The following is a 138,893-nucleotide window of genomic DNA, read 5'->3' on the forward strand; positions in this document are numbered from 1 at the left end:
AAAAAAAATATTCTCAACAACAATAAAATTAATAAAATTAAATATATATATATGAAAAATGTTGGGAAGGAAATAGGACAAAAGCAAACAGTGGCTATATTAGTAGGCTAGGTAGATTTTGTTTATCCAATTTTCAACATTTTCAGTAGTTTTCCTAAATTACTTTTATAAGTCTAATGGCACCACCGATATTATTACTATCTGTATACTTTTGCCTGATCTAGAATATGATATATATGGAAGCATACACTGTGTATTCTTCTGTATCTGATTTCTTTTTTTCAGCATACTTGTTTCGAGATTCACCCATGTTGTTAAGTGTATCAAGTTTATTCTTTTTTATTGTCGAGTAACATTCCATTGTATTATATGCCATAGTTTTTCTATTCAGCAGTTGATGTACATTAAGCTTGTTTCCAATTTTTAACTATTTTGAATAAAGATGCTATGAACATTAGTGTGCAAAAAAAAAAAAGTTTCCTACAAAATAAATATACTTTCTTTGTAACCACCACCCCCTCCCTCCATTCCCACTGCCAGGTCCCTGGTCTGTCTGGGATTCCTCCCTTTCCTGCCTCCACCCCCTTTAAATCCTTAGGTGACTCCCTCCCTGAAAATCCTGCAGTGGCTGTCAGGGTCTTCTTAACCTGCACCCCCACCACTGGCCTCAATCCACCTTTTGGTTTTGCCCTTGACCTTCCACCACCCCACCCCCCAACACACACACACACACACACACACACGCACACCCCACTAACGTCAGCGAACAAAGTACTTTCACTTGGGTTTTCAATCTGAGCCGCAACAGCCCTGTAAGGTCCAGGCAGGAGCACAGCTTTCTCTCTACTGGAAACAGACTCCCCACAGTGGGAGTAAAAGTCCTGCTCAAAGTCAGCCCAAGGCCAGTAAATGAGGCTGGGACTCGAACTCCCCCTCCTCCCCGCCCAGTGTTCTAAGCCCAGATCGATGCAAGGACTATGCCTATTTCTGTGTCCAGGCGCCCAGCACCCTGCCTAGTTTTACCCTCCAGATGACGCCTGAACCCTCCCCACTGCCTGAGGGGAGAAAAGTCCCCACCTTCGACCCAAATAAAACCTCCCACTCCTTAACGTCTTTGCCCCTGACCACCCTCTTAGGCTGCACCCCTACTTCCGCCTCTCCCGGGGTGGGCTCTCAAGGAAGAGGGTTGGGGTAGAGATCAGAGAGGCTAAGAGGTGCTGGGGTGAACGAAGGTGAATGGCCCAGTATTACAGGCGGAGACCGGTCTGCGAGGGGTGGATTGTCAACAGGGCTCGGGAGAGGGGCGGAAAGCCTGGGCGCGAGGGAACCAGGAAGCGTCCCCCAAACTAGCCGCCCAGGGCCAGTTCCCAGTCGCCCCTGGGACGGATTGCTCGACTCGGGGACTCGGCGCTGCAGGCTGACGGAGCGCGGCCGGTCACGGGAACGCCCGGATCCAATGTGGCCGGACCGGCACCACTGCCTAGTGGCTACAGTCGGTAATTACAACCTGACGCAGTAGCGGAATCCACGACCTCTATCCACTGAGGACAGGAGGGTGGCTGGGATGATTTGGGGTGTGGACCTGCGCCCTGAGTTCCCTGAGCTCAGGAGGCTGAATATTCAGCCTTAGGACAGTTTTCTGGACCCCAGTACCCCAAAATCGCCTGCTCACACATAAACATCACCTTGGGTCATATACATGGTAGGTTGAACTATATGAAATTTGCATCAGTTGAGCGTTTTTGGTATATAAACACAGCAGTTTCATATGGTTTGATCTAATACGCATACACATACCTCATACAGCTTTATCTGTGCACACCCCTCCTACCCACACCAACCCATGGATCATACAACAGTCCAAACACCTCTCCAATGACAGACACATGTGAACTCTGCCCCACACCTACCCTCACACACACCAACACCTCACGCACACAGAGACATGGAACACCCCTACATTCCCTCACACGCTGAGGGAACACACAGATGGACACCCCTCAGGAAGATTTGAACCACGGGACACAGAAGTATCACCTATCACTACACTATCTTAACTGTGAGTCCCACACAACACTCCAGCCCCCCCACAGCCATAAACACGCACACACAGCACAGACGACACCCCCATGAGGCTCTTGCTTCCTCAGTCACCAGCCCCGCCCCAGCATCTTCACCTCTCCCTGTCTCTCGCTCTGGTCACCCCACATTGAAAGCTCTTTCTCTGGACTTCTACAGACCAGCCCACATCTCTTCTCCACTGCTTTTTAGACTTTAATGCACACACGGGTCCCCCGGAAATTCATTAAAATGCAGATTCTGACTGAGTGGGTCTAGGGTGGGCACCAGGTTCTGCACTTCTACTCAGCGCCCAGGTGCTGGCATGGACCAGCCACAATTTCTCCAGAAGTTCCATGCTCATGGCCTCATCCTTGGCCCTTCCCCAACCCTCCGCCAGCTTCCCCTCCCTACCTCCCCACCACCCCACCGAAAAGGAGGAGTCACTGAAGAGTAAAGCCAACGGCCTTTTCTTAGTCTCTGAGATATCTACATTGTGGGGCTGCCTCCTTCTTGACACGCCCAGGGTTTGTAGCAGGCAGAGAAAGAGAGGAGCCCTGCTGGCACAGTGGTTAAGTGTTTACTAACCGAAAGGTCAGCGGTTCGTACCCCCAGCCGCTCTGCGGGAGAAAGGTATGGCAGTCATCCTCCCTAAAGACTACAACCTTGGAAACCCTGTGGGGCAGTTCTACCCTGTCCTGTAGGATCGCTGTGAGTCAGAATCAACTGGACCTTAATGGGTGGGTTTTAGAAAAAGAGCAGCAGAGAGTAAGGCGCCCCCTGCTGGACAGGAGGCGCATGGAACTCTTGAAATGAAAAAAAAAAAAAATTTTTTTTTTTTTTAAATCCGAAATCCAGAGTGCTTCCTTGTACTATGTATTTGGGAAGTATTTGGTATTTCACATATTAATGCCTCGGAGGAAAACTATGCCTGGAAGAAGCAAACTAGCATTTGTTGTTTACATTACGCCAGACTGGGCATTCACACATACGTGAACTCATTGAATCTTTACTTCTTATTTTGAAAATGTTCAAGCATGTTTAAAATTATAGAGATAGTATAATAAGCCCCACGTACCTGCCACCAGCTTCAAGAAGTATTGACTCTTAACTCATGGCCAGATTTATTTTTATCTGTCCCCTCACCTATTTCTTCCCCTCCAGGGTTATTTTGAAGTAAATTCAAGGTATCTTAGATTTCATCCATAAATATTTTGGTATGTACACTAATAGATACAGAATATTTTTAAAAACATAACACATAACCATTATCACGCCTAAAAAATTACCGTCTTAAATATCCTTTGTGGTCAGACTTCCTCAGTTGTCCTTTTTTTTTTTTTTTTTTTTTGCTTGTTTGAATCAGAATCCAAATAAGGATTGAAAGAGACTTTAAACATCATTTAGTCTATTTGCTCCTCCTTCTCCTTCTCCCCCTTTTCCTTGCAATTTCTAGTTGAAGAAAGCAGGTCGTTTGTCCTGTACTTTCCACAGTCTGGAGTTGGCAGACTCCATGCCCACCAAAAAAAAAAACAAAAAAAAAAACCCATTGCCCTTGAGTCAATTTTGACTCATAGCAACTCTGTAGGACAGAGTAGAACTGCCCCATAGACCATGCCCACAGTGAATTTTTAATCTTCACTACAATGCAAAGAGATTTATCCTCTTTGCCCTATTTTACAGGTGAGAAAACTGAGGCTCAGGGAAGTTTAAAGGCTTACCCAAACCTCTGCAGCCCAGGAGTAGCAGCATGGGTCTAATAGAGAATGAGAGGAAGAACTGGAGGTGGCAAGTTGGTTCAACCTTTTGCAGGGCTTCTGAAGCTAAAGGAAGCAAGGAAATGGGGCAGGAGTTAGTTGACCAGGAAGTGGCACGGAGGGTGGAGGGAGGAAATTGGGTCAAGAGGAGGTTTTGTTACAATGGAGAAATAATTGTGTTTATGTGCTGATGGGAACGATCCACCAAAGAGGGAAATGTTGATGATGGAGAAGCAGAGGGGAGAATTCTCGGAGCAGTGCCCATGGAGGGGGTGGGGCCCCATGCACAAGTGGAGGGACTGGCTTTGGATGGAGCAAGGGCGGTTCATCTATGGTCACGGGCTGAAAGCAGGGACTTGGGTGCAGATCCTTAGGCAGGAGGAGGGCTGCGGAAGTCCTTTCTGGAGGTGAGCGTTTGGGGAGGGGATACCAGGGGTTTGAGGAGAGAACAGAAAGTGAGAAATCATTGTTTGGGAGAGAAAATGAATGGATTCGATCTGGCATCGGTCAGGGTTTGTGGTTGTAAACCTAAAGCGAGACCAGCCATCCAGGTTGTGCATCTTTCTCCAGCATCAACCACATTTAAGCTGCATGAGGCAGACACAGAGTCGATGGAGGGTTGACTTACCAGCCTTTTTGTTGAGTGTGCCCTGCATCTGCCTTTGACTAACCTGAGTGTGTCTCTGTGGATAAGTGCAAATGGCACTCTCAGGAGAGGTCTGTGCTTCTCAGGGTGTGTCTTAATGTATATTTTAATACCATAGATACTGTGTATGGTTTCATCAGTGTTGTGTGTCTGTGTATATATGTACATATGGGAAGGAGTGTGGATGTGTGCCTCTGTATATAGGAAGATGGGTATAGTTTCAGGGGTGCATGCTCTTGCTTCTAACTTCGTATGTATACGTGTGCACGTGCGTGTGTGTGTGTGTACACAAGTCTGTGCATTTATGTCTTCAGGTCTAAGTGTGTAGTTGTCAGTGACTGAAGCTGCATGTATTTTCATGTATTCTGTGTCTTTCTGTGTATGTGAGCATGTTCCTCTGTATGACATAGTCGCTGTGAGGGTCTTTGGGGCATGCGTACTTCCGCATGCACACGTATGTGAGGGACCTGTGGCTCTCTGTACTGCTTTGTGTCCACATACGAGTCTCCCTCTATGTGTACACATGTCTGGGCCTCTCTATGGGTGGTGTGGGTCTCTGTGTTTGTGCAGTCTCTATATCTCTGTGCATGTCTTCCCTCAGGTGCTGTGATGTGGGGCTGCCACGTGTTAACCCTGATCCCTCCCCTGTCACTTCCATGCTCACCTATACTAAGTTGCAGCCAGGTAGGGCCCTAACCGGAGGGAAAGGCTCGGCCTCTCAAACCAGCTCCCTGTTAAAGGGTCTCTGCTGTCAGCATCTACAAGACCCAAGGTCTGGTGAGAAGCCAAGACCCTAATTCTGGGCACATTGACAACAGGCTCTGCTCTGAAAGAAACCGAACCAACAACAGCAAGCTTCAGAGGGGAAAAAAGAAAATTCAAGCTGGAATCACACGTTGACAGTGACCCTGTAGGCTCATAAGCCTCCAGTTCAGGGGGAGATGAGGTCAGGGAGGGTATTGACCCCACACACTCACACTCATCTCCTCCAGAAAGCAAGGCCAGCTCCCCAGCCAGAGGCTGGCCTTCCTCCAGGGAAAGGTGGTGGGAACAGTGGCCTCAGGGTCACCAGGTCTGGGGTTAATTATCCACTGGGACATCCCTGGGTCTTATTGGTTGCCTGGGGACACAGCCCCTTGGACTGAAGCCCAGGGGAGCCAGAAGCAGCTTCCTAGCCAGTGTCTACCCCTCCAGCCCAGAGGAAATGGGGCTGATGCTGTCGGCACTTACTGAAATGAGTGGCTCAGAGGCAGTCCCCAGTCTGAGGAGGCGACATCAGCCCAGCCCTCAGGAAGCCCCAGTCTGAGAGCAGAAAGGCACAGCTACTGCCCTCAGAGAGGTCCAGTCCAAGAGGAGGGACAGCTCTTGCCCTCACAGGGTCCCTAGTTGGTAGGAGGCAGAACCGAGCCTAGGCCGCAGGAAAAGACCTGGAAGGGAAATATATCTGGGTTGGGAGGAGTGAAGAGAGGCCAAGGCAGGGGTAGAGTCCCAGAGCAGCGAAGGAGGGTGTCTTAGTTATCTAGTGCTCCTATACCAGAAATACTACAAGTGTGTGACTTTAATAAACAGAAATTTATTTTCTCACAGTTTAGAAGGCTAGAAGCCTGAATTCAGGGCTCTGGCTCTAGGTGAAGGCTTTCTGTCTTTGGTGGCTCTGGGGGAAGGTCTTTGTTCCTTGACTTCTTGGTGATCTTCATATGGCATGGCATCTATCTTCCCCCATCTCCCCTTGCTTAATCTGCTCCTTTTATATCTTGTCAGAGATTGACTCAAGACACACCCTATATTAATCCTGTCTCATTAACAGAACAAATACAACCCATTGCCAAATGGGATTATAACCACAGGCAGAGAGGGTAGAATTTAAAACACGTATTTTGGGGGGACACAACTCAATCGATAACGGAGGGAGAGAAAGAAGGAGGAGTCCCAAATGGAGAAAGGTCTGCAGGGTGGCACTCACCAAGGGACAGGAAGGAAGGCCCTGGAAGGGGAAGCTGCATTTGAGGCTGGAGGTTCTGAGAGTGGGGAGGAACTTGGGGAGAAAAACCAGGATGCCCCCAGGGGCTAGGATTCTGGGGAGTTTACCTGTGTAGGGAGGAGGAGAAGCGATAAAAAAGAGAAAGTAGGCCCTGTGGAGGAAGGGGTGTGGGGAGGGGCAGGCCTGCCATGCCATTGCTTCATTCCTGCCTTGGGGCCCAAGGTTTCTAAGCAGGAAAGTAGAAAAGCCAATGGAGGGGATCAGCTATGAGAAAGGTCAGGTCTCCCCTCTGGAGTCTCCTACCTAAGACAGTAGGGGGGTTGTGCACGTGCGCGCACTCGTGTGTGTGTGTGTGTGTGTGTGTGTTGGTGGGGAAGACCCAGGAAGGGCTCGGTGCACTCACCCAGCATCCTCTGGGATGCTCAGGGCAGAAGCCGAGGCTACTGTCTCCCATTTAGGCAGAGTCCCTGGAGCCCTGACTCCCAGCATGGGGAGCACAGAACACTGTAAGGTAGGAAAGGGCAGAGGGTGGGGGCTTGGGATGCCTGGGTCTGGCTGTGACACTAATGAGCTGTGTGACCTTGAACAAGTCACCTCCTCTCTATGATTGTCCTTTCCTCCTCTATAACCACAGAAGGTCAGATTAGATCAAAGTGTCCCAGAGGGTGAGGTGTGTACAACTGATGGCACAAGAGGTTGTCCAGCGCATGGACACAGTATTAAGTAACATTTAATCATATCCTGTGAAAGCTTTCTCTGTCAAGTCCTTTTCAAATCTTGCTTAGGAGCATGGATCTGGAGTTGAACTGTTTTCAGTTTTAAAGGTTTAAAGAAAAGCTTTAATGCTGACAAAGGGTGATGCAAGGATATAACAAAATTCTTCAAGGTGATACTCCGTTGCTGGAGTTTGGCAAGCCCTGGTAACCTCATGATCGATGGGAGTCTTCTCAGAGCTCAGACAGGACTGACCAGGGCCAGCACCGCAGCCCCTTTTCCCATCTCCCCTTCCCACCCCTCTTCCTTTCCAAATCCAGCCCCAGCGCTGACTCCCACCACCTGCTCTCCCTAGGCCAAAACACCTATTGCTGTTGAGTGATGCATAACGACCCTACGAATAGAACTGCTCCATAGGTTTTCCAAGGCTGTAATATTTACGGAAACAAACTGCCACATCTTTCTCCCGCTGAGCAGCGTGAGTTCAAACCGCTGACCTTTCGGGAGCGTAGCGCTTAACCACTGCACCACAAAGTCTCCCTATTATTAGCCCTAGCCCTAGGCAGACCTCCTTTAATCACCCACTCTCTCCAAGTCCCTGAAGACCCCAAAGTCACCCCAGAGCCCGCTAAGCCTTTCCTGGAACAGGCCTTGGCAGCAGATTAAAGACGCCCCGCCCTTATAACAGCCTATTGACCCTCATTAGTGGGTACCGTCCTCCCCCAGGGCGAGGCCGCCGGGGAACCCGCCCCCTGACCCATGGCCTCGCCCTCCTTGAACGCACCCAGGGACGATTCTGGGCCCCGCCCTGGCCAGGTCCAGTCCCGCCCCGCGGCAGGTTAAGAGCCCCCCAGAGCCAGGCGCTTGGGACAGACGGTCACGCATGGAGGGGCGAGCCGGTTTGGTCGTCATGGCGACCGCGCGGGTGGCTCGGGCCCCGCGGGCTGTCGCTGCCGGCGGGCTGCTGCACTGCCTGCGAGGTCCTGGGGGCGCCCGGAGGCTGAGCGGCAGCGCTCGGCGGAGGGCCTCTAGGGGCGCCAGCCCGGGGCGCTGGCTCAGCACAGCCCGGGCGCCGGCCCAGCCCCCAAGTGAGGAGGCGGAGGGAGCGAAGGACGTGGCTCCGCCACCTGCAGCAGAGAAGCCAGAGTGGAGCCTGCCCTCCGCGCCCCTTGTGAACCCCGAGCTCCCCCAGCACCCTGCCAGCCGCTCGCTGTTACAGCGGGACATCCAGGCCTTCCTGAACCAGTGCGGGGCCAGTCCGGGGGAGGCGCGCCACTGGCTCATGGAGTTCCAGACTTGCCACCACTCCTCGGACAAGCCCTTCGCCGTCATAGAGGTGAGCGGCAGCGTTGGCAGTGTCACAGCGAGGGGATGGCGGTTGTGTGGTGACATGTTGTCAGGCATGGGAAGGCCGGCTGCAGGTCCTGTGCAGCGGAACTAGGAAGGGTCGCAGCAGAGCCCTAACATGGGTCGAAGACTGGCCAAGGCTGTGCGCTACGGCGGAAGCCTCGCGGCCAGCCCGAGTGAGGAGCCTGGGGACCGCAAACTGTCAGGCATGATGCTCTGAAGAAGGTCAACTCACTTCATGGGCGCAGTTAGGGGAAACTGGACGGGAGCCTCCTGCGTCAACCCTACCCCCAATGTGCCCCAGAGTCCAAGGACGCAGGGAGGAGCGGAGGAACATTGGTGTGAGATAAGGGGGTGAAACACTGGTGTGAGATAAGGTGATGGCAGGACCAAACGGGCAAAGGGCGAGCAGGTGGGCTCTGATGGACAAAAGTTGAGGCTGACAGCTCCTAGAGAGGGCGGGAACAAGCAGAGGATCCTGGGGGCGGTGCCAGGCTGTAGAAGCAATCCGCTTGGTGGGAGGTGTGCAGCGGTGGTCAGGGCTCCGGTCGCCCAGCTGAAAGCCACTCCTCCCCAGGTGGACGAGGAGGTGCTCCAGTGCCGGCAGACTGTGTCTACTCTGGCCTTCGCCCTGGCCTTCCTGCAGCGCATGGACATGAAGCCGCTAATAGTCCTTGGGCTGCCCGCACCCACGGCGCCCTCGGGTTGTCTCTCCTTCTGGGAGGCCAAGGCCCAACTCGCTCAGAGCTGCAAGGTTCTGGTGGACGTGCTTCGGCACAACGCCGCCACCGCTGTGCCCTTCTTTGGCGGCGGGTCAGTGCTGGGCGCAGCCGAGCCAGCCCCGCATGCCAGGTTAGTGCCCTCCCTGCCCGCCCCGGCGTCTTCGGAGTGAGCTCCTGGCCCGGCCTGGCGGGACCCTCTTGAGCACCAAATCTGGCCCACAGCTGTGGTGGTATAGTCTCAGTGGAGACGGACCTGCTGCAGTGGTGCCTGGAGTCGGGTAGCATCCCCATCCTGTGCCCCATCGGGGAGACTGAAGCGCGCCGCTCGGTCCTCCTCGACTCGCTGGAAGTGACCGCATCGCTGGCTAAGGCGCTGAAGCCCACCAAAATTATCTTCCTCAATACCACAGGCGGCCTGCGCGACATCAGCCACAAGGTGTGCCCCCTCTTATGGTCCCCTGCCCCCACGACTCCGGGTTTGCCTTAGCCCCCTATTCTGCTACTCCTGCACCCCTCCCTGAGGCCCCCCAGAGTTAGTCTTAAGCCGGATGGACCAGGAGAGCCCCTGGCGTCCAGATTTGAGCCCTCTCTGGGCGAGGACTCTGGAAGTCAAGTTAAAGGCGGCAGGGAGGAGGGGTCCGTGGGGGCAGGACTCAGTCTGGGAGTCAGGAGCTGCCCAGGCCGGCTGTGGGCGGGAGGCTCACTCCCCTAGCCCCGGCCACAGGTCCTGAGTAACGTGAACCTGCCAGCCGACCTGGACCTGATCACCAACGCCGAGTGGGTGAGCACCAAAGAGCGGCAGCAGATACGGCTCATCGTGGACGTGCTCAGCCGCCTGCCTCACCACTCCTCGGCCGTCATCACGGCCGCTAGCAAGCTGCTCACCGAGCTCTTCAGTAACAAGGGTGAGGGCTGCGGGCGGGCGGGCCTGGCTGGGTCCCGACAGTGGCTGGGTGTCGGTGGGCAGAAGCGGCTGCCCAGACAGTCCCGGAAGCGGTGGGGGTATGCCACAGCAATGGCTTCCTGCCCCTTGGGGAGGTGGGCGAGAAGGAGATGGACCGGATTTGAATCGGACTTGGGTGGGACTATAGGGTCGCTAGGACTCGGAATCAACTAGACTGCGAGTTTTTTGTTGTTGTTTTTGGGTGGAACTACGGAGATGGATGGGGTTTGGGATGGAGGGCGAGGCCAGGGACTGAAATTGCGGAGATAGGAGGGATATGGGGAAGTGGGTGGGGCTACAGGCGATGGGCGGTATTCGGGGGACAAACTGCTTGGAAAAAAGCATCCGCTGGAGTGAAAGTCATGGGGCCCTGGTGGCTCGCTGGTTCAGAACTAGGCAGTTCGAATCTAGCAGCCGCTCCTTGGAAACCCTATGGGGCAGTTCTACTTTGTCCTATAGGGTCGCTATGAATTAGAATTGACTCAACTGCAACGGGTTTGTGTTTTTTTTTTTTTTGGAGAGTAAAAGTCACACACAGGTCTATGCAGATGGCAGAGATAATTTAATTGTGGCGATTTCCACACGAGGGCAGTTGTCCCACCAGCCCCTGCTCTTCTTGGAATGGCCGGGCAAACAGAGGAGGATGGGTGGGACCGGCCCTTGGGCTAAGCTACCCCCGCGCTCTCTATCATACTCCCAGGGTGTGGGACGCTGTTCAAGAATGCAGAGCGAATGCTGCGAGTGCGGAGCCTGGACAGCCTGGACCAGGGCCGCCTGGTGGACCTGGTCAACGCCAGCTTTGGCAAGAAACTCCGCGACGACTACCTGGCCTCGCTGCGCCCGCGGCTGCACTCCATCTACGTCTCTGAGGGGTGAGCCTGCGAGCCCCAGAGGGCAGGGGCCAAGGGAGAGGGCTGGGCAGCTGCACGCCAAGGCGAGGTCCGAGCCTGCCTCTTCACCGCTGTGCCAGGTACAATGCAGCCGCCATTCTGACCACGGAGCCCGTGCTGGGGGGTACCCCATACCTGGACAAATTCGTGGTGAACTCCAGCCGCCAGGGCCAGGGCTCGGGCCAGATGCTGTGGGAGCGCCTGCGGCGGGACCTGCAGACTCTTTTCTGGCGCTCCCGGGTCACTAACCCCATCAACCCCTGGTAGGTTCTGCCTCTCCCCGCTCAGGGCTGGGGCCCTCCCCTCCTCTCCGGCGCTTGCCAGCCACGCCCAGTGGCAAGAGTGGACTCCCCTTTCTTTCAGTAGCTTCTCCCCTACCCCACCCCCCACCCCCACCGCACCTCAAAGGCCCTGCCCAGTGTGGCTCCACATTCCCCAGAGGGCAGATCACATACAGAGCCTGAGATTCCCCAGGGGCAGGCCACATTGAACCCTGCTCTGTTCTGCTTCAGTGCAGCCCTAGAAGGGATCAACCCTCCCCCCTGCCCACTCACCTCGCCTAGAAGCCTAACACTTCAGGCTCTATTCCAGGCCTAGCTCCTAGCTCCTGGGTCCAGGCCCTCTGTACCTCCCTCAGAACACCCCGTCCTCTCTTTCCTTCAGCAACTCTCCCCACATCCCCCACTCTGTGGACACCAAGAGGTGAGCAAGAACCCCTCCCCACTGCTATGCAGCCAAGGCAGTGTGGAGAGGGCAAGGCACGCCCTCCCTCTGATCTTCCTGTGTGACCCTGGCAAGTTACCTAACTTCTCTGACCCTTAGCTGCTTCTCTGTGAGTTAGCATAGAAATACCAGGCTAGGAGAACTGCTGTGAAGGTGAAATCAGAAAACACAAAGCAGGTCCCAGGAGGGTCTTTGAAAGAACCAGTGAGTGAGCACTGGTCATGCCCTAAAGGTACCTCACCCCCACCCCACCCTCTACCCTCAGGTACTTCAAGCACAGTGACGGCAGCTTCTCCAACAAGCAGTGGATCTTCTTCTGGTTTGGCCTGGCTGATATCCGGGACTCCTATGAGCTGGTCAACCACGCCAAGGGGCTGCCAGACTCCTTCTGCAAGCCAGCTTCTGATCTAGGCAGCTGACCCTCACCACAGGCCCTGCAGGCCCTGGGACAGCCAAGGTGGACCAATAGCCATGCCTGTTGGGGCTGGCCCCAGGCAGCCACAGGCAGGACCAGGCTTGTTGGATGAGTGACCTGCAGAGCAGGAAGCAGCCCCCACTTGACTCTGCCAAGGTGGGGGCACTGAAGTGTGTCAAGCATAGGACACAGGAAAGAGAAGGCCAGCCCAAGACCTCCACTTGCTCCAAAGCCACAATCAGGTGGTCTTCAAGTCTCAGCCTTTGATGCAGGCGGGGATTGACTTGGAGGGGTCTGCTCAAAGGAACCTTGAAGAATAGCTGGTTTCTGCAGCCCTTGTGCTGTGTTTTGAGGCTCCCCTGCCCACTGTATTACCCCCACCTGCCTGATATTCCACTACCCATTTTAATTCCTTTGGGTCTTACAACTTTTCAGGAGGCCTTGATTAAAACACAAATACTTGTCTGAAAGTCAGTTCACACTTAAAAGGAAATTAGCAGTGACCCTCTGGGAGCAAGATCTTGAGGACTGGGGACCCAGGGGCTCCTAGGGGAATACTGGAGCTAAGTAAGTTAGAGAGTCCCAAGGATGAAGGCTGCTGCCATCTCCCTCACCTGAGTATCAACAGCCTTCAGAGGGGCCCCCTACCCCAAAGGTAGGAAACATTCCCCACTCAGACCAGGTGCCAGCAGCCCGGCTCCCTTTCCCATGGGTGCCCCTCCCACAGATGCCCTTCCAGGCTGGGGTTCAGAGCCAAGCCCAGAAAGCAACAGCTCATATTTTACCTACTAGACCCTACAGAAGCCACCACAAGGTGGCTTTGGTTTAAAAGCCCAGACTTGAACATTTCCCCCTAGGCCCCCCTGGAGATTGTGTTTGTCTCTACAGCATCAGAACACTTCAGAGGCAGGAGTCCAAAGCCCGAGGTTTCTTCAGACCTTGAACCCCCACTATGTGCTAGGTCCCACACTGGCTGCTGGGACTATTTCCTATCAGGTGATGTATGAGTGAGAGGGGAGATAGGCAATTAGGAGACCATCATAGCACACTAGGGGCTGTGACAGAATCCAGGCCCCAAGAGCAACCTGTCTCTTCCCTTGGGAGATACGTCATGTCTAGTACACACTGGGTTTGGGCATTAGACAGCTTGACCTGGAATCCAGGCACCAATTTGCTCTGTGGCTTTAGGCAAGCTGCTTACCTTCTCTGAGCCTCATTTCCTCATCTGTAAAATGGGGATAATACTTGGCCTCACAGTGGACACTTACTGTTAGTTCTCTCCCTCTAGCTGCCTTTGGCCAAAGTTTTCTCCAAAAAGAGATGCACCGAAAGGGGAGGAAGAAGACAAACTCCAACAAGAGAGACTGAGGTTAGATATCGAAAGCATACACTACAAGAAAGACTGTGAGATTCTTGAAAAGAGAGCCAAAGGGCTGTGGGAGTACTCAGAACAGGGGAAAGATCGTGGGAGAAGCAAGGTGGGGCTTAACCAGGTACGGTCCTTCAAGAAGACAAGGATCAATCCCAGCCAATGACAAAGTGCCCTGTGGGGAGAACAGAGAAGCCAAAGCCAAATGTTGATATAAAATGTTTATTTTTGGAGGACTGTGTGGTCTGGTGTTTGGGAGGGTACTTCACTCTCACCAGGGCAACCACAAAGCTGGAAACAGACAGCAGGAGGTGGGAAGCTGGCTGCTGCCCACCCGACCCATGCATACTCGAGAGCAGACAGGGCCTGCGCTGCTCTCCAAGTGGACGGTAAAGGGCTGGTACTACCTGCCCCAGAGTACCCTGAGAACCCACGTGACTTCTGTGGTGCCTGGGCCCTCTGCTCCTCCCAGGCATGTGTGCCAACACACATACCCACTCTCACAGTCTCCACAAAGCACTGCAGAGCCTAGCTGCATCCTCCAGGTTCAAAAAGGAATTTTTCATTTTTGCTCACTTCTAGTTCTCCATCTTCCTTCTCCTGTCTCCCACTGCTCGGTGCCCCCACCCCAGCCCTGCCTTAGTCCCTTTTCAGGGACAGGAGATCCTCGGGTGCAGCTGGCCCTCAACTCTCCTTCAAATGAACAGGAACAAATCCACGAGGCATCAGCATCAGGGCTCCTACCCTCCCAAGAGCTGAGCCCAGGAATTTGGGGAAGGGACCTGCCTCCTACCAACGCAAAAAAAGCAAAGGATCGAACAAACAGATCAAAAAGGACAAACAGCAACCAGGCCAGCAAGGAAGATGGCAGGGTGGCCCTCTGTGGCTCCCTGCGCCCAGCTCAGCCTCTCGCCCTGCAACTTAGCCATCAGTGGCCAGAATGATGGCGGCCCCAAAGATGCCCACACTCTCTCCAAGGAGCTTCATCTGGTTCCAGAACTCGACGCGCCGTGTGTTGTGCCAGTAGGTAACATTGCCATCGATGAGCAGTATGACTGGGGGCAGCAGCACAGCCAGGATCTGGGCAGCCAGGGTCACGTAGTAGCCTGACAGGAAGGCCAGGGCCAGGATGCCATACAGCACAAAGAACAGCTGGATCATCAGCTCTCCTCCTGGCAGCTGGTTCAGATATGCCAGCCGGTCCTCTTTACTGTGCTGCAGCGAGTAGGCCTGGAGACACACCATCTTTTCAGACTCTCCAGCAGACTGAGAAGCCTGTCTTGGGAAGGCCACCCTGAGACAGTGCCTACAAGGTGGGCTTCTGACTCTCCTCTCAGACTTGGTATTCTCTGTCTCCCCCTCAGACTGAGGAGCTCCAAGAGGTTAGGGCCTATGTCTCCCATCACCTTGGGGGCTCTGAAGAATAGATGATGTCTCCACCATCAGACTGGGCTCCCACCTCTGACTATCCGGTAGGAGCCCACAGAGGTCTGCACACATGATGTAGTGCTCAGTAACAAAGATGAGGCCAAGGGGCCTGGGGCCTGTCCACTTGCTCATTCACACCTGCCTCCCCTAGCACCAGGGATGACTGGAACTAGCTACCCTGGGCCACCCCCATCAGTTCTAGGTGGCAGAATCCTATCTGGGACCTGAACCCCACCAAACCTCTCTTTTGTCCCCGTGAGACATGGTCAATCCAACCTCTTCTCCCCCTGGTGGCAATAATGTTGGAAGAAGGGACTCCCAGCCAGGCCTCAGAAGGTAGCCAGGGCAATTCCTGAGGGCCAGACCTTGTTTGGCCCACCTCTCAGGGCTCACATTTCGCTCCCAGCCAGGCACCTCTAGCCAACAGTTGCCCAACCTACCACGCAGATGAGGTAGATGCCCAGGAACACCTGGCCGGTGGACTGCAGGGAACGGCTGCGGGGTTTCCGGCGGTAGAGCTCCCCAGCACCACTGGCCAGCACGAGAAAGCCACCAATGATGGCAACCGTGCGCGAGTACATACGGACCTAGGCCAGAGCAAGGGAACCTTGGTTAGAAACTGCAGTCACCCACATTTTTCCTGGCTGCCCAGAGTGCAGAACTGCCTATCTGTACACATCGCATTCCATTTGATGAACCCTTTTACCATTTCCAAGCATGGTGGGCAGGTATGGCAGGATAGATAATTCTTTTTACAGAAGGAGAAACTGAGGCCCAGAGGGATTAAGATAATTGTCTAAGGTCCTACAGAAAGTAAGTGGCAGAACCCAGACACCACACAAGTTGCCCCATCCAGAGGTCTCCAGACTAATCCCAATGTTCTTTCCTCTACATAGTATAGAGTCTATTCCGTTAAAAAAAAAAAAAAAAAAAAAAAATCCCCACTGATCTGTTGTCCTTCCCTACTGTTCTGACTACCCTTATGGGTAGTCTCCAAGTATGCAGTGACTGGCACAGATCTGGCATTTACAGGCTTAAAGGCTGTGTTAAGATTAATTAAATTTCATAAAATCAGGTGATTGGCCCAGGTACTCCCCAAGTGCCTTTTGTTCTATGAGTCTAGAATTGCTAAACTAATGGTATAAAACATCCTGGGAACCAGGTGACCTAGGTTGTGGTCTCACCTGTGATGCTAACTTCTGGTGTGACTTTGGGAAAGTCTCTTCCCATCTCTGTGCCTCAGTTTCCAGGGGAGGCTTGTGTGGTCTCTAAAGTCCTTCTATTCCTGAACTCTAACAACCTCCACAAGCCTGCGGTTCAGCCCTCCCAGCTTTCAGACTGCACTGGCTAACACCACTTACATCTCACCAACTGCCGCGAGCTCCCCATCACCCTCGCGAAGCCCCATCTAGGGCCAAGACGCTCACCTTCAGCCAGTCCCCGTAGTGGACATAGCCCCCAGTGTAGGCGGCGTAGGTGCTAATGGCCAGCTGAAGTGCGGCTCCCAGCGCGAACCAACGCCGCTTCACCCCGAAGGACATGAAGCTAGCGCACAGCACGGCAGCCCCCATGTCGAAGTACAGGTAGGGCACTGGGATGTCAGGCTTCCTGCGAACCCGCAGTGGGGAAGTGACGAGAGAAAAAAGAAAGGGGAGGGAGGCCCTGAGACCCACTGAGGTCCCACAAGCTCCCCCAAAACAGATCCCCCACTTATGGCCTGAACCCCGCACCAAGCTCAGTGCCCACATCGCTCTGGACTAGAGCCCCTTCCAACAACTCCGAGGTCCCAATTCCTCCCAATCCAGGGGCCCCAACTTCTAGACGCCAACTTCTTCCCCACCCCACTATATCCTGGTTCCCTGGATTGGCCGTACCACCTCCCCCACACCACCACCGCGTTCGCCGGCTGCGTGGGACCACTCACCGGCGCGCCTCCGCCCTCTCAGCGTACAACATGAGCTGGCTAAAGCAGCCCCAGAAGGGGCAGCGCGTAAGCAGCACCGAACCCAACTGCATAATCAGCTGCAGCATCCACCGTCGCGAACCCACCTTCGACGCCATCTTGGGGAAGGGCAGTCCGCTGTAGCCTCACCCCCCTCAAGGAAGCCGGTGGGGGGGGATGCAGCACGCGGCTTCCGGGAACAGAGCTATTTCTCTCCTGTCCGGGAACAAGGCCCTCGCTCCCTAGTTCCGGAGCGAATAAGGGTCTCTCGCAGTGGAGTTCTCTGACCACAGAGAATGTAGGACTTCTCCTAGTAGCAGCAAAGTTGAAACGTAGACTAGAGGAATGAACAATGCATTCAAGACATCAGAAGCCCGTGATCCTAATTTGATGTGTTGAAAAGAACTAGTCTTTGAATGCGCCAATCCTAGCTCCAACACTTGACTTTGAACACATCACCGAAACTTTCAGAGACTCTTCTATGAAATGGGGCTAATGACACCTAGTACACCGGATTGTTGTGAGATTCAGATATGACAATGTTGGTCCTGGCACATACTAGGGGTTCAATAAATGGTACACACACACTGGAGGAAATCCCCCGGTTTCTGTTTTAGTTGTTTTCTGGCTAAAAAAGCCACCTGTAGAGAAATTTGGTCTTGACCCACCTTTCGTCTGTCCCCTGAAAGAAGGGGAAGGTCTGATGTGAACATATGGGCCATAGCAAATCAGTCCACTTTCTCCAGCTCTAATGCTTCCACTCTAGCCCAAACTATCATCTTCTTTTGTCAGTTTAATTGCAGCAGCCTTTCAACTGGTCTCCCTCCCCCCATCAAATTTGTTCTCAGCTCCCCTACTATATGTTCTTGTAACATCAACTACCTTTCCTTTGAAACACTTAACATGTGGTGATTATGTATTTGTGATTCTTTCATTAATGATTGTCTTACCTGCTAGATTGTGAGTTCTATGGTGACAAGGACCATGTCTGGCTTCTGTTTACTATTATATCCTCAGGGCCTAGTATATAGGAGGCACTCAAGAAATATGTGCTGAATAGCTAAATAAATGAACAAAAGTTCTATACCTAGTTCATAGTAGGTGCTCAGTAAAGAATTATTGAATAAACAAGCAGCCAAAAGTTCCAGGCACTCTGGGCTTGCCACTACAAGGCTACTCCCACCTATCTTCCTATTCCGCCCCCCTAACATATGAATTTATCTTCCAGTGTTGAAGTTAAGACCCTGCAAGTACCCCAAGAAGACCATTTAATTCAGGAGATCTGTTTCTAGTTCCTTGAGGAGGAGACTTAATGTCCAAACAGCATTTCTGACCATGTGAATTTAAATTTCCCAGTCAGCCAGTTGAAAGTTGAGCAACAAAACATATATTTTCACGTCTCATTTTTAACAAAATCACTAGGATAGCCTGGGTGTATCCAAAAGAATAAGGAGAGGTGTGTATCCATGCAAAGTGACCTAGGGAGTGGCATTGTGTAGGTGTATGCTGTGGGCGGAGGAGAGTTCTCCAGGTGAAGGAGTGAAACACTGGATTAAAGGTCATTTTGCCCACCTCCGCCCACCAGTGATAATCACACAAACTAAATTTTCTTCCCTGAAATACAGGCACATAGTACACAATCAACTTTACAACACGTTTTATTTTTCCAGTCTCCTCATTCATCCCTGATTGAAATGGGCAGAAAGATGCACAGCCCTCAGGATGGGGTTGAGGCGGTAAGGAGAACCAGAACTGCAGTGGCATAAGTCCATAATATAGTCCTAGAAACCTGCCTGGGCTGTCCAGATTTGCTTCCACCAGGACAATGCCCCACACTCTCACCATTACCTCAGCAACCAGCTTACAAGTAGAGGTCAGGAACATATGTGAGGAAGGGATGGGGGATTAGGATTAGGGAAGCTTTCCCTGTCACCCAATTCCCTCTGGGCTTTGTTCCTCCTCACATTTTACTGCCTCTTCCCCAGAGGAGTGTTAAGAGGGGATGGGCCAGGGATTTTCTAGGGTTGAGACAGGTCAGAAGAGGGGAGTAGGCAGGTGCAGGGTCCTATGCTCTGAACATAGCCCTTTGTCCTTGCCCACACCCCCCCCCCAAACCCTCCCATCCCCTGAGACTTCTGAGGACTTTCCCTTTACCTCTCCCACAGCTCCCTCTCCTCCAGCTGCCTTGACCTCCCTCCTCCAGCACCCCTCACCTCTCCAGAGGGCTCCCCTGCTCTGGCAAGGGCCCTGCCTATGTTTGTGCTCAGCCATGACCATAGCCAGGGCCATGGTGACCAGCACGGTGCCCGTGATGCCCAGCACGATGGCTGTCTCAGCCAAGCAGAGTCAGGCCTCTACACTGCTCAGCACTGCCCCTGCCAGCCGCCCAGGCCCAGCACAGGTCAGGTTGCCCAGGTCAGCCACATGGAGATGCTGCAGGTGGCCCAGCTTCCTGAAGGCCCACTGCAGGTCTCAGTCACATGCCCAAGGGTTGTTGGCCAGCAGCAGCCTGGTGCCCACTGTCTGGATGCCTGCCACTACCTTGAACTCCAGGTGCTGCAGCTGGTTCTCCACGAAAGGACCAGTGCCGGCAAGGCCATGAAAGCCTCAGCCTCCAGCTTGCTGATGTTGTTCCTGACCAGAGGGAAGACCTCCAGGCCTGGCATGGCAGCCAGGGCAGTGCCCCCAACCTACCACAGCTGGTTCCCAGCCAGTGAGAGCCAGCGCAGGTGGAAGAGCCCACTCAGGCTCCACTGCACCCAGCTCTGCCAACTGGTTGTGGCTCAGGTCGAGCTGCTCCAGGCTTTCCAGGCCCTGCAGGCATCCAGGGTGGTAAGCAGGTTGTGGGAGAGGTCCAGCTGGTTGTGGCTGAGATCCAGCTGCTCCAAGAAGCCCAGGCCACCCAGGGCCCCACCAGCCAGGCCCCACAGGTTATTGTGAGAAAGCCGCAGCACCCCAGTGCCCAGAGGCCCTGGAAGGAGCCAGCCTGCAGTGGCTGAGATTAGTGTAGCTCAGCTTCAGAAGCCAGACTCCGTCAGGCAGCCCAGAAGGAAGGCTGAGCAGGCAAAGGCCCCCGCGAAGCACCACACTGCCCTCGGCTGGGCAGGTATAGGGTGCTGGGCAGGCTACTACCAGATTTCCCAGAAAGGCTGATGCCACCACTGTGGCTGTGGCCACTGTGAGGGAGGAGTGGCCATGCCTACCCTGTTCTTGCCCCATGAGGGGCTGAAGTGAGGATGGCATCAGGCCCTCAAGGACGCAGAGACCTTCATACCTCACTCCTCCACCTAGGACCCCGGGGAAGCACAATGATGCTAAGGGAGAAAAATAAGAGTAGATACCATTCAGGGGTCTCATCATATGCCTGTCCCCCAACATGGTCTCAAGGACACCCTCCCTCCACCTTCCCACCAAGAGCCACCTCAGCCTGAGAACCCAGCATCCTGACCCTCCCCCCGCCACCAACACTCATTCCTTTATTTCTACTAGGATGAAAAGAAACAGGGGAGATGGCCCTTTCCCCCTGGACCTCTCTTCACCCCCACTCCCACAGCCTACCTTGTTTACTGCCCACAAGGTCCCAGGGGCAACTCTGCCTTCTGCCCCTAAACACTCACCCAGTTGCTCTCCTGTAGCCAATATTTGCAGAATTCCTGTTCTACTAGACAGAGCCTCAACTACGGCCTGGCTCTCCTTCAGCCAGGCCTGGTCACCCAGGTCAGGGCATCAGGCCACAGAAGCCCAATGCACTCACCTGTGCTCCTGGCAACCCCTGTTGAGTGCCACCTCAGCCCAGGAAAGACAGTGGAAAGAATCTCAGCTTTGGTCACCTGCACTGGCCTCCTGCCAGGGCCTTGCCCCCAGAGCAGTAGAGGGACTGGCTCCAAGGAAAACCATAGCCTGAGGGTGGGATGGGGGGCAGGGTGAGGAAATTCCCAAAGCCTTGTGGCCTTATAACCTGGGAAGAAGGGCCCAGCCCTGCCTTCTAATAGCAGGCGCTGCTGACGCTTCCCTCATTCCCTTCTCGAAACCCAAGTCCTGCTCTATCTCTTTCCAGGACTGCTTGAGGCTCCCCAGAGCCCTCCCTTAGGTCGGGAAGGAGCCACGTGTCTCCTTTCAGTCCGTGCTGCCTAAGAAATCTGCCTTCGTCTATAATTCACCCAGGTCTTGTCTGGGCACAAAGGAAGGGAATGTTCTCTCTTGTTCTCGCTAGGCCACAGGTCAAAATATTCCATCCTGGCCTTCAAGGAGTGCCTCGCATCTCTTTGTGAAACAGAGGATATGGGGCTAGGGTGTCTGTGCCCCGTGCTTCCACCTTGCCTTGTTGTTAGGTGCTGTTGAGTCGATTTTTGACTGACAGTGACCTCATGTGACAGAGAACCGCCCCATAGAGTTTTCTTTATGGGAAGAGCCCTGGTGGCACACTGGTTTAGCCCTTGGCTTCGGCATTTCGAAGCTACCAGTGGTACCACAGGAGAAAAGACCTGGAGATCTGCTCCCACAAATATCACAGCCTAGAAAACCCTGCGGGACAGTTCTATTCTGTAATATACGGGTACTATGAGTCAGAATTGACTTGACGGCACACAACAACAAACTTTATGGAAGCACATCACCAGGTCTTTCTCCCACAAAGCCACTGGGTGGGTTGGAACTGCCAAACTTTCAGTTAGTTAAGTTGAATGCTTAACCATTGCACCATTAGGGCTCCACCTTGCCTTACCAAACCAAACCTGTTGCCCTCAAGTCAATTGCAACTCATAGTGACCCTACAGGACACAGAAGAACTGCCCCATAGGGTTTCCAAAGAGCAGCTGGTGGATTCGAACTCCCAATCTTTTGGTTAGCAGCTGTAGCTATTAACCACTGTGCCACCACGGCTCCAAGAGAATAATAATAGGTGCTATTATGGAAAGGACCCTTACCAAGGGCCAAGTTACTCATTAAAGGCTTCATTTAATCCTTACCTGAGAGGTAGGAAATTTCATCATTTTATGGAGGCCTGACAAGGTAAAGTAAGTTGCCAAGTCATACTGCTACTTAGTGGCAGGTCTAAGTCCAACAGAACTCCAGTCTGTCTGGATCTAGTCATGCTCCTAACCACTATGCAGCCAGGCCCAAAGACTAGGTCACTGTCCTCCATGCCAGCCAAACACCCTTTAAGAAGTCGAGGTACACAGACAGAGCTAATGAGTGAGTACCATAGATAACCCCTGGAACAGGAAGACAGCCAAGCTACCACCAACCCACGGCACAAGTCTGAGCCTCAATTCTCTGGATTAATCAAGTGATCTTGTTCAAGCAAATTATATTGAAATAACTTGAAGAATCGTTGCTAAGAGTCTTGGGGAAAGTATGACAAACAGAAGGTTGCCAGAAACTAAAGCTTGGCAAAAGTTCCAATTTTCAAAAGTCAGACAAGTAAGTGTAACAACAGATATCAAAATTCAAAAAGGGCTCATTGAACATGTCTTGTCTGGGCAGTTGCCTAAAATATGATCACCAAATGCCCACATGAGTTCACTAAAATTAAGTTAGACCAAAACAGCCTCATTTCGTTTTAATAAGGTTATTAGATGGCTATCACGGACAAACATCTGAATCTCAAAGTCTCTCATGACATTCCTTTGGAAAAGATGAAAACACAGCGGGCAATTTAGCAAAACTGGAAACGACACATTAGGATGGATAACTAGTATATCTGCTTATAGAATCAAGTTTTAAATTCTTAATAGATTGGAACAATGGCTAAAATATTGTATTTAATAGAGATAAACATAAACTTCTATATTTAAGATTTTAAAATCTACATTACACAAGTTGGAGAAGATTTGCCAACAGCTACATCTGTGAATAAGGCTGGGCAACTTTTGCTAACCCCCATGTCAGTCTGAGTCAAAGGTTGTGCGATGTGTCTGCCAAAAGCAGCTGGAAGTTACAGCCCTTCAGTGGCCCAGGCAGGAAATGGCCTCGATGTCCTTTGTGCTAACAGACCATATCCTGTGTGGGGGACACACTTCAGAACTGAGAAGGGGTCCTTCAGAAGCCACTTGACTGGAGATGACAGCTCCCAGTCACATCTGCCCATTTAGTAACTCCTGTGCCTCTCACCTAGAGACTGCCAGGGAAAGGAAAAAAACCTAAAGAGCAAGGATTAGTTCCAGCCTGTTCTACAAGTGAGCTGCTGCTCAGAGGAAAACGGGCAGCTATCTCATGTTACCTCCTAAGGTAATGAGCTCTCCATCAATCAAAGTGTTCAAGTAAGGCAGTCTGTCAAGGATGCTATAGAGGGGATATTTCAACTGGGTGGGAGGCTGGACTCTTACATACTGTATGAGCCCTAAGATCCCTGGTGTCTATGTGCTGCTATGTGCTGGGAAAGCTTCACTATCACACCAGGCCCCACCCCAGCACTGGAAGCTGCCTGCATTTGCATTGTCCCACACAGAGTTCTGGAGTTACATGGGTGCAGAGCAAGTACATGGGGTGGCAGCAGGAAACCCCAGAACTTAAAAAAAAGGCTAATCTGAACAAGAACTGAAGGAGTTAAAGGTCCATTATTATAATCACTCCCTTGCAAATGTCCTCAGCTCCACGACCCTCCCCCTCCATAGTACTGACCTGATGAATCTCCAAACCCTGGCTGTACCGACTATCCACCCTCTCTGTCTGTACCTATGTCACTCGACATGACTGGCACCTACTTACACTGTAAATGCATGAACACACGCCTCTAAAGGGCATTCAACAATCTTATTGCATGTCCCTCAAGAGTTTACTGATCCACAGGTCAGCAACTCCCTCTCATCTTCCTGCCAAATCTATAGGCTCACCTGCAACTGTACTACTGTCCTCCTTCCTTCCTCTTACAATAGAGAAAGTGATTCCTATCAGAGGCCAATCCTGATTCATCTTCTAATGATTCCTAAACATGTATCTTTAGCCCAGCCCTCACCTCTGAACTCCAAGCTCATTATCCAGCTGCCTACTTGCCTTCTGTTTGCCACTGTTTCATGGTCAACACAAACTTAGAAGGACAAAAGACAACTTTTGATTTCTCCACAAATCTCTACCTCAGTAAATGGCACCACCATCCACTCATAAGACATTCTTTGTTCCTCCCCTCCTCACCACCTTGCCCTCACATCCAATCCATCCAAGTCCTGAAATCACTTCTCAGCCACATGTCTTGCCTTGACTATTTCAGCAGCCTCATACCATGAGTCTTTCTTCTTTCACCGTTGCCATTTAACATTCACTGTCCAGCCATTAACATGTTAAAAAAAAATATTGGACCAAATTCCGACTGCTTAAAACCCTTTAATGGCTTCCCAGACTCTTTACCATGGCTACAAGGCCTGTATGACCCGGCTCCCACCTACTTCTCCAACCACCACGTTCACCAGGCTTCAGCTACCTGCCTTCTATCAGCTCCTAAACACACCATGGAGCTCTTGTCAACCTCAAGACTTGGAACTTGCTGTCCCCTCATCTTGAGCACTCTTCAATGGCTGACACCTGGTTTTTTGGATTTCAACTTAAATCACATCTCCTTAGAGGCCGTCCCTGAATATTCTATTTAAAGCAGCACCCCCACTTCCCTCCATGAAGCATAAGCAACAACCTTAAACTAGGAGAGAGACTGACCAGAATAAAGGTGGCCAGAGTAGAAAAAGAATCTACCACTCGTCACCCCCAAAAGACTCACATAAACTCTTAACTAATAACGTTGGTGTCAGCACTACAAGGATTTTTGGGGGAAAGGGAGAAGGCTCTAGAAATATGCCTTACCCCCACCTCACCTTGCCAGTTCAGGAAGAAACTTAGTTTGATTTTGGACTTTTCAATAAAATTGAGAATTAGAAGAAAAGGAGACAGAGAGGCCAGCTGGAAAGGGAAGCCAAAATTCAACCAGACTGAGTCTCAGCTGCCAATCTCTGGAAAAACCTGGGGGAGATTCTCCACGTGTCCCAGCTTGGAAACAGGTGGGCCTTTCCCCCATCTTCCCATGTCCTTTACTGATCCCTCCTCTTCTTTCTGAACTTGAACTCTTCTCAAAACCCAGTCCTGGATGACTTTTCATCTTGGCTCAAGCAACTCACCCAATTGTACTACTGATTTTCAAAACTCCACCTTTAATCTTTCTCAACAGCCAGTGCAGAGCAGTAATACAAAAATGAGTAAGTCATCCCCTTGCCTTGAAGAAGCCTCAAAATTTCCCGTTAGACAACTAAGTATAAAACCAAAATAACTATAGTGCAAGTTATAGATCCCATGACACAGGTGATACAAATTATTACGTGGCTCACTTTCCATTCCAATTTTCAAGGATGGCTCACAGGTGGGTATGAAGCAGGGCACTGTAGGGTAAGACAGAAGAGATTATTATTGGAAGCAATCTTAACTTGTCCCTTTTATGTACATCAATTCTAAGACGCCAACAAACTGTAAAGTACATCATCGATTTAATAACTTTTTGGGCTGGGGATGAAGGAACCAGTTGGGAAGTTTCTTTTGACATTAATTTGTACGGTGCGTTCTGAGACTGTAGAAATGCAAAGGGCAGGGTGAAGTATCCTAGAATCTAGTAAATATGGTCTGTATAGAAAAGGATATAAAGGACGTTAACAACATTTTGGGGAGAGGCAGATGGAAAAACGTTTGCCTTATTATCTAGTTTTTCTGTAATGAGCCATGTAAGGCTTTTGTAATATAACACTCATTTTGAAAGGTTTATTACCCAGCGGCACAGTCTACCACCAGCGGATGGCAGCCCGAAAGCATTCCCTTTTCACCTGTAAGGTACATCATGTTTATGTATTATCTTAACCCCCTGAAATTCAGGCAGTACATGATGGTGATTCCACGTTTTCTAAAGGGAGACCCACTGGCACCAGTGGCCTCCAGTAGTGATGGGAACAGACATATACCAGGTAAACGAAACCATCCTCCAATCCAGATAACCACTCCCAGACCCCCGGAAACTCTGGTTCCATCCACTGTCCCCACCACCTGTCCTGTGGGACTCATCAAGCATTCCCACCACAGTACCCTCCAGATTGTAATCTGTGTCAGGCAGGACAATGGTCTCCTCTGCGTATGACTGCAATCCCTGCAACTCCTTCCTTTCCCAGTATGTCTTACAGGAAAACACTGACACATTCTCAGCTTCCAGAACGTCAAGGGGCCTTCACCCTGAAATCAATGGTTCCCAGTCTAAAGCCCTTGAACTAATATTGAAGTGCTTGAGCAATTTTCAAAATGCCAAACAGAAATCAGCAATAACCTGCTCAGCATAGATTCAATATCGACTCACTGTGATACTGACTGTACTGACTGGATGCTCTAAATAGCAGTAATCCCAAAGGCCTGCGTGCAAAGTGTGTGTGTGTGTGTGCGTGCGTGCGTGTGTGTGTTAGGGGAAGGGAAAGAATGCTCCAAAGCCAAGGAAGCACTATAAAATTCTCTGTACTTCATCAGAGATGCAAGCCACCTGCATCACATTCTTAAATACTTTGATGTTCTTTCAATCTAGAGGGGCGCTTTCTGCCTCTCTTCATGATAATCTTTGGGTTCCACCTAAAACCTGGCCAATAAAATTGAGCAACACACGTGCCATCATTTGGAGATGCACAAGAGCATTAGGAGGCCATGAGTGGAACAGGTGTGAATTTTGTTCCAGCTTTGCCACCACAGGCAGTTGTGGTACTCTGGACATGTCACCTAACCTGGGTGGAATGCACTGTCCTTATCTATGTTTTACTATTAGCCTCACTTAAAATGTCATCCACACAATTACTCTAAAGCAAGTTGGAGCCTCTGGAAACCATTTAGCCCAGTCTCACCTCCAGATTTAACCATGCCAGGACTAAGTTAACATTTACAATAAAACTTTCGGAGCACCTTCTAATTTTAAATCTCATTTAACTCTTCACATCAATTCTAGGAGACGGGTATTATTTCCCTCTTTACAATTGGGGAAATTAAGGCTCAGGAAGGTGAAACGACTTAACGACAGTCACAAAGCACGGAGATGGAGGTGCGAGGATTTGCACTCAACTACTGATGTCTCAAAGCCTTCGTGCTTCTATACCTCACTGCCTTGCTTTTCCAAGCAAGTTTACTCCGCCTCTTGAACTCCTCAGAGCAAAGTTCCCTGCACCATTTCAGAAACTAAGTGTCCAAGGTGCTTCCTGTCAAAAACACACTCATAGGCCTACAGACTGACGGGAAAAGAAAATGAAGGCGATGTGGGACCTATGACACAAGAGCTCTCTCCCAGCTGTGCCGTTTCCCTCTAACTAAGTCACCTTCATTCCTTTAATCTTACCTCTCAGATTTCAGGTTTCCTAGGTCTTACAAGGTCTCCCCTTCTCCCTCCTTTACCTTCTCCAAAAGTCTACATTTCTGTGTAGACTAAATCGGAAGCTTGGTACTTTTAATCAAGTTCTGACCAGTGACGAGTGGATTTGGCTTTCCTTCTCAGCTCTTCTGTCATTTTGCCTCCGAACACAGTCCTGTAACAAATGGTCTTCTGTATGTGCCCACCCCCTTCTTTCTCCTATTGCACTTACATCCAACTCAACTCTGGAGCCCTATCCTCTAATTATATACTTCGCACTGTATTTCTCGGAGTCCTTAGGGAGTGGAAGGAAAGAGGGTAAAGAGTAGGAAGCAGAGAATCGAAAAAGGAAAGGCCAAACACACACCCCCTTGGACTCCCTTCTTCCGGAAACTCCGAAGCACACACAAACCGGAGACATGAGTGATGGTTAAAAAAATTTGGGTTTTATTGTTTTTCCTAAACAATACTAAAAAAAAAAAAAAAAAAAGTTCATTTTGAAGGCAGGGCTTGAATTATTTAATTTTGATCCATTTATTTAATTAAAAAAAAAAAAAAAGGAAGGGGAAAGAGATCATGGCCAAAAATAGTAATGAACTCCCCCACCCCCACCCCAAGCTCTAGCCAGTCACATGAGCATCACCCACATCCCACTCGGTGCCTGATATTCAGGTGGCAGCACCCTCTGCCCCACATGACCACCCTAAAAGCACAGGGCATTGGGTGCCAGTTTTAGCTCTCAGCAGGTTAGTCAAAACCAGACTGGTGGGCTAAAGTCTAGAAAGTCTTCCGAGTTTTCTGCCCATCGGCTGAGCACATACAAACTGTGATAAGCTTGTAAATTTAAGCGGGGAGGAGCACAGGAGGAGGAGGCTGGCAGACGAAGAGAAACTATAGGTCACCCAAGCTTTCTCCTGGGCTAGTGGCTCTGGACATGGATTTCAAGAAAGGTCAGGGTGGGTGGACTCCAGTTTCCTTATAAAAGAAAGTCATCCCTCAAGGAAGAAGAGCTGAGCTGTGCCATGCAAAACAGTTCTTCCTGCAGAGGGCACAGGAGCAAGGAAGCTGGCTCTCCCATCTAGGAGAGAGTGATGAGGAGGTTCTTCTAGTACCATGAAGTCAGACAAAAGGCAGAGGGAGAATCCTGAGGTTTTGGCCAAATGTGAGACTGGTACACACACAGTTAAAGACTACAATGCCATCAGGGACCCTCGAACCCCGAATCCCATCTGCAGACACTAGCTCTACAAAGTGCTGCAGGAGATTCTTGCTGTGAACTAAGTCAAGTGCCTGGCTACAGGCCTGAGGGGGAGGGCAATACATTTGTATTTTCGTAGGGATGAGGTGGGAAGAGTGGCCACAATCTAGTAAAAAGAGACCTGCAAGAAGCAGAAAATATTTAGAGAACATTTTAATATATATTTTCATATATATATTTAAAGTTAAGAAAAATAAAACTAATTCAAGCCATGCCCTGTGCAAAAAAAAAAAAAAAAAAAAAAGGAGAAAAAAAAAGAAAAATTTAAAGTGAGACCTCTGTCTGCTGTTCTGGTCTCAAGTATCACAGTCAGCTTGTTACTTTTATTTTGGAAGAAAAGATGTAAAAGTTTCTTTCAATCACTCCGAAGGCAAAGTGTAGCCACTTATAAAAACAGAATGGCAGGGAACAGACTAGGAAAGTCAGAGTTGAAAGGGGGAAGCAGGAAAGGAAAGGAATTTTCAAAAATAAAATTAACAAGGTGACTGTTCCAGAAGGGAGCTGTGAAAAGGACATGGTGGACCGAAGTCTGTTAGTCAAGTAATGATTCAACTTTTAAATTATTCTCTTGTTCTTTTTTGTTGGGTGTTTTGTTTGTTCAAGTCTAAGATTTGGAAACGCTGACCCTTTGTTAACAAGAGCCAACAGGAAATATAGGATCCCTTCCCTCCCCCGGCCTGCCTCCGCTGAAGCCACCACCGCTGCCTCCTCGGCTGGATGTTGGAAGAGTCCTCCAGGTGTGTGGACTCAGGATGACAGGGCAGCCTCCTTCTGTGGTTGCTGGGCTTGTGAACGCTGCAGTATCTTTTGGCTTTCCACGTCTCTAAAATGTTTTTCAACCTGAAAGAGACCAGGCAGCCAAGGTCAGGAAAAGAAGACGGGCAAGCAAGGTCTCCCCAGCAGTCCACTCCAGGAGTCAACAGCCCCAACTTGGCTGTTTAGCCTATGGACTACTCAGGTACCCTGGTCCTTGCTGTCTACTGGCCTTCCCATGGTAGGTGGGTGTTCTCTTGTTTTAGTCACATTTTTAGCAGCTTCAGCAAAGACTGGCTGTAAGAAGTTGACTCTATAAGCATATATATATATATACATATACATACACACACACACGTATTTAAAAAAAAAAAAGAGGGGAGATTATTATGACCCAAACTCCCCCTTCCCTCTTCACAAAGGTGCAGAATGAAGAGTTGGTGGGGAGTTGGTCTTATGCTTTTTACATCCATGATGTTCGTCTCTCAAGGTTCCTTGGAGAAAAAAAGAGTAGGAGTGGTTTTTTTGGCTTGTGTTTACAAATGTTGTAACTCACTTTAGAAAGTCAGGTGACACACTCAGGGCCACAGAGACGCCAATGGCAACGGATTTATACCAATCAGCCCTTCCTAGAAGAGCACCTGTGGATGAGAAGAACCCAGCCTGGGAGACAGGAACTGCTCAGGCCCAAGACCACGGGATGGTCGGCCTAATTCCAAAGACACTCTGCAGAGGACATGGGGTCGACTGCTTGCTTCAGTCACACTGCCCAATGGTTCCATCCCCACAGGAGTGCCCAAGCCACAGCTTCAGAGCCTCATGTGCTGGGAGGCGGGATGCTTTGGCAGTGCTGCTAGCAGGCTGACCATGTCAGAGGTGGCAGAGATTGTGACACAACGTCGTGCCCTGATGCTGGTGTGGTGAAGGCCGAGGAACCATCCTCTCCCTAAAGTCCCACAGCTCCTTTACTTACTATTTTGCGTACATGGCTCAGTGCACTCCCCTCTTTGCCTTTACAGTTTTCCACTTGATATGGGGGTGTAATAACAACTTCTTCCATGACTACGATGTTTTTTTCTTGCCATTTACAGTCTTTAATACTGGAAGGAGAAAAGAAGAGGTGAAATATCACCTTTTGCAGGCATCCCACATCTCCTGCCTGGTGACTAACTCCAGAAAGCTGACCCCAAGTTCCCAGTTCACCACTCAGCCAAAAACTATATACCAGCAGCCACAGAGAGAAGAGTAGCCATGAATCATTTCCAGGGCACCACTCCACATTTATTCCAAGGAGGGCCCAGAAGAGTCTCCCTGAAACATTAAGGACCTGGAGAACCACAGAAGTCCAAACCAAATTGAGTAACAGATAACTAGGCTCAGGCTACTAGATTCAACTTCAATCTAGGACCAGGATGGGCAAACTCTGTGTGTGTGCGCGCGCGCGCATGCGCGCGCTTTAAGTGAAAAGTTTACAGTTCAAGTTAGTTTCTCATATAAAAATTTATACACACGTTGTTACGTGCCCCTAGTTGCTCTCCCTATAATGTGACAGCACACTCTTCCTTTCCACCCCGGATTTCCCATGTCCATTCAACCAGCTCCTGTCCCTTTCTGGCTTCTCATCTCGCCTCCAGACAGAAGCTGACCATTTAGTCTCATGTATCTACTCGAGGCAAACTTTTTCTATAAAGGTCCAGAGAGTACATACTGCAGGCTTTGTGGGCCATATGGTCTCTGTCACAACTACTGAATTCTGCCATCATATGTAAAAGCAGTCATAGATAATACACAACAAATGAGTGTAGTTGTGTTCCAATAAAACTTTATTTACAAAAACAGGCTGCAAACCAGATTTGACCTGTTGGCCATAGTCTGCCAACCCCTGGGCTAGGAGGAAATGGCACCTTCAGAAAGACAGAACAAACTCTCCATCTTGTTACAATCTATACTCCATCCCCCAACACCCACAGTGGAAGCTGCTCATAAACTGGCCCCTCTCAATTACCAGACAGCTGGGTGCTTGCCAGATTGGGAAAACCCATTCCAGTTCACGCTTGGAGAAACCCAGGGCAGCTGATGCTACTAGGAGAGTGCCTTCAAATACCTGTAAACGTTCCGACACACCATGGCCTCAAACAGCTCTGATGCCAGCTGCCATCTGTGCACCAGACCCAGGTGGTTAAATAGGATAACAGAAGGCAGTGGGGGGGGGGGTGTCAAATGTTTCAGTTTTCCAGCAGCTAGGAAAGCCAGTGGAAAGTCAAATGACTTCTGCTGTGACAAAATGTCTTTTAGGAAGTGGTAAGGAAGTCGCCTTCTGCTCTCCCTCTAGGGAGCTCCCTATATTCATTCCAATGTACAGTTCAGAAGAATGAGATAGATATAACTTTCCCTTAATAAAAACTCATCAGCTTTGGGAGAAAGGTATAACAACAACAACAATAAAAAGGAAAGAGACCATTAGTTCTAAATTATGGAATACTAGATCCGGAAAGGACCTTAGGTATAATCAAATCCAAAACTAAGTTTTACAGACAAACTGAAGCCCCGAGAAGACGACCTGTCCGTGATTTTGCCATTCTGTGTGGAACACGGTGAGCACCCACATCTCTGGATGCCCAGGCTAGTGCCAACACACTACCCAGCATCCCCAGTGGACTCTGAGGAATCCAACCACCTGACAGTCAGCCACCAGACAGCACTATCAGGCAGCACCACCCTGGGACAAAGCACCCCTGCGTTCCCCCAACTCACGTCTTGTGAATGGTCTGGAAGAGCTGCTGGCCCTCTAGGGAGACACCAGCGCTGATTGCATAGGCCTGGCTCAGCTTCTCCTCCTTTTCTGTCCGTGCTTTGCTGGCAAGCTAGAGTGGGGGAGAGGAAAGGGACTCAGAAAACCACTCACATTCATTTCTCCAACAGTCAGGATCTAAGCTGAGAAAAGGCAGCCAGAAAAGACTGGTTTGGGTGGATTCAGTTTTCTCAGAGAGCAAAAATGACATAAACAAAAAAACATGACATACTTGAACAGCTACTGCTATTCCTGGCAAACACTGCTTCCTTCCAATACTTATTGAGCGCATACATGTGCCAGACATTCACTGTGCTAGGCCAGAGATACATCACTGACGGGGAAGGGGAGGCAGACTATAAACAAACAAGTAAGAACATAAACAAGCTAAATTCAGACAGTGAGAAGTACCAGGAAGAAAATAAAGCAGGGCAACATGGCGGTAAGAGTGTGACGGGGGGCTTTTTTTAGATGGGATGATCAGAGATGGAGGTCATGCACATACTTCTGTTTAAAGGGGAGAACTCAGAATTTTTATCAGTTACTGTGCTACAGGCTCAGGTTTAAAAATTATCACAGCCTCATAGACCAGAATTTGAGGTGCTGAATTAACATCTGTGCTCACCCAAATAAACCTCACCATGGATACTGTCCGACTTCACTTGAGCTGAAGGCAACCCTGTCCTGTCCTGCTCTTAGGTCTGCGTCCTACTTCACATCTGTTCATTTTGACTGCCCTCTGGTGGAATAATCACAAACTGACCAAACGAAAAGGCACTCTAGTAAGCTGCTCCCAACAGTCAATCCCTATGGCCCCTCAGACACATTTCTAGTCCTCACTCCACACTACTGGTTACTACAGACACCGGAAGTATAAATTTGTTTGAGTGTAAGACAAGACAAATCTGCCAGACGACGGTCAACACAAACAAAAAACGAATGGCATATAATACATTTGAAAGGCAAAGAAATGATTTGGAGATTTTCATACCCTGATTTCCTCCATTAACATGAACAGCTGAGTACACTGATGCAGCAGCACGCTGAACACACATGCACACACACACACACACGTACACATGGGGACACACAATTCCTTCCCTAACACCAGCTCCTTAAATACAAACAGGGATTCCACCTCCAGTGTGTTCCAAAAGCTTCTTTAGCTATTTATATTTTCCACTGCTTTTACAGTGGCCCCTCAAGCCATAAAGCAAATAAACTGGGAGGGAGGGGGAGCAAAGTGTCTAGTTCTTTGCTTGTAAAATGAAGCACTTTATTAAGGCTTGGGATTAACTATGAAGAAAAGGGGGCCTTCGGAGATACCCTAACAGTTATGAGGAACTGGGTAGTTTCATCCTTGCCTCTGAATTTTCAAGACTGTCTACTCCAAATGGGGTTGGGGGAGAGCGGAGGGGTGTGAGCAGAGCACAGCTAGCTCATACACACTGTCATTTCTGCTTCCCAAAGCAAAACAGGGCAGAAGAGCCAAACTCTGCTGTGACGTGAAGCTAGAACTCCGTTTTCATGTGGTCCATCCCCAGGACATGGAGAGAGATGCAGCAGCACTGAGTAATCTTTCAAGCCTGGTCCTGCCATTCTGGCCCCACCAGACTACAACTTTACAGAGAAATAAATGCACAGGGCTGGCAGCACTCCCCTGAGCCTTGGCAATCCCAACTACAGCAAGAAAGCCTCATGGCTTAAAAGCACTTGGTTTCAATGGAAAGAGAACTGCTGGTGGTGTATTTTAAGCAGCAACAAGCAAAGCTTCCTCAGTCACCAAGAAAACCCTGGTAACAAGGAGGAGTTACCTTGAGTCTCACTTTCCAAACAATCCCTTAGAATCTAAAGTCTCCAAGCAAAGGAGGAGAAAATGGGAGGGTAGCAGTGTTCGCTTGGTGTAACCAAGCTCCTGCAGAGCTCCTGGTCAGCCGCTCACCCCATGAGTCTCAGTCCCTTTCAAAAATGTTTATTCCTGAAAACTAAAACCATCTCTCAATGTTGGGTCAGACAAGGCTGCTTCTATAAAGCTGATGAGTAGATAAAATCTGAGTACTCAGAATAAAATATTCTTGTCACCTATATAGTAGATTAAAAACATGTAACAACACTTCATTCTGTAAGAGAGAAAGAAGAGTTGGCTTGGGGAAACCAGACATCTATGTAGAATGTTTAAGAATGGAACTGACAAATTAAGGTAGAGAAGGGGAAAAAAAAAAAAAGGCTGGGAGAGGAGCCACTTTTAAATTTTTGCCAAAGGCAGAAAAAAACGGATATAAATCTCAGCCCAAAGTGATTATTGAGTTTGGACAGTGTGAGTAACAGTGACACACTGGTTATAGAATAATGATTTCAAATTATACCCGTTACCCCCAAAAGCACCAGCTGTACAATCTCCTCGAAAGGCTCTGAAAGCAAAGGCGACTGGTCTAGCTCATTCCCTATTTCAACTCCAGTGTGCACAGATGCCAAATGATATAAGGGGGTGCCATGGAAAAGTCAGGAGAAACAAGTGCAAGTTTACTGTACCTACTTCACCCCAATGCCCTCAACCACCCTACCTGTACCTGCCATCGGGCTCTGGGGAGCTGGACTTGCTGCTGACCCTGAGACCTCCAGTGGTCAGTTTACAGACTGAATTTTCATGGTAATCTGAAAAATGCTTAAACTTGACCTTCAGCCACTCTCTCTTCTATAGGGATCTGCTTTCACAAGGAACTTGGACAAGTGTGGTAAGTATCTCCCACAGAGGGCCCCAACAATTCAGCATGAGGGAGACCGCCCTCTCCACCAAAAGAATCCAAAGGCGTTTCCTCTTCTCAGAATCGGGGATGTGAGCGGGAGGGAGAGTACCTGCTCTTTTTAGATACAGTTGTGAAAACTCATGCAGAACTGCCATTTCTATAAGGTAATAATATAATAAGCCTCCCTTTGTAAAGCAAGTGATTATCACTCTCCACCAATTTAATTACTGTACAAGTCTACATTTCCCACATCATATTTTTGTAGACAAATATACACCCATAAATGGTCCAGTTTTAAGTTAACAAGTTTATGGTTACTATCAACTGGCAGAGGGAACCAGTAGAAACTGCCCTCGGTTAAAAAGTGTTGCATGTGTTTTAGGCTTGGAAGGGTCATCAGGATCGTAATTTTAAAAATGCAATGACTACCTCCCATACTACACGCACTTTCAATGCCAATCTGGCCCCTACCCACCGTCTTGGGCGCTAAAGAACTGACTGCCGGCATCTCAAAGAATAAGACACCAACTTTAAGAACACGCTGGGTTCAGGCAAACCAAGGGGCACAAATCAATAAAGACTTGTTGCTAACGGCGCAGGTGGCCTCACTGAAATGAGTGCACAATACAGCTGTGCTTACCTGCCTTCCCTGTCATTCTGTCCGATTCCCAGTGAAAAGAGTCATTTCTTATCTACTAACCTCCCATTCCTCCTGTGGTCATTTTATATATAGCACCTTGATGTGGAAAAAGGACAAAGCGCATGAACTTGACACCAAATCCCTTCAATATTAAAAGGCTTCTAGTCACGCCTGCTGCTGGTTAACCCTTGAGTGAGTGAATTAATGAACACCAAGGGTACATACCTCTTCCTGCACTCGGTACACACGTAGGGGGAGAGGGAGCAGCCACCAACAACAAAAAAAATCCAAGCAATATGTATGCACTTCGTCTTGTTGTTTAGTTGCCAGCGGGGCAGCTGGGCCATCTTATTGCCACGCACCCAGATCAGGAAAGCACAGGTGCTGTGGCAAATCCAGAGGGATCCCTACCGCAAGTATTTAACAGGCTGTGACAGCTGATACAACAAGGGAGGCAGAGTCCAGAGAGGAACCTGCTGGGTGTGACCTACTGACTCTGATGAGCCACTCTCAGTCTGTCTTCCTGTGAGTTCAGGTCTTCCAACCAGCTGCCCTTAGGCTGGGGTTAGGAAGCACTGTAGCTGCTCCCCGGAACTGCTGGTGCTGCCTGCAAGCCTGGTGGGGGCCAGGGACTGCAGAGCAGAGGGACTGAGAACAACTGTCATCCTAAGGGCACATGTTTGCTCCTGCTGTTTCAATTCTGGGATGGGCTCTTGGTAAGCTCTTGTTTTTAGCTAGCAACAAAGAGACTCTCAAAAATACTTCGTTCAAACATCAGTATGTGTAAGCCTCCCTGTTAACCAGCTGAAAGCTCCTGCCTGAAAGTTTCTATTAAAATACTGTTCTTTACAGAAAGGGCCACATGAACCAGAGACTTACATCATCCTGAGACCAGAAGAGCTAGATGGTGCCTGGCCACAACCGATGACTGCCCAGGCAGGGAGCACAACAGAGAACCCCTGAGGGAGCAGGAGAGCAGTGGGATGCAGACCACAAATTCTCATAAAAAGACCAGACTTAATGGTCTGACTGAGACTAGAGGAATCCCAGCAGTCATGGTCCCCAAACCTTCTGTTGACCCAGGACAGAAACCATTCCCAAAGACAACTCATCAGACATGGAAGGGACTGGACAGTGGGTTGGAGAGAGATGCTGATGAAGAGTGAGCTACTTGTATCGGGTGGACACTTGAGACTGTGCTGGCATCTCCTGTCTGGAGGGGAGATAGGAGGGTAGAGAGGGTTAGAAACTGGCAAAATCGTCACGAAAGGAGAGACTGGAAGGAAGGAGCGGGCTGACTCATTAGGGGGAGAGTAAGTGGGAGTATGGAGTAAGGTGTATATAAGCTTATATGTGAGAGACTGACTTGATTTGTAAACTTTCACTTAAAGCACAATAAAAATTATAAAAAAAAAAATACTGTGCTTTAGAACTGCAGATAACTGGTAACTCAAAAAATATAGTGCCCCACTTGAAGTTATGTCCTAGAATACGTAAAGATGAAATATTACTTGTTGAATCTAAACAGGAGAAAAGTATGGGCAAAGAGGCCTGGCAGTAAGCACTATAATTTTAAGAGCTAACTTTTGTTGAGTGAGGGTGTAATCCACTTAAGGCACCAAGCTACATAATTCACATGTGAACCATTTACTCCTCACAACAACCCTATGAAACAGGGACCAATACTATTCCCATGTGAGAGATGGAGAAACTAAATCACTGCTGATAACAAACTTGCTCAAGTTTACCAAGCTGCAAATGGTAGAGTCTGGATTTGAACCCAGTCTCACTCCAGAGCTGTGTTCTTAACCCACTGCACCACACTTAAACAGTACCAACTAAGAGAAGTCTAAGCTATGGTTAAAAATATAACTTTGAATGCAAAAGAAAATATTCTAAAAACGGAATATACTGTCAGACTTAGCTGCTGCCTTTTCTATCAGTGCATCCTGGCATTTCCACTAGACAATATCCCCGTACAGAACACAACTGTTTGCTTGCGTTTTAGCGAAGACGCTTTCTATACCAAAAAGCAGCCCTAGTCTCACCCTAAACCTCAACATCCTTAACTTCTGTCGAAGGTAATTCACAGGGACACTTCAAAAAGAACAGACCCGATCTGAGTAAGCACTGCAGGCCAGTGGTAAGTATTCCCCGGATGCGCCATTTTCTGATGCACCCAGACTAGAGAACAGTTAGAAAACGTCCAGTGGTGTGCATTTTCCTTTGAATCACAGGGCTGTGTGTAAGCTGGGCTACCGAAATGGTCTCAGTACAAACAAGGTGGGTTTTTGGTCTTCAGTCTTTAGAAACGATTATTTTATCCCCCGATGTTAAACCCATGGATGTCAAACAGATGCGTCAAAGACTGCTTAGCAATTATTAAATCTGCAACCATATTCTCCACGCAGCTGGTGGTGGGGCACCTGGATGAAGAATGAGGAAACCTGCTGAGTCTCAGCCTAACTTTGTGAGACCTTGAAGAGATTTCTTAACTTCTGTGGGTCTCAATTTTTCTTCTTACAAGAAAAGATGTTATCCAATCTCTAATTCCCAAGAATATTAAGATAATATGAATACATCAATGCTTGCAGCTATGTTGAAAAACACCTTGTAAATTCAGAGTGGCCATATCATCACCTCAAGCTCTGAATTTTTACATGTATCATATTGCTACCATACATTGCACCAGATTCAACTCAGAGTCAACGTACATTACAGGCAGAGTTTCATTTTTCACCTAGTTTAAAACACCTAAATGTCAGCCAAGTCAACAGTCCTTGTTAGTTATTTGTAATTATGTCACAAAAAGCTATTCATAGCTACTACAGACAGCTAAACCTCCTGGACACCTACAGAGTAATTTCCTAGTCCTGAGGCCCTGAAACGAAGTACTGCTCTGGAACCTACCATGCGGCTCTGCCAGAGAGAAACTGGCCAGGATGCAAACTGAAATGTGACTCCAACAACCTGACGGCTCTGCTCAAATTAGCCATCTTCCAGCATGGCTGTGAGGATTAAAGGACACAATGTGGGTGAAAAACACTAGATAAGCTATAAATCGCTGTACAAATATTAGCTGTTAACATTATTAACACAGAGAAGATAGCTTACGGGTCATTTTAGAAAAATCCATATAATCCAACCTTTCCTTCAGCCAATTAGTTCAGTGCGCCCTCCCTCCTAGTTTCTACAAGAGCTGCTAGAGACACCATAAGTCCTAAAGGGAATATCTTCCAAAATCTAACTGGAATCATAAGCTGGAAAATGTCTTTATCTGCCAAAATGGGAGGCTCCACTTGTCAAATAAAACAGTTGTATTTTATTCAGTGATAATGAAAGAGCCACGTGTTGTTTCTCAAGTTCTGAAGAGAGCAAAGGCGGCAAAGTAGAATGGAAGAGCCATCCCCTTCCCACCAAAAACCAGAAATTGCAGCTCAAGTCCCTGCCTACCAGCCACCAGGTGCGTGAACCTGGGAAGACCTGTTCAGCAATATATAAATGTAGAGCACCTAGCAAATCCCTTCCCTCCCTCTGTGAACTACCAACCTCCAGTTCACAGAGACCCAACAGCAAGTTTCTAAGTCACAGAGATAAACTGAGCACTCTCGATTCAGCTTGATTCCATTTAACTCCCTCCCTTTATCATGACATTGCTGATTTATCTAATTAACTACCATTATGCCTCAAAACGATACACCGCTGTCACATCTGAGGAGCCTTTCCTAATATGTTCACTACTCTATCCCAAGGGTCAGCAAACTACAGCCTGTGACCCAAATCCAGTCCGCCACCTGTTAGTAAAGTTTTACTGGAACACCACCATGCCCGTTCATTTATACATCATCTATGGCTGCTTTTGCTACAAAGGCACAGTTAAGTAATTGTGACAGAGACCATATGGCTCACGAAGTCTATAATATTTACTATCTGGCCCTTCACAGAAAAAGTTTGCTGCCCTCTGCTCTATGCTATCATAACACCTTGCTCATACCTCCATTAACACTGATCTCACTCTATTGTAATCACTAATCTAAATGCTGCTGTCCCTCACTGCTCCCAACAAATGTGATTCTTGAGGGCAAGGGCAGTGTCTTAATTACCTTGACAGTCCCAGCACCTGGGAGGGAGGGAGGGAGGGAGGACTGGAAGGCAGATAAAAGGAGAAGAAACTCTGATGACTACTAGATGTTCACAGTACCAATCATAACCAACAGTCCCCAGAGGTTAAGTGACTAACACACAGTCACTAATTCATTGCGGTCCAGCTATAAAAAGAACCCAGTTCTCCAAACTCCCAGCATTCTACCATACCATTTGGTTAGCTTTTCTCATAATGTGTAGATTCTTTCATTTTCAGTGCAGATCCGATTTGTTTCACCTACCAGCGTAGTTTCTGGTATTTAAGGTAGTCTCAAAATTCCAGTGCTAGAATTTAACCACACCACTTGTTTTTTTTTCCCCCCCATGTCTGTTTTCTGTCAGGAAAACTAAACCAGTTAGACTGCCCTTTCTTAACATTGGAGATGCTACCACAGACCCACTAGTTAAGGTCTTATTTTGAATTGCCTCCAGGGTGTAGAGGTGGGTACAATGACCCAGCCAGGGCACAATTCTGCTAGATAGTCACTTGGACTCAGCAGCTTGTCTTTTAGTGTGAATAGTGATTCCGCCTACATATTCATGATGCCAAGAAGGCCCCCGAGGCACTGTAGCCCCCACCCTGGCTGACAGGTTGACCTCAAAGTTTGAATGCCACTAAATCTGACCGTCAAAAGGCCCGTCATTCTTTAAACAGCAATCACTCTACCTCTTTGACCTCATCTGCCACCACTCCCTACCTAACATGGTCCTAAGCACTCACCAGTAGCAGGCTCTCCCTATCACCTCATGATGTGCCTGTGAAAGCAGGTGTATACTCAGAGCCAGGTGCAAAACTTACTGGCGGACTCTAACGTGGGACCGTAGCCTTGGCAACATATTCTAACCAAGTGAGCCTAATAGGTTATACCTGCGTTGTTGTTGTTAGGTGCTCTCAAGTTGGTTCTGACTCACAGTGACACTACGTACAACAGAACACATAATTTGTAGATGTTATGTACAACATTGCCCAGTCCTGTGCCACTCTCACAATCATTGCTATGTTTGAGCCCACTGTTGCAGCCACTGTGTCAGTCCATCTCACTGAAGGTCTTCCTCTTTTTTGCTAACCCTTTACTTTATCAAGCATGCTGTCCTTCTCCAGGGACTGGACCCTCCTGATAACATGTCCAAAGCAGGCAAGAAGTCTCGTCATTCTCGCTTCTAAGGAGCAGATGGCTGTACTTCTTCCAAGTCAGATTTGTTCATTCTTCTGACAGTCCAGGGTATATTCCATATTCTTCGCCAACATCCTAATTCAAAGGCATCAATTCTTCTTCGGTCTTCCTCATGCACTGTTCAGCTTTCGCATGCATGAGGCAGTTGAAAATACCATGCCTGGCTTGGGTCAGCCTCACCTTAGTCCTCAAAGTCACATCTTTGCTTTCTTATACTTTAAAGATGTCTTCTGCAGCAAATGTGCCCAATGCAGTACATCGTTTGATTTTTTGACTGCTGATTTCATGGGTGTTGACTGTGGATCCAAGTAAAATGAAATCCTTGACAACTTCAATTTTTTCTCCGTCTATCATAATGTTGCTTACTGGTCCAGTTGTGAGGATTTTTCTTTTCTTTATGTTGAAGTATAATCCATACTGAAGACTGCAGTCTTTGATCTTCTGTACCTCTATGAGCCAAAAAGTTTTATGTGTCTAACAAAAAATTCTTGCTTGGGCTGGACAAGTGTTTTTTCCCTTCTCACGTTTACACATGATGTATCTTCCACCTCCTACCAAAACACACATACCTAAACATAAGGTGGCCAGGCCATCTCTGACTCAGTAACTCTGAACCCCAACACATCTGGGTGAAGATATGGTCAACTAGTATGCCAAGGGCCCTGCTAACAGGCTATGTCTGTGAACACAGAGCACTGCAGTAATGCAGTAGCTATCAACTACCTCAGGAATTTACTCATACTTGGGGATTAACTCTCAAATCACCAGAACTTCAAAAGGTTAAGCTGAATTCAAAACCAAACTGAAGTTAATTCTTCTCTCAGTGTCAAATTATATTCAAAGGTAATCACTACAGTCAGTTTCTTTTAAAAGGGAACTCTGTGCCTCTTCCATCTTCTCAGCCTCAACAGGTCCCTTTACCCCCAGACCAATCTTTAGATACCATTTATATTCAACGGCAGTCAACTCATTCTCCATTACCAGGGGCCAATGATAAGCTCTTGGTATCCTTTCTTCCTGGTACCACTTCATCACTCATAGCGACCCTACAGAACAGAGCAGAACTGCCCCATGGGCTGTAATCTTTACGGAAATAAACTGCCACATCTTTATTCTACAGAGCAGCTTAGTGGGTTCGAAATTCTGATCTTTTGGTTAGCAGCCAAGTGCTTAACCACTGGAACACCAGGGCTCCTCAGTGCTTGTTAGTAATGGATAAATGGATAAAAGAGGCTGACAAATCAGTCAATAGTTCGGTACGGGAGGTGAATGCCTAAATCCTACATTACCTGTGGATTTAAACTGTCCATGCTCTGTCCCTTTTCCTCCTCCCCTCCAGAAATTATTTTCCAACTCAGCGAAGTGGTAAGAAGGCTTACCTCCCATTCAATGCAGTGGGTGCACTTATCAAAACAAATGAATACAGACACTGACTGGCTGTGTCAGTAAGTCCTTTGCTAGGAGTCTCCAAGGCAGAAAGCACAGGCTCCTAGGTTCTGTGACTGCTCACTCCAGCCTCCAGTGTTCAGGCAAGTGTTCACTTAAATATGCCACCTGATAATACTGCCCTGAAAAGTCACCAACAAAAGTGCTCTCAAAAACATCTTTTAAGTATATCACATATTAATGGTATTCAGTACAATTTAGATTTTCCCCAGTCTTGGGCTGGCAAGTTCAGGTCTCTGAATCCACGTCAGGTCCAATGCCAGGGAGGACTGACATAGTAACATCAAGGTTCCTGGCTGCTTTCCTTTGTCACACCCTCCCACCCCATCCCACAATTCAAGGAGCATCAGTTGGCTACATATAGCTACTGTGGGAGAACAAAACCAACATCTGCCAACCCTAGCCAACTTGACGTAATCCTCCTAACAACTCTGAGAGAGATACTAACACTATCCCCATTTTTTAACAGGTGAGGAAATTGATGCTCAGTAAGGTTACAAGGCAGGTAAGTAACTTAAAGTCAGATCTGCTTGGTCTGTTCCTAGGTTCTTTCCACTAGATCACACTGCCCACCGATAACAGCAAATGTACCATACAATACAGATATTTCTGTTTATTTAGAAACATTACTTAATATTATAGACATTCAAGTACTCATTTCATTTCACCAAACTACTCTATAAGCTCCTTGAGATAAGCACACAGAAGTAGAAAAACCACAGGACTTTGACATCAAAACACCAGACCTGAGTTCAAACTCCAGCTCTATCACTTACTAGCTCCATGACCTTAAGCTAGAGCCTCAGTTTACTCCTCTGTAAGATGGCAATGGTACCCACACCATAAGAACTGTTGTGAGAATTTAAATGAGATGGCTAACTCAGAGCACGGCACCTACAAATATTAGTTCCCATGCTACTAGCCATGCATCCGTGAATAAGTCACTTAATCTGATAAGCCTGTTTCCTCAAACATTAAACTAAAAAAAAAAAAACTCCAAAGAACACAAAGGGTGGCCAAGAAGATGAAATGAGATGTTGTCAAATCTCCCTGCAAACTCTAAAACTCTATAAAAATGTAAGGTATAGCTCCCAGCAAAGCTTACCACAATGCCTTACACAAAATAGATTTTTCAGTAAGAGTCTGATAAATGCTACATGAAAGACCTTGTTAATACTGACATGTCCCAAATCATCTGAGAGAATACTAACCCAGAGAACAGGATGCTGACTTAATTCAAGGAACTCATTAAGAAACACCCTACCATGAGGCTATTAGGGCTCTGGTCCTCAGACAACATTTAAGCCTTCTGTGGCAGAGTAAACTAACAATACGCAACAATGGTGAATAATCTGATTATATTTATGACTGGCTTTGATATGCTTTTAGACTTTTACTTGAATGTTTCTGTTTTATGGTCAGGAAATTCAGAACACTTTAAACAGGATACAATATTACTCTAGAGAAGATAAAATGATATTCAAAACTTCCCCCTTCTCCAGCCTCACTGTCCCCTTCCAAGCTTCCTCTATTATCCCACTGCCATGGATAGAGATGACTTGCTAACCTGCAGTAAGCTGCCAAACGACAACAGAACAGGCTGATCTCCAAGAACTTGCTGGTCCATACCTTCCCTAGTTGGGCTGGAATAAGTGTTTCCTTTAAAAGGTCCTCCCTTCCATTTCCTGGAGGGCCAGAGTAAACAAATATCCAGTTTATATCCACAGGTTTAATTAAGCAGAGCTCTTACTAGGTCAGCAAGAGGAGCCAACATGTAATGGTTATCTTTCACTGGAAGCACAGCTAGTGCTACCCAAAAATGCAAGTGTCTGAAGCACTAGCTTCAGCAGTTTTCTTCCAGGGAGCTCAGTGTTTTAGTTCCTTTCCACATGCTTAAACCATCCTCCATCTTAAGAAATCCCCAAGTCCAAGCTTTTAACTGAGATGAACTTTTCCTGTCATTCAAGCAACATGTAAATTGCTGCCCAGATTGGCTGTTTTCAGTGACAGCCCCGTAGGCTATCTCTAATTCTAACTCAATCAGAGGACTCAAAAAGCATCTTAAAGGTTGGTTTCAAGGGAAAACCCATACAGCTTACTCATAAACAAATCTACAAGCAGAAAAAGAATGAAAAAATGAAATCCAAAGATAGCCCTTCAACCTAATTTTAGTTTTTAGCTTCTGTCTCCTCTTCCCAGCAAACCTTTTTCCAGAATTGGCAAGCAGGCCACAAAGTAAGAGAAATTAAGATTCTGGTATTCCCCAATCTATTACTTTCCTGAGTGGGTAAACAACTAGTTACCAATACTAGTAAACAACTAAAAAACATAACCAGCAGAAAGCAAAACCCTAAAGGCAAAGATTAACCCCAAACTAAATAATCAAGAGCTACTTATCTTTGAGATCAAATAGCTATAGAAGTAGAAGGGAATTGCTTAATAGCTCCTACTTAGCAGTCTCACCCCTCTATCACTCCAAGCACTCGCTGATAAATGGTGGCATTTGTTGTTTCCAAGAGTAGAAACCCATTATCTTTTAAATTGGAGAAAAGCATCCCTCTTTCAGATAATCTTTCCTTACTATTCACTATTTAGTGGCAGGCTTCTCATACTCTATAAACATCAAAGGATAACTTAGAGCCTATTTTCTCCTTAACATATTGGACTCAAAGTATTTCACTTAGATCTTTTAAAATCTCTTGAACTAACAGAAGACAAGCCAAAGAGCGCTATACTTCAGTAAGGAGGTATCTAACTAAGCCAGGGTTTTGGAAACATAGGCTTCTAAGAACAGGACATCCTGGAAAGGACAACAGTGTTTAATATGAAACCCAAGACCCTTCTGAATCTGTTCTCAGCTATCACTAAACCATTTCCCTGGAATCTGGCAAGAAGGGGGTTCCAGGTCTAAGGTAGAACTACAGTCTACGTTTTGCTAGCCTATTACCCTCTAGTGTTTCAGCTGCCTGAGTGTTTCCTTGCTTTGCTGAATCGTGATGAACATACCATATTCCCAAGAGAGGTATGAGAACGTACATTATGACGCGCCTCCTCCAGAGGGAAAAACTTCCACAGTAACACAAGAGACTTAAGAAACTGCAGCCACTACTAAAACCAAAGGCACAACTTATGCACTCAACGAATATTTATTAAACACAAGGCACTGTGTATTCACTGAACAAAACAGGTATGGGTCCCATCCTCGTAGGACAAAGCACAGCAAGGACAGATATTAGATAAGCGAGCAACATACAAACATAATTACAAAAGGAGTCCTGGTAACACAGTGGTTAAAAACTATGGCTGCTAACCAAAAGGTCAGCAGTTCAAATCCACCAGCCACTGCCTGGAAGCCCTACGGGGCAGTTCTACTCTGTCCTATAGAGCCACTATGAGTCAGAATTGACTCAATAGCAAAGAGCTTCTGGAGCTTATAATTCGGAAAAAGGCCAGGATAGGGTGACGTGAGGTTCTACTTTGCCCAAGACACAAGGAACTATACATGCTGTCCCAGCATAAAATGAAAGCATAGCCCTTTACTCAAAATTGTTCCTGTTTGGACAACAGGTACGGTCACCTTAGCTATGAAGAACAAGGTACTATGAGAGAAATGAGGGGAAGATTACTTTAGCCTGGGTGATCAGGGAAGACTTCTTAGAAGGGGTGCCATTTAAGGTGAGTCCTAATGGATATGGCACCAGTCATTCTGGAAGGAAGAGTGTTCCAAATACAGGGGACAGCACAGGCTACGACAAGGCTTCGGGCGTTATTAATCGCTCAACATGAACTTTGGCTAATGGAGCTGAAGAACCAAAAAAGTGACTTGGGGTTCTGAGATCAATTTGTGTGTTCAGGTTTAAAACACCCTAAAGATCTAAATTTGTTAGACTTCAAAATTCAAACATAAAGACAAACGAAACTCTAAGGAAGTGGTTTTCAAACTTTTGTAGGTCGTGAATCCCTCTGAGAATCTGAAAAGAACTCCAGATCCTCACCTAGGAAACACATATACTCGTGTGTGCACACATACACATGTACTCATAATTTCAGGAGATTCACAGGCAAAAGCCCCACCCCATCCCACCCGACCACCGCCAGGTTAAAAAAAAATAAAAAGCCCCCTTTCACACATGGCAAAGCAAGCTGTCAATTCTGTCTGAGCATTGAGATGTTTCTTAAGATATGCTGAAGATATCCAAGAATAAAGACAAAAACTAAGATGACACATTTTTTTAAGAAGCTATCAAAACAGGTGACTGTAAGTCAATGAAAAACAGACAACAGACAATGTACATATCATCAAGAGTCTATGAGACTCATCTTCCCCGCCATTTTGGTCAGGCAGACCTGACCTCAAGTCCTTACCTTACTAACATTGAGTGAAGCTAGAGGAGGAGGGGTTTCTGTTCGGTCATTAATTATTTCCACTTCTGAAACATACTGTAAGTTTATGAGCAAGATGTCTGCATGGTTGGGCTTTCCACTTGAAGAAGGACATTCTGGTGAGAAAATAAAGTTAAGGAAAATAGGGGCAAGCAGAGGCACGGACACATCCCAAAAGGGGCATGGAAAACACAACTGACACAAAGTTCTTGTAAAAAAGTGTGCCACGGGGGAGCTGGGGAGGGGGCTCACAACAATTACTATTCTCCTCAAAAATCTCTGCCTCTTCCTCGCACCCAAGCCCATAATCAAAGGATTTTGAGCTTTTCAAACTCACAACCAAAAACGGGAAGCCTCAAAAGGGTTTCTGTCACCTCTGCTTCACAAAGAGAGCACGACGCAATTTTTATGTCTTACGTATACTGTTTGTCTGGAGCTTATGAACCGCTTGACGGCAGAGCCAGAATTTTCTGTTCTTGGTATAATACTTGCTGTATAACATAATGCTTTTTTTCATTTTTTCAGATTGGATATTTCCCATTTTACAGAGGAGAAAACTACAGCACTGGAAAGGAAACTCACCTAGCTAGTTACTCCATTCATTCATTCGCGCACTCTCCAACCATGTACCAAGTGCCTACAGTATGCCAATGAAAAGCAAGTAGATTTATTCCTCATTTCAAAGATCCTTCCATCTAAACCACTAATATAGAGAGTCCCATTAGGTCCACGTATAACTTCTTGTTTTTAAAAAAAGCAACTGTCTTTGCTGTATGCAGCTGTTTCAAAGGACATCTTCCTAAACTAGAAATCTATAACTAGTGGTTAAATGAATGAAAATGTTTGCCACTCAAAGGCAGAAGACTCAACAGGTAACTTCATTTTGAAAGATGCCATACAGGATTAAAAGATTGCCCCCTCCCCCAAATATACCCAAACAAACCCACCTGTAGCTCAAATAAAAGGGGGAAAGGTGGCACATTTATTCCATCCAGGAAGTGTTTTTACTTCCAAGAGTAACTCAGAAATCAGTTCCACCCCAAAGAAGCAGGCCACCTTTTCCCACTCATTCTAGCACTGTCACTTCCAAAAGGGGAGGCTACTATGATGGAAAAGTCAGGACTCCATGTACTGGGCTGAGCAAGAGAAGATAAGAACTTACTCTTTCACCTGTAACCCACACATCTCTACATAAGTCCCTGAAAAACCTGGCAAGCCCCCTCTGCACCAGATTTCCCATACGCGCATCACAAAACAATTACCAAATGACAGAGAAGCCTAAAAGTCAGCAGCCCCCATCCCAATGGCATCACACATACACACAAACCAGGAAAAGTCACTACCCCCAGTTCAGATACAAACTCTGACCTGCACTTACTCTTCCCCAAAATGAGCAAGGACCATTTGCTCACCACCCCTCCGCCCCTTCCTCGGATCAAATCCCATCAGTAAATAGCCCCCCTCCTAAACTCACAGTCATACCCTTGCCCCACTAGCAGTTCCTTGCCCTACACACCCCCTCCCCACATGATCTTACCCGCCCCCCTTCCATCCGGGCTCCAATTCACCAGCCCCCTCCCACTACCATCACCCCCTGCCCGATCACAGTGTCTCCCCTCACAGCATTCCCCCCAAAAAGCCATCCGCGTGTCAAGCCCCTCTCCACCCACCAACCCTCTCTTGGGGCCCAGCTCCCGCAAGGGCTGGGAGACAGGTTGCCCAAAGCGGACCGTGGGGGCCCGCGGGAGGGGGAGGGGAGTTCAGGGCCGTGCGCATGCGCCCGGGGCGCCGCGGTAGCCGGTCGCCCCTAGGCCCGGAGAGGGCCCCAGCTGCCGCCGTCGTCCCCCACCCCCCCACCACCGCACATACACGCCGGCCCGGCCTCGGGCTCCACGCAAGGAAGGATACTTAATGCCAGCATTTTGGACTGGTAGTCGAAGGCTACCACCTCGCCCTGCAGCCGCTGCTCCTGGCACGTCCGGCACGACACCTGGCTCCCAACGCTGAAGTACTCGCCCGGAGGAGCCGCCATCTTGGGAGAGCAGCCGCGGCCGGCGGCGGCGGCGGCGGCGGCAGCAGCGGGCGAAAGCCGGGCCCCCAGTGAGCGCCGCGACGCGACGCACGGGGCGTGCTGATGTCACACGCCTGGGCGTGGCCTGGCGTGGGTGGGGCGGGAGCCTAGGTGGAAGAGGAAAAACGAGGAAATGAAAAGGAATCTGAAGAATAATGTTTCTGCAGCGGCGCCCGCGTTGGCAACTGTTTGTAAGGTCCTTTAAAGATAAGTGACCCACGTGGAATAAACAGCGAGAACAGGAATGACCTGCAGTCCCCATTATGTGCACACTTTGCCCACAGCGAGAGCTTAATGAATGAACTCTATATATAAAGTAATATATACTACCTTTATTTACATGTGAGGAATCCAAGGCTATGAGGATTTAACGAAAGTTGCTCAAGATAATTATACCTATTTACAAAATGGTTGCGCAAAGAACGTTGGCTATAGAAGCAGAAAACTGGAATCGGAATCCCAGGTCGGCCACATACTACTTATATGATCTTCAGCAAATTACTAAACCTCTACAGCCTGTTTCTTCATTTGCATCTGTTTTATCGCTTATTGAGCATCCCAACAACCCTTTGAGGTAGGAATCAATATCCCCATTTTACAATGAAGAAACCAAGTCTTAGAGAAACTGAACCTGTCCAGGGTCACACAACTAGCAAGTGGCTGGACACAGTTGGCCTGTTTCCAAAGACGGTGTTATTCACTGTTGCACCGTGTTAGATAATACCTACCTCACAGAGTAGTTAAAAAAAAAGAAGTCTTAAATGAGATAGTGTGTATAAACGCATTCACCTAAAAGCCAAAACCAAACCCGCTGCCGTCCAGTCGACTCCGACGACCCTATAGGACACAGTAGAACTGCCCCAAAGGGTTTCCAAGACTGTAAATCTTAAGGGAAGCAGACTGCCACATCTTTCTCCCGCTGATGGGTTCAAACTGCTCAACCGCTGACCTTTGCTAAGCAGCCTGAGCTCTTAACAACTGTGCCATTAGGGCCTCAGGCGGCACGTAGTAGGTATTTAATCAATGATAGTTCCCCCATGAATGACCGTCACCCTTGGAACTCAACGCTTCCCCATCTCCCTCCTTGCTCTCCCCCGTCTCAAGCCAGGCAAAGGGCAGGAGTGAGGAGCAGTAATAGTTATGGGGGGAGGCCTTTGAGGGGTGGGGCTTCTGTCCCACCCCCATTAATCTCCATCTGATATCAAAAACAGTTGTTTTCTTAACCTCATGTAAGGTACTACACAGATATATTTTTAACCACCCCAAACCAACTGCATTCCCCTAGCTCACCTGCCCCCCAACGTAAAAATTCTGGAGCCTCACTTAGGAGGAACAACAGGTTGACCTTTCTCTATCCCCACAAGGAAGCAAAGGGCCAGCTTTGGCCCCACTTAATCGACGCAGGGGTTTAATCTGAACAAAAGTCAAAAATGTTTCCTTGCCCTGAAACAGGCATCAACTTTCTTGTGTTGGGTGTATTGGTACAATCCCTTCTTATAGAAATAAAAATACTGCTCCCTCATGCTTGTGTTTTTCAGAGTACTTTTTCATCTCTCATGCTTGCTCTCAGGCCCCCATGGGAACTCACTCCATTTTTTACATTGCACTGTGATGACAGGCTTCCTGGAAGAAATGAGAAATCTAAACTGCGACCTGAAGGACCACCAGGGAAACAGGGTGGCCGTGTCCAGGCAGAAGAAACCGCATGTGTCAGGACCCCTGAAAGGAGGGAGCTTGGAGATTTCAAGGAAAGGAAAATAACCCAGAAATATTATCAAGGGAGTACGGGGGTCAGGCTGGTGAAGGTTGAGACTAGAGCTACACCAAACTTTGAAAGACTGCAAGAAATTTAGGCTTTCTCCCGGGGACAACCGGAAAACATTTAGCAAGGGAGTGAGATGTATATATCCAGAGTTATATCCAGCCTCGTTTCCCCACACCTTTTTAATTAGTGAAACTAATCTCTTTCCAAGAACCCAGATTTACACTCTCATTTTCAACTACCCATCAGAAAACTCTCCAAGAACAAAGTTATTTAAGTAGGAAAGTACTGAGGTGACATTTCAACAGTCTCCTTCCCCCTCCCCCCGCCCGCCCCAGGCAGGACCTCACCCAGAATAGCTGAGATTTCTGTTTTCCGTGTGTTCCTCCAGAGAAGCCATACAAACTCTGTCATGGGTGTGTCCCCCTCCTCTCTTACACTGTTACTATCTCCTGGTTTATCTGCCCAGCGGGGTTGTGGATGGCAGGAGGCAAGGTTAGAAGTGGGACGAAGTGTGACTTTGTCGGTTGTAAATAAGAATTTGCGAGTCAATAGCGGATAGATTAGGGCGGGAGTCTTGGGCTCAGCGAGAAAGGCGTGGACGGATTTGCTGTGTACGCATGTACGCAAATTTAGGGTCCCGCTTCAGCGCTGACCGGGAATGCCTGGCTTTCTGGAGGAGGTAGTATTCCTAAGTCTCTCTCCAAGAGATCGCAGGATTATTTTTGGAGGGTAGCAGAACAAATAGGAGTTACCTTCCCTTCCACTCTTCTCCGCTAGCGTTTCATCCCTACTGTAAACAGAAAATAAGTTGTCAAATCATCTCCTTCTCAATTGCCCTTTGCCCTTAATTGCTCATCCCCAACACTGTCCCATCACCCAGAACAGCAGCCGGGGCCGCCTCTACGCCCCCTGTCCACGTGCACACAACGGCAGCCACGTGGGGCCCTGCGGAAACGCTTCGCAAAGGTTTGTCCCCTGCGCTGCCCAGTAGAGAGACGGCCCAAGGAAGAGCGCAGAAGGAAACCAAACCGGCGAGAGGTCCGGCTCGCGCGAGCCTGAAACTGCCCGGGGCGGGGCAGTGGGTGGGCCCTGGGTGCCGGCCGCCGGTGGGGAGGGCGGGGCCTGGGGTGCGGGAGGGTTGGTGTGGAGGCCATCCGGTACCCCCTTTACAGTCTCCCGGCCTTCTCGCCTTCCGCGGTAGAGCAAGCCCCAGCTCGACCTGCCCCGGCCGCCATGGAGTCGGCGCAGGGTGCGGGCATCGCGGTGGCCGAGGCGCTGCAGAATCAGATGCCTGGGCTGGAGAACTTGTGGCTCTGGGTCACCTTTCTGGGCGATCCCAAGTGCCTCTTCCTGTTCTACTTTCCCGCGGCCTACTACACCTCTCCCCGCGTGGGCATCGCGGTGCTCTGGATCAGCCTCATCACTGAATGGCTCAACCTGGTCTTCAAGTGGTGAGACAGCGAAGCCCTCTGGCAGCCTGGTCCCCCATCCCTGGGGACCCTGACTCCTATGCAAGCCCTGACCTCTCTAGCGGGTGCCTCAGAAGCCTGCACCTCCCCCAAGAGTGAACCCATGGCCTTTACACCTCCCACCCTTACCCCGTGGCCTCGACTTTTCCTCTTTGAGCATCTTCAACTCAGACCTCAGTGTCCACCCAGCCCGCCCCTTGGACCAGTATCCCTGATCAGAGAAATCGCTTAAGGAATGTGTTAAAAATGCAAATACCCCATCCTCACCTCAGACCTAGTGATTTAGAAACTCCGGGGGAGAGGCTAGGGATCTGTATTTTAACCAGCATCTATGGCGATTTTTAAATAGGTGAAAGCCCTGGTTTAAACTCGCTTTTTCATTCATCTACTTATTTATTCCTTTGACGCAATTTTAAGAAGCACACTTTGTGCCAGGCATCCCACGAGCTGCTAAGGCCAGAAAAGGCTACAAGCCTTGCAAATCAGAACATAGGCAGCACTGGAAAGCTTACTAGAAATGCAGAGTATCAGGCCCCAGCCCAGACCTGCGCTATCAGAATCTGCATATTAACAAAGTACCCAGGCGATTCCAGTGCACAGTAAAGTTTGAAAAGCATTGCCTTCCAGGGCACACTGTCTCTTTTTCCTTTTTCTCTTCATTCACTAGTAGGCTATTCACACTGAGACTTAGAAGCCAAGAATCCCAGGCAAGTGGGTGGAGGCCCTGCAGCCCTTGGGGCTTATCTTTTTGAGCCACCTCTTCTCTTTTGGGTGCACAACAGAGTGGTGCCTCTCCCTGGGCATGCAGCCAGCACCTTGCCTCACCTCAGCCTCTGTTCCCTCTGCAGGAGGGAAGGAGGTCCATAGGAGACACTTGAATGGACTGGAATGAAAAAAAAAAGAATGACTTGCTGAAAAAACAAAATAGTTACTTTCCCTTCCACTCTTCTGTAGCTATGCATTCCTGCTGTAAACGGAAAAGCAATTGTCAAATCGTTTCCTTCTTGCTTAATTGCCCTTTGCTTTATGCTTTCTCTTTCCTCAGAGTCTGTATAAGCCTCCCTCTCTTGTCCTGTTCCCTCAACCGTCAGGCCTCCCACCTCCAGCCCTTGGTGGAGCGCTAATGCCCCCCACATGACAAAGTAGGGGCTAAGTAGGTATTGAACATCTAGTATGTGAAATTAGGTTGTTTTTGCGGAGGAGTTAGGTCCCTCTTGCAACACCCTCCCTGGCACACAGCTTCCTGCTGGCATCTTTTCTGCGCTCCCATCTTTTCTCCTGGCCACAGCAGCCTTCAGTGTGTGGTTGTCCAGGGCCTAGCCAAGAAGCCACCCCCACTAAGCCAGGGAACTTTGAATTTTTTGTCCTTACACTTTCTCAGCCACCTTGTCCATTCACCACTCCCGTTTTCAAACATGAGACACTCACCTAAGTAATGCAGGTGTGGGTAATTCAAGATGAAATTTGGGAAATGGAGAGAGGGGATATGGCACCAAGAAAAACGGAAGCAGGAGGGTTAGTGAGAGTCTAGGGTGGGGAGTGGGAAGAGAAGTGTCAGGTCCTGGGCTCTCTGTGGATGAGGAGATCTGGACTTGCAACACACACACACTCCACAATCTGTTGTGTCCTATTGCTTTTAGAAAATAGCATGCTTTCACCTGTTCCAAGGTAGGAAACCATGGCGGGGTAATGGCAGAGAATCAGAGTTCCCATTCTGACTCTTCCCCTCTCCCGTGGACTCTCAGGTGTCCTTCTGCTACTCTCCCCTCTCTCCTACCGCCTGTGTTGTGCTTAATGTTGTCCTGCATCTATTCTCTTGCAGGTTCCTCTTTGGAGACAGACCCTTCTGGTGGGTCCATGAATCTGGGTACTACAGCCAGGCCCCAGCCCAGGTTCACCAGTTCCCCTCTTCATGTGAAACTGGTCCAGGTGGGAAGCTTCAACCCTCCTCTCTTTCCCAATATGGTTAGGGTTTGGGTAAGCATTTCAGAGTACTTTTTAGCCTGGGTGGCCCCACCAGATGCCCAGCCTCACAGTCACTGGCCCTGAAAACAAAGAAACCCCAGGAAGACTGAGTCAAGTTGTAGGAGGAGGGCCCCCATGCCAGTGTGCCAGTTGCCCACCTTGTACACAGGCCAAGGCAGAAGCCTGAGAGAGGCCTCATGGGGGAAGGAGGCGGATGGGGAGTAAAAAAGCCCTCAGAGCAGAAGGAGCTATGGACTAGTACTGGAAGGAAGCTCTCATCTTGGCTAGGGGAAGGAAGATGTGTTAAGATATCACCAGGGACACCTGGGTTCCACCCCCATCCTCTTACCACAAGCTTCTGGATTCTCCATCAGGTAGCCCTTCTGGACACTGCATGATCACAGGAGCAGCCCTCTGGCCTGTAATGACGACCGTCTCCTCCCAGTTGGCCACTCGGACCCGCAGGTATACTCTGTCTGGCATTGCTCACCAATGGGAGCAGGGATAATGGCAGTAGGGCAGCCTGAGAGCTGGAGTTTTGGGGGTCCTGGGACATTTGGTCAACCCATGCCATGCCTGGGTGTAGAGGGAAGCCATGCTGTGTGGACACCCCCTGAGCCATTTGCCTTTCTTCTTTCCAGCCGCTGGGTGCGGATTATGCCTAGCCTGGCTTATTGCACCTTCCTCTTGGCAGTCGGCCTGTCTCGGGTCTTCATCTTAGCACATTTTCCACACCAGGTGTTGGCTGGCTTAATAGCTGGTAAGCAACTGGAGTGGCTGAGAGGGTGCCTTTGGTGGTGGAAGGACCAGTTCAAAATCTTTGCATTTACCCTGGCTTCTGTAGAGCCAACCCCGAGGTCCCCCTCGTGTCTCAGTGTGTTCTCCTGCCAAGCCGCAACTCACTGGTCACGTCCCCAACTCCTTGAAGCTCATGTCACCCCCTTCCCCAGGTGTCATCCTGGGCTGGCTGATGACCCCCCGGGTGCCCACGGAGCGGGAGCTAAGCTTCTACGGTTTGACTGCGCTGGCTCTCATGCTGGGCGCCAGCCTCATCTATTGGACCCTCTTTACACTGGGCCTGGATCTTTCTTGGTAAGTCCCTCTTTGAAGACTGGGCAGGCTAGGGCCTGTGCTACCTCACCTGGATCTAGTCTAGTAGGTCCCTGGTTAACTGTAGCTAACAAAGGACACACCGCTTATTCACAAAGATAGACCCTTCTGGAGTCACAGAACATGAGGCTGGGCCCCAAAGGGCAGATGGCTAAGAGCCGGGGCCCTCTAGGTTCCAGGGGAATGTTTCTTCCTCACCACAGGTCCATCAACCTAGCTTCCAAGTGGTGTGAGCGACCTGAGTGGTTGCATGTGGACAGCCGGCCCTTTGCCTCCCTGAGCCGTGATTCAGGTGCCGCCCTGGGTCTGGGCATTGCCTTGCACTCTCCCTGTTATGCCCAGGTACGGCGGGCACACCTGGGAAATGGCCAGAAGATTGCCTGTTTTGTGCTGGCCGTGGTGCTGCTAGGTCCCCTGGACTGGCTGGGCCATGCCCCTCAGGTCAGCCTCTTCTACATCTTCAATTTCCTCAAATTCACCCTCTGGCCATGCCTGGTCCTGGCCCTCGTGCCCTGGGTGGTACACTTGTTCAGTGCCCAGGAAGCCCCAGCCATCCATTCTTCCTGACGTCCAAGTACTTCCTTCCACTACCTTCCCTCCCAAAGCCAACACTCCTCTACCTCTGCCTTCCAGGCAGCCCCATCCCTTCTGAGTGTCCAGCTCCCAACAGGCTTACTTTGAATTTCCCCAACTTCTCCCACCACCTGGTCTTAGCCCCAAAAGAGAGCCTTTTCTCTCCCAGAGAGGCTGGTCTTCTCCTGCCTTCCCTCCCAAGCCCCTAAAGAGCAGGAGCAATGGCAAGACCAGCGGTTCCTGCAGCACTGTGAGGGGTGTCTCAAGGAGGCCCCAATAAAGCCCTTGAACATTTCTGGATTCCTTTCTTGTCTCTCCACTGAACTTGCCAGCATGAATGCAGGTGGACCCTGGCCAGGCTGCCCCCTCTGCAATCCTCATTCTACAGAGGCAGAGTCACAGCGACAGAGAAGGGCTCTGGGTTCAGTTGTGATCTGTCAGGCCTAGGCCACATCTGTGAGATGTTGTGGCCACAGGCAGTGAGACCATGTCTTTCAGCTACAGGACAGGAACCCCACCCCTACCCCATCCTACCTGTTGCCTAAACTGGCTTCTAGTCCAGGGGCTGGGGAAAAGCAGAGTAGATTTTTTGGCCCAGGAGAATGAGAACCTCTACTCCATTTGGGAGCCCAGAGAACAGAGACACTGGCCCCAGAAGGCACTGCCAGAAACAAGTTTATTTACACAAGGACATACAGTGTAGTAGGTTACAAAATACTTAACTGAAATCCATATCCAGGGAAACAAAGCAAGGGGGTTTACATGAGAACCAGACTGGCCACAGGAAAGGGAGGTGAGGGGCCTGGCGCCTGGGGCTCCGCATGGGCAAGCCTGGTACACTGGGCCAGCCCCAGCCCCATCCCCAGTAGGATCTGTAACACACAAGACACAAGACACAGCGCACAACAAACCAACATAAAGGGACTCCTGCCCCTCCCTCTGGCTCCCTCAACCCTATTCAAGCCCGTATTAGGATAATAAATATGTAAACAGACTGGTGGAGCCCTGGGGATTGGGGGAAAGAAAGTGTATGTGGTGTTGGGGAGGAGGAGGAAGACTCAGCCCCCTAGGAGCCACTTCTCATCTTTGGTTTCCTAACAGCTGGATGGCATTCCCTGGAAGCCTTGTGGGCCCCCAGCCCCTGGACACAGACAGGGCTCCTAAGAAAGAAGGGGCAGCGCCCAGCCCTCTCCTGCTCGTAGCTTCCTTGGTCAAGGCCAGCAAAGGGAGCCCAGAAGGAGGGAAGCTCCAGCTGAGGGCAGACTCCTGAGTTCTTGGGTTCTGGCACTGTCCTTGCCTCTTCTAGAACCTCACTCTCACCATCCCCAGGCTTCAAAACAAAGGACTGCTGACCCTTCTGCGGAAGCACACCGGATGGTTGGGGGAAATCTGGTCCTGATCAGCAGGGGGGCTCTCATCAGCCTGGAGCACCCCCTGCAGGGACCACCTTCTTCCCCTCCCCAGGCTGTACCAGCCGAGGGGCAGGGAGGCTAATAGTCAGGTGGGCAGCAGGCCTGGTTCTGCGGCTCCTCCTGGGCCCTCAGAACCCAGGGTCCATCCCATCCCTCCCCATACACTTTCTCCACTCCACCCCTGGAAAGGGGAAAAGCCCTGCCTGCAGACCTCAGGCTTACATCTGTGGCATGAGCACTCCCCTGGGCGCTGAGGCCAGGAGAGGAAAGGGGAAGGCAATAGCGGTAAAGGTGGGGCCCACTTCCCCTCCAGCCTACACCTTAGTACTATAGGGACCCTCTAGACCCTCCCCTGAGGGTAGAATTAAGGCATTTCCCCCCAAATCAGCTGGAGCCACGGCACCGAACTTACTGCTCCCTCCTCCCTCAGGGAGACCCCAGAACCTGAGGGCACTGTCCTGGCCTCCATGCCACCTTGAGCTGCCCCAAGCTCCAAGGGGGAAAAGGACAGATTGCGGGAAAGTAGGTGTAGGCTACAATGTGGGGAGGGGCTGGAAAGGATACCCTCCCTGGAAGGAACAAACTTCCAGAACTGAGATGGGGACCAGTTGGGGAGGGGGGCGGGGGGGATAGGCCTGAGGCAGCTTAGAGGAGCAGGAGGGGCAAGGCTGAGAGACCCACACGGCACACGTTGTTGAATGTGTGACTTTTTGTTTTTAATAGAAAAAATAAACAAAATCACAATGATGAAGCCCAGAAGGGTGGGGCCAGGGTGTCACGGGGCAGGCTCCTGCTCCATGGGCTCCTCTGCTGGCCTGTGGGGACAAACACAGGGAAGGGCACTGAGTGGGGGGCACTGGCGGGACGCCAGGACAGACAGCTGGTGAGGGACCTCACCTGGGGCTGTGCTCCCGGGCGGCAGCAGCCTGGGCCTGCTCAGCTCCCACCGACAGCAAGGCCATGGCGCTCACAGTCTCAGCTTCCTCCGACTCACCAGCCTGGGCCTCCCGCAGGGAACAGCCCAAACCCACCGCAAACCTCTGCACACAGCTCCAGTGTTTGCCTGTGAGAGGGGAGGGCAGGGGGTCAAGGAGGGCAGACCACCCCAATACCTGCATCTCCTGCCCAGGGGCTCCCACAAGTGCTACGCCCTTTGCAAGCTGAGGGTTGGGCCCCTGCGCCATCCCCACGCACTCTGGATCTCAATGACTTTCTCTAGTGTGGTCACTGCGTTGACGTTCGGCTTTTGCTGCAAGACTGCCTCATCCAAGGGCTGCAACTGGCGGGAGAAAGAAGAGAAGGCTTAGGGTAAGAAGTGGAGGGGTGCATTTGCCCCTCTAAGTGCCTCCAGCCAGCCCCAGACACCTCTCATGGCAGGGCAAGGCACAGCCTTTCTGGGGGTGCCCCAACTCAGACAGCCCTGGCTACTAGTTGTCCTTAAGACTCAGGAAAACCTTCCCTACTACTTGACCCAGGTACGGGGCCATGCCTTGCTGCACCTCCCCCAGCCCCCTTGGCCCACTGTTCCTTCTCCCCCACCCCTCCCTGCACCCCTCACCTCCACGCTGAGCAAAGCCGAGACACAGGCCTCAGAGGCATCACAGATGGCGGTCAAGTCGTGGCCTCCCTCCAGGGCCAGCACCACCCGGCCCCCTGCCAGCGTCATCAGCTGCCTGGTCAAATGGCCAAAACCTTTGGGGATGGGTGGAGGAGGAAGATGATGGAATGGTAAAAAATAATTCAAACAAGGCAAGAGACAAAAAGAAACAGGAGAGGTGGGACAATAGCACAGAACAAGATGGTAGCTTTAAACCCAGATATATCCATAATAAAATTCAACGTAATGGACTAGATGCTTCACTAAAGATAAAAGGTAACAGATCGGCTAAAACAAATCCAATTACGTGCTGACTTAAAGGAGACCACTAACATTATCAGGGATCAACTAACTCCATCCCTATGGCTCCAGCAGGAGATACACCCTCTGCTATCCCCCCACTTGCCCCCAGGACCAAAGTTGGCGGGGGAGCTTCGGGGAGGAGGTGCTGGGATGAATCCACATCCTAGACCTGCTTCTAGCTCTCTTACCCCCAAGCTCTGCAATCCCCGCTCTTGTCCCCATCCTCACTATTCCACACCCTCTCTCAGTCCCCCAGTAGGCTCACATCTGGCGGTGACAGAGTAGCCACCCAGCGGAGACAGATGTCCCTCGACAGCATCAAAGCCGGCGGAGACCAGGACCATGTCAGGGGAGAACTCGTGGGCAATGGGCATCACCACTGTCCTGCAAAGGGATGGCCTGAGCTGACCTGCTGGGGCTCACCCCACTGCTCTCCTTCCAGACAACCCCCTCCACCCATGCAAAACCGAGTGCTTCTGCCCTCCCACGGCAGGGTTGGGGCAGGGGCTCCCCACCCCTCCCACGCCCTCCTCGGCCCCCACCTGAAGGCTGTCAGGTACTCCACATCTCCGATGGGGGGGTCCACACCTCCTGTCCATGCCACGTTCACATTGTACCCCACGCCCGGGCCTCCGCCAACCTGGCACCAGGGTGGGGGAGGGAATTATTCTCTGTCTGGAGATCCCAGACATCGCCCCCCCCCCACCTCTTGTCCTCACTGACCTCGGCTCTGCCCAAAGGGGCCATTGGGCCAGTGGTCCTCCCACTAGGAGTCCAGACTCCCCAGGCACCAGCATCACCACGGACCTCCGTGGCTCCCTGCTGGTCCTACTCCGCTGCTTCCCCGAGGGGCCCCACCTTTGGGCCCAGGAGCTGTACCTCTTCAGGCGCCCCACTGCCTGGAAAGAAGTTCCCGTTGTCATAGCGATGGAGGGAAATGTAGAGCACAGAGGGGTCGTTGTAGAACGCCTGCTGGGTGCCGTTGCCGTGGTGGATGTCCTAGTGGGGGGAGGGGGTGGCATCAGGAAAATGGCCCCTGCTCTGACCCAAAGGTTCAAATCCCACTTGCCCCCCAATCCCACCCTACAGTGAGCTCTGGGGGTGCAGCCCACTACTAGCTACAGGGCATGTGAGTTCTGTTCACAACAGTATGGCCCAACGCTTCTCTAACCAGGGTCTGTGTGTGCGTGACGTGGCACCACACGGGGACACAGAAAGCTGCGGGATAAATGCAGCATAGCTCCCTGCAGAATCCATTCTCCTAAAGGCAAATTAACTAGTAAGGAATTTTAAACAAACAGGCAAATTCTGGAAAAGGCATGGTGCCTAAATTTTTAGGCCAAAGTTGAACTTCATAGGGACGTCATCCCTGCTGAGGATAACTCTTGGTACCTCCCTAGCTCACAAGGAGTAGGGGTGCTTTTCCCTCCCCCATTAGAGGTAAGGTTTGAGAAGCCCTGAAGCAGCAAGAGCAGAAGTGTTGGGGACAAAGGCGTGGTCTGAAACCCAGTGCCAACATCCCAAGCTAAGTGACCTTACATAGCTCGGTGTCTTCCTTTATGGAAAATGGACATAATGATTCCTACCATGAGAGGTGGCCGGGAGCATCACTGTGTGTCAAGGACTGGCACATGCTCAGCCCCCATTAGTGCTCTCTACCATTCAGGATATGAAATCCCCTCAGCTGCCTGAGGCTGCAAGGCGGGGACCAAGATGGAGCAGGGGGCACAAACCCCTTCTGAGTCTCTCATAGGGAGGAGGGAGCCTTATTGGAACGTGAGGACAGGCTGATGGATGCTCCAGCAGGAGGCACATAAGGTGAGTCAACATGATGGGTGACCAAGGCAGGCCCCCCAGTGTCCAACCCCAAGGAAGAGTGGGCTCCCTGGAGGCAGGATTGGGGAGAGGGCTTCCGAAAGGCTGACTCTGGTCCCAGCTCTGCCTGGCCCTGCCCAGCCCTCAGAGCCCACTGCCTACCCAGTCCACGATGAGGACCTTGCCAACGTTCAACTTCTGCTGCAGGAGTTTTGCTGTGATGGCTACAGAATTGAAGAAGCAGAATCCCCTGAGGGGGGTGGGGGGAGAAGAGGGTGGGGCGGTCAGCTTCAGTGTGACCTTGTTGGCTTCGTGAGGAGAGGCTGTGGGCATCCACCCGGCTGAGAAGGTACAAGGCTGAGGGCAGAGAGTCTAGTGCAGGGATCGGGGGGGGGGCACTCACATGGCTGTGGACTCCTCAGCGTGGTGTCCTGGGGGCCGTATGATGGCAAATCCATTCTGAAGAGGTGATGGGCAGGAACAGATAATAAGGCAAGATGGCCACAGATGGGTGGACACAGAAGCATAAGCCAGGCAGGGAAGAGAACACAGGTCAGAAAAGCATATACTCAACACATAGCTTTGAATGGCAACCGTGGGCCTGCTGGGCAAGCAGGCACCATCTCTACCCTCAAGACACCTGAGAGAGAGCTCCAGATGCTGGTGACTCTTCCATCCAGTCCCCCTTACTCCTCACCACCCCCCCCAGCTGGCCCTAGAGTGGCACCTCTCCCAACCCAGGCACCTAAGAGTTGAGACTGCAAGGGAGGTGAGGCCAAGACTGCCCCATCCTCCACTCCTGAGGACACAGGACCAGGCAAGGAGCACCCAGGCCACAGGGACACACTCACCTTGAGCTCTCCTGCAGCCACCTTGAAGGCCAGCTCCACCAGGCAGCCCACCGCCATGCGCACGGCACTGGAGGAGTGCATCTCGTTCCACACAGTGTCACTGTCCACCTGCAGGGACAGGAGAGCAGGCTTCAGCATGCCCCCTGCAGGGGGAGGGGAAAAAAGGGTGGGGGCAGGCACCAGGACATCCCCGGCAGCCAGGTGGGTGGGAAGGAGGGGCCAAAGCAGGGAGAGCCACTTGCCGGCCCACTCCCACTTGTGGGCACCCTACTCACCCCAATGCCCCCACACGGCAGCATGGCATACATCTTCTGGCTGATGGGGCCTGCCGGGAAGAGGAGGGACAGTTATTCTGGAAGTTGCCTCAACTGCCAGGGCTACAGGTTGGGGTCTGCAGAGGACAGTGAACTCAGCCACCAAAAAAAGAAGGCTCAGGCCAGGCCAGTTAGCTATCTGTACCCCTGTTCTGGGGGAACATCCTCCCTCTGGGGGCAGATGGTATGGAGAGAGGGGCAAACCACTCCCCCATCATCACGCCTGACCTTGCCACCTGTGCATCACCAGCATGCTCCGTTCTTGTCATATTCTGTGAGTGTGACCCGTGGAGGTGGGCAGCATGGCAACCATGCCACTCAGCCAAGGGGACGACCTGTGCCCATCATCAGGAACCACCTGCCTACCCTGGCCATGTGGTCTTCCTGACAGCCTCCTCCCCCTATGCAGGCAGTGGCCCTCCTCTGGCCTAGGCCCCAAGCTGCTTACCGAGCAGCTTCTTGCTGTCCAGCTTCTGCCGGTTGAGAGGGCTGGTCCCATAGAGCAGGGTGTGGTACTCGGAGTGCACCGTCTGGATCTCATCCAGTGTGGCCTTGCGGCCCCGGACCCGCTACCAGAGGAGGCAGGAAGAAGGGCTGGTGAGAGGGATCACTGCAGGCCCCACTTTCCCAGTGCTCAGACTCTCTGCCCCACAGCCTGGGGCACACAGAGCCACTTTCTGGCTTCAGGAGATTCAAAGATCTTTGACAAAGTGTACCCTGGTCCCCTGCTCACTCAGCTGGGGACTATGGGGGAAAACAGACTGCAGGGGGGTAGCTGGGGTACTGGTTCCAAATCAAGGTTGAAGAGAGAAGGAAGAAGAGACAGGGAGTGAGATGAAGTCTTTTGCTGATTTGAGTCAGGGGCTGGAGGCAAGGGCCCCTACCTCACACTTGCTCAGCAGGCCTGTCTCCTGCAGCCGAGACCAGATGCTCTGGATCCGGCCAGCGTGCTCGGGGTGCACGTGTGTGTTCCCGCACGTGCACTGGTGCTTCAGCATGAATGTGTCATAGACCACACCTGGGCCAGATGGATGTGTTGGCCAATGCTGCTCCAGGCACAGGCTCGAAGCCTGGCCCCGCCATCCTCCACAGAGCTCACCAGGCTCTCCCCAACCACCCTGGGCCACCTTGGCCACCCTCCCACACACCTGCTCCCCCTCTCCTCTCCAGCTTTTGCCCTATTTTTTCTTCCTGAATTCCCTTTCCTCCATTACTGCCTATCAAAAGCCTCCCCACCCCAATCTCACCCCAATCAGGCTGCCCCAGACACCCCCACTGGCACTGATCTCTGCCCACTGTACCCATAGCACTGAACGCATCTTCACGGCCTGTCCTGGTTCCCACCACCCGCCACAGCCCCTTCTGTGCACTTCCCCACAGCCCCCACTCCCCTCTGGAGGGATGGGACCACCCTTAGGCATGTCTGCACCCCTTCAGGGCCCCTCAGAGCCCCCTGAACCCAGCACATGGTGGCTTGGGGAAGGGCTTTCTGGACAGGACTGAGTCTATATTCTTGACCTCCCGGTAAGGAGGCCCAAGATCTTCTCTCCCATCAGGTTCTCTGAGGGGACCTGACAATCTTTTCAGGGGAGGGGCCTGCTCTGAAGCTACCCAGCAGGGCTGGATACCCCCAACGGCCCCCTGGGCCTCACACTGGAAGAACACAGCACACAGTGGTGCAGCTCACCTGTGGTGAAGAGGTGCTTGGTGGGCTGGTCTGGGGGGCTCTTCATGCCCCCAGGGGCAGCGGGTGAGGATTGGGTGCGGCCCAAGGCCTGGTGGGGCACAGTGGCCAGGCTGAGGGGTGCCTGGTACACCTGTAGTGGCTGCAGGGGCTGGGCCTCTGAAAACACCTGGGAAGGAGGAGCCAGGAGGCACCTGGGTGAGGCTTAGCCTGGGATGAAGTGAGGGCAGGTGCCCTCAGGGCCTCCAAATCCAGCCCTTCTCTTCCAAGCATCCAGCTCCCCCCACCTCCTCCCCTTCCTCCCTCCAGGGACAGGAGATGCTCCAGCCTTGCCATCTCCTAGAAGATGGTGAGGGATGGGGGGATATGATGAGTCACATCAAAGAGTAACATTGAGGTAAGAGGCTGAGAGGGGCGGGGGCGTTGCAAGGGGGTGGGATGAGTCAGGCCTGGAGGGCTCGGCTGTGTCCGCAATGAGCAATGAATGGAGCCTGTGCGTGCGTGCTAGGCGCGAGGCAGACTGTAGTAGCAGCGGGGGTGTTTGTGTACACACACACGTGCACAGGCGCACATCGGGACCAACGCACACAGCCTGCCCTACGCAGACAGACATGCAGACACACAGCCACATGGACACACACAGGCGGGGGCAGTCACAGATGGGGTCGGGGGGAGGGGGCTGGCAGACTGGGACACATTCAGGGCTCTGGGACCAACACAAACAGCTCCCTCCCTCCCACCTCATCCTGCCCCTTTCCTACTCCTCTTTTTCTCTTTTCTCCTTCCTCACAGCAAACTGCCCAGAGTGGGAGAGGGAAAGGCAAGGGCAGAAAGTGGGAGGAAGGCGGCCAGAAAGGTGGACAGGGCTGGGGCCAGGAGGGGTGGGTACCTTTTTGTAACCAGCACTGGACTCCTCCAGATCAGGTCCCTCCTCAGCACCACTCTCGCCCTCCTCGTCCTTGACCTGGATGCAGTCTTCCTCCTCCTCCTCTTCCTCCTCCTCCTCCTCCTCTTCCTCCTCCAGATCCTCCTGGGTGCTCTCACTCTCGGTGGAGCCTTCCCGGGGCATGGTCAGGGCTCCCTCCCCCAGCAGCACCTCCTGCTGCTCTGTCAGCTCCTCCTCAGTCTCCTCAGGGTGGGTGGTGGGTTGCCGAGGCAGCTCCCCAGTCTTGGTGAGCATCTGGGAGCAGCACCAAGGGGGACGCATCAGCTGGGAGGGGGAGCAGCCCCAGCCAGTGGCCCAGGAGTCTATATCCCTCCTCCCTGATCCTAGCCCCTCCTGAGCCTCCCTGTGAATGAAGAAAAAGGCCAGGAGCACCCAGCCTGGGAGCGCCCTGGGTTTCGGTGCCTGCGCCGCGTGCCTTGCCCCAGCCCAGCCAGACTCGCCTCTCTGCCTCACCTTGCCCAGCTGCAGCTGCTGCTGCTTCTGCTTCTCCAGGAACTGTTGGTGCTGCTGCTGCATGACCAGCTGCTGCAGGGCCTGGGGGCTCTGCGGCAGCGGCGAGGACTGCGTGCGGCTCAGGGGCCGATGTCGTGGGAGCTTGCCTACCGTCCGCATGCTGGTAGCCACACGTTCGCCTGTCACCAGTGGGGACTGCCCGTGGAGTGGCACTGTGAAGTGGCAGGGGGGCGGATAAGCATCACCATCGGGGCACCAGACCACCCATCCTACCCCAGGACTCTCTCCCTCTTGGAACACAGCCACCTACATCTACCACAATCAGGAAGAAAACACAGAGGGGCCTAGAGTGCCCTGCTCCAAATCTGAGCCCCATACTTCCTCTTCCCCATGACTGAACAGTCTGACAGCTCAGGGCCACTGCCTCCAACAAGCCTTCCTGGATTCACCATTCTCACCTTTGGATTCATTTAACTCATTGCACACATAGTCTTGGGCATTGCTTATGAGCAATGCCTAGTTCCCCCTAGCTGGAACAAGACCTCCCTGATCATAGGCCCCCATGGATCCCAGCAGGCAGGGAAGTCCTGGAGCAGGACCATGTGTCTTTCAAGCAGCCCCCTCCTGAGGACACCAACAGGTACGTCAGGACTGACTGTCTAAAAAAGCTCTGCTGCCAATCCCATAGCAACCAACCACCCGTGACTACTGAGCACTTGAAACGTGCTTGTCTCAATTCAGACGTGCTGTAAGGGTGAAACACAAACCAGATTTCTAAGACTTAGCATTAAAAAAAAAGGAAAACATCTCACTGACAACTCTTCATATTGATTATACATTAAGTGATAGTATTTTAGATATACCGGGTTAAATGTGTTATTAAAATTAATTTCCTTTGTTTCTTCTTACATTTCTTAATGTGGCCACTAGAAAATGTAACATTAGGTGGCTCGTGTGATATTTCTAACAGACACCATGGCTCTAAAGCGTGAGCTCCCTGATGGCAGCAGCTTTTGTCGAGAACAGTGCCTGGCATGCTATAGGTGCTTGATAAATGTTTATAGAATGTGGAAAAAATTAACGATGCCCTTGGGGGAGCTGTGACAGGGCTGGGAAGTGTCCCTGGCTGCTTCCTGATAGTTGGTCCTGCCTTGAGCCCCCCAGAAGAGACTGGAATGCCCCTCTGTTGGCCCCCCATGGCACAGTGGCCACCCACTCACCGGCAATGAGGGTGCTCTGTTGCCGGGCCTGCTCCAGCAGCAGCACATGCTGCAACAGGGAGGCATGCCCGTGGGGACTCGTGTCGCCCTCCAGCGCCACACCCAGCAGGCAGCCCGGGATGGAGGATGTGCTCATGAACTTGCCCGTCAGCGCACCACCCTGCCGCAGGGACTGGAGGGCCTGCCTCTCGGCCTCTTGCTGCGTTGACAGCTTTGGGGAGGCCTGGTTGGGGGGGGATGGCTGCCAACTTCAGACCAGCACCCCTCATCACCCCCTGCCCAGCCCCCAGTTCTGAGGGGCCATTTAATCCCCCTCAGGGCCTTGGGAGGGCAAAAGCCCCAGTCAGAAGCATCCAGGATCAGTCCCCCCAACATCGGGGAGAGGATGGGGTATGTGTCCTATACTTACGGTGAGGTGCGAGTTGGTGACGGTGACGGTGGCCTGCAGCCCTAGGGAGATGTTGGGCAGAGAGGGGGACGTGTAGAGGCTGAACTGGTTGGGGGAGCTGTCCAGAGGGAGGGCCCGGTGCTGGGGGAGCATCTGGGGAGCAGTCAGGAGAGACAGGCATGAGCATGGGCAAAGGAGATGGCAAGGGAGGGATCGAGGCCAAGGTCTCTGAATGGTGCCCCACTCCCCCTGCCCAGAGCCTCAACTGGGGGTGATGGAGAAATCAGGACCCTTCATGGGTGTGTTGGACAAACATCCCTGCAGGACAGCAAGTCCAGGCAGGGACCCTCCAGCCCATCCATTCAGGCAGAGGTCTCTGCTTGGCACTCTCAGCAAGACAGGAAGGAGCTACATCTTCCAAGGAAAGGGAGCGGCTTTGTCCCCATCCCACCCCGCCCTCAGCTGGGCCTGTACCTCGGTGGGGATGTTGGGGACGGAGCCAGTAAAGCCGTTCTCAGCGATGGTGCTGTGGGAGCTGTTGGGAGAACTAGGACCAGAGCCTGGCGCGCTGTTACACACAGACGACACTACGGGAGAAGTGGCTGTCACCTGGGCCTCCTCTGAACCACCCCCTACTCCCAGGCCCTCAGAACAGGGACAGGAGAGAAGTGCTTACCCCCAGGCCCAGCACCTGTGATCTCAACAGCTCTCTTCTTAAAGGTGCTAATAACAGTCCCATCCTTGCGGCGCAGGAGGGGACTGCTTCTCCGCTCGGCCACCTTCTGCTTTAGCCTTGAACGCACTTTCAAGTTGGGTTCAGAGGCTGCAGAGAAGGCAGTCGTGGCTCAGAGACACCCCCGACAAGTGGGCACGCACCTGCAGCCCAGCCTGCAGGCTGGCTCGCAGCAACAGCCCTGCCTTCACAACACACCTACCTCTACCTCTGAGGAGCCATATCCCACAAGATCAGGTGGGGCACTCACCTGTTTTGCGGAGGGGGAAGTCATCGCGGCTGTCATAGGGCCCAAGCAAAGGCAGTTTGTAGGAAGGAGGCGTCCCAGGAGGGCCGCTCTGGGGAGGGGAACTCTGGTCCAAAGAAGCATGGTGGGCTCCCCTGGGGGGGAGGGGTGACAGAAAAAGAGCTAGGTTACCATTCAGTCAGCTGGGCCTGCCACCTGGCAATCTACATTTATGAAAAGCCCACTGTATGTAACAGTAAACCAGTTGAGGTCAAACTGATTCCAACGCATGGTGACCCTACGTGTGTCAGAGTAGAACTGTACTCCAGAGGGCTCTCGATGGCTGTGACCTTTCGGAAGTAGCTCGCCAGGCCTTTCTTCCGAGGTACCTCTAGGCAGATTCAAACCTCCAACCTTTTGGTTAGCAGCCGAACACTTAACTTTTGTGCCACCCAGGGATTCCTCTCCACTATATGTAGGGATAGGAAGTGGATCTTGGAGAGAGAAGCAAGGAGAAACCAGGGGTGGGAGTCTCATCCTCTATGAGAGACTGAGGCCCATATCTGCCTACCCCGGGCCATTACCAGCATTTGGGGTGCTGCGGGAGGGAATGGTTGAGGCCGCCCGGAGTGGGCTCCTTTGATTTCGACAACAGGAATTCCTGGAGCCTCAGCTTCACCTCGGTGCTGGCGATGGCACCTGTGGGACAGGGCACAGCTGACCTGGGGGCTCAGGGCCAGGGCCCCGTGGCCAGAGGCTGGCGGCCCAGGAGGCCCCAGGTCTTACTCTCTTTGCTCTTCTCCTTGTTCCGAAGGATGAGCAGCTGCTGCTCCAGGCGCTGCTTCTCCAGCTCCTCCTGCCGCTGCTGCTCCCGCTGCCGCTGCTGCTCCAACTCCTGCTGCCTCTTGGCTGCCAGCATCTCCTGCTGCTGCTGCAGGGGCACAGGGGTAGGAGGTGGTGAGTTGGGCCCAGACAGGGGTCGGGCGTCTGGGCGGCCCCCTGCACCTCCCTCGGTCACCTTGAGGTGCTTCTGCAGCTGGACTTCGTGCTGCCGTGTCAGGTGGTCGTGCTGCTTCTGGAACTCGGCAAACAGGAGCTGCTTCTGCAGCTGCTGCTGCTGCTTGAGCGCCAGCAGCTCCTGCTGGAGTTGCTGCTCACGTAGCGCAGGGTCCACAGGGCCTGCCAGAGCTCCCCGAAGCTCCACGGGGCTAGCACTGCCTCCACTGCCACCCCCCATGGAGCTGGGCATGGCTCCCGGCAGCACTGGCTTCACCTCCACTGTGGGGAGAGGAGACAGGAAGAGTCAGTGAGCCAGCCCATACCCTAGTAGCCCCTGCAGCCCAGCCTGGGGCGCAGGAAGCTACCAGGCAGACTCCTAGACCACAGCCAGCACGGTTACACCTTCACTAAATGAGATGAAGCCATGGGCTTCAACACAGAATATGCATAAGCGTGCAGACTTGGTGGGGGGCACAGACTCAACATGTAGGTACTCAAGGGCCAGCATTTTACATGAATTACTCACCCATTTAAACCTCATCACTACCTATGAGGTACGTACTTATTGATACCCCATTACACTGATGAGGAAACAGAGGTTTAAGTAATTCAACCAAAGACGTACAGCCAGGTCATCACAGAGTTTTGCTTTTTTTTTTTTAATTGTTGTAAAAATATATATAACACAATATTTACCAATTCAACATTTTTCAGATGCATGATTTAGTGAAATCAATTACTCTAATCATGGCGTACAACCATCACCAATAATCATTGCCAAATTTTCTGTCAAATTTATGCTTTTAAGTCACTGTCCTATGCCCCCCCCAACCTCTCAACACCACCCCCCCTCAAGAAGCCTATAGAAACAGGCACAGAGGTTGGTTCTAGAACTGCGAGGGCTGGGAGCCAGAGCCCTTGGTAGACCCAGAAGAAGTCTATGAGACGTGGGGATCCCTGCCTTCTCCCCTGTTCTCTGCCCCATACCAGCTGGGACAGGTGGAGGAAGAGGAGGAGGCTCTGGGGATGGAGGGTGGGGTGGCAGCAGCAGACCTCAGGGAAAGTGGGTGCAGGGCAGCACCAAGCCAGGGACAGGAGGGAGACTGGGAGTCAGACTTGCTTCCTTTGCTGGATTATCTCCTTTCAACAGTTTTATTGTAATTACCCTGAAAATGCCGCTATATATAGAGTGAGCCAAACAGCAGCTGTGCCTGGGGAGGAGGGGGGAATGAAAGAATGGGCGGGCAGGCGAAAGGGAGGAGGTGGGAGGAGGAGACAGGGAAGGAAAGGGAATCAGACAGGAAGAAGGGTGATGGCAAAAGGGAGGGCTGGAGCCCAAAGAGAAGAACTCGGAACTCCAGGGCCAGGGAGCAACCCCAGGGAAGCGGGGAAAGGTGGGGAGCTGCAGGGGGGCCCATGGCTTTTTGTCCAGGCCCCCAAGTAGACAATAGGACCCCAGGGAGTGGCAAAAGGTTCCAGTGGCTTATGGGAAGGCTGAGTCTCGACCTCTTGATTCCTGTACGCTGTTGTCTGCTCACTGAGTGTCACTTCCCACCACTGCCCCTGGTTCCCAGGGCAACTGGGCAAACACCAGGCCAGCAGGGAGCCCCAAGCCCAGCCCACACCCCACAAAGCCTCCTGACGCCAGCAGGAAGGAGGAAATGAAAGAGGCAGAACCCATCTTGTTTCTTTTCCACTTCTTTCTCCAAAGAAAGCCCTCACTTCCGTTGCTCTAGCCCAGGGAGGCCACAGGGGGAGCTGGGATGATTCTCCGGTGGCAAAGTGGCCCCTCCAGCCCAGGTCTGGACAAGGATGGGCCCTGACGGCTAGCTGCCCATGTCTTCTGGCCCCATTGTCCCTTGCCAGAGTATGCTATGGGCTGAGATAAGAGAGGCCCAGGCTATGGGCCTGTATCTCTCTGGGGACCAGGCACTGAAGAGAAGTCACCAAGGCAGGGGCCAGGCCCGTGGAAGGCCAAAACCCTGCTACCCTCATGCCTGAAGGAAGCCTCTAGGGGCCCCTGGACGTCGGGAAGGGGGGAAGGTAAAGCCCTAAGATGTCCCCACAGACCTCTTCTCCCTGTAGCACTGACAAGCACATTCCTCTGTGGTTTGCCCGCCAGCCGCACTGACGACTCTGCGGCCACAAGGCCAGAGCCACATCTGCAGGAGTGGCCAGACGTGGCCAGGAGGGTGTGGTCACTCACTCGCTTTCCCTCGGACCCATGTCCTGCCCCAGCAGCAGGAAGAAGAGCCCTTGGGAACTGCAGAGGACCTTTCTGGAGGCAGCTGGCCCCAGGCAAAGCAGGGTGGCAGCAAGGAGTCATAGGTAGGCAGCCTGGGTCTCCCCAGCCCCTGAAGCACTCAGCAAGGCCCCCAGCTGATCGGAGGGCTGTCTGTTCCCAATCAAGGCAGGCTTGGCCTGTGGCACTCTGATCGCTCCGCCAAGAGGTGGACAGGCTTCAACCTGCGGGCACCGGATACCAGCCCGCCTGCCCAGAGAAGGGCAGGGGTCCAAGCAGTCCTGGCTCCCAGCAGATAGCCCTGTCTCAGGCTGGAACTGTTGCCAGCAATGCTGGCTTCCCTTACAGGAGCCTTGTATGAGGCCACGGATTCAGGAGAGGGGATCTCCCACCAGGGCTAAGCCACTGCCACCGCCACCACCACCACTGCTGCCACTAAGGCCACGGCAGCACAGCAGCAGGCCCTGCTCTGCAGTGGGAGCCGCAGCCCCATTGGTACGCAGGTGGTGGGGCTGCTGACGGGCTTCACCACAGCTCATTCCCATGCAAGCAGAAAGTGCGGGCGACTGGAGAATATTAATCTGCAGGTCCTGTGGGGCCTGAGCAGCATACAGCACCCAGGGGTCTGCCAGGCAGCAACCTGGCCCCAAGGTGGAAGTGGTCTGTGGGATAGTTGGGGTCAGGGAAGGGCTGGGGGAGGGGCACGGAACCCCCTGAATGTAGTCTGCCATGCACAGAACCTAGAGCCTAGCCAGCCTTGTACCCCCTGGGATCTGTGCCCTCTGCCAGCTTGGCACCAGCAGGACAGGTGGCAGCAGCTGCCATCAGAACCAAACACCTGGAAGGGGAAGTGGGTGTGTCATGATACAAGGAGGCTCTTGGCCGCCTCCTGGCGGACCAAAGAAGGCTGGAGGGCCTCCTGAAAGGAAAGAGGGTAGGAGAAGGGGCACTTCTCCTTAGTGGGACCAGTGGTTGGGAGCTCTGGCTGGCAAAGAGCTCCCCTAAAAGGCCAGGAAAGGGATCATGTGGAAGGCCAAGGCCCTGGGTTCTGCCCACCCCAGCGCCTCAAGTTAACAGAGGGGCATGGGGCAAAAAGAAGAGGTCAGATAGCCAACACAACAAACCCTGCAGTGGGGAGGGGCTCTGGGGTGGGGTCCTGAGGCAGGCCCAGGGTCATCCTACCTGCTTCTGCTCAATATTCTTTCCCTTCCAGGGACTCTGACCACTCCTCCTGGGAACGGCAGCATCAGGAACGGGAGACAACAGCATCCTGTCACTTGGCCTTCTGTAGGACTGACCACCACCACTTCCAGGGAGAAGCCCTGCCCGTGCAGCTGGGAGGGGCGCTTCACGTTTCCAACCATCGGAGCAGCCCTGCACATACCCCTACGATCTCACTCCAGCTCTGGCTCAGAAGGGGTTATCTGACCAGTGCATGGGCACAGCTGGGCAGTGGTGACACCTTAGTGACACTTGGTTTCCGCCCAGTTGGGCCTCCATGACCCCTATCATCCCACTGGGGGCTTCCATGGAGGGCTCTCTGGCCAGCACAAGGGATGGCCTGGCTCCTCTGGGGAAGATGACGCAGATGCTGATGAGCAACCTCTGGAGCTACTGCCAGCATAGTCTTAGGCTAGAAAGAGGGTGTCCTGGCAAAGGGTCACTGCCCCCAAGCAGATGAGGGGCTCTGTGACACGAAAAGCAGGTTTTAGCAGTGCCTTGGGGACAAGGGCTCAAAATAAGAAGCAAACCTAGCTGCGGAGCAAGGCCAAGCCTTCTCTCCTGCTCTGAACACACTACAACCTGTGCCCAGCTCTAGGCCCTCTCATGGTGACGCTGTCAACAGTCTTGAATCCCTGTGGCCCAAACCCTGGCCAGTGGGTATGGTGTCTCAGTTTCTGTTATGGATTGAATTGTATCCCCCAAATATATGTACTGTAAATCCTAACCCCTACAGCCCAATACCAAAACCACTGCCATAGACTCAATTCCAACTCATAACAACCCTAGAGGACAGAGTAGAACTGCCCCATAAGGTCTCCAAGGCTGCAAATCTTTGCGCAATCAGACTGCCATATCTTTTCTTTCTCCTGTGGAGTGGATGGTGGGTTCAAACCATAGACCTTTCAGTTAACAGCAGAGCGCTTTACCCACTATGTCATCAGGGCTCCTTCTAATCCCTATACCTGTGGTTATAATCCCATTTGGGAATGGGTTTTCTTTGTTAAGAGGCTGTATCAGTGTATAGCGTGTTTTAAGCCAATCACCTTTGAAATATAAAAAGAGCAGATTAAGACAGAGAAGAGAGCAGAGATGGAGGAAGACAGATGTCAAGCCACATAAAGATCACCAAGGAACCAAGGAACAAGGACCTTCCCCCTAGAGCTGACAGAGACAGAAAGCCCTCCTCTAGAGCCAGCAGCCTGAATTCAGACTTCTAACCTCCTGACCTGTGAGAAAATACATTTCTGTTTGTTAAACCCACCCACTTGTGATATTTCAGTTATAGCAGCACTAGATAACTAAGACAATTTCCCCTGAAGAAGCCCTGGAAGGAGAGGGAGGGATAGTGTGAGGACCTGCCTAGAGGACCTAAGAAGCTTAGAACCTGGTTCTAAAAAGGTTTTGCTCCCAGGAGCTCCCAGACATAGATGTCTGGGGGAGGAGAGGGCCCAGAGTGCACAGAGTAGGAGACAGGGGCACATTAAACTGCTAGGAATATCTACACGGGCCAAAACTGAGGCCCCTGCAGATAATCCCTGGGACTGAGAAGCAGCCTTTAAAAAAAAAAAAAAAAAAGCAGGGGAGGGGGGTGAAAGGAGGGACCTTTAAGATCATCTACTTTGACCCCCTTGTTACACAGATGGGGAAACCAAACCTACAGAGGCTGCTCTGTGCAAGATGCCACAAGCTAAGTAGTAGCAGAGCAGGGGTGTTAACCCAGGTGTCCCGACTCCCAGCTCAGGCAGGTTCCCTCTCCACACAAATGTGTGCAGCCACTAGCCCTGGGTACCTGGCCTCTTGGAGAGCAACAGGCTGGCAGCCTCCCTGGAAGGCAGCCTCTTCCACCAGCAGCAGGCCCCAGGACTCCCTCACTAGGCATCTAATTACCCCATTCTGTCCCTTTGGAGAATGGGAAAAGGCTCTTGTCCCTGTCCTGGCCTTGAGGGAGTCTGGAAGAAGGCGGAGAACGGCATTTCAAACTCTGATGACGCCGATGACCCCTCCCCACTGAGGATGGCTTTCCCATGATCTATTTCTGGGCCTTTACATGACTAGAGAGGCCAATTTAGGCTCAACAGGTTCTTCCACAATTCAGACAGATGTTGCCACACATGCAAGCTGGGTATGACTCTCACCTAACAATATTTGCAATTCCTCATTTAATGTGAGCGAACACACATCACCTAATGGTTAAGAGCCAGGGCTCTGGAGTAAGAGCACCAGGGTTCAAGTCAGGCTTTACCACTTACTAGTGCAAGGTGGTGAGCATCTCCCTGCACTCATTCAGGCATCTGTGAAATGGGAGTAATAACAGCACCTGCCTCCCAAAGTTGCTGGGCTCAAGAGAGAAAATCCATGCAGAGGAGATTAGTCCAGAGCCTGGTAAGGTCTCAAGACATGCGGGTCAGGGCTGTTATCAATGTGCTGGGTCCTTGAATTACAGTCAGTCCCTGGATTATGCACAAGTTCTGTTTGTAAGTCTGTCTTTAAATCGAATTTGTAGGTCAGCTGAAACAGGTACTGTTTGTATCTAACCTCAGTTACTCAGATGTTTGTCTTAGTATATAAGTACACAGCGTACCTTCCTACGCATAAAAAACATCAAAGAAACACTTCCAGATAGGCTAAAACATCTTTCACATAATAACATAGTAATAAAAAAAGAACGTTTTCAAGTGCGCCGCAAAGTAGCACCTGTTTGTTCTTAGGAACCACTGTATGTACCTCAAATTTTTAATAGGCTTTATAGGGGTTGGTTTGCAATGGACATTCGTTAACACCGGGACTGCCTGTACTGAAAGGCTCCCTGGGGTAGGGGCTCTTTACATTTTTGGTGTCCTGGACACCTCTGGCAGTCTAGTGAAGCCTACAGACTGCTTCTCAGAATAGTGTTTCTAGAATGCACAAAATAAAGTACTTAGAATTACATAGGGCCAAGTTCACAGGCAGCTTGGATTCTAAGGATGCCAGGTTCAGACCCCTGCCAGAGTGGGGCCTTAGCTCGAGTTTCAGACTGCCCTGAGGTCACTTTGTGGTGCTGTCCCAAACAAAGTGTGACAAAGTAGTCAGCAGCTGTGTCCCAAGGCAGAGGAGGAATCTTGGGAATAACCCTCCTCTCAACACCAGCACTTCCAGACCGTCTCACCTGCTGTACCACTCCGAGAAGAGCCACTCCATCCCTCTGTGGCTCAGCCTGCAATCACGGGATCCCTCCTGTCCCTCAAAAGCCTTACTTAGCACAGACACGTGTACAAGTTTTAGTCTCTGCTCTCAAAGCTCTCAGCTCAGTCAGTCAGAAATTCTAGCTCACTTTCTAACCTCACTATGTCCCACTGCAGGCGATACCTCTCTCCTGATTCCACATCCTTCCAGGGACAGGGCTCAGGAAACCCTAAGTCCCACTTCTGGCAAAACAGAAGAGACATGAAACTGACTTCAGAGATGATTAGAAGGTCAAGGCACAAGGGCCCTGGAGCTCCTCAACTCAACCCCCACTAGCCGACAGAAGAAGAAAGTGAGGCCAGAGATGGGGAGAGATTTGTCTAAGGTCACCTGGAAAGGTGGTGGAGGAGCCAGGGCTTAATCCCGAGGCTTCTGGCCTCCTTCTCTGCCTCCCACTGGAAAACTGAAGGGAAACCCTGAGAGCTGCTCGGGAATTTAGAGACGGAAACCGGAGCCAAGCTCTGCATCCAGGATCTAGACAAGGGCACCTGGTTGGGCACCAAACCCCAGAGCCAGAGAGCGCAGGGAAGAAGAGGGCTGAACTTTGAGGCAGACTGTGACTCTAAATGGGTTCAAGCCTGGGGGACACAGAGCCCTGGAGGAGGCACAAAGTGTCTCTAACTGGTGAAGATGAACTTAGTCTCTGGTCTTGGAATGCTATCTGGAGGAGAAGTAGACTCCCTTCTCCCAGCCCAGCCATTTCAGGGAAATACTTGGGCAGAAAGCTACAGGCAATTAAAAAGCACATCAGTCATTCAGAGTCTGCAGCTGTTGCTCAGACTGTGTGCTCCACACCTGGGGTGGGACAGCGGGGGGCCCCAGAGCACAACCCAGCCCTGAGCATTCAGTAGGGCACCCTGCCCACCTGGCCTCTAGCCATAATCCCCAGCCTCAGCTGGGGTTTGGACACCTGCTCTCCAGCATCTCAAAACATCCTCTCCAGACTGCCACGCTGCTGGGAGCTGGACTTGACTCTAGACTACAGTAGGTGCAAGGTCCTTCACCCAGGAGTCTCAAGGCCCACTGGGGTCTCCCAGGGTTGCTGGTGACACTCATTGGTGGGCCGTTGTCTCCATGACCACTGTCTACACAGCTCTTACTTCATTCACAGTCTGAGATCACTTATACCAGAACCACTGCTAAAAATGCTGGTTCCTGGGCCAAGGTACAGAATCCAAGCCTTTGGGGGCAAGACCTGGGAATCTGCATTTTAATGCATTCCTCTGATAATTCTGATACAACTGAAAGTTTGAGAACCACTGCCCCACAGTGTCCCTGGGCTGCCCGCACTCCTGCTGCCGACCCAACAGCTGTTACAGCTGTGCATGTGGACACAGTTAATCTGATTTCCTATCTGGCAGCTGCACAGCAGGGAAGGGACAGCTGAGGGCCTCAAAAACAAGAGGGAATGAGGTAGGAAGGAATGGGGGCAGGGGAGGCTGTCTATGTGGGAGGGGGTATTCAATTGTTTCTGGGCCCCCTTCTCTCCTTGGGCAGAAATTCCTGCAGGGAGAGAGATGGCTAACCAAGAAGTCCCAAGTATTTATAGAAAACAAAGCTTCCTTTTAGAAACCTCAGGAGCTCCCTAACGCTGAGCCCTAGGGCTTTATTCCCTAGAAGCACAGACTTTAGAGGCACACAGACAAGGCTGTGCATAAGGTTGTGCAGGTTATATACTGCACAAGGGCATCCATCTGAAGGGGCAAATTGAGGCTGAAATCTAGCCCACACTTTAGTTGCCAAGCCATGCACCCTGACATGTGGATGCAGCTACCCAGAAGAAGGGACATTTTTAAAAAAATTCTCAGAAAGGAGCTTTTGTGTGGGTTAGCAGAGGCCCCCCACACAGACCTGAGTTTGAATCCTGGCTGTTACTTAATCTGTGACCTCGGGCAGGTTCCTTAACTTCTCTGAGTCTTCCTTTTTATAAAAAGTGGCTATTATTGTTTTCCTAAATGAGATAAGGTAAGGAAAGCACCTGATACCCTTGTTACTTAGGCTATAATAATGTTAGTTCCCTTCTGACTCTAGTCTCACTCCTCCTACCTTCCCTGCACCCTGCACCTACACACCCCCCACATAACCAAGCTCTGAATGGTCTGAAGAGCATGAATAAGACTATCCAAGGAAAACAACAAACCCAAACTCCATGGCACTTCCCCACCTCCATAGCATGCCTTCCTGGTACAAGCAGAGTCGCACCCACCTTCAGTGGAGAAAGGGAACCCCCCTCCATGCCTTCCCACAACACCCTGCACATTGCTCAACCATCAGCTTGACCCAGTCCAGGAGAGAGGGGAACCCAGGGCCCAAAGAACAGAGGTCAGGGATTCCCCAGCTCTGTGACCTTGGGAATCCCACACCAGAGGCCGAGCTCCCAAGCTCCCCAAGCCAGCCCAGGCTGGATGGTACTGGTGCCACTGTGCACTGGGTTGTTGAGGGGATAGCCAGGCAGAGACCCCTCAGTCAAGGAGGACCTCTGATGATCACTATTAGAAGCTGCAATCTGTCCCCTTCCTTAGGTTGGCTAAGGCTCTGGCTCACCCGCTGGGGCATCTCACCATAGCTATCTATTCACCAGAGAGCCAAGCCCCAGAATAGAACCCAGGGATCCTGCCACCGGCCTTGAACACCACCCGCCTCATGCCAACATTCATTCATCCATGTGCCAGGCACTGTGCTGGATGCCGGTAAAAGAGCAGTGAGTGAGACTGCCCAGAGAACAAGGAATGCCCCTAAAATAGGGTTCCAAAGACATGCTGCTGGAGGTGACAGGTCGGCACCCACCCTGCAGATCCCTTTACTCCAATCCCTTGGGCCAGGAGGCCTGCTCTAGACAGCACCCAAGAAAGCATCCCTGGACACCTGCTCTTTCAGCCACAGGCTTTTACACCCTGTTTGGAGACTGATCAAGATATGAGGAGGGGAGACAGCAGAGGGAAACACCAGGCTGCCCAGGGCCTCATGGCTATGTTGTTTATCTGGGGTGGATTTTTTTTAACCCAAAGGTTAAAGCGTTTCTATTTGAAACATCTGTTTACATTCCAGAGTCCAAAAAAAAAAAGACAAGGCAGCCGAGTTCCAGGCCTATATCTGTCCCCAGCCACGTCACAGACACACAGCATCAGAGCTACGCAGGGGGAACATTCTTAGCCCTGTCCCCGAGCCGCTGAGGTGACTCACAACTCCCTCCTGCCAGCATGGGCCACACCACCGCTCAGAGGCTGGGCAATCTGGGTTGGGGGAAGGGTGGACAGAGACCCAAGAAAACCAGCCGGGGGTCTGTGAAGGGGCAGGCAGCCTAGGGAGGGGACGGGCGCAGATCCAGCTTGCAAGGTTTCTGGGGGTCTAATTTGAAAAGAGGCACAAGAACAAGGTGAAGAAGAAAAGTTCAGGCCGACTGCCAGCTGCTGCTGGGAGGCAAGGGACAGCGGGACAGAGCAGGATGGGTAAACCAATACAACATTCACTAAGCAGGATAGAGTGGCCCCTAAGCAGATGCTCTGCATGGCCAGCCCTTTGCCTTCCAAGAGACTACCATTAAGTCCTGGAGGCTCTGGGATAAGGGTCAGCAGGCAGGGCCTTTAAAGGTGTAGAGTCAACTAGACCAGGGGTATGACCAGCCCTGTACGTTTATACCCCTCTCCTAGAGGACTGTGTGGGGACCCGGTAGGGCTGGTCCTCAAGGATATACCCCCATCCCAGGGGATCCTGTAGGGCTGGCCCCCAGGGTCATGCCCCTATACAAGGAGACTGCATGAGCATCCCTGCCCATGCAGATGGCAGGCCTTGTTGCAAGGGTTTCCAAAATCTTCCTAAAACATATATCCTATGACATTTTCCAGTCCAGCTGCAACCTTATCCCTGGACAGCTCAGAGCCAAATCACAGGTACCTACAGAGGCATGCAGCTTCTGTTTTCTAATTCAAGGCCTGGGACCCACACCCGAGTGCCAACCCACTGCCAGGAGGGGCCAAGCAGGCAAGAGTCCAGCAGGCTCCTCCCTAGAGGAAGCATCTTGTGGTGCCGGCCTGGTGGGGAAGCTGTGCCAGAAAGACCTGATGCTGCCAACAGGTTCCTGTGTGGGAGGGAATAGCCCAGCTCTGGGGGACCCCACCTCCAACTAAGAAAAAAGTTCCTGCTGAGAAGGTGAGGGGGTTAGGGGGTTCTCAAGGCCTTGTGAGCCTGAGTAACCCTTCCTCATGAGATGGGAATAAACAGAGGCCTGGGGCAAGGAGAGATACAAGGGGAGCCAGGAGCTAAGGCAGCCAAGGCCTCTGACATCCCAGCTGTCAGCCATCGGCATAACATGACCACGACTTCACTGAGCCTCCTTCCTAAGCGTCTGATTTTCAGGGAACCCCTCTGACTGGGGACTTGGGGAAACTGCTGCACTTTATCCCTTAAACACCAGGATCCAGCAAGAGGGGGTGGGGTGGACACCTCAGCTATGGTTTCTTCCCCTGCCCAAGCCCGGGGAGCAGGCAGCCTGGAGGCAGGTTGCTGACCCACTTCCTCCCTTCTGACCATGGTGCCAAGTAGGCCAGGATGCTCTAGTAACCCTCTACCCCCACTAGGGGTGCCGACCCTGCCAGAGGCCAAAGGTACTTGCAGAGATGCAAAGTGCAGCCGGGGGCGTGGTAGGAGGGCAGGTCTGAACCAGGGAGGACAGGGACATCAGGCTGGGAAGCCCCGCTCTGTGAGTATGGCTCCCCTCACCTCATGTATTCACAACAAAGACCTCAAGAAAGACCTAACAAACAGGACCCTGTCTGGGCAAGGCCAGGAGCCAGGTGCTCAGTCCCAGGGGCAGGGATGCCCAACAGCAGAGAGCAGGCAGGGACACGGATGCACTTACCTGCCACAGGGATGCTGTGTAGAGGAGTACGCGGCAGGATTTCCAAGGATGGCTCCCGGCCTGACATTCCATCTGCTGAGAAACACGATTCCGTCTCATAGATGGTCTGCAGCATCTCCACGAGCCCCTGGGCCTTGGGCACCAGCAGCATGCCAGAGAAGGGGCCGCCCGAGGCGGGAGCCAGCCAGCGGAAAGGTGGTCGGGCGGGACCCTCACTGCTCAGGGGCTCCCTCAGGCCACTGCTGTGGGGACCCGTGCTGTGGGAGGTGCCTCATCCGGCCCGGGTGCTCCTCTCAGCAGGAGGAGCCAAGAGGCTCCCAGGCTGCAGGCCTAGTTCTCCTCTAGAGGGGCATTCACCACCAGGCCTGTCCCCCGTTCCCTGAGCTGGGGTGTTGAGGAGCACTCAGGGGACAGGAAGGGGAACTCGGCGGGCAGGCAGGCTATGCGTTCCCTCCCTGCACTGGGTGACAGCTCTGGGACCGGCTCCCTGCTCCTCCTTCCCGAATGAGCCGCCGGCAGCTGGCAGGAGACTGAAATAGCAGTTGGGGGAGGGCCTTGTCTATAAATAGGTGGAGCATGCTCAGGGAGCCGCAGGCCCACTGCCAGGGCTCCTGGCCCGGCGGAGGCCCCATGGGGGGAGGCGCGTTCCTCCCCAGGAGGAAGCGTCAGGGAGGGGGATGGGAGTGGGGAGGGCCTGCACTCAGGGCCAAGGCCACAGAGCTAGGTGGCGGCCAGAGGTTGGGGCGGGGACGGGCACAGGCCGGAGTACCCGGTCTCCCCGGCCTCCAAGCTGCTCTGGCCGCTGCCCTTGGCAGGCGAGGGGTTGGAGACCAGCAAGCCAGATTCCACCCTGTCTTTCCTCTAGATGCCTAGAGCAGGTAAAGGAAGTGGGAGGGTATGGAAGAGGGTGGCAGGCAGGGCCACTTGGCCTAACCTCGCATCTTCCCTGGAGCCCTTCTAACAGCTAGATAGGCATCTGGTTAGCTTCTGCACTGCGCCCGGCCCCCGCCACCCTGTGGCAGAGCAGGGAGGTGTCTCCCCAACCCCTCAACCAGCAGGGAGACCCCTGAGGATCGGCTAAATGGCAGATCCCTCCCACTCATTCTGTGTCGTCACTTCCAGAGACTGCTGAGCTTCCTTCCAGGGAATAGGGAGACTTCCTGGGCAGGCCTCGCCCTAGCCCAGGGAAGGGGACCTTGTGGCACCTGCCCATTCTCAGAGCACAGGTAGCACTTTCCAAGCAATGTGCCAGGTGCAATGCTAAAAGCATTATGTCTCATTTATTCTGCATGACAACCTCAGGAGGCAGGTACTGATAGGAAAACCGAGGCACCACTGCTTAAATGGGAGGGCTGCTTAGAATGTCTGAGGCTCAAGTTTGAGCACTAACCACCACAGTCCACCCTCCCGCGCAAGAGAGCTCAACAATCTGCCCCAGGGTTCCCATTAATAGGCACAATGACCCCAATACTCAGGTAGGAAAAGACTTGAGATTGGAGTCCCTCCAAGAAGAGTCAAGAGGCCAGCATCCAGCCCCTTCCCCCAGACCTCAGGCCTGGTAGATCACCCCCTGCTCCTGGGCCCTGCTGGGCCCTGGGGCTGAGGCAACATGAGGACTGGCCACCCCTTCTCCTCAGGCTGTGCCTCCCACTGGTGCAGAGATCTCACTTGGCCCCCTGACCTCACTGGAGACTTTTAATAGCCTGGTTATTTCTGGGTCTGTATCCCCCTCCCCCTTCCTGATGTCACAGTTGCTATTTTAGAGCCCCCTCTGGCCCCTCCTTGCCCCCTACTCCAGGCATGGAGCCAGGGACACCTGTCCTTTCCCTGGACTGGATGACCTCACTCTCCTGTCAGGAGCCCAGGAGGAGCTGGCCAACCAAGGACACAGTGGCTGAGGCTCCTGGAGCCTGTCTTCCCAGCTGGCCTCTGCCCTCAGGTGGAGGAGCATATGGACAGGGGCCGGCTTTCCCATCCCAGACTGGCTGGCTGGTGTGTATGGTGGAGGGGGTAAAGGAAGTGTTGGACCAGGAACTAAACAGGGGCCTAGAGCCTCGATTTCTCAGCCAGGAGAAACTGTAGAAAAGGGGTGATGAGGCAGTGCTCCCCACAGGGGTTTAGCCCTGGCAGACACCACCCTTGCCTGAACCTCATCCTGGCCAATCACGCCCTCTCAAGAGGGAGGCCAAGGCTCCCTTAGCTGGGTGATGGGCAGCAGACTCAAGGGAGCCCAGAAAGCTGGGGGAAGCAGCCCCTCCCTGCCCAGGTCTCCACCCACCCAGGCTAGGAGCAACTGGAAGGGCTGGCTAGCCCTGCCCTGGCTCTCTCTGCCAGCCCCAGGCACAGGAGAGGATGGCAGGGGAGCCTTGTTCTGGAGAAGAGGAATACATCAGTTATAATTCAAAAGCAGGGCCCCCAGAACTTGGGGCAGCCAGATGCCAAGGAAAGAGAGCTTTCTACTTAGGGAAGACAGTAGGACCCAGGAGACTGGGCAGCCAGAGGGGGCCAGGGCTAGGAGCTCAGGGCAGCTCCCAGCACTATTACCACTTACAGTAACAGCATAAAGTGGGAAATGAAGTGTAGATACAACCAGACTATCCTCCATGCAATTCCCAGAATCCAGGGGAACAAGAGAAAAGGTCTAGGGTGAGGACAAGTATCTTTCTTTCTTCTCCTGAGAGTCAGGTGATGCTATAAGATCTTCCTCGTGTCTAATCTCAATCCTTCCTGCTATAGCCCCTTTCCCCTTGGTTCATTTCTCCATACCCACCCATCCTGCTCCTCCATGTGTCATCCCACAAACCCTATGGAGCATGGGTCAGATGAGCATTGTGCAGTGCCAGCACCAACCTCCACAGGCTGTAATGACCCCATCCCCTTCCTTGGAATCTAGAAGAAAGGAAGAGCCCAACGCTGGCTCCTTGAACTCTTCCAGGCTCCCTTTCCTGGGCCCAAAAGGCTGGGTTGGGGCCTCTTCTTCAAGCAAGGAGTACCTTTTCCACAGTACGAAAAGTCAAGGACTGTCCCAAGAGCACCCCAGAGTGTGGGGTGCCAGCCACCCTGGGGCCCTGGAGACATCATACCTGCCTGCCCTCCATTTTTCTCCTTTTCTTCAAGCCGAGTTGTGCCAGAGCCCATCTGCATTGCCTGAGAGCTGGGTTCCATGCTAGGTGCTGGCTGAACCCTCTCAATTGGAACCAAGTCCAGGAAAAATGGAAAATCTACTTTGGCATCTTCCATCTCCTCTCAGGGTTGACCCTGCCTCCTCTGACCTTCCCATTCTAAGCCTTCAATCTCTTTGGAACAATAGAACAGAGAAGAGAAGGGTGGAGCAGATCCCAACCCACGGTGAGCACAAAGGTGTGGTGGGGGCTCTGAGCAGGAGAGAGACCACCAGGAGTCCATTTCCCAGACCCCGGCCCCATGCCGGCACTGACCCACTTTCTCCTCCATGGGGCTGGATGCCTGCCTTCCCCAGGGGCTCAGAGGCAGAGCCCAAGGCTGGGAGGAGGGACGCCGAAGTTCTTGGCTCCACCCCACACCCATGCCCCAGTTTTTCTGGTCACCCAGAAAGGAGGGAGAAGCTGCCCGCCTGCCCGCCCGCCTGGGAAAGGGAAGTAAAGAAAGTGTGGAGGGCGCTGGGAACTGCTGGGCGGGCAGGTGTTGTTATGAGGCCTGTCTCCCTCCCACACTGGGGATAAGGAACCTAGCCGCCTCCTCCCAGGCCCCCAGTCACCAGCCAGAATGGCTCATGTAGCCGGCCCTCACTCTTACACTTTCCTCTGGGCAGTGACCACAGCAGGCGAAGGTCCGGGGTCCCCTGGCAGCTCCTCCAACCTGCCCAGCCCAAGCCCGGCAGGGGAGATCCTGTCAGTCCTCTAAACGGACTGAGGAGAACATGCAGAAATGATCAGTTCCAGAAAAATAAAGAAAGCCTCAATCCTCCAGCCCTCTCTTGCTTAAAGAGAAGCTGGAGACCAAGGAATAGTCTCCTCAGGGAAACAAGCAGCCCCATCGACGGCCTTCGCAGGTACCCCAGAACTGCAACTTAAGGCCAAATGCTGGCATTTCACCCAGCCCAGAGGTGCCAGCCCAGAGATAAGTAGATCAGCTCCCACTACTGGGGAGGAAGGGAATCCCTGGACTAGGGGGTACACTGCTCAGTCTCCATCAGCCGCCCCTTACCCAGAACGCTCTTTTACTAACTTGACTGCCATGTGGGCAGGGATGGGCCATCTATTTTCCTTCTATTCCCCACAGGGTCAAGCCCAGGGTTTGGGGTGTTGGCGATACTCAGCAAGGACTTGCCAAATGGAAGCGCTCCTGTACTTAGAGGAACTGGGGGGAAGCCGAGGGGCCAGTAGAAAACTCCGTGCCCTTACCCAGCCCTGCTGCTCTGCACCCCAAAGAAAGAAGAAGAACAGTTCAGGGGTATGGAAGAAAACGGTGGGAGATGTTCAGGGCTGGGGTACCCAAGCCCAGGGGACAAACTATTCCCATCATTCCCCCCTGCCCCACCCCCTGCATTGTGGCCCCATACTCTTCTTTCTTGGGGCTCCAGAAGCTCTCTGCGGGGTGTCCACAGGGGAAGTTGACACCCACGTGCTCAGGCTACAATTGTGGTTTCATTTTACTTCCGTGGAGTCCCAAGGCACATGGCTTCCAGGCTTCTGCCAGGCACCCACAGCCCTACCCCAGATGCCATCCTGCGCTCTGGGAATAGCAGATGCTGGGCCCCTCGAAGAGGAAGAGCTGTGTGGAGGCTGGCTGGCTCCCTAGCCCAGGGTGGCTGAAACCCTACAATTGGGAGTCAGTCCCAGAACCCTGGGGAAACTATGGGAAGGGCCTCAGGGTGATGTCCCCAAGCCCTGATCCTGGCCTCTCAACAATCCTAGAGTGAGGTTTCCAGTCCCAGGCCCCCTCCCTCGGGACCTCCCTCCCAAACACAGGGAAGGCTGCATCTCCCCCTACTGGGGGAGCTGGAAAGCCAGCCAGGGAGGCTGATTCCATAGGCCCACTCAGAGGCCCATACTGGGCAGGGGCTCAGCAACTGCTCCCAAGCTGCCTGCCTCCTGGGCTGGAGGCACCTCCAGCTACCACCACACTCCTCCCAGCCTCAGCAGAAGTGTCTGCAAGGGGAATTCAGACCACTAGTGTCTGGAAAGGGAACCCAGTAACTTCATCCATCCTGGGTTGATTATTTTAGTCTTTTGTTGCAATTGAATAAAACACCAAAGCAAGGAAACATCCTTTCCGAGCCACGAACTGCTGCCTCTGGGCAGATTCTGTTCCCTTGGCCAAGGGTTAGATCCAGCCCCAGTGTGAAGTGAGGACTGGAGGTGGCTTCTGGACAGGTCAGCCTAGTTCAAAGGAAAGGAGCAGCTGGCCCTACCACCATGCACAAGTGGCCCTGCCAGGGGCAGGCAGAGACAGGCAAGGGACTAATGAGAAGCCACTACAGGCCTCTCCTTTCCCTTGCGAATCCAGCCTAAGAAGGGGAAGCAGAAAGTCAGGTCTTGACAGCCCACCTTGGTGGGCCTCAGGAGCCTGGCCTCCGCCAGCTGACACTCTCCTATCTACAGCCCATGCCCAGGGTGAGTCTTGGTGTAGAAGTGGGGCGGGGGCACAGACTTGACCACAATAAATGGCACACAGCCAACCAATCCACCAGCCCCCAGCCTCCCTGCATCGGCTGGAATCCCGAGGATCCTGGGTCAGGGCTTCTCCCACACATCGCCAGCCTGGGACACCCACAACAGATAGCCTCAGATCCCCAGCCAACTGAAGATGGAAGATGGGGGTGGCCTGCATTCCTCCCTGATATGGCTTCTGTATCATCTAGCAAATGGGTTTCATCTCAGGCTTTAGTTTCTCTACACCCAAAAGGAGAAAAAACATTCTTCTACCCTTCAGAAAACAATGTGGGGATACGGGGGTTAAAGTTGAGCAAGATTAACTCTGAACCTTTAAGGCTGTGCAGAAGAGAAGGAGACAGCCAAGGAGAGAAGGCAGTTATTATTCTGACCACAGTGACCCATGACCCCCTGGGAAACTCCTGAGGGTCCAGCTCAGGCCACTTGGACACATACTCATGGGCACACACCCAAACCCACCCGTGCAGAAAGCTGCCTGGTGTCCCACCCATGGACTATTTCTGGCTGCACTGGGCAGGGTCCTAGTTGCAGAGAGGAATAGAAAATCTCTGAGCCGAAGGTCCCAAATTAGGAATCCACCATGTCCAGGGCAAAGAGGCAGAGGGGTAGTCTACCTGAACTCTGAGGAGAGAACGGAGACTCCTCTACAAACAGATCACCCTGCCTATCCCAATATCATACCTCCGCATCACAGAGGGTAAGACCTGAGGCCCTGCAAACCTCCGCCAAGAAAAAAGTCTGGAACCCAAAGAAACACTCCACCAAGAAAAGAAACCATTACCACAAAGAGGAAGCCGGCCATTCAGAATATAGTAAGAAAATTCTTCCAGATCATCCCTGGCCTGCCAAGAGCAATTAAGGGGTGCACAACCCCCTCAGGCCTGCCTGTCTCAGCTAACAGGGCAGGACGGAGTTGGCATTTATGCCCCTGAGTTGAGAGGGCAGGCAAAGGACAGAGTTGGACCCAGGGCCGGGGGGACTGTCAGCCCAGCAAGTCCCAGGTCCACTTCCTGGTCAAAACCTCTATTTGCCTCTGCCCTTGACTTGCAACCCTTCTCCACTCCTGATGCCCTGGTTCCCTGACAGCTCAGAGACCCTGAAGGCCTGGGCTGGACACCCACACAGCCCATCGCACCCAAAGCTACTCCAGGGTGCTCTTTCCAGCCTCCCAGTTCTTACCCGACTCGTTGGGAGAGTTCATGCCGGCTTGGGGCCCGCAGGAAACTGGCGTTGGGGGCTGGGGCAGGAGAGGGTGGAGCTGCAGTGATGTCAAGAGAGACAGACGATAACAGACAGACGGACAGACGGGACGGGAGCCCGGGGCCGCCGTGCCTCTAATGCCCATCCGAGGCCATCCTTCGGGCGAGGCGGTCAGGCACTCAGAACGGCATCCCTGGGGAGAGACGGAGCAGGGTTAGACCCCCAACTCAAGAATCTTGAGAGTTGAAGGAAACCTGGGACAGACAGGGAGGGACACCTTCCCAGGGGCACAGAAGGGGGGTCACCAAAACTGGGCCAGAAGCCTGGCTTCTTCTCTTCCTAATCGGTGAGGCTTCCAGCACCCAAAAGAATGGGAAATGGCTACAGTGGCCCCACCCAAACTCCTTTTCAAGTGTCAGTGTCCACTGCCTGGTGGGGAGACCTTATCCACTCCCAAAGGTGCCTAATGTGGGACTGGGTACGGGCCAGTGGAGAAAATGCAGGCAGGGTTCTGAACTCTGTCCCCAGCAATGGTGGGATACAGGGCTGATCTGGGTCTCCGGAAGAGGTTAAGGGAGCAACTGGTATCCCAGCCCCAGTAACCTGAGCTGGGACTCTCAAAGAGAGAGTCATTTCTCCCCACTTTCTGATCCTTGTGCCACTCCAACTCTGGGATGTGGATGTTTCTCTTTTGATCTTTCCCATTCAAAAACGGGTTAGGACAAGATGATAACTGCCTCCCTTCTATCCAGAACCCACACCATTTCTAGGAATTTGGAAAGGCAGAGACACCCACCTGCGCCACCACCACAGGGGGTAGGGTCCAGGGCCCAAGCCCAAGGCTGTTGGGTGTGTTGTCCAGGTCGTGCCTGGTCAAGGAGGCCTGGCCCAGGGAGATGTGAAATCTAGCTCCTACTCTGCCTGCCAAGCCACGGGCCTGACACAGACTGGATGAACCTAGAACAAGGGCCCCTTTTCTCCAGTTTGCACAAAGGCACCAAAAGGCCCTGCAGTGGCCCAGCCTAGTTCAATATAGTAATGAAGGATGACCCAGGATTACATGACCATGGCTTTGTCCCTACTCCTCCATCCCCCCTCTAGCCCCATCACTAGTCCCCAAGCTTCAGAGCTACACACACCTACCTGGGCCCATCCCTAAACAGCCCACGATCCACCCAGACATGATCTCATTCATTTTCTTCCAAATGAAGAAAGCGAGGTAGCAGGAAGCAATCAGATGAGGCTGAGAGGAGCTGCATGTTTAAGTCCTAACTGTGCTCCCCAAGCTTCAAGAAGACAATCAGCTCTGGCCCCTGGATAGCCCCACTTCCCATCCCAGCAGGCCTGATTCTCAGTAAGCCTTAAATATGCATTGATTCCCAGGGATGGGCTCCATTTGGGGCCCAGAAGCCCAAAGGTCAGCTACAGCAGGGACACAAGAACACAGACGCACGTGCATACACACGCTAGGAAGACCTGAAGGCGTAGGCCCACTGCCCCCTGCTCTCACCCACGGGGCTTGGATTCTGGATTCTAAAACTGGAGGAAGGTGTGCTCAGATGGTATGGGGGAGGGGAACAGGGTCAAAGGGGCTGAACTGCTCCTGGAGCACAGGTATGGGGTAAGAACAAAAGAGGCTGTGCAGGACTAGGGCTAAGCTCAGGAATGTGGCAGGTGGGGCTATTGGTGCCCTGGCAGGGCCCATGTGGCAGGCAGCTCAGCCTGTGCCCACACCAGGGCTGGCACCCAGTACCACTCACACCCTTTCCCGTGGGCTGGGGAACACAGGTTCAGAAATTCCCACGACTCCCAGCAGCCTGAGTGGCCCAGCCTATCTCCTTAGAGAAAGGCACCTCCACAGCAGGATGCTCAGAAGGGGCAGAAGCCTCCAATGGTACAAAAACCAGGTCAAGATCAGCCGCCCGTCCCTATCGTCCTTACTTATCCACCCTATCTCTGGGTCTTAAAAGGTGCTGATCCTCACTCACTGGGGGAGGGGAAAAAGGGAAGGACTCCCAGAACCCACAATGGGCTCAAGCCTTGATTATGCTCCACTTCTCCCCACCCTGCAGGACTTCGCAGGACCCCTGTGTCCCATCCACCAGCAAAGCCCCAGAGAGTGTCTGCCAACAGCCCATTGGCCTCCAAAGTGAACAACAGTCATGGGCCAAGGCCTCCTGGGAAACAAAGCAGCATTCATGGCCTGATAGGCCAGGCATAGATTCTTGTCTGGGGTGGGGCATGAAGGGGAAAGAGGGCAGCCTGATGGGTAAAACCTAAGCTATCTGTTTCTTCCTCTGCCAGGGAAACACGCTGACCATTATTACATGACCCTCTGCGTGGGCACCCAAGGACCAGCAGTTGTGTGGCTCCTGGGACCCCCCAACACTTGGGGGTCAAACTCTGCTTCCATGGGGTCATAAAGAGGCAGACTCCAGGGCACTGGCCCTTGTTGCTGACTCTCTTTTTCCAAACAGACCTCTGTCCCACTCCAGGATCCAAACCCACCTCCTACCACCAGCCAGGACAGTAGGTCAAGGAAGAGTGACGGAAACAGGCTGCTTCTCACCCTACAGCTCACAGCTAAGCTGGGGGTGGTGGTGGTAGAACAGAAACCTAGGGAGACACCCCCCACCCCACTCAGGAGCAATAAAAACTGGCAGGGGTGGGAGGAGAAGGGCAGACAGTGAGGGAGCCAAGAGGCAACACAGTGCCCCAAGGCCACAAATTCACAAGGTTGCCCTGGAGGAATCTTGTCCCTCAAACAACTCCCTCTGAATTCCTGGGAAGTAAGGTGTCCCTGCCAGGGTCTCCAGAACTTGGACTCCCGTACTACCATGCAACCCCCTCCTGACACACCAGCTCTGGCCCTGCTACAGGTAAGCGCAAGTCCCAAGCACGCAGGCCAGGCTAGGGCCGCGCCCCCCCCACCACCCCTTAGTTCATACATAGCAGGGTTGAGACCCGGGAAAGCAGGAGTCTGAACCAAGTCCTATGAGCCTGAGATTGCTTCATTTTGCCCCTAAGGACTTCATCAAAAACGAACAAGCCCAGACATCCATCCCATCCCAAGGCCCTAAGGACCTTGCATCTTGACCCCTCCTGAGCATGGCCACAGCAGGCCGCTTTCCCCAGCCCCCAGGAGCTTCCCTCACCTTTTGCCTCCCCCAAACTGAGACAACAGATCCCTGAGAAGATCTGAGTTGTGCAGGGTGGCTGACTTGGACAGACAGGTCCCAAACTAGGGGAAAGGCAGGGCAAGAGGGGAGGAAAAAAGGCACCAGGCTGACAAATTCATTTTTGCAATAGGCCCATTTCTGTTTGTCTGCTCAGACGCAGCTCCAGGCATCTGCACAAGCCAGATGGAGGAGGCTGCTATTTCTAGAAAAAAAAAAAAAAAAAAAGGGGGTGAGAGGGGAGGGAGCAGGCGGAGGCGGAGGGCGGAAGACTGGGTCTGTTTGCCCTAAAACCCCAGGCAGAACAATACCCCCCTCCCAGCCCTATCAGACAGGGTCCCCAATCAAGACGAAAAGGGCTGGGGCTGGTGGGGGGGGAAGTAGGGTGGGAGGAAGAGCAACAGAGAAAGTTTAATGAACTGGAGGCAGCTACGATAGGCCCCCTCATGGCCTGCATCAGGTTTTCATTCATGAGCAAGCTACAGTGCTCCAAAAATGCCAAGAACCGCCCCCCCTCACTGCCTGCCCCCCCCCACCCCAACAGGAGTGTGTCCTCTAGCAGGCTGGCTGAGCCTGATGCCGCTCCAGACATCCCTCCTCACAGAGATTTGAGTAGGAAGAATTAATTATTAAAGAGCAGCTGGTACTTCGGTAGGAACTGCACTCCCCCCAGCTCCTCACACGGACCACCCCCTTATGTGAAACAAATGACCCCTCCACCCCCAGGCCCCTTTTCTAAACACACAAACTAAGATGCCACCCCTAGGGAAAGGAAAGCAAACCTTTGTCTCTACAGCTACTTGGGGTGGGTGGGGCATGTGATACTGCTGCCCCCCCCCACCCGTGGAATTACACCATCCAGTGAAAGGAGAAGGAAATATTGGGGAGAAGGGAAGGCTGGCATAGAGCTAACATTTCCTCTGTTCTTGCCCCCAAGGAACTTACAGCTGGTACCCTTCTCTCTGGCCCCTGGGGTGCATACACGACAGAGGGGAGATGCTGTGGCGTCCACCCCTTAACTCAGAAAGACCTCTGCCTGCCTTGTCAAGACAGCCCAAGTCCAAGTCCAAGGGGGACAGAGGGTAAAGAAAAGGTTCAAGAAAAGGGGCAGGGGACAAACCAGGCTTTCCCCAAGCCTAGTGTTTAGCAAGGGAAAGGAGGAGGAAAGACTGGAATGAAGAAACAGGCAGTCCCCAAACGTTCACCCGCCAAACCCAGCCCAACCCAGCATCTCCCGAGCCAGCAGGGACTCAGCAGCTGGAGACCCTGCCCACAAGCCCTGAGCATAAGAGGAGGCCCAGGGCAGGGCACAGCCCCATCGCTAATCCTCTAGGGCAGTCTGGCCAGGGGTCCCTCTGGCCAAGACTTCTGGCCTTCGCATCCCCTGTCTCCTTTTGTTCCTGAGATCTGGCTCCATCCTCCCCTCCCAACTGGATCTTGAACCCAATAATCCACCCCCTCACCCAACCTCCAGGGCAATTTCAAGTCCGAGAAGCAAGGTGGTCACTGTCAAGAGTGGTGGGTCTGGTTAGTGTTAACCACCACCCTCCAAAAAAAGCAACTGCAGCTGCTAAACCTCCCCTTTAGGGACAGCTCAGAGTGGTGGGCTATCAGGTGGTCACATCCTCCCCAGATGCGGCTCCCTCATCCTCTCCCCCGCCCCAGGCACCCAGATTAATTACTTATCTATCACTCAGCCAGTTCTCATCTTCCCCAGGGCCCTAGGGGTGGGTAGGGTAGCAGATTCCCCCAAGTTACAAGACACTGGCAGCGCCCACTCCTCCATGAGATACAGACCCAGGATGAAAAATGGGGGGCATCCACCCCAGACAAGAAGGGAAAGGAGAACCGTTTCACCTCCTAGCTCGCTCGCTCGCTCGCTCGCGCTCTCTCTCTCTGACTTCAGGGTGTCAGACAGGAGAAGAGGGTGGGAACAAACGCAGTAACGCCTCACGGGGAGGAGGTGAGAATAATGGGGGAGAGAAGTCGGGTGGGCTAAGCAATCCCCCTCCTCAAGCACGGAAGTCGAAGACACAAAATCAAGGATGCGTTTTTAGGTATGTGTAGAAGCGCTGTGCGGTGGGCAGCGCCCCTCACCTCAGTGTAGCAAAAGAGTCTCCAGAAAAGAGGGGTCTGCACGGAATCTGGGTGCAGGCTCAAACGGCTCTGCAACGCAGCATAAGCCGCAGGGCGACTCAGACAGCGCCGGCCCGTCTCCGGGCCATTTGGGGGCGCGGGTCCCGGGAAGGTAGGCCCCTCCCTTACCTGCAGGGGAGGCGCCCCTGCATGGGAGGAGCCGGGAGGGTGGGGAGAGGGGCGCGAACAAACCCGAGGCCCTTCTCCCGGACAGGCGATCTCCCCCAGGAGCGCCGGCTGGCACCCGGGCGCCGGGAGGAAGGAAGGGGGGCGCGGAGAGAGCGCGCGCGCGGGGAGCTCGCGGGCAGCCAAAGCCGGGGAAGGGCGCCGCCTCGCGCGCTGGGGGTCGAGGGGGACTGGGATCTGGGTGGTGCGGCGCGCTCACCCCCTGCGACTCGAGCTCCGGCTTCGCGGGCGGCGGCGGCAGCAGCGGCGGCGGCAGCAGCGGCAGCGCCTCCTCGACGGCTCCTCCATCTTTGCGGCGGCTCCTCCGGCTCCGCTCGCCGCCGCCACCAACAACAACATTCGGAGACGTCAGTCCCGTCACGTGACCCGACCCAGAGCTAAAAATAGACCCAGACCCCCCCTCCACTTCAGCCGCCGCCAACTCCGCCCTTCGCTCTCGGCCCTCCCCGCTGGGCGGGGCCAGCAGCTCCGCCGTGACAGCTTCTTAAAGGGCCGGTACCCAGCAAGGAGTCGGACTGGGGAGGGGGACCGGTGCCGGGAGTGGAGGTGGAAGGATCGCTGCAGGGAACGGACCTGGGGGGCTGGATGCGGGGCCTTGGCCTTTGGGAAGCACCGCTTTCCTCCCTGCGCTTCCTCGACTTCCTTTTTAAGCTGAGGATGGTGCGGTCGTTGTCTGCCTAAGCCTCTCCCTAACGCGCCCTCCCGCGGTGGGGAGGGAGAGGGGATGGATTCCTAGGGGGCCTAGGCTGCAGAAGAGGGTGTTGACTCGGACAGGTCTGAACCCCGGCAGACATTGACCGGACACACTGCATCCGTGCCAGGGAAAGAAAAGCTAGGAAAGGCCGGAACACCGTTGTAGCAGTCCAAGGCCTTCCAAAGGGCAGGACAGAAGCAAGAAAGACTTCCGGTCCCTGACTTAGGTGCGCTCCTCCTCCACCACTCCCCTGAGGACACCGTGTGAGTTATGTATGATTAAACCTAGACAATCAATGACCCAGCAATTCCATTAACAAAAAATGAGCGTGGAAGGAAAGAGATTGCTTATACTGACGTGCAAAGTTGAAAACAACCTATATATCCATCAGTAGGGGATTGGCAAACTAGGGCACATGGGTTCAGTGAAAACTATTAAAAATGGTTTAGACATTAAAAATTATATATAGGTTCATATCGACCTGGAAAGATGTTCATGATATATTGTTTTCTTGAAAATCAGGAATTAAGCAAGTATTACAGAATTGTTCCATTATTGTAAAAAACAACAACAAACTATACCCATATATCTAAATATGTAGGTATAGTAAAAAAAAAAAATCTATAATATATACCAGAATGTTTTTTACTTTTCTCGTTATCTTTTTCTAGATATATGAAATTTTGCAATATCATGTATTACTTGTCTAATCAGAGAAAATAAAAGATACCTATAAATGTTTCTGTAATAAATGATAAAAGAGTCCCTGGGTGGTGCAATGGTTAAGCACAGGACTACTAACAGAAAGGATGGCAGTTCAAACCCATCCAGAGGCACCTTGTAAGTAAGGCCTGTCTATCTGCTTCTGAAAGGTCATGGCCTTAAAAACCCTATGGAGCAGTTCTACTCTGCGCACATGGGGTCGCCATGAGTCAGAACTGACTTCATGGCCACTAACAATAAGTGATAAAGATTCTTCTTACAAAGTGTCTCGTGAATCTGCCCGCTCCTCTCCATCTCCATTCCCACTCCTCCCTCTAAGCCAAGTCATCCCTTACCTGGGATACTCTAGCCACCCCCACCGCCCACTACCAGCCTTCTCCTGAAGCCAGAATGAGCTTTTCAGAACATAAATCTAATCAACTAAGGCCTTAAAACCTTTCCAATTTTTTTAGTCAGTGGAAGCTTGCATGTTGCTATGATGCTGAGCATGTTTCAGTAGAGCTTCTGGACTAAGACAGACTAGGAAGAAAGGCCTGGCAATCTACTTTCAGAAAATCAGCCAGTGAAAATCCTGTGGATCACAATATTCTGATCCACAACCAATCACAGGGATAGCATAGGGCCAGGCAGTGTTTTGTTCCATTCTGCATAGGGTTGCCATGAGTGGGGAAGCCAACTTCGAGGCAGCTAACATTAGGATAAAGACTAAAATCCTTAACTGGCCTAGAAAAGTAGTTTTCAAACTTTAGGGTACTTACTCACATGAGGAAGTTGTTAAAACTACTAATTCCTGGGCCCTGCTGCTAGAGCTTATATTTCTATAGGGATGAGGCCCAGAAATCTTCATTTTTAGTAAGTTCCCCCAGGAGATTCTGCCACAGCTACTCTTTCCCTCACACTTGGGGGAAAAAAGGGCAGCGGGGGTGGGGAGGGGGAACAGCCTATAAGGTTCTACATGATCCGATCCCTGCGTACCTCACCTCCCTCTCCTTAGCTCCCTGTACCCCAGCAATTGTGGCTTCCCCTTAGGTCCTTGCTTCCCAGGGCCTTTGCACAGGCTGTTTTTTCTACCTGGTATCCCACACCCCCCCACTTCTCTTTGTGTGGTTAACTCCTACTCATCCATCATAGCTCAATTAAATATCACTTCCTGAAAGAGCCCTTCCTTGGTCCTATAATTAAATTAGGTCGTCTCCTTGTTACATATGCTTTTGTTGACCCTGATAATAATTTTTATATACATCTATCTATGGCACTATCAGAAACTTTGGTAGGGTAGTGATTAAGGGCTACAGCTGCTAACCAAAAGGTCGGCAGTTCGAATCTACCAGACACTCCTTGGAAACTCTATGGGGCAATTCTACTTTGTTCTATAGGATCGCTATGAGTTGGAATTGACTCAGTGGCAACAGGGTTTATGGCGTTATCGGTTCTATATCCGTCTCACCCCCAAATTATAAACTTCTTGAGGGCAGAAACCATACATCTCTTTTATTTATTGCTATTCTCCCAGAGAAGTTCCTGGGTGGCACAAGCCATTTGCAGGTTTGTGCTTGACTACTACCTAAAAGTTGTCCATTTGAACCCACTCAGTGGCACCTCAAAAGAAAGGCCTGGCAATCTGCTTCTGTAAAGATTACAGCCAAGAAAACCCTATGGAACAATTCTACTCTGTAACACACGGGGTCACTATGAGTCAGAATCCACTCAACATCAATGGGTTTTTTCTTTTTTTTTTTTTTTGGTCCTCCCAGCATGGCACTCAGCATGGTACCTGGCACAAAGAAAGACTTTGTGAATATTTGTTTAATGCAATGGATGAATATTAAAAGATTAAACCAAGGTGACAACTTTCTGATTGAACAATAGACTCTTTGAGCAGAAGGATGGCTCCCATGGAGTCATCCTATGTCACTCCGACAACAGGAGTCCCTCCTGCCTCTTTCCCATAATGATGGTGCCACCTTGTACTACCTTGCAATTTCTCTAGGGTGGTTGTGCTGGGTTGGAATTTTGATTTCTCAGTGCTTAAGTTTTGTCTTCCCAAACAGGTTTTGAGCCACTTGAAAAAAGAGACAACAGCGTAAACCTAACACATCGCCTCATAACCATATCAAAAAACCCATTGCCAACTCATAGCAGCCCTATAGGACAGAGTAGAACTGACCCATAAGGTTTCCAAGGAGCAGCTGGTGGATTAGAGCTGCTGACCTTTTTGGTTAGCAGCCAAGCTCTTAACCATTATACCACCAGGGCTCCTCACACATAGCGGGCACTCGATAAAGACTTGCAGACACTGGAAGACTCTGGAATCTCTTCTTTGGGGGTTTTGGAACATGGGAAAAGATCTCCCCATCTGGTGTGACAGACGACTATCAATAACTATCTCATTGAGCACCTTGGCTAGGCACTTTCCACTTCATAGATGAGACATACGAGGTATGGAGAAGCTAAAAAACCTGCCCGAAGTCACAGAGTTTGTACAAACAGAACTAGGATCCAAACCCAGGTCTCTATCTCTGTCCCTCAAGCCCCCACTCTTGTCCTCTTCTCTGGAGATCTATGTGGTTATCACCCTGTCCCCCAGCAGCCAAATGTCCCAGAAGTTATAAGAATTCATCATATGGCGCCCTGGAGAACCCTCTAATTTCCCCTTCTCAGGTGGGGGTTAAATAGCTCAGCATTCGTTCTGCACACATTTCTTGAGCAACTGTGGAGGGCGCTGGGAATACAGAGATGATTCTGCCTGTAATGAACTCACAGTTCCTTACAGAGAATAAAACTATCATTTGTTCTGAGGCCATAGAGTAGGCAGAGACCCCAGACCATTCACCATGGCAACAGGGCGGGAGGGACTGTCTCATTAACCACTACCTCATTTTCCCCCGATGTAGAGTGAGCCTGCAGATGGGACCTAGTAGCTGACGGGGGTGTGGGAGACTTCCGATCCTGGCAACAGGCAGAGAATTTGGCTTTTTGGTAGAAGGAAATAAATCTCGGAGAAGATCCAGGCGTTTAACCAATAGCCGCCAGATTGGCAGCACTGTTGGACTTTGAGAAGGAGGTGTTAGGGCTGGAGAGTGGAATGAGGCATGGTGAGCACCACGGCAAGGGGCTCTGGGAGTAGTACTCCTGCCTGGCGTCATGAGAAATTGTCCTGGCCAGTACTTGGAGCAGAAGACAGAGCAATCTTCCTCCCCATTTGGTGGGCATGGCTGAACATACGGCTGGCACCCATCTCCTCCACACTCCTTCTAACTCAGCCACAGTCTGTGCCCTCTAAGGTTGGCATTGCCTGGGGAGCTGACATGACCCTTAGGTCAGATGTGTCCCACCTCCAAACTCTCACCAGTGTGTCTCCTGGAGAGGGACTTCCAAGCCAAAGGCAGGATTCCAGAGCCAGGGCTCTGGGGAGGCTCTGACTAACATGGTCTAGCTCACAGTTCTGGTCTCTAATGGAGCAGCACTTAAGTGGCTCTAACAGCCCCCAAGAATGGCTGGGGAGGAACTAGTTCAGCTCTGCCTAAATATAGCTTTGAGGAGAAAATAATACAGAATGAGGGAGAAATAAGTCGATAAACCCAAGCAATAAGCCTTTATTAGACATTTTTCAAAGGAAATATGCATGCTTTAAAGCTTTTATCAATTACCAAAGGGTCTTATACACAGGGGAATCTTATTTATATTATATTCAGCAAGAATTTATTCAGCAGATTGAAAACTTATGAGGCCAGAACAATGTTAGGTGCTGCAAAAAAATAACAGGGCTAAAAAACCGTTGTTGTCAAATTAACTCCAACTCATGGCGGCCCATGTGTGTCAGAGTAAAACTGTGTTCCATAGGGTTTTCAATGGCAGCTTTATCAGGCCTGTCTTCCAAGTGCTTCTTGGTAGAAGTGAATCTCCAACCTTTCAATTAGTAGGCAAGCTTGTTAACCATGTGCACTACCCAGGGACTCTAAGAGGACAGGAAGTCAGAAAACCAGGAGCAACATAGGGACAGCTTCTTTCCTGTGTGCTGTTGGATGAGTCTTTTCCCCTCTGGGCCTCAGTCTCCTCATCTGGGACACAGTTCTAGGACTTCTGTCCTCTGAGGTCACTTTCAGCTCTGACACTCAGTGAGTCCCAAATTAGAGGTGACGGCAGATGTGACAGCATCCAGCACAGTACCAGCATCAGAGTTCAGGCTAGACCGTCATTCTTTCTGGATGCTTTCTGGCCCAGACCTGCCCTTGGGCTGTTCATAATGAGCTCAGGAGCCAGAAGAAATGAGGAGAGTATGGGAGAGAATTTATTTCAGGGCCAACTATCCATGTTCCCCAGGCACAAAGCAAAGGCAGTGACGTTAAGGACTGAGTTATGCAGGCTCTTGTGAAAACTGCCCCTAGGACCTCTAGGTTTAACCCAGACCTCCCTGCGTGACCCTAGCTAAGTGCCTTCCTTTCTTTGTTCTTTTATCTCTAGGATGAGAGGGTTGGACTAGGTTCCCTTCCTTCCAGCTGGAGACATTCCTGGCTGGTCCAACAAGATGAGATTAAAAAGGGTAGAAAACCAGTTTCCTCCTCCCTTCTCTTCCTTTTTCCCCTAGAGGCCTCTCCTCTGGGGTTGGGCACTAGTATCCAGCACACCATCACCCTTGCCTGTTTGAGATGTTTGGGGAAAAACTTCAGATGTTTGGAGGAAAAGCACCAGACAGGGGCCTTGGGCAAGCAAACACCCCACTGGGCCTCAATTTCCTCATCTGTAAAGTTGCATGGCTTGATGGATGACTTCTGAGAATTTTTCTAGCTTTGCCAGCTAATGCTGGAGCCCTAGTGGTGCAGTGGTTAAGAACTCAGCTGCTAACCAAAAGGTCAGCTGTTGGAATCTACCAGCCACTCCTTGGAAACCCTATGGGGCAGTTCTACTCTGTCCTGTAGGGTCACTGTGAGTCAGAATCAACTGGACAGCAATGAATTTGGTTTTTAGTTTTCGGCCAGTTAATGATTCTAGAGTTGTAACTGAAAATAAATAAATAAATAAAGCAAGACCAAAAAAAAAAAAAAAAAAACCTAGGAGGGCAACACCCATTCTTCATAAAAACTTCCAACAAAATAGAAATAAAAGGGAATTCCTCAAGATAGTTAAGGACAAATATACAAAACCAACAGCCAACAGTATTCTCAATGGAGAGAGACTGAAAACATTTCTTTTGAGAATGAGAACCAGACAACGGTGCCCTTTATCACAACTCTTATTCAATATTGTGCTGGAAGTCCTAGCTAGAGCAATAAGGCAACAAAAGGAAATAAAGGGCATACAAAATGGCAAAGAAGAAGTAAAACTATCCCTATTCACAGATGATATGATCATATACATAGAAAATCCCAAAGACTCCATAAGAAAGCTACTGGAACTAATAAAAGAATTCAGCAAAATGCCAGGATGCAAGATCAACATTCAAAAATCAGTTGGATTTCTCTACACTAACAAGAAGAACTCTTAAAAGGAAATCAGGAAAACACTATCATTTACAATAGCCCTCAGAAAGATAAAATACTTAGGAATAGGGAGCCAAGATGGCGGACTAGGCAGACGCTACCTCGGATCCCTCTTACAACAAAGACACGGAAAAACAAGTAAATCGATCACATACATAACAATCTACGAACCCTGAACAACAAACACAGATTTAGAGACGGAGAACGAACTAATACGGGGAAGCAGCGATTGTTTCCAGAGCCTGGAGCCAGCATACCAGTCAGGTACGGCACAAGCACAGAGACCTGCTCCACCCCCCTGAACTAACCCCGGGAGGGGGACTAGCCGGTTCCACGGGCGGCGTGGGACGCAGCCGTTAGGAGAAGTCCCCGGGAGGCAGTGACTGATCTTGGAGCAGAAAGAGCAGCATCCGAGCCGGGGAACCGTCCCACAGGGATTTGGACTGCACGCAGGTACGCCATAAACACGGAGAGTTGCTCCACCCCCTGAACTAACCCCGGGAAGGTGACCATCCGGGTCGCGCGGGCGGCGTGGGACGCAGCCGGTAGGAGAAGTCCCCGGGAGGCAGCGACTGGTATTGGAGCGGGGAGAACAGCGTTCCAGCCGGGACACTCGGTCGCGGCACAAGCATGGGGAGCTACTCCACCAATCTGAACTAACCCCGGGAGGGGGCCCACCTGGTTCACGGGGGCGGCACGGCCACGCGGCTGGAGGGACGAGAAGTCCCCGGGAGGCAGCGACTGATTTTGGAGTCGAGAGTGCACCGTCCCAGTAGGGGAGCCTTGACGCTGGGCGTGGGGCTGGAAGCGGAGGATCTGACCGTGACTCCAGCGGGCCAGACCCCCCGGGGGCAATCTCCACACAGACAGCACACATAGGCGACGCGCCCGCGGGAATCTCAGATATAAGAGTCATTCCAAGCAAGACAAGCAACTCTGGCTATATTCTGAGGTGCTACTCTCCTATCTCTCTGTTCCCTCCCCCACCCTCCCCAGGCGGCTTCATTAACATCTGAATAGCCTGAGCCAGAGGGAGAACTCTGATAGGGATCTGACTGCAGTTTTTTTTTAGCGGATTTTCTGGAAAAACTAGTTTCCCAGTGATGGCTCGGAGACAACAATCCATATCAAACCACTTAAAGAAGCAGACCGTGACAGCTTCTCCAACTCCCCAAACAAAAGAATCAAAATCTTTCCCAAATGAAGATACAATTTTGGAATTATCAGATACAGAATATAAAAAACTAATTTACAGAATGCTTAATGATATCACAAATGAAATTAGGATATCTGCAGAAAAAGCCAAGGAACACACTGATAAAACTGTTGAAGAACTCAAAAAGATTATTCAAGAACATACTGGAAAAATTAATAAGTTGCAAGAATCCATAGAGAGACAACATGTAGAAATCCAAAAGATTAACAATAAAATAACAGAATTAGACAACACACTAGGAAGTCAGAGGAGCAGACTCGAGCAATTAGAATGCAGACTGGGACATCTGGAGGACCAGGGAATCAACACCAACATAGCTGAAAAAAAATCAGATAAAAGAATTAAAAAAAATGAAGAAACCCTAAGAAGTATGTGGGACTCTATCAAGAAGGATAACCTGCGGGTGATTGGAGTCCCAGAACAGGGAGGGGGGACAGAAAACACAGAGAAAATAGTTGAAGAACTTCTGACAGAAAACTTCCCTGACATCATGAAAGACGAAAGGATATCTATCCAAGATGCTCATCGAACCCCATTTAAGATTGATCCAAAAAGAAAAACACCAAGACATATTATCATCAAACTCACCAAAACCAAAGATAAACAGAAAATTTTAAAAGCAGCCAGGGAGAAAAGAAAGGTTTCCTTCAAGGGAGAATCAATAAGAATATGTTCTGACTACTCAGCAGAAACCATGCAGGCAAGAAGGGAATGGGACGACATATACAGAACACTGAAGGAGAAGAACTGCCAACCAAGGATCATATATCCAGCAAAACTCTCTCTGAAATATGAAGGCGAAATTAAGATATTTACAGACAAACACAAGTTTAGAGAATTTGCAAAAACCAAACCAAAGCTACAAGAAATACTAAAGGATATTGTTTGGTCAGAGAACCAATAATATCAGATATCAGCACAACACAAGGTCACAAAACAGAACGTCCTGATATCAACTCAAATAGGGAAATCACAAAAACAAACAAATTAAGATTAATTAAAAAAAAAAATACACATAACAGGGAATCATGGAAGTCAATAGGTAAAAGATCACAATAATCAAAAAGAGGGACTAAATACAGGAGGCATTGAACTGCCATATGGAGAGTGATACAAGGCGATATAGAACAATACAAGTTAGGTTTTTACTTAGAAAAATAGGGGTATATAATGAGGTAACCACAAAAAGGTATAACAACTCTATAACTCAAGACAAAAACCAAGAAAAACGTAACGACTCAACTAACATAAAGTCAAACACTATGAAAGTGAGGATCTCACAATTTACTAAGAAAAACGCCTCAGCACAAAAAAGTATGTGGAAAAATGAAATTGTCAACAACACACATAAAAAGGCATCAAAATGACAGCACTAAAAACTTATTTATCTATAATTACCCTGAATGTAAATGGACTAAATGCACCAATAAAGAGACAGAGAGTCACAGACTGGATAAAGAAACACGATCCATCTATATGCTGCCTACAAGAGACACACCTTAGACTTAGAGACACAAACAAACTAAAACTCAAAGGATGGAAAAAAGTATATCAAGCAAACAATAAGCAAAAAAGAAGAGGAGTAGCAATATTAATTTCTGACAAAATAGACTTTAGACTTAAATCCACCACAAAGGATAAAGAAGGACACTATATAATGATAAAAGGGACAATTGATCAGGAAGACATAACCATATTAAATATTTACGCACCCAATGACAGGGCTGCAAGATATATAAATCAAATTTTAACAGAACTGAAAAGCGAGATAGATACCTCCACAATTATAGTAGGAGACTTCAACACACCCCTTTCGGAGAAGGACAGGACATCCAGTAAGAAGCTCAACAGAGACACGGAAGATCTAATTACAACAATCAACCAACTTGACCTCATTGACTTATACAGAACTCTCCACCCAACTGCTGCAAAATATACTTTTTTTTCTAGCGCACATGGAACATTCTCTAGAATAGACCACATATTAGGTCATAAAACAAACCTTTGCAGAGTCCAAAACATCGAAATATTACAAAGCATCTTCTCAGACCACAAGGCAATAAAACTAGAGATCAATAACAGAAGAACGAGGGAAAAGAAATCAAATACTTGGAAAATGAACAATACCCTCCTGAAAAAAGACTGGGTTATAGAAGACATCAAGGAGGGAATAAGGAAATTCATAGAAAGCAACGAGAATGAAAATACTTCCTATCAAAACCTCTGGGACACAGCAAAAGCAGTGCTCAGAGGCCAATTTATATCAATAAATGCACACATACAAAAAGAAGAAAGAGCCAAAATCAGAGAACTGTCCCTACAACTTGAACAAATAGAAAGTGAGCAACAAAAGAATCCATCAGGCACCAGAAGAAAACAAATAATAAAAATTAGAGCTGAACTAAATGAATTAGAGAACAGAAAAACAATTGAAAGAATTAACAAAGCCAAAAGCTGGTTCTTTGAAAAAATTAACAAAATTGATAAACCATTGGCTAGACTGACTAAAGAAATACAGGAAAGGAAACAAATAACCCGAATAAGAAATGAGAAGGACCACATCACAACAGAACCAAATGAAATTAAAAGAATCATTTCAGATTATTATGAAAAATTGTACTCTAACAAATTTGAAAACCTAGAAGAAATGGATGAATTCCTTGAAAAACACTACCTACCTAAACTAACACATTCAGAAGCAGAACAACTAAATAGACCCATAACAAAAAAAGAGATTGAAACGGTAATCAAAAAACTCCCAACAAAAAAAAGTCCTGGCCCGGACGGCTTCACTGCAGAGTTCTACCAAATTTTCAGAGAAGAGATAACACCACTACTACTAAAGGTATTCCAAAGCATAGAAAATGACGGAATACTACCCAACTCATTCTATGAAGCCACCATCTCCCTGATACCAAAACCAGGTAAAGACATTACAAAAAAAGAAAATTATAGACCTATATCCCTCATGAACATTGATGCAAAAATCCTCAACAAAATTCTAGCCAATAGAATCCAACAACACATCAAAAAAATAATTCACCCTGATCAAGTGGGATTTATACCAGGTATGCAAGGCTGGTTTAATATCAGAAAAACCATTAATGTAATCCATCACATAAATAAAACAAAAGACAAAAACCACATGATCTTATCAATTGATGCAGAAAAGGCATTTGACAAAGTCCAACACCCATTTATGATAAAAACTCTTACCAAAATAGGAATTGAAGGAAAATTCCTCAACATAATAAAGGGCATCTATGCAAAGCCAACAGCCAATATCACTCTAAATGGAGAGAACCTGAAAGCATTTCCCTTGAGAACGGGAACCAGACAAGGATGCCCTTTATCACCGCTCTTATTCAACATCGTGTTGGAAGTCTTAGCCAGGGCAATCAGGCTAGACAAAGAAATAAAAGGTATCCGGATTGGCAAGGAAGAAGTAAAGTTATCACTATTTGCAGATGACATGATTATATACACAGAAAACCCTAAGGAATCCTCCAGAAAACTACTGAAACTAATAGAAGAGTTTGGCAGAGTCTCAGGTTATAAAATAAACATACAAAAATCACTTGGATTCCTCTACATCAACAAAAAGAACACCGAAGAGGAAATAACCAAATCAATACCATTCACGGTAGCCCCCAAGAAGATAAGATACTTAGGAATAAATCTTACCAAGGATGTAAAAGACCTATACAAAGAAAACTACAAAGCTCTACTACAAGAAATTCAAAAGGACATACTTAAGTGGAAAAACATACCTTGCTCATGGATAGGAAGACTTAACATAGTAAAAATGTCTATTCTACCAAAAGCCATCTATACATTTAACGCACTTCCGATCCAAATTCCAATGTCATATTTTAAGGGGATAGAGAAACAAATCACCAATTTCATATGGAAGGGAAAGAAGCCCCGGATAAGCAAAGCACTACTGAAAAAGAAGAAGAAAGTGGGAGGCCTCACCTTACCTGACTTCAGAACCTATTATACAGCCACAGTAGTCAAAACAGCCTGGTATTGGTACAACAACAGACACATAGACCAATGGAACAGAATTGAGAACCCAGACATAGATCCATCCACGTATGAGCAGCTGATATTTGACAAAGGACCAGTGTTAATTAACTGGGGAAAAGACAGCCTTTTTAACAAATGGTGCTGGCATAACTGGATATCCATTTGCAAAAAAATGAAACAGGACCCATACCTCACACCATGCACAAAAACTAACTCCAAGTGGATCAAAGACCTAAACATAAAGACTAAAACGATAAAGATCATGGAAGAAAAAATTGGGACAACCCTAGGAGCCCTAATACAAGGTATAAACAGAATACAAAACATTACCAAAAATGATGAAGAGAAACCCGATAACTGGGAGCTCCTAAAAATCAAACACCTATGCTCATCTAAAGACTTCACCAAAAGAGTAAAAAGACCACCTACAGACTGGGAAAGAATTTTCAGCTATGACATCTCCGACCAGCGCCTGATCTCTAAAATCTACATGATTCTGTCAAAACTCAACCACAAAAAGACAAACAACCCAATCAAGAAGTGGGCAAAGGATATGAACACACATTTCTCTAAAGAAGATATTCAGGCAGCCAACAGATACATGAGAAAATGCTCTCGATCATTAGCCATTAGAGAAATGCAAATTAAAACTACGATGAGATTCCATCTCACACCAGCAAGGCTGGCATTAATCCAAAAAACACAAAATAATAAATGTTGGAGAGGCTGCGGAGAGATTGGAACTCTCATACACTGCTGGTGGGAATGTAAAATGGTACAACCACTTTGGAAATCTATCTGGCGTTATCTTAAACAGTTAGAAATAGAACTACCATACAACCCAGAAATCCCACTCCTCGGAATATACCCTAGAGATACAAGAGCCTTCATACAAACAGATATATGCACACCCATGTTTATTGCAGCTCTGTTTACAATAGCAAAAAGTTGGAAGCAACCAAGGTGTCCATCAACGGATGAATGGGTAAATAAATTGTGGTATATTCACACAATGGAATACTACGCATCGATAAAGAACAGTGACGAATCTCTGAAACATTTCATAACATGGAGGAACCTGGAAGGCATTATGCTGAGCGAAATGAGTCAGAGGCAAAAGGACAAATACTGTATAAGACCACTATTATAAGATCTTGAGAAATAGTAAACCTGAGAAGAACACATACTTTTGTGGTTACGAGGGGGGGAGGGAGGGAGGGTGGGAGAGGGTTTTTTTACTGATTAATCAGTAGATAAGAACTGCTTTAGGTGAAGGGAAAGACAACACTCAATACATGGAAGGTCAGCTCAATTGGACTGGACCAAAAGCAAAGAAGTTTCCGGGATAAAATGAATGCTTCAAAGCTCAGCGGAGCAAGCGCGGGGGTCTGGGGAACATGGTTTGCGGGGACTTCTAAGTCAATTGGCAAAATAATTCTATTATGAAATCATTCTGCATCCCACTTTGAAATGTGGCGTCTGGGGTCTTAAATGCTAACAAGCAGCCATCTAAGATGCAGCAATTGGTCTCAACCCACCTGGAGCAAAGGAAAATGAAGAACACCAAGCCCACATGACAACTAAGAGCCCAAGAGACAGAAAGGGCCACATGAACAAGAGACCTACATCATCCTGAGACCAGAAGAAATAGTTGGTGCCCGGCCACAATCGATGACTGCCCTGACAGGGAGCTCAGCAGAGGACCCCTGAGGGAGCAGGAGAGCAGTGGGATGCAGACCCCAAATTCTCATAAGAAGACCAAACTTAATGGTCTGACTGAGACTGGAGGAATCCCGGCGGCCATGCTCTCCAGACCTTCTGTTGACACAGGACAGGAACCATCCCCGAAGACAACTCATCAGACATGAAAGGGACTGGTCAGCGGGTGGGAGAGAGACGCTGATGAAGAGTGAGCTAATTATATCAGGTGTACACTTGAGATTGTGTTGGCAACTCTTGTCTGGAGGGGGGATGGGAGGATAGAGAGAGAGGGAAGCCGGCAAAATTGTCAAGAAAGGAGAGACTGAAAGGGCTGACTCAAGACGGGGAGAGTAAGTGGGAGTAGGGAGTGAGATGTATGTAAACTTATATGTGACAGACTGATTGGATTTGTAAACGTTCACTTGAAGCTTAATAAAAGTTATTATAAAAAAAAAAAAAAAAAAAAATACTTAGGAATAAAGCTAAGTAGAGACATAAAATACTTATACAAAGAAAACTACAAACACTACCACAAGAAACCAAAAGAGACCTACGTAAATGGAAACACATACCATGCTTATGCATAGGAAGACTTAACGTTGTGAAAATGTCAATACTACCCAAAAAAAAAAAAAAGCAATCTGCAAATATAATGTGATCTCGATCCAAATTCCAACAACATTCTTTAATGAAATGGAAAAACTAATCACCAGCTTTATATGGAAAGGAAAGAGGCCCTGGATAAGCGAAGTATTGTTGAAGAAAAAGAATGAAGTAGAAGGCCTCACACTCCCTGATCTCAGAACCTACTATATAGCCACAGTAGTCAAAACAGCCTGGTGCTGGTACAATGACAGACACATAGACCAATGGAACAGAATTGAGAACCCAGAAGTAGATCCATTCACCTGTGGACAGCTGGTCTTCAACAAAGGGTCAAATTTCATCAAATGGGGAAGAGAAAGTCTCTTTAACAAATGTTGCTGGCAAAATTGGGTATCCATTTGCAGAAAAATGAAACAAGATCTCTACCTCACACCATATGCAAAAACTAACTTAAAATGGATCAAAGACCTAAATGTAAAAATTAAAACTATAAAGATCACGGAAAAAAAAAAGTAAGGACAATGCTTGGAGTCCTAATTAACATATGGCATAAACAGAATACCAAATACAGCTAAAAATGTACAAACAGCAGAAGATAAACTAGATAACTGGGATCTCCTAAAAATTAAACACTTATGCTCGTCAAAAAACTTAACCAAAAGAGTAAAAAAAGAACCTGGAGACTGGGAAAAAAAAATTGGCTATGACATATCCAACAAGGGCCTAATCTCTAAAATTTAGAGAAAACTTCAACACCTCAACAACAAAAAGACAAATGACCCAATTAAAAAATGGGCAAAGGGTATGAACAGACACTTAACCAAAGAAGACATTCAGGTGACTAAAAACACATGAAGAGATACAATCATTAGCCATTAAAAAATAAGATGCAAATCAAAACTACAATGAGATACCATCTTACCTTGGCAATAATGGCACTGATCAAAAAAACAGAAAACAAAAAATGCTGACGAGGTTGTGGGGAGATTGGAACTCTTATATACTGCTGGTGGGAATGTAAAGTGATGTACCAGAATGGAAAACGGTATGGTGCTTCCTTAAAAAGCTGGAAATAGAAATACCGTGTGATCCAGCAATCCCACTCCTAAGTATATATCCTAGAAAAACAAGACCCTTGACAAGAATAGACATAGGCACACCCATGTTCATTGCAGCATTATTCACAATAGCAAAATGATGGAAACAACCTAAGTGCCCATCAGCAGATGAATGGATAAACTAACTACGGTACATACACACAATGGAATACTATGCAATAATAAACAATAATGATGAATCCCTGAAACATCTCACAACATGTATGAATCTGGAGGACACTGTGCTAAGTGAAATGTCAATCACAAAGGACAAGTATTGTATGAGACCACTATTATAGTCAAGAAAAAGGTTTATACACAGAAAGAAACATTTTTGATGGTTACCAGAGGTGGGAGGTGGAGGAAGAGAAAATCACTAACTGTAGACTAGACACATGTTAACTCTGGTGAAGGGAAAGGCTAGTACACAATATAGGGGAAGTCAGTACAACATGACCAAGCCAAGGGAAGACACTGAGAGGTACACAAGAATAAAAGGCAACAACAGTAAATACTATAACATATATAATCCTGCAACAACAGTAATAACAATAATTTATGAATGGCTACATAGGTAGATATGTATGCTGAATAGGTGTGGGAGGGCATACAGGAGTACATTCAAGTGCATATACAGGTTTAGCTGTGGATATTTCTACATACATATTTGTATGTGCTGCATGTATATTCACGTGCATAACAGAGCACACAGGGGGCACAGTCATGGAAACATCCTAGATATATATAACCCAACACCTCACAGGACTGAGTTACTCGGCTTGAACGCTAAGGACCATAGTCTCGGGGGACGTCTAGGTCAACTGGCATAACACAGTTCATAAAGAAAACGTTCTACATCCTACCTTGGTAAGTAGTGTCTGGCATCTTAAAAGCTTGGAGGGTCCATCTAAGTACAACTATTGGTCTCTTTCCATCCAGGGCAAAGGAGAGTGAAGAAAACCAAAGATTTAAGGAAACAATTAGTCCAAAGGATCAAAGGACCACAGGAACCACAGCCTCCATTAGCCGGAGACCAGAAGAACTAGATGGTACCCAGCGACCACTACCAACCGCTCTGACCAGGATCACAATAGAAGGTCCCAGTTAGAGTGGGAAAAAAATGGAGAACAAAATTCAAATTCATAAAAAAAAAAAAAAGACCAGATTTACTCATCCGAGAGGGACTGTTGAAGTTCCTGAGACTATGGCCCTTAGACATCCTTCTAACTTGGAAGTAAAGCCACTCCCAGATACCACCTGTCAGCCAAATAATAGACAGGCCTATAAAATAAACACTAACATCCATAAGGAATGTGCTCCTTAGAACAATCACCTGTATGAGAGCAAAAGGGCATCATCTGCCCAAAAGCAAAGATGACAGGGCAGGAAGGGGCAGGAAAACTGGAGGAATGGAACTGGGGAACTCAGGGTGGTAACGGGGAGAGTACTGACACATTTCAGGGAGTGCAACCTATGTCATGGAACAATTTGTGTATAAACTTTGAATGGGAAACTAATTTGCTCTGTAAACCCTCACCTAAAGCACAATAGTTAAAAAAAAAAAAAAAAAAAAGGAGAACCTGGCTGGAGGCAAGGGCCTCAGACATTCTTCACCTGAGAACCTTACCTGGCCCTTGACACCGTCTGCCCCCTCCCAGTCCCCCCACCTCCTGGCTTCCTGGCCTAAAGGTTGGAGGCAGGCCACTGTCTGTACACTCAGCAATGGCCAAACTTGGGAAAAGCCAGCATCATGGTTCCCAGAATGAGCTGTGAATTTGTTTAAAAATAAAGACTATTCCGGGTGCAGCTGCCACAGTTTGTCATGGCACCTAAAAAAAAAAAAAAGATTATATATATGTGTGTGTATATGTATAGAGAGAGAGAGAAAGAAGAGAAAATCTGCCAACCCCCTGGTCAGCAGATCTCACATCGACCAAGAGCCTTCCTCAGCAGCCAGGTGACTAGAAGGCCTGGGACAGAGGCAGGACCCTGGGACAAGACTTCGCAGCTCCCCTCAGGGCTTGGTGTGGCCACACCTAGCCCTCTTACCGCCCCCCGCCAGCAGCAAGGGGAGCAGGAGGTCTGAAGGGATGACTGGGAAGGAAGCCCATCCTCTCCCCTACCTTCCTGCTGGGACCTGGAACTGAGGCCCAGGATTCCTGGACTGGATGGGGGTTCCTGCCTGCCTGCTCAGGAGTCAAGGCCACATGAACACAACAGTGCAAGTGACAGCATGACCAGTCATGTCCCACATATCAGCAGGTTCTTCCAGAGTGTCTTCTGCAGGTGGTGCACGCATGCTGGGGCAGGGACAGAGGACACAAATGCATCTGCCCTCTGGGAGCTTCTGATCCTGTGGAAAGAGTCTGGCCACTGAAGGCTGGGTGGTGTAGTGGGCAAAGCAGGGGCCTGGGAGACCCAAGCCAGCTCTGCCTGTAGGAGCTTAGGCAAATCACTTGCCCTCTCTGAGTCTGTTTCCCCTCTGAGATTGGAGGGGTGGACCATGTGATTCTGAAAGGTCCCCTTCGCCCTGAGGTCCATGAAACAATAGAGAACAAGACACAGTGGAGTTAAATGCTACATGGTGGGGCACGGACCATTGGCATACAAAAACTCACCCAATCGCCTTCCTTCCCGCGAGTCATTTCTGGTTAACAACATATGTGTTGCCCACTTTCTTAGTGAACTTTTATTGAACTCCTTCTTTTTAAAGGGCCCAACCGACCAAAAACCAAACCCGCTGCCAACAAAGTTGATTCTGACTCAAAAAATAGCGACCCTAAATGACAAAGTAGAACTGCCCTATAGGGTTTCCAAGGCTGTAAATCTTTACAGAAGCAGACTGCCACATTTTTCTCCCAAGAAGCAATTGGTGGGTTAAACCATTGATCTTCAGGTTAGCAGCTGAGCTCTTTAGCCACTGCACCACCCAGGGTCCCTTGAAGGGCCCAGTCATGTTCTTTACATTGTCATTCTTAGAACAGTTCGACAAGGTAGATATTACATACTCCATCTTTTAGATAAGGAGATGGAAGCTCAGGGAGGTTAAGCCACTAGTAACACAGGGCCAGGGCAGAACCCAGGCTATCTAGGTGAAATGCCAGACAGTCTCCTCAGGTTTGAGGGTGTCTGCCCCCAAAAGGAAGAAACATCCATGTCTCTTTTCTCTTGGCAACTCCCTGCGGACCCAGAACACCCTGATGAGAAGTCCTTGATTCACAGTGTTCTGCCATCCTTGAGCAGCAGGGTCTCTCATACATCCTGCCCAGTAGACAATAGACTTTACCTCCACCGTCTCATTTAATCCTTCCAATAACCTCATGAGATAGGGATTATTATTATTATTATCCTCACTTTTAAGATGAAGTAGCTAGGGCTCAGAAGACTTAAGGAGCTTGCCAAAAGCCAAGTCACTGAAGATGCAGAGATACGACCCCATGTTCTCCGAGCCCAAAGACTGACTTGTTTAGCCATTGGATTACACTGCCTTTGTGGAAAGTACCCCAGTGAGAGGGGAAAGGCTTCGACTCGGGCTGTGGCTCTGCCACTTACCAGCTGTGTGAGTTTGGGAAGCCTACTTAATCTCTTGGAATCTCTGTTTCCTCCTCCGTAATGGTGGGCAATGACATCACCCTCCTCACTGCGCTGTTGGGGTACAACATAGAATGCCTGCGAAAAGGGCTATCGTGAGGCCTGAACAGTGAGCTCCTCCCCCGCCTCCAGCCTTGGCGAGGCTTGACCACTGCCCAAGGAGAGTGGAAAACACCACTCCCTGGTTCTGGTCAGCTGAAATGCCACTGTCACACCCACTCAATGAGCTGGCAATCACCTTCCACACTGGAAATGGCCGCAGCTTCACCTTCTCTCACCTTGCTGTTTCCAGCACCTGAGCTTCCCCATCACACTCTCCTAGGCTGTGTAGAATCGCTCTAGGGGTGAGGGGGGTACAAACCTAAATGACCACCACCAAGTCTATTTCCTGCCCCAAGATCTGAAAGGAGCAAGGACCCCAGACAAGGGTTGCCAGAATTAGCAAATAAAAATACAGGACACCTAGTTAAATTTGAATTTCGGATAAACAATGAATGATATTTTACATACTAATACTAAGAGCTCACGACTCTTTAAACTTGTGCTACTTAGTTTTATACTTATTTTAAAAAGTATTTATTGTTTATCTGAAATTCAAATTAACTGGGCGTCCTGTATCTTATCCGGCAAACCTAGCTAAGAACTCAGGTTTGTTTTAGGACTCTTAAAGGAAGGTGGACGAGTTCCTGGGTGGTACAAACAGTGAACGAGTTCAGCTGCTAATCAAGAGGCTGCAGGTTCGAGTCCACCCAGAAGCACCTCAGAAGAAAGGCCTGACAATCTACTTCCAAAAAATCAGCCACCGAAGACCTTGTGGAGCACAGTTCTACTCTGACACACATGTGGTTGCCATGAGTCAGAATTGACGGGGCAGCAACTGGTTAAGGCATGTGGAGTTAGGAGACTTTTCTCAATGGTAGAAAGCCCAGCAAATGGCTTTTTTAAAGAAATTTTAAAACAATTTTATTGAAGTAATAGTTTAAAAAAAAACATACCATAAAATTTACCCATTTTTAGGAGTACAATTTTATGTTTTTTACAATTTACCAAACTGTATAATAATCCAATTTTAGAACATTTTCATCATCCCAATAAAATGCACATTTACAGTTAATCTTCATTGCCACCCCACAAGTGATTTTTTAAAAACATTTAGTAAAATTATTTTTTCTGCTGTAAAAAGTCAAGAACTCTTACGGTGGAAATTCTAGGGGGCGGGGGAATCAGAAAAGTACAAAGAAGAAAACCACTCCTGAATTCATAATTCAGTGAGAACAATTATTAACGATTAGATGAATACTTTTCTAATCTTTTTTTAGGCTTATTTTTCTTACAAAAATTGTATCACATGATTTCATTTTTGATGTACTATATTATGAAAATATTCCCATGGCATCGAATCTTCTTGCACAATATCATTTTAGTGGTTGCATAGTACTCCTTTGTGTTATGTTTACCATGGTTTCTTTCTTCAATCCCCTTTTGATGGACATTTGGGTTGTTTCCCATTTTTCACTTTTTTTTTATTGTGTTTTAAGTGAAAGTTTACAACTCAAGTTAGTTTCTCATACACAAATTTATACACGCATTGTTATGAGACCCTAGTTGCTATCCCTGTAATATGTCAGCACACTCCTTCTTTCCACCCCGGACTTCCAGTTCCATTCAACCAGCTCCTGTCCCATTCTGCCTTCTCATCTCGCCTCTGGATAGGGGCTGCCCATTTAGCCTTGTGTATCTACTTGAACTAAGAAGTACACTGTTCGTTTTATATCATATAGTCTGGTCTAATCTTTGTCTGAAGAGTTGGCTTCAGGAATGGCTTTAACTCTGGGTTAACAGAGAGTCTGGAGGTCACATTTTCTGGGGTTCCTCCAGTCTCAGTCAGACCATTAAGACTGGTCTTTTTACTAGAATTTGAGTTCTGCACTCCACTTTTCTCCTGCTCTGTCAGTGACTCTCTGTTGTGTTCCCTGTCAAGGTGGTCATTGGTGGTAGCCTGGCACCATCTAATTCTTCTGGTCTCAGGCAGATGGAGTCTCTGGTTTATGTGGCCCTTATTTAAAGTTTTCACTGTTTCAAATAATGCTTTGACGAACGCTCTTAGAGCTAAATGTTTGCACACATCCATTATTATCGTCACAGGATAAACTCTGAGAAGTGGAGCTGCTATGCCAAAGGGTCTGCCCATTTTTAAAGCGTTTGATGTTACTTTCTGACACGGTGAGGGACACCACCAAATGATAAGGTTGTCCAAGTCAGAATCTTCAGGGAATGTTCGGTGCAAGAATGATTGATGCCCAAAGGGGGGATGGGCAGAGGAGAGATGCTACCAGGCCCTGCAGATTGTCAGGGGGTACTATGTGGGACTTCCCAGGAAACCAAAGGAATACTCTTCAGCACAAGCCGCAGGTGATCCAGGCAGAACCCCTCAGCCACTCCTTGCCTGCTGGCCCCACGTTTGTCTTGATGCTCCTCCAAGCAAGCTGGATGCCAGCTACCCAGGATCCAGTCAGCTGCAACCTGCCCTGAGCCCCGCCCCACTCCCAAAGCCTTAACTGCCTCAACCTAGCTTCCAAACCTGGACCCTGACACCCCACCATGGAGTCCAGCCTCCCTGCTCTCCTCCCCAGCTCTGGGCGAGGGCCAAATGAGATAGGCTTGAGGAGGTGGATATTGGACTGCGGGCGTAGAGGAGAAAGGAGCTGGATGTCCCGGTCCTCGGGGAGATGGTGAGATGACTCACATGCCACGGAGGGGAGAGAGGGGCTGGGGAGATGAATGGATTGCAGACCAGAGGGAGAGGCAGAGATGAGCTTCTCGGCGCCTTGATTCGCCCGTGTCAGTTTCTTCCAACAACATCTGCAGTGCGTGGGGTTGAGCGGTCCCATCGGAGTAGAGGAGGGGAAGGGGGCTGGGAAGCTGACGTTCGCTTCCCGCCTGCAGTGCCGGCCGCGAGCACTTCATGAATGACTCACCTCACTGTCAGGATGATTCACGGCTCGGCTGGGGACTTGAGGGGCGGAGGCGCAGTAGCCCCCACCCCTTGCGTCTCACATTGCGCGCGCGCACACATATACACGCACACAAGCTCACACGGGGTTGCAGCGAGTCTATTTACATCCTGGGGCTGGGACAAGACGAATGGGCTTTTCGTGGTCAGAGGGAGGGGAAGGCACTCCACCTGGCTGGTGTGTGGAGAACAACTTAGAAGTTTCTGTCTATAGTGTACCTCTGGTTATTTAAATGAAAACTAATTAAAATTAAAACTTCAGTTCCTTCGTTACACATTTTCTTTGGTTTCCTGAGAAGTCCCATTAGCCACATTTCAAGTGCTCAGTAGACACGTGTGGCTACTCTACTGGACAGTACGGATATAGAATATTTTCATCAACACAGAAAATTCTATTAGACAGCGCTGTTGGTTACACTCATTGGTTATACACTCAGAATCCACAACCTTCACACACACACACACAGACCAGTCCCGTAAACATCGCCATTCACACAACTCCTCCAAACCCCACATGCAGCATACAACACACATTAATTCTACCCACATTGCACACACCCACTCAGCATACAACAGCCACCCACCAACACAGCCCCACAAGACTCTTGGTGTGTGTATACACGTCCTATCCAAATATGCCACTGTCCATACCAAGGTAAACAAAAATGAACACATAAACACATACTTCACACTGATTCACATACCACTGCTCATATGATAAAAATACAAATCAGGGCAAAACGCATTTGAAAACACGCTGAAATAGATACAAACCCCAGGCATGTGGCTCTTATAACAAATCCCAGCACATGTTTGCAAACTTAAGTAGGGGGCAAGGGAACCCACATTTGTGGAGCTCTTGACAATATGCCAGGCACAAAGTTAGCCATTTCAATGCATTAATTTATTTCATCTCACAGCAACCCTGTGGCAGAGATACCTTATTCCATTTTCATAGATGAGACAACTAAGGTTCAGAGAGGTAAAGTAACTTACTTGAAGTAACACAGTAGCAGAGTCAATAGGAACCAAGATTTGTCTAACTCCAAAGCCAATGCACTATCTCCAGACACAAACATTGTAATGCACACACACACACACACACACATTCCAGATGATGTGCTCTCCTCTGTCCCCAAGAAAGTGAAGCTCCTCGCCCAGCAACTGCAGGTATTTGCAGAATGAGCACGGAGTTGCCCGGACTTATTCACACTCCCTCCTGACAAATGGCATTAAGTCATTCAACAAACTCTTGCCAGGTGTCTTCTACGTGCCAGACTCTGCTACATGTTGAGACACAAAGGTAAAAAGCCATGTCTTTGCCTTGAAAGAGTTCAGAGCCCAGCAGGGAGGTGTGAGGGAGACCTGCAGATAACATAGGACATATAATAGACATGCTCTATAATGGAATAAAGAAGATAAGCCCAAACGCAGGAAACCATTAGTAACAAAGGAGTCCCTGGGTGGTCCAAACGGTTAAGTGCTGAACTACGAACCAAAAGGTTGGCTGTTCAAATCCACCCAGGGTGCCTCAGAAGTAAGGCCTGGCAACTTGCTTCTGAAAGGTCACAGCCTTGAAAAGCCTACGGAGCAGTTCTACTCTGCACAATGGGGTTGCTATGAATCAGAATCGCCTCGACAGCAACCAACAACCATAACATGGGGAAGGAATCCTGGGTCTGAGTGGAGCAGTTAAGGAAGGCTTCTTGGAGGAGGCAGAATGTGAGATGAAGCTTGAAGAATGAGTGGGCCGAAAAGATGGCTAGGGACTGCTGTTCCAAAAGATGAGATAGATCAGGGAGGTAGATGCCAGGGCATTGCAGGTTCTGGGGCTTAAGTCATCCTCTGGTACCTGGGAGAGAGTGAAGAATTTTTACAGTGGAGAAATTAGATCTCATTTGCATGTTAGAAAGAATGGGCAGAAGGGAGAAAAGTTTGACCTATGAAGAGGCTACTGCAGAAGTCCAGGCAATAGGACTGTAATGCATCCGGACAAAGTCGTGGGTGGGAGCCAGGCAAGTGTAGCCTGGCTCTGAGTTAGAGCAAGGTAAACAGGATTCTGACACATGAGAATCTGACGAAAGCTATGGAACTTCTCTCAGAACAAAGTACATGTGCATAAGCACATGACATTTTGCACATGATTACAGGGGTCTTATATTCCCGAAAGCTCCAGGTTAAAAAGCCAGTTCCTTGGAATTCTATGAGTCAAAACAGCATAGTGCTTAAACCTGCGGATGCTGGAGCCTGACTGCTTGGTTCATAATCTCAGCTCCACCACCTACTAGCTGTGTGACCTTGGGCAAGGCATTGAAGTTTTCCTCCTCTGTAAACCAGAAGTAATCCTAGCACCTATGTCAAGGGTCGTTAACAATGATTAAGTGAGTTAATACACGTAAAGTGCCTAGAACCGTGTGTGGCACACAGAAATGCTCAGGAAGTATTGGTCATTATTAACATGGGGTTAAATCAAGGTGCTATTGAGACCCCCACACTACACTCACTCCGCTTTGTATGAAGCTTCACGGTGGGCAGCTTGGTATCCTCTGGTGTGGGCCCTCCTGCCCAAGCCCCAGTACTCACTTTTCCCTTTCCTTGAACCTATCCCTTCCTTTTTAATTTGAGCCCCTACTAGCCTCACACTTGGTTATTAAAGAGTTAAGCCTCCTAACCCCTCTTCTGAGAGGAGGAAGAAGAGGACCTAGGCCCTATCTCCACGAAGGCCCAGTCTTTTCCTTTGCTTTGAGATGCCAGTGCTAGGAAGCACAGTGCCTTTCCCAACGCTAAACTTCCTGCCTACGATCTGCCAATCTCTCTAAAATGTTCCAGCTCCACATTTTCTACTGGTCCTAACAGGAGGTGGGCAACAGGTGGGAGAAGCAGATGCCAAGTTCATTTAACTGTGTGATAGAGGAGAAAGCATGGGATTTCAACCAGAAGGTCCCTACTAAGTAATTGTGTGTCCCTGAGCAAGTCTCTTCCCCCTCTCGGCCTCAGTTTTGTCATCATACTTGTCCTTCTGGGGAAGACCCAGGGCCAGCTTGGATCACATGGCTAAGCACCCCTGTCAGCTACTGTTCTCCTGCCTTCTGAGTCTTCAAAACTACACAGCTCCTGCTGCCACTGCAACTAGCAGCAAAGCAAGAGGGAAACTGAGGTAGGACTTAGGGTCATTAACCACAGCAGGCTTTAGTGAAAAGAGCTGACCCTCCCAGCTCATTGGACCCCTGCCCATCTCTCTGCGTGACTTTCCTAGACTCGGTCTTTTGATCTGTGTTTCTTTGACTTGCTTATGAATTCCTTGAGGGCACAAGAGCCTTTTCCATTTCTTTATCCCCAACGTCAACCACTGTGCCTGATACATAGTAGTCACTCATTCATTCAATGGCTTTTACTGAGCACCGTGCTAGGTACTGGGAATACAAAGTCGAACAATCCAGACAAGGTCCCTGTCCTCGTGGAGTTTATATTCTAGTGAGGATGACTGGCAGTAAAGATGCAAACCATGATAATTACAAATTATGACAAGTGCTGTTTAGAAAATACTGTTGTGATGTGGGGGGTGGTTTACTTGAGAGTAAGGTGGCAGGGAAGGTCTGACATCTGAGCTGAGACATGAAGGATAAAAACAGCCAGACAAGAACATCTTCGTTTAATAAACCTGTGCTGCAAGGATTGTTGTAATTAGCTGAATAAATGAATAGCTATATGGCGGATAAAACCAAACTCTGGTGGCGTAGTGGTTGAGTACTACACCTTCTAACCAAGAGGTTGGCAGTTCAAATCCGCCAGGCGCTCCTTCGAAACTCTACGGGGCAGTTCTACTCCGTCCTGTAGGATCGCTTATGAGTCGGAGTTGACTCGACGGCAGTGGGTTTGGTCTTTCTTGGGTATATGGTGGATGGATAGACTAACAGTCAGATAAACCATCTGGGTAGGTTTTGGTGTGAATGAGAGTCTCGCTGTAGTAATGTACCTAGTCTTAACAGAAGAGAGGAGGGTGGGCCAAAAAAAAACCCTTTGCCATCGAATGGATTCTGACTCAGAGTGACCCGTTTAGGACAGAGTAGAAGTGCCCCATAGAGTTTCGAAGGCTGAAATCTTTCTCACGCAGGGCGGCTAGTAGCTCAAACCGTCGATCTTTTGGTTAGCAGCTGAGCGCTTAACCACCGCACCACCAGGCTCCTTGGAGGCTGGGCTGGGATGGATGGAATGGGCCCAAAATTCCTCAAGCTTGCTCTCACCTGAACGCGTGTTGAACTAGTCGACCGGCCCGTGAGGCCACAGGGGGGCGACCGAGAGCTCATTCATTTCTCCTTTAAGGCCAGGGCGGAAGGCTGGCGGGTGAAGGAACTTTGTGTCGGCAGGGTAGAAATAAGGCGGAACTTTAAGAGGGCGGAGACACTTGGAGTGGCGGTGGGTTCGAATGCGGCTCCCAGGTTCCCGGAGACGCTCCCTCTATCCCCGCCCGGGTCGCAACGACACCGCCCTCCGGCTCCTCCCAGGGGGCACCGTCGCCGGAACTCCCATCCTCCCGCCCGGACCGAGTCCGAGGCCCCGGCGCCCGCCTTAGTCGGGGGCCCGCCAGGGCAACCCACGGGCCGGAGCCCACCCGCCGTCGCCATGGTAATGCCGCGCCGACACCCGGATATCCCCAGCCGCCTGGTCCCTGAGACCCTGAGCCCTCCCTCGGGGTTCCAGCCCTCACCTGCGGCCTGGCGAGCTGCAGAGCCGGAGCCCGGGTGTGGGCAAGAGTCCGGGTGGGGTCAGGAGACCCGGGCGCTGGTCGGGGCTTAGCATGGACGCGCTGGGAGATTCTAGGAAGGCACTTCTCCTTCTGTGGGCCTCAGTTTTCCTCCAGCTGGCTTCCTTCTTTTCTAGAACTCCTGTTCATCCTTCCCTGCCCACTCAAACATCACTGCCTCCTGAGCCTGCCCCCATTCAGTAACGCTTTCCATCATGACCCTTAGACACTTAGAGGTGGGCATCTCCACTGTGAGAGCAGCCTGCCTTTGCTCCCTGCCCCCTTCCAGGATTAATGCAGGTGGATCTGAGGGGATTATTGTACAAGAAGGGATTCTTAATCATCTAAATCTTTAAATAGACCCAATTTTCTCTCTTCTCATCCCTTATTTCTCCCCCAGCACTAGCAGAAAATAGCACACCTGATGGCCTTTTTGCTAGAATTGGGAAAAAGGGTAGGGAGGACAGAGTGTACTTTCAAATGGCATTTCTTCTTCAACCTCAATTGCTTTGTTTTCCTTTCAGGCATGCAGTTTGCAGAAGCTGTTTGCTGTGGAAGAGGAGTTTGAAGATGAGGTAAGAAGTGTTGGTGATCAGAGGTGGCAGAGAAGGTCTTAAGATGTAAACACCCAGTCATGGAACATCTGGGAGCAGCCGAATACATTTTAGTTGACATGCATATGGTTGTTTTTTTTTTTTTTTGTCTGGGTGAGGCTGAGAAATGTAAACAACCCATTTAACTGTCTTAAAAACAAACAAAACTCCAGAGAGATGAATTGCCTAATTGTCGTACCTTTAAATTCTAAGGGTCCCTGCTTGGAAGCTGTGTCATGTAGGTGATTTAATTCACCTTCATGATGACTTACTTGAGGTAGGAAGAATGTGTGTGGAGGGCCAGAGAAGTGTAGGAGACAGCAAGAGGCCTGCGGACACCAACTGCCTATGTGAGTCAGGGCAAATTACTGCATTCTCTGGCCTTCCATTTTCTCTTCAGCAAATGAGAGGAGCTCCTCTACCTCAGATGCCTTTCCCTTCCTTCCTTCCCTCTCCTCAGTCCATGAGAGGTTAGATTGGTCTAGAGTCAGCACATTGGAGTCACCCCTGTCTAGGCCCCACAGCACACCAACGAAATCAGAATCTCTGAGGATGGGCCCAGGCAGGGGTGTTAATGTGCAGCCAGAGACCACTGAACCGGCAATCCCCACAGCTCCCTTCCTGCTCAAATCCAACGGATATAGTTTCATCCATGAGGCCTGAAATTGTTACCTCAAATCATTTTACCAAAGAAGCAGAATTTAAGCAAGTAAAGCCCAAAGAAGAAAATTAACCTGCTTAGAATACAGCACAAATAGCCAGGATGAGGATTCAGCTTGCTGAACCCAGTCTAATGTAGTGGAAACCACTAAGACACATTTGTTAGAATACAATTGTTCTGTTTTACCAGGAACAAACAGTTCAGAATCTACTTTTTATCTCCGAATACTTTGCCTGAAAACTCCAATTTAGAACTCATTTTGAGGTCTAATTTTTGTGCCAGGTATGGTGGCGGACGCTGCACCAGGGGCCCACCTGACAGCCCAGGCTCCACCCTCCCCTTCCTTGGAGGCCTTTGGAAGCTGAGGTTTGAAGGGAACAAGAGACCTTCCTCAGACCTCTTAAAAACCAGTCTGTGGCTTGTCTCATTCACTAAGGCCCTAAGGCAGAGGGACAAGGGCACACGTGAGTTCTAGTCCTGGTTCTGTGGAGTTACTTAACCTGTCCTGTGTCTCAATTCCTGCAGCCATAAAGCAGGAATAATAATAGTACCTATTCATAGGGCCACTGTGAGAATTGATTGAGAGAATTCCGGTAAAGTGCTTACATGGAACCTGGCACCCAGTGAGGTTTCCAGCATTAGTTGTTTTTATTATTGCTTGGGGACTTGATTTGTGTTTTCACAACAGGACATGTGCCCTTGTCTTTGTCTTTCAGCTTTGGAGACGTATGATTACAGACTGTAAAAGTGACTGTTTCAGTGACCTTCTGGGTCTTACCAGGTGATGGTAGGACAGCTTGCTAGGCCAGTGGTGGAATTAGGGTGAAGGGCTCTGACATGTCAAGTTTCCAATCCATGGCAATTGCAGACTAGACCCTTTCCCCCTTCCCAAGGCAGAATGACATCGTGTCTGAGAATGAGCTCTTCAGGAGGAAGGGAATCCGTCAACCCCAGGGTCATCAGCATTTTATTGCTGCTGTAATTATAATCATCATTATTATTGTTTTCAACCCCAAGGTGATCCTGCTGGAGTTTGTGACTCTCTTGATAACATACAATGCAGGAAGAAACCTTTTTCTAGCCCAGACAAACGAATGGGGCGGCAGGGAGTGGGGGTGGATGGGACCTTCCTGTCAGTTAAATCAGCAGTTCTGACTCAAAAACACCCTCGGAACAGGTCTGTTGCTCTTGAAGGTGTCAATCTCACCTTGCTTCCCAACTGGAATCCACACTTAATTTAACTTGCCTGAAAATCTATATTTAACTTCTGCCTATTTTGCTGGATCCAAGCTCTTTCTGGCTTACTGAAGGCAGTGTGTGCGCGTGCGCACGTGTGTGTGTGTGTGTGTGTGTATCTTTCCAGTGGGGAGTGGGCTGAGGACAGGCAGCATGACCAGCTGGATAGATCCCTGTTGCACAGGCTGGACCCCAGCGACCTAGTCTCCTGGAGATGGGTGTTTGACCTTGGATTGGTTTGACTCCATGGTGCCCTTGTGTGTGCTTCTTCTGCTTCCGTAACTGCCCCAGAGATTGAAGAAAGAGAAAAGCAACCTGAAGACTTAGCCTTAGAATGTTTCTGATAGAAGCCAGGCAGTGGGCTCATGGGCAAGGTCAAAGGTGGTGAGAAACAACACCATTGCCTTTCTGGCATGTACACCACCTGCCTGAAACAGCGAAAGCAGAGTGTTTCCTGATTTCTTCTCTGTAGGATTTCTTGTCCGCTGTAGAGGATGCAGAGAACCAGCTTGCTGGCTCACTGCCTGTGAATGCTGGGTGCCTGAGACCTGCATCTTCCAGGCCACAGGCCACAGTGCAGGCACAGTCCTCCAGGTGGCCGCCGTCACACCCCACTGCTCCTTCTGAGACTTCTGGCCTGCCAGCCCTGGGACTCCGCCTCCCTACCTCCAGCATGTCCAGGGCCGTCAGGGGCCCCCGTTCCACAGGGACAGCCCCCCTAAGACCTGTCTCAACTTCCAACAGCTGGACTGGCAATCAGAGAAGAGTGACACTGCCTGAAGCACTCAGAGAGCCAGCAAGACCCCAGTCCTCAGCCTTCTGCCCCCTACCCACCTTGGAGACTCAGCAGCAGGTTGTTGGTGGCCCTCAGGGACCTGAGCAAGATGAATTTGATGACGTCCTGGCAAGCATGGAGCTGGAGGGGCCTGGCACGGAGCTAGAACTTGGAGTTAGCAGTGAGGCCACAGGAATCCTGTCCCCCTGTCAGGGAGAGGACCTGGTATTGGCCAAAAAGGCCCGGGTAGCTGAGCCGAGTGGATCTTGCCCAAAAGGGTCTACGCTTGCCACCCACAATAGGCATGATGGCCTTATTTCAGTCCAGGGCCAGCCTCTAGATCCAGTTGTCAACAGCAAGACTCCACAGTGCCACTTGAGACCTGGTGCCCCTGGTAGCCTTCCTATCCCAACTGCTTCAACAGTCCGCACTCAACAAGGCCACTGGGGAGTCTGTACCAAAGGCTCCTCTCTTCAAGCACCCCACCCGCTCCAATCTGCTAGAGGTTCTTTTCAGTGCAGCCCTCAAAACCGTTTCTCCCACCAGCCACCCCAGTCTCCAGGTGGCTGTTTCAGTGGCAAACCTCGATTCCCTGGAACACGGACTCCCAACTCAGGCTGTTCTGCTCCCTCAAGGGTCCTCTCTGGATTCTGTCCACAGGGGCTCTTAGAGCCTCACGCTTCAGTGGCTTCTATAGCGTCTCCTGCTCACACCCCAAAGGGCCCGTGTTCCTCCCTGGTTCCCCAGGCAGCTCTGCAGACGCCCGTAGTCACCAACCACCTGGTGCAACTAGTCACTGCTGCCAACCGGACACCCCAGCCGCCCACCCGCACCACCACCCAAGCCAAAGCCCGCCGCTTCCCCGGCCCTGCAGGGCTCCTGCCACACCAGGTGAGTGAGGCCATCTCTCGGCAGTGGCCAGAGCTCTCCAGGGCGTTGGTGGGCGGGGGAGGGAGCAGAGAGGGAAGGTTTCCCAAGATGTAGATGAAGTCAAAAGAAGTGAGAAGGAAGAATGAGATGCCTGAAAAACCACATGTGAGAGAGATGCTTAGGACTCTGACAGCTTTCTTATGTTTACTGAGCACCAACTGTGTGCTAGGCACAGGGGCAGGAAGCTTCACTCACTTACATTTGCTAAGGGCTTGTATGGGTTAGACAGTTTGCTTGGGACTGAGAATACAGAGGTTAAAACAGAAATAGCCATGTCTTTAGGAGCTTACAGTGTGGTGGAAGATATAGGCGCAAAAAGGTGATGATACCCAGAATGCAGAGTGTGAGTGGAGGGTATTTCCTGGGTGCTGGGAGGCACTGGCCCCGCTGTGGGCTTGCTGAATAGGAGGTTAACAGGTGTGGGGGAAGCACTGCGCTCTGGGGGACATTCCAGCAGTGGCAAGACGGGGAAGATCATGCACAAAGACACAGAGGCGTCAGAGCGGGGCACTCTTGGAGATCCACAGAACAGTTCCTGTGGCTGATGCATGTGGGTCAAGATGGGAAAGCTGGGGCTGGAAAGAAGACAGGACTAAGAGGTTGGATTTAAGCAGTGGGGGAAGGACAGGATCCATCAAACTAGTATTCAGGTACCAAAGCAAACCTGTTGCTGTCTAGTTAATTCCAACTCATAGCAACCCTGTAGGGCAGAGTAGAACTGCCCCATAGGGTTTCCAAGGCTGTAAATCTTTACGGAAGCAGACTGCCACATCTTTCTCCCTTGGAGTGGCTGGTGGGTTCGAACTGCTGACCTTTTGGTAGCAGCCGAGTTCTTAACCACAGCACCACCAGGGCTCCTTAGTCTTGGAATAGAATTCTGGATAATCAAGCTGGGAGGATTTGATCTGGTTGTGATAGGTACACCCCTTTCTTCCTCGTTTTAAGGGTGTTGGAAACCATTTCTGCCTGTTGTTGGTTCTTCTCTAGAGTTTTAAGAGAATCCAAGGAAACCACCTATGTTCCTCCTGGGCTGATCTCCCTGTAGGGAAGGGCCAGGCCCCCAGAAGGCTCTTGGGGAAAACCTCCTTTTGGCTCAACCGAAGCCTCTGTTCAGGTCATCGTCCCCTTCAGGCAGTCCTGGATTTTCTTCCTTGGCCAGCTCCAGCTTCCTCACATTCCCAAAACGATCCCAAAAGTGTTTTTTTTTTTTTTTTTTGAGCTGCTGATGAGGCTCCTGAGACTTCGTGAGGAGAGATGTAATATGTGTTAATTGTCCTTGATAGTTTCCTGAACTCATTATATAACGCAGACAAGAAGTTATACTTGTAAATAACAGCTGCTGAGTTTGCTCTCACCTTCTCCTTCTCCCTCCTCTCTTAGCATAGCGGGAAAAATCTGGAGGAGATCATGGTTTCCACACCTCAGACTCCGACTCATGGTGCTCTGGCTAAATTCCGGATGGAGGTAGCTTATCCCACATGATTGTTAACTTCTTGGGGATCGTTTGAGAGTGAGGGGCAGCCCTGCATGTTTCAGGAGTTGAGAAGCAGAGTTGATGCCTATTCTCTGCTGTCACACACCAGAGGGCATTTGGAGACGGCGGTTGGGGGAGGCGGCAGTTTTACTGGTATAAACTGAGGCCTATTCTGATGCCAGCCAGTTGCTCACCTATCCCATGGGTCCAGCCTTCTTTACCACCCACGAAATAAAGGCCCACCTAGTTCCACCTTCCCACGGGGGAGAAGAGTGTCCTAAGTATTACGAGATCGTATCTCAGGAACCCTGCTCAGGTTTCTGGGAGCTGAACAGGGAAGGCTCTGCCTTCATTTTGCCTCCACTGTTTTCTTTTGGTGGGTGGGACCCAACCTCCCTCCTTCCTGGGATTCTGGCTGACCTCACTCTCAGTTTTGGTTTTTCTTTTTGCTGTAGCTCCCCAGATCTGCCAAAGCAGTAAATATCCACGTGGATTCAAAGCATTTAGTAATGTAGGAAGGTTAATGATTAAAGCTAGAGGTACCCCAAATAAATATGGGACTGGTTTCAAAGTGGCTAAGACACTCTGTAACCCTCTCAGTGCATGTGGTGGCTCCCTGCTGCTAAGACTTCGAGTGTTTTATAAGAGACAAGCATGGATAGCCTTTTGCTTCAATGTAATTAAAGTCAGGACCTGAGTATTATTATTATTATTAAGAACAATCTTTCCTCTAGCTGCCTAGTAAACAAAGTGATATGCAACAAGATTTCACAAACCATTTTCTGGAGGAGGGACTGTGGCTGCCAGGGCGCAGTCCTGTCCTCCCTCACCCCACCATCCTGTCTCACCCAAGGGACTTTAGCAGGGTGGCCCCCTTAACATAGGCCCCTGCTCTGCTCTGTGGTGCCAGATTGTTGCTAGTTCCCAGGCATCGGTAGAGGAGGATTTTGGGCGAGGGCCTTGGCTGACCATGAAATCTTCTCTGGGCCTGGATGAGAGAGACCCCACCTGCTTCCTCTGTACCTACAGCATCATCATGGTGCTGCGGAAGGTAAGAATCCTGGGCACCGAGATCTAAACCAAGAGCATTTCTATCCCTTTCACCAACTGACTGGCCCACCTTCAGAAAGAAGCTATGTCTTCCCTCCCTCTTACCTCAGGCCTGTCTCTCTGGTTGTGTCTTTACTCCTCTGCCTCTCATTACTATCCACAGCATTGGGCACAGGCAGGAGAGGGTGGCCATGGGCGCATCTGTGCACTTCTGGGTCCCCGAGTGGGTGGGGTAAGCACCCTGCTGCCCTTCGAGCACTCAGTGGTCAAGGACTGGGTGCAGACACTTGTAGGACATGTGCTAACACAGCCTTGCCTGTGGCCTGCTGCAGGGGGGTGCTGTATAAGTCAGGGCTTCAAGCCGGTTCTTTCTGGTTTGAACCCCTGCTGACAATTTGGTTTTCCACCCCAGATACACTTAATCAGAATGTACATTTTAACAAGATCCCCAGGTGATTTTATACATAAGGTTCTATACGTGTAAATTCTCAGCAGGGGTTCAAACTGGAATGAACTGGTTCGAAGCCCTGGTATAAATACATATACACAAGCCAGGAGGAGGGAGAGAGGCAAAGGGGCTCTCGGCTTCAGGTCTGCCAGAGGAGGTGGAATAATCCCTGTAAACTGCCTCTGGGTAGGGCTGCCCCTCTGCCCTCCAAAGGAAGATCATCCCCACAGCTGTACTCTTCTGCCCCTCCATTCCCTGATTTGTCTGGTACATTTGGAAACCTGGGAAGTTACAAGTGGTCCATGGCTGGCTCAGCAAATGCCTTTCCTTGTAAACAGGCCGCCCTGAAGCAGCTGCCCAGGAACAAGGTCCCCAACATGGCGGTGATGATCAAGTCCCTGACCCGGAGCACGATGGACGCCAGCGTAGTTTTCAAGGACCCCACAGGTGAGGAGTTAGGTCCTGGGAGTGTCTGATGAGTGCCCTCTGTTAAAATCAGGAGGTGATTAGGAGCCTCCTGTCCATTTGCAGCTGGGAAAATGGAGGCAGCGAGCAGCCCACTTCCCACCTGGGCCCCAAACCAGCCCTGTGCTGTCTGGACCCCAAGGCTGACGGGCCCTTGTGGTATTTGCAGGGGAGATGCAGGGAACAGTGCACAGGGTGCTGCTGGAGACACGCCAGAATGAGCTGAAGCCAGGCTCAGTGCTGCTGCTGAAGCAGGTAGGGCATCTCCCACTGGGGACCTGCCCCACCCCCACCCAGGGAGAGCCCCTGAGGTGTCAGTCTCCTCACCTGTGAGCTGTCTTCCCACCCAAGACAAGGCAGTGAGTGGCTGGGCTGCTGCTAAGCCCTGGCTATCTGGACCTGAGTGAAGGCTTGTGGCCCCCATGCACAGGACACCAAGGGAGAGGCAGGCGGGGACCAGGTAGCCCTCTGGCACTGACCTTCCCCTTCCTCTACGCCAGATTGGAGTGTTTTCTCCTTCACTCCGGAATCACTACCTCAACGTGACGCCCAACAACTTGGTTCATATTTACAGCCCAGATTCTGGGGATGGGAACTTCCTCAAGGCATCTCAGCCCTTCCGCAAGGTAAGAGGGGCAGGATGAGATGAGGACTGATGGAGCCCCCTCCCCCCACCACCCTGCTCCAGGGAGCAGAGATATAAGGAAGGCAATTACCCGGAGGTGAAGAAGCAGCTCTGGGCACAGGGCCATTTCCTCCTGTCCCTGGTCCAGCTGCCCACCAGATGGCACCATAACAGTCCCTAGAGGAGCAGCTGACTTCTTAGTGATCCCTGTGTCCAATGGCAGGCTCGAGCATCTGAGAGGCTAGGAGTCACTTGAGAAGTAACCAAATTGAGGGTCTACCAGAGGGTGGTGGCGGGAAGTGACTGAAGGTCAGATCTGCTTCAGGGGGCGGTAGGAGAGGGCAGTGGGCTCCACACGGCCTGTCAGGTGAACCAGCACTTGCTCTGCGCCTTCTCTCCTGGCCTCTGCCTGTGCTAGGTGACAGGGACCCCACAAACAACTCTGGTGGGGACACCCTCTTTGGGAACTGAGATGAGCATTTGGGATCCGTGTAAGGTGAATGGGGTTCCAGCTAGGGTGAGGGTACAGAGTCTGGGCTTGATTCAGCACATGACATCACTTCTGTGGCCACCCTGCCCTTCCTAGGATCCTGGACCGTTGTCACGGCCTGGCCTGGGGCTGAGGACCTGGGTCTTATCCCAGCTCTGCTGATAACATGTGTGACATTGGGCAACCCTGGTCCTCTCCCTGCTATTGCTTCATCTATAAAACGAGTAGGTTAGACTTGGTAACCTCTATGAGCCCTTTAGCCCTAACTTTCTACATTTCTCTCATTTTTCCACTTCCTCCTCTATGTTCTCTTAAAAGTATATGGTCTCTCAACTTACAAAAAATAATCTTTTTGTTTCTTTTAAATTCCATATTATGTATACTCATTGGACAAAACTGAAATGGTACAGAATGAAGTAAAAGTGACATTCACCCTTTCCCACTCCCATCCTTTAGAGCTAACCATGGTTAGCAATTGCCAGTTTTGATTACTTACCCATATATTACCTATTTTGGGGATTGTTGGCAGATAATTTTTTAATCCCAGGCTAAGTCTGAGTGGCTTCTTCACTCTGCTCCAGTTAAATAAATTCCTTAAAACATTAGAAACCAATAGAATTAAGAAAGAAAATCAGCGAAAAATGTTGGGTTTTGAATTACCTGCTCTTTTGAGCATTCAAGATTTTGGTCCTCCTCAGCAGGGGCCTAACAACTGACTGGCCCCTGCCACACTCCTTCACACATCTCTTTCCTGACCGCCTACCTGTTCCTCTGAGATGGTCTGGATAGAGGCAGGACCATCGAGAGGGTTTTTAGGAGCACAGGCGTTGGTAACCAAATCCTCCGCCCTCAGGACCTAGGAAGCTTCCACAGCGGCCTCCAGCGTGAAGTGGATGCGAAGTCTGAGGAAGACCTCAGAACAGCACAGCACCCAGAGGCAAGGGCGTCCCCTGAGGAAGAACTCTCAGAAGCAGGTAAGGCAGTCAAAACATCCAGGAGCAAGAGAGGTTTTCCATCTATTCTTTTTTTAAATAATATTTTATTGTGTTTTTGGTGAAAGTTTACATAGCAAGTTAGGTTCCCATTTGACGATTTCCACACAAATTGATCAGTGACTTTAGTTACATTTTTCACAAAGATTCAGCATTCTCTTTAATTATGTTTTGATTGTTCCATTTCCAGTATCTAGTTTCCCTGTCTCCTTATCTTCTCATCTCTGCTTTGGATTAAATGTTGACCGTTTGGACTCATACAGGTGCTTTTTAGTGGAGCACTGATCTAACGGGTAATACTCTTTATTTTGTATGTCACTCTGCATTTCTGCTAAAAGGCGATCTCAGGGGATAGTTTGGTTCAAGGTTTAAAGACTGTCTCAGGGTGATAGTCTCAGGGAGTCCTCCAGTCTCAGGTGGTCCAGTTAGTTTGGCCTTTTTTAAGAATCTGGGTTTTGTTCTACATTTTTTTCCCATCCTATCCAAGATCATCTCTATTTTGACCCTGGTCAGATCAGTCAGTGGTGGTAGCCGGGCACCATCTAGTTCTTCTGGTTTCCGGGTGGTCTTTATATTTCTTCTTGAATAGCTCAGCCTGCATTCCCCTGGCTGCCATTCCTCTTTCTGGAATCTTACAGAAATCAGATGTGGTATCTTGTTTGGCAAGGCGGCAGGCCACAAGCTATTTAATGATGTGATAAAACTCCCTGCCCTGTCAAGTCGATTCCAACTCATAACAACCGTATGATATGATAGGGGCCACATAAAGCAATATGAGTGTGACCCACAGGTCTCCCCGATTTCCAGACCCTATGCTATTAACCACCAGATGGACAGGCACTGCCCTTGTGCCCTACTTGGAGTCTTCTGTGGACTGATGACCAGACCACGGAGGCAGATTTCCCTATCTTGACTAAGCTCAGAGGCCCTTTAGGGAGGATACCAGACCAGGATACAGACTTCCTGGGGATAGGCAGCTGATTCCTCAGGAGTGATCATCATCCAGGTGATGCTAACATAGTTCAGGCTCTGATCCTTAGTTTTTCAATTCCAGAAACTCAACCCTGTGTGGTCTCTAAGTTTATGCGATTATGGATGGGAATCTCAGACTAACCACATTCACAGTAGCCCATTTATTAGTATCCCATGAAAAAATATCTGCCCCTTAGCTGGAAGTTTGTATTGTCTGGGACCTTGCACTCTCCTTGTAAGTAAGCTTGATGACAAGCCAGATCATCTCCAGAAGGTTGCTGGTGCTCATGGGGTAATTTCTGTGGGGTTAGCTGTAGAATACCATGGCTGCTATCACATCTGCACTGTAGGGGCAGATCTGCCAGACAAGCAAACTGCTCGTGGTGACGTTCTACGGCTTCCTGATGCCATCCGGTAAACGGGCATCTTATAGTTGGAAAACAGTGGCTCTGAGAGCCAGATGGAGCCTCTGTTTGCTTACCTGGGCAAATGGTTTTACCTCTTTAAGTCCTGTTCTCTCAGGTGAAGTGGGGGTTGTAACAGAAGCTACCGTGAGATGCCTTATGCCCTGTTGTTAAGGTAGTTAACCATAAATGATGAGTACAGTGTGCTTGGCCCTGTGCCTGGCACAGAGCAAGCACTCGGTGTTAGCTGTTAACAATAATAATATCAGTCGGAATTACTGAGACCAGCTCTTTTTCCAAGTTGTCGGACATAAGGGCTCAATTTGAGAACAGCAGTTACTCTCATTCCTTAAGCCCACACTGGCACTTTGGGGGAGGGCATGATGCCCCACTCCTCAGATGAGAACCAGATTAATGAACTATGTAATTCTGAACACATCTAATAGTTTTTCCCGGCCTTGTTTCACCCTGTGTCAAACGAGAGGGCTGCGTTAGGGGACCTCGAAGCCTTCCTGCTCGGCACTGTGCCTCTAGGTGGAAACAGAGGAACCAGTGAGCCCCAAGGGGGTATTCTTTATGAGCTGAATAGCCTGGGGATTATGCCCCTGCCTTTTGTTGTGTGCAGGTAAGTGGGGAACGGAGGGAGAGGGAAGGCAGGCCAGCCTCAGGCCCGTTGGCATGGGCCCCACTGCCCAGGAGGAGCCACTTCACCAGCTGTACAGCCAGGCCAGGCCCTCCTGGGGAGCAGGAGCTGTGGTCCCAATTCATTGAAGCCCTGTTACTGGCACTAACCACCACCCCCTCTCTGCAGATGAGCTGGATGGGCTCCTGAGCGAGCTCCCTGAGGACTTCTTCTGTGGTACCAGCAATTGGGACTGCCCCAAGGCAGGGCACCCACCATGAGCAGGCAGCCTCTCAGCACCCAGGCAAGGCTCTGGCTGTGTCCGACCATGCCCAAGGGAGAGAAGATGACCATCGCAATTGGAAAATACACAAAGCATGGGCCTCTGTGGCTGCTCCCACCCCGGATGCTTTCCCTGAGAACGTCCTTGTCCCTGAGATTCTGCACTGCCATCACTTTGGGTCTTCCCTTGGCATTCCAGAATGCGGCCTAAGACTGGCTCTCCAGCCCTCCAGCCCTCTGACGTGTTGACCCTTCTCCTGCCAACAGAGAAAGTGTGTCACCTCCAGTGTCACTCTCCCCACCTCAGCTTGACTTGAGAGGATATTGGGTCTCATGTCCTCATCCCTTTACTCCCTAGTCCCTGGACAGCTGAGGAGCTGTGAGGAGTCACACCACAGCAGTGGTGACCTGTCCTTCTGACCTGGGAAGGACACATGCACACTTGCCTCTGCTTTGTCTCTTGAGGCCTGTGGCTGCCTAGCTCACTGTGCCCAAGATTCCCAGGTACAGGGCCAGGAGTGTGGGCTGTTGTACCTTGTCCTGAAATAAAGCAGCCTTCCCTCACCTGCCTCCCCTTCCTTTTTGCCCATGCTGCTGGTTGTCCTGTCTGTCCTGCCAGCGGTGCTTGGGCCAGAGCAGGGCTCGGGCAGATGACCAGACCAGGGCACAGCCAAGCAACTCATTTTTTCCTTTCTTTCTTTTTTTTTAATAAACTTTTTATTTTAGACAGTTTCAGATTTACAGAAAATTGAGAAGATAGTACAGAGTTCCCACATACCGCACACCCAACTGTCCCTATCTTTGTCACAATTAATGGACCAGTATTGATACATAATTATTAATTGAAGTCCATACTTTATATTTCCTCAGTTGTTCCCTAATGTCCTTTTTCTGTCCCAGGATCCCAGCCAGGACAGCACACACATTGAGTGGTCACGTCTTCTTTCAGCTGTGGTAGTTTCTGAGATTTTCTTTGTTTTAGATGACCTTGCCAGCTTTGAGAACTGGGCAGGTATATAGTAGGGTCCCCATCTATTGAACTTCGTCTGATTGTTTCTTAATAATTAGAGTGGCTTATGGTTTTGGGGGAAAAAGACCACAGAGATAAAGTGCCATTCTCATCCCATCATCTCAAGTGTACATTCTATCAACTTAACCTCACTTTTGATGTGGACCTCGATCACTGGCTGAGGTAGTGTTTGCCAGGTTTCTCCACTGGGAAGTTACCCGCTCCCCTTGCCATACTGTACTCTTTGGGAAGAAGCACTATGAGCAGCCCACACTTGAGTGGGGGGGTTAATGCTCTACCTCCTTAAGGGCAGAATATCTACATAAACAATACGGAATTCTGCTTGGGAGATCGGTCTTTTCTCCCTCATTTAGTTATTTAATCGTTTATTATATCAGTATGGACTTGGGAATATTCATGTTATACTTCGGGTAATTTTGTTGTCAGGCAACCCTTTGTCACTGTAGCTTCTCTGTACCACTTTTCAACCCCAAGTTGATTAGGGTATAGTAGGTCTAATTATACCAAGTTGCCAACCTTGTTTTCCTATCTGGAATGAAGGGCAGAAGGGAAAACTCCCGATTCATGGGTGGGGGGTGATCTAAAGATCCCAGTTTAATTGCCAGCCTCCCTGGCCTCTCAGCCTCAACCTTCACTAAGGAACTGTGAGCTGGGGGCCATCTGTGGGCTTGGCACTGCTCTGGGGGATGCATAAACTCCCTTTTCCCAAAGAAAAAACTGATCCCGGTAGAACTTCTGGGCTCCCTGTGGGCCCATGGGCAGATTGAAATAAAGCCCTTTTTCTGCCTTCAGGAAGCTAACATTAAGGATGAGGAGACAGAACACACTATCTCTGGGCACTAAGCTGTAGTCAGCACTTTCAGTCCTGTGTGGCAAGGAGGCAAGAGAGATGCTGGGGAGGTCGGCATAGACATGGGCCCATGTGCCATGACTGTTGTGTGCCTTAGGGAGAAAGGGGATGCCAACCCCGCCTTGCCAGGCTCCCAACCCTGGGAACTCAGCTGTGGGTTTTAAGCCAGGCCCTTGGCAGGGCAGTAAAACATCGAATGGGTTCCAACAGGGTTAATCACAGCTGCATTTATAGAGGCGCCTTTCTCTGAGGATCTTAGTTACCTAGTGCTGCTATAACAGAAATACCACAAGTGGGTGGCTTTAACAAACAGAAATTTATTTTCTCAGTTTAACGGGCTAGAAATCTGAATTCAGGATGCTGGCTCTAGAGGAAGGCCCTTGTCTCTTCTGAGCTTCTGCTCCTGGGCAATCTTCATATGGTTTGGCATCTCCCTTCATCTCTGCTTCCTTGCTTGCTTGTTTGATCTCTTTTATATCTCAAAATAGATTAACTGAAGACACACCCTACCCTAATCCTGTTCATTAACATAACAAAGAAAACCCCTTCCCAAATGGGATTATAACCACAGGCATAGAGGTTAGGATTTACAACACATATTTTAGGGGGCACAGTTCAATCCATAACAATCCCCAAGCCCTTGCTGGGCATGATCTAATTTCTCCTCTGGGACCACCCACCTGGGAATACCATCAGGAAGCTGCGGTCAAGTACAGAGTGGAAGAACAGCACAGTAAAGACAGGGCCGGAAAAAGCTCAGGTTGATGGGCAGATGGGTATTTGTTCTGGCAGAAAATAGGGCCCTTCATTCAATGCATTACACATTAAGAAGCTGGTCTGCTATGAGCCAAGTGCTCCTAAATACCACATCCTGACCTACTATGTACCAGGCCCAGAAACACAACTGAGTAAATTCAGGTGCTCCACTGGAGCCCGCTGGGATAAGTGTGTCACCAAGTGCACAGGAAGTCCTTCAGGAGCACAGATTGGAGGTGCCAGAGCCATGCGGGTGAGGGGTGGGCACTGGGGTTGCTGTAGGGATGTCTCCACAGGGCAGGCTACCTCTGAAATGGACTTTGAGGAATAAGTCAGAAGGGAATTCCAACCCGAGGGTACGGCCCTGAAATGGAATGGTGAGGAGCTATAATGAGAATGTTGTGTAAAGTGAAGCCAAGCAGAGGAATCAGGGCTTAGCTGGAGAGGGCAGGAGTAGGAAGTCAGTAGTTGTTTTCCAGCAAGGGAATGATCTGATTTAGACAGATGATGCTGGCAGTGCAGCAGAGGGGGGTGCAGCCCAAAGAAGGAACACCAGGTGGGAGGTTGGGCTGATCCAGCTTAGAAACTTCCAGGGCCTGAACTCTGACGGTGGTTGAAAATGTGAGAACAGGAACCAGAACTTGTTTGTATGAGGGGACCCGGGACCCAGGGAGAGGAAGATGTCAAAGAGAGCTGAGCTGGGGGCTGGTGCAGGGCCAGGGAATTGCTGTGGGAGGCAGACCAGCCAAGACCTGCAGCCGGAGAGACAGGCTTGGGCTCAACAGACCAAGTGACAGTGACAGAGGGGTCAGCTGCCTGCACAGTGACTGAGCTCCTGGGTTAGGAGAACCTCTGAGGGCAAAGGCTGACCCTCCCTCCCTTTCCCCAGCTTGGCAGCCACACAAACTATTCCCAGGCTCAACCAGGTTTCATGGACGCATTCCTCCCCCTAGAGGCTCCTGGAAGCAAAGCTGCTTTCTCCTAAGGATGAATGGGCTTGTGGCTTCACAGCCCCTTTGGTCGAAGCCCCCAGAGTTGTGAAGTCAACTCCTTGACCCTCCCCAAGCAGGAATGTGGGTAAAAAAAAAATTTTTTTTTTGAAGAATCAGTGTAGTTTCTAGAGACCATGCTGTCCATGTGGGGATGAGGAAGTGGTGCTCTCACAAAGGTCTTCGCTCTGTGGCCACAGCAGCTGGAGGGAAGAGCGCCACCTATGTGGTCAGGCTGACCAGGGTCCTAGTTCTGGCTCCACCCCTCACAAGCTGTGTGATCTTGAGTGAGTGGTTTGACCTCGTTAAGCCTTAAGTTCCTCTTCCGTAAAACAGGGATAAGACTACCCATCTCAGAGGTATTGAACTGTAAGACGTAGCCCGACCATATAATTTACTGTCCAAACGAAATTTATTGATTTCCTGGGCAAGCCAGGAAGTATGTTCACCCCAGTGAACATGAATGTGAACGTGATTTGAATATTGTAAAGCTCTCGTACATATTACTGCAGATGCCTGGAGAAGTTGTTCTCAACCTCCCTAACTTTCTGGGCTGAGGTCTGCCCTCTCCTGTCAGAGCCAGCATCAGAGAGGCAGGAAGACCCTGCCTCTTCCCCCCTGGCCTGCCTGTCCCCCTGAATGACCATTTCACTTACCTTGCCAACTGTCAGGGATTGAATTGTGTCCCCCAAAAATATCTGTCAACTTGGCTAGGTCATGACTCCCACCACTGTATGATTGTCTACCATTTTGTCATCTGATGCGATTTCACTATGTGTTGTAAATTTCATCACTTTAGATGTGATGAGATGGACTAGCAGCAGTTACATTGATGAGTGGAAACCCTGGTGGCATAGTGGTTAAGAGACATGGCTGCTAACCAAAAGGTCAGTGGTTTGACTCCACCAGGCGCTCCTTGGAAACTCTACGGGGGCAGTTCTACTCTGTCTTACAGGGACGCTATGAGTTGGAAACAACTCAACAGTGGTGGGTTTGGGTTTTTTTGGTTTTTTATAGTGATGAGATCTACAAGATTAGATAGTGTTTTAAACCAATCCCTTTTGAGATATAAAAGAGAGAAGCAAGCAGAAAGACATGGGGACCTCATGCCACCAAGAAAGCAGCACCGGGAGCAGAGCACGTCCTTTGGACTTGAAGTTCTCATGCTGAGATGCTCCCAGACCAAGAGAAGACCGATGACAAGGACCTTCCTCCAGAGCTGACAGAAAAAGGCTCCTCCTGGACCCAATGCCCTGAATTTGGACTTCTAGCCTACTGGACTGTGAGAAAATAAACTTCTGTTTGTTAAAGCCATCCACTTGTGGTATTTCTGTTATAGCAGCACTAGATGACTAAGACAATATTGGTACCAGGAGTGGGGTGCTGCTCTAATAAAAATGTGGAAGTGGTTTTGAAACTGTGAATGGATGGAGGACTCAGAAGAAAATGAGGGGAGCTGTTACAATGGAGACAGGCAAATGGTGAGAAGAGGCAGCAGAGGACCGGCAGCAGCAGAAGACTGGCAGCAGCAGAGGACCGGGAGAACAAGAAAACCAGTGCAAGACAGTGCTGGAGCTGACCCATGGAGCAAGAGAGCTGAGTACCTGTGCAAAGGAGGCTTCCTGGCAGAATGGAGTGCCTCCAGGAGCTAATCCGTGGAGCTAGGCTTGCCGACCCATGGAGCGAGAAACCTGAGTGCCTTCTGGCCAAAGTACTGGCAGAGTGGGATGCCTCCAGGCACTGATTGGTGGAGCTACAGAGCTTTGAAACACTTGCCCCAGCAGGGCAGATGTGGGTGTGAGGCCCGAGGGCCAAGAGGCCAAGAAACCAGGAAGCAGAAGCTGAAGAGACAAGGAACACAGGGGCCTCCATTCAGAATCCAGAGAGTGTGGCCAATACCTAGAGTCTGGAGGGCAGGGCTATTGTGTAAATGGTCTCAGAGAACAGAGGATTATTTTCAAGCCTTGAGGGCTAATGTAATATGTTCTGCTGACTTGCCTGGTGCTGTTACACCTTCTTTCCCTCCAATTTGTAATGTAAGACACCAACTGAGACATGCTTCCCCCCACAGAAGTCGAAGGATAGGGGACTCTGGGGTCCAGGGGTGGCCTCAGCTGAGGGCCTGGACCCCAATCAGAGGGTATCAGCAGAGACAGAGGCTGGCCCTAGCTTGGGGCTGGGGGTTGGCCCAGCACCTTCTCTGCACCAGGATCATGACTCTGGGCAAACTGTTTACCAGAGCAGCAGAGGGGCCTATTTATAGCCCCAGCTGCTCCTCTCTCTGGCTCACACATGAGGGGGCAGGGTGGCTCTTCAGAGGAAGGGTGGTAGCTGGGCCGAGGGAACCTGGCTCTGCCCAGGTGTCCCTATCAGGACCCCTGTACCCCTCCCCATGGCAAGGGAGACCTTCCCATTCACCTCCTCCACGCTGCGCTCTCTCCACCTACAGCGAGAGTGGTTGGAGTGGGAGGACAGGCGGCGGGCTATCACACAGCAGTGCCGGAGCCGCAGGTGCCCCCCCAGCCCACGAGCCCGACTCACTAGGCCTCGCCGTTCCTGCCGCGACCCAGCTGTCCACAATGCCCTGTTCTCGGGTGACCTGCAGCAGGTCCAAGCCCTGTTCCAAGATGAAGAGGCTGCCAACATGATTGTGGAGACCGTGAGCAACCAGCTGGCCTGGTCAGCCGAACAGGGTAGGGAGCACCAGGTGGGGGCAGAAGAGGAGGGAGAGAGAAGAGCAATGGAGGGGGAGTCTAGGTGCCATCCCCCTTCCAGGCCGTAGACCGAACTATCCCTTTCCACTCCCTCCTAAACAGAGATGAGGCAGTTAGTGGTTTGTATGTCTTTTCAGAATTAAAAGAGTTTTTTTTCTGACTATAAACTTAATAATCACACCTATTAAGAGTAAAACAGTTATATTCTAACACAATTTTTCTCTGTATATACATATCCACAGATGACTCTTTTTCTTTTATAGAATGAGATACTCCACCTTCTGTTTCATAATCTGCATTTTTTCATGTGATAATCTGCATTTTTTCATGTGATAATCTGCATTTTCCATGTCAGTAAATATAGCCCACATAATATTTTAAATAGGTGCATAAATTCTACTGTGTGCCGGTGCCATGATTTATTTCACTAACCCCCAAGTAGATTGGGTTCCTTTTTTTTTTTGCAATTTTAAATAACAATATGATGAACATCTTTGTGCACTTGCAAGATGATTTCCTTAGGAAGCCAGAGGGTTTCTACATATAAACCAAATACCTCAACTGAGGCAGCCCTGTTCTTAAGATCCATAGGAGATTGCCTGAACCCCAGCCATGAATTTTGGGGTTTGAAATCCTTGGGAGAACTTATGCTGTCACAGTCACCAACCAGTTAAACCAGTTGTCACGGAGTCGATTCCGACTCATGGAGACTCCATGTAGCCAGAGCAGAACTGTGCTCCACTGGGCTTTCAAAGACTGATTTTTCAGAAGTAGATCACCAGGCCTTACTTCTGAGGTGCCTCTGGGTATACTTGAACTTCCAACCTTTCAGTTAGCAACCAAGAGCGTTACTCATTCACACCACCCAGGGACTCTCGTAGTCACCACAGGCTCTAAATTCTTGCCTGGCTGTAACAGTTCAGTTTGGGTGTGACCCCACTCCTGGCATCCTGATCTTGTCCTGCAGCATTTCTGTCATCCCCAAAATGAAACTCGACCTCTCATTAATTTCAAACCTAAACACAAAGCAAAACAAAATTCGGCTTTACCCAAGATTTAGGAAGACCAGATTTATTTTGCTGCAATGCAAACAATTTACAATTCACTATTACTGCAGTGGAAGCCCTGGTGGTATAGTGGTTAAGTGCTACGGCTGCTAACCAAAGGGTCAGCAGTTCAAATCTGCTGGGCACTCCTTGGAAACTCTATGGGGTAGTTCTACTCTGCCCTGTAGGG

General features: G+C 50.2%; 7 protein-coding genes and 1 long non-coding RNA gene across 18 annotated transcripts in view; 5 read left to right on the forward strand and 3 right to left on the reverse strand.

Moving 5' to 3' along the window:
* The first annotated feature begins 8,011 nt into the window (after window positions 1-8,011).
* Window positions 8,012-12,544, forward strand: NAGS (N-acetylglutamate synthase). The gene is made up of 7 exons (XM_049860252.1): window positions 8,012-8,492; window positions 9,081-9,355; window positions 9,448-9,661; window positions 9,950-10,130; window positions 10,869-11,040; window positions 11,139-11,321; window positions 12,047-12,544. Exons 1-7 carry the CDS (start codon window positions 8,040-8,042, stop codon window positions 12,198-12,200), a joined length of 1,632 nt encoding a protein of 543 aa, XP_049716209.1. The 5' UTR covers window positions 8,012-8,039; the 3' UTR covers window positions 12,201-12,544.
* A 1,213-nt stretch (window positions 12,545-13,757) lies between these two features.
* On the reverse strand, window positions 13,758-17,074 carry TMEM101 (transmembrane protein 101). 2 transcript variants are annotated; one of them, XM_049861216.1, is made up of 4 exons: window positions 16,918-17,074; window positions 16,421-16,601; window positions 15,434-15,580; window positions 13,758-14,840 (listed from the first exon to the last, which is right to left on the reverse strand). In XM_049861216.1, the coding sequence occupies exons 1-4, from the start codon at window positions 17,052-17,054 to the stop codon at window positions 14,487-14,489; spliced, it is 819 nt and encodes a 272-aa protein (XP_049717173.1). In that variant the 5' UTR covers window positions 17,055-17,074; the 3' UTR covers window positions 13,758-14,486. The 2 variants fall into 2 exon arrangements, with proteins under 2 accessions (XP_049717173.1, XP_049717174.1); XM_049861217.1 differs by having other exon boundaries at window positions 13,759-14,795.
* A 7,037-nt stretch (window positions 17,075-24,111) lies between these two features.
* Window positions 24,112-48,742, reverse strand: LSM12 (LSM12 homolog). Its single transcript, XM_049860434.1, has 5 exons — window positions 48,522-48,742; window positions 46,596-46,729; window positions 32,043-32,152; window positions 30,262-30,388; window positions 24,112-29,375 (listed from the first exon to the last, which is right to left on the reverse strand). Exons 1-5 carry the CDS (start codon window positions 48,643-48,645, stop codon window positions 29,283-29,285), a joined length of 588 nt encoding a protein of 195 aa, XP_049716391.1. The 5' UTR covers window positions 48,646-48,742; the 3' UTR covers window positions 24,112-29,282.
* Window positions 48,743-51,410: 2,668 nt separating this feature from the next.
* G6PC3 (glucose-6-phosphatase catalytic subunit 3) lies at window positions 51,411-58,281 on the forward strand. 4 transcript variants are annotated; one of them, XR_007514006.1, is made up of 8 exons: window positions 51,578-51,900; window positions 53,741-53,847; window positions 54,258-54,348; window positions 54,525-54,643; window positions 54,834-54,975; window positions 55,197-55,434; window positions 56,668-57,067; window positions 58,198-58,281. XR_007514006.1 is itself a non-coding variant. In XM_049859643.1 (7 exons), the coding sequence occupies exons 2-7, from the start codon at window positions 51,683-51,685 to the stop codon at window positions 55,558-55,560; spliced, it is 1,041 nt and encodes a 346-aa protein (XP_049715600.1). In that variant the 5' UTR covers window positions 51,411-51,487; window positions 51,622-51,682; the 3' UTR covers window positions 55,561-55,866. The 4 variants fall into 4 exon arrangements, 3 of the variants coding, with proteins under 3 accessions (XP_049715600.1, XP_049715601.1, XP_049715603.1); XM_049859643.1 differs by lacking the exons at window positions 56,668-57,067; window positions 58,198-58,281 and adding an exon at window positions 51,411-51,487 and having other exon boundaries at window positions 51,622-51,900; window positions 55,197-55,866; XM_049859644.1 differs by lacking the exons at window positions 56,668-57,067; window positions 58,198-58,281 and adding an exon at window positions 51,455-51,487 and having other exon boundaries at window positions 51,651-51,900; window positions 55,197-55,866.
* HDAC5 (histone deacetylase 5) lies at window positions 57,659-92,762 on the reverse strand. Of its 6 annotated transcripts, none has more exons than XM_049859639.1 (27): window positions 92,605-92,761; window positions 86,887-87,100; window positions 80,054-80,128; window positions 68,527-68,786; window positions 68,295-68,439; window positions 68,093-68,225; window positions 67,533-67,663; window positions 67,226-67,372; window positions 67,024-67,136; window positions 66,571-66,702; window positions 66,162-66,384; window positions 64,942-65,153; window positions 64,432-64,722; window positions 63,546-63,711; window positions 62,743-62,876; window positions 62,307-62,427; window positions 61,820-61,869; window positions 61,545-61,652; window positions 61,097-61,152; window positions 60,856-60,943; window positions 59,758-59,877; window positions 59,421-59,518; window positions 59,144-59,262; window positions 58,537-58,670; window positions 58,173-58,257; window positions 57,876-58,041; window positions 57,660-57,793 (listed from the first exon to the last, which is right to left on the reverse strand). In XM_049859639.1, the coding sequence occupies exons 2-27, from the start codon at window positions 87,050-87,052 to the stop codon at window positions 57,754-57,756; spliced, it is 3,513 nt and encodes a 1,170-aa protein (XP_049715596.1). In that variant the 5' UTR covers window positions 87,053-87,100; window positions 92,605-92,761; the 3' UTR covers window positions 57,660-57,753. The 6 variants fall into 6 exon arrangements, with proteins under 6 accessions (XP_049715595.1, XP_049715594.1, XP_049715596.1 ...); XM_049859641.1 differs by having other exon boundaries at window positions 57,661-57,793; window positions 68,093-68,207; window positions 80,054-80,125; XM_049859640.1 differs by having other exon boundaries at window positions 57,661-57,793; window positions 68,093-68,207.
* On the forward strand, window positions 80,778-84,406 carry LOC126062280 (uncharacterized). The gene is made up of 3 exons (XR_007514007.1): window positions 80,778-80,931; window positions 83,171-83,401; window positions 84,314-84,406. It is a non-coding gene; the product is annotated as an uncharacterized LOC126062280 (long non-coding RNA).
* A 26,213-nt stretch (window positions 92,763-118,975) lies between the features above and the next one.
* Window positions 118,976-131,988, forward strand: HROB (homologous recombination factor with OB-fold). 2 transcript variants are annotated; one of them, XM_049861119.1, is made up of 10 exons: window positions 118,976-119,181; window positions 119,824-119,874; window positions 122,262-123,455; window positions 124,875-124,958; window positions 125,879-126,019; window positions 126,805-126,913; window positions 127,101-127,186; window positions 127,432-127,557; window positions 128,900-129,020; window positions 131,226-131,988. In XM_049861119.1, the coding sequence occupies exons 1-10, from the start codon at window positions 119,179-119,181 to the stop codon at window positions 131,315-131,317; spliced, it is 2,007 nt and encodes a 668-aa protein (XP_049717076.1). In that variant the 5' UTR covers window positions 118,976-119,178; the 3' UTR covers window positions 131,318-131,988. The 2 variants fall into 2 exon arrangements, with proteins under 2 accessions (XP_049717076.1, XP_049717077.1); XM_049861120.1 differs by having other exon boundaries at window positions 122,534-123,455.
* A 5,347-nt stretch (window positions 131,989-137,335) lies between these two features.
* The window catches only part of ASB16 (ankyrin repeat and SOCS box containing 16), a 5,963-nt gene continuing 4,405 nt past the window's right edge, over window positions 137,336-138,893 (forward strand). The window contains exon 1 of the mRNA XM_049860867.1: window positions 137,336-137,636. Within this exon, the coding sequence (XP_049716824.1) occupies window positions 137,336-137,636 (301 nt within the window). The remainder of the gene's footprint in view (window positions 137,637-138,893) is intronic.

Source organism: Elephas maximus, chromosome 19 (assembly GCF_024166365.1).
Source record: "Elephas maximus indicus isolate mEleMax1 chromosome 19, mEleMax1 primary haplotype, whole genome shotgun sequence".
NCBI lineage: Eukaryota > Metazoa > Chordata > Mammalia > Proboscidea > Elephantidae > Elephas > Elephas maximus.

What these genes read in the sequence shown, in the direction of transcription:
- NAGS (XM_049860252.1), top strand. Translation starts at nt 8,040, where the DNA reads ATGGAGGGGCGAGCCGGTTTGGTCGTCATGGCGACCGCGCGGGTGGCT. An exon ending in AGCCCTTCGCCGTCATAGAG is followed by an intron (nt 8,493 to 9,080) that starts GTGAGCGGCAGC and finishes ACTCCTCCCCAG; the next exon opens with GTGGACGAGGAGGTGCTCCA. An exon ending in TCCATCTACGTCTCTGAGGG is followed by an intron (nt 11,041 to 11,138) that starts GTGAGCCTGCGA and finishes CCGCTGTGCCAG; the next exon opens with GTACAATGCAGCCGCCATTC.
- HROB (XM_049861119.1), top strand. An exon ending in AAGAGGAGTTTGAAGATGAG is followed by an intron (nt 119,875 to 122,261) that starts GTAAGAAGTGTT and finishes TCTTCTCTGTAG; the next exon opens with GATTTCTTGTCCGCTGTAGA. An exon ending in TGGCTAAATTCCGGATGGAG is followed by an intron (nt 124,959 to 125,878) that starts GTAGCTTATCCC and finishes CTGTGGTGCCAG; the next exon opens with ATTGTTGCTAGTTCCCAGGC.
- HDAC5 (XM_049859637.1), bottom strand. Translation starts at nt 87,052, where the DNA reads ATGGGCATTAGAGGCACGGCGGCCCCGGGCTCCCGTCCCGTCTGTCCG. An exon ending in ACAGAGCACCCTCATTGCCG is followed by an intron (nt 65,154 to 66,161) that starts GTGAGTGGGTGG and finishes GCCACTTCACAG; the next exon opens with TGCCACTCCACGGGCAGTCC. An exon ending in CAAGCACCTCTTCACCACAG is followed by an intron (nt 62,877 to 63,545) that starts GTGAGCTGCACC and finishes CATCTGGCCCAG; the next exon opens with GTGTGGTCTATGACACATTC.
- TMEM101 (XM_049861216.1), bottom strand. Translation starts at nt 17,054, where the DNA reads ATGGCGTCGAAGGTGGGTTCGCGACGGTGGATGCTGCAGCTGATTATG. An exon ending in ACTACGGGGACTGGCTGAAG is followed by an intron (nt 15,581 to 16,420) that starts GTGAGCGTCTTG and finishes GCTCTGGCCTAG; the next exon opens with GTCCGTATGTACTCGCGCAC. An exon ending in GCATCTACCTCATCTGCGTG is followed by an intron (nt 14,841 to 15,433) that starts GTAGGTTGGGCA and finishes TTCCCAAGACAG; the next exon opens with GCTTCTCAGTCTGCTGGAGA.
- LSM12 (XM_049860434.1), bottom strand. Translation starts at nt 48,645, where the DNA reads ATGGCGGCTCCTCCGGGCGAGTACTTCAGCGTTGGGAGCCAGGTGTCG. An exon ending in CTTCACTCAATGTTAGTAAG is followed by an intron (nt 32,153 to 46,595) that starts GTAAGGACTTGA and finishes CCCCCACTCTAG; the next exon opens with CTTGCCAGCAAAGCACGGAC. An exon ending in TGAGCCATGTACGCAAAATA is followed by an intron (nt 29,376 to 30,261) that starts GTAAGTAAAGGA and finishes GGTCTCTTTCAG; the next exon opens with GTTGAAAAACATTTTAGAGA.
- G6PC3 (XM_049859643.1), top strand. Translation starts at nt 51,683, where the DNA reads ATGGAGTCGGCGCAGGGTGCGGGCATCGCGGTGGCCGAGGCGCTGCAG. An exon ending in TTCATGTGAAACTGGTCCAG is followed by an intron (nt 53,848 to 54,257) that starts GTGGGAAGCTTC and finishes ATTCTCCATCAG; the next exon opens with GTAGCCCTTCTGGACACTGC. An exon ending in GTTGGCTGGCTTAATAGCTG is followed by an intron (nt 54,644 to 54,833) that starts GTAAGCAACTGG and finishes CCCCTTCCCCAG; the next exon opens with GTGTCATCCTGGGCTGGCTG.